Here is a 144179-nt window from a genome sequence, read left to right as displayed (position 1 = left end):
ACTTTATAATTCTTGTGTTTCTATGATTGTATTTTTGTATGCCACTTTCTTGAGAAATATGAAATTAAATTGAAAAAAAACCCCGCATATACAAGTGAAAAATGTCTTTTAAGTAATTCAATAAGATTTCCTTTACAGACGGGGAAAGTCAGTAGGGATTATACATTCCACATTATTTCATCAGCACAGTCTAAGCCAAAGCGCATGACATAATAGTTCTCGAATGTGACTACAAGATTTGGTTACGTTTACTTCTTTCCCTCAATGAATATGTAGTTGACACTTCGCCACCGACGTTTGAAAGTCCTTACAAAGATTGCAATGGAGAGGACCCAGTCACAAACCTAGGAAAGAGGACGGTCCTTGAACCAATCAACACACGCTTTTGGCCCGAGCCTTCAGCTGCCGACACTGAAAGTAACCCCGTTAGTGTGGAGTGAGTATTGATATAATCATTCTCTGAAAAAAAAGCATACTAGAAATGAAAGACGAAGCCGAATAAACTGAAATGTTGTCATCGTTACCATGATTTAACACATTGCTGTTGGAATCCTGCGAATGGCCCGGTCCCATCCACGTGTGCGACAAATTGAAGCGCAGGCCTCCCTTCTTATTGAATGTAAATTGGTTCCCCACTTGTTAACGGATGGCTTTTTCTTCTTTTTGCGGGGTCTTCATTCGCCCGTGGAAGCTAATTGATAATTGGCGAAGTGTCCCTTCAAATGAGTTTATTTCCAGTTTTTATTATTTGAATAATATCATTATCTACTTTGCCTGGATGAATGAGATGAACTTGTTTTAAAGTTTTAAAGTTTGTACCACAATGACGATTGCAAAGGATTTGAACAAGAGACATGTAACCACACACTTGCATCGCAATCACATGGTGAACTATATAGAGCTGAATGGTTGTAAGAGATGGTGAAGGTGGCACTTGACCAAGAGTTGAAAAGTATCACTAATGGAATAATGCCAAATTAGACACAAAAAGTTCTAGCAACGATAGAAATCATCTCTACATTCACCACTTCTGCATTTCCCCTATCATTCCCACTTTACACTGTCTGTATCAAAAAGTGCAGCAACTCTTTTCCCGCCTTTTTGTCTCTATGCCGCAGGTTATTGACCCCCTTACCGGAGGAATTCGGCGAAGGACTCCACGCGGTCTCGTACATTGCCCAAGACTCTGCTCCTGTGCCGACCGAGCCATCTGTGTCTTAGTGTTTGAAGTAGAAAGTGAGTAGGCCTTCATTTTCATCCACTCCTGTCTCATAATGAACCACACATTGCATTCTCCCCTTGAAAGCTAAGTCATAGGAATAAGTAGAAGAAGGCTACTCCATCGAGTCGGTTGTGGTCATTCCTGTCTTCCTGTACTGATTCACACGTTGATTAGTTTCTTTTTTCCTCCTACCTGTCATTATTTTCATTTTCAGACTTTTTTTCTTTTTGTAAACAATGACACATGTTTTCCATTGGAAATGTATGTTATTAGAATTATTATCGTGTTTTGTTTTTGGGTGATAGCAAAGAGACGACCATCAGACAAAACGAAACGGAACGACACATACATTCCCTTTCATCTGCAAGAATCTTCAGGGGGCATTTCATGAAGCGTTTTGTCACATATTCTCCTGACAAACTGTTATAAGCTACTGAAATCCCTGCATCTGATTGGCTAAGAGCAATTTTTTCCGACATGAAATGCCTCCCAGGAGTGGAGGAGGCAAATTAGGAAGAAGAAGAAATAGAAGGAGGAGAAGAAGAAGAAGAAGAGGAAGAAGAAATGAGTTGAACATTATTTTACAGAACGTGATCGAATATTCTAGTAGGCACTGCACAGGTCTTCTTCTTTCTTATTCTTTCTCTGCCTTTCTGCCATTTTCCTTTGCCACATCTCTTATTTTTGTTTGCCTTTCCAAGCCTACACTGTGGCCATGTTTTACATGTTAATCGTTACAGTTCTGAAATGTCCTGCTCGTCCACACCCACCAAATGGCTACCATGATTGTTCCTCTACATACGACGCTACGGTAGACACTGTTTGCCATTACAGCTGTAGACAGGGTTTCACCCTAGAGGGCTTGAGAGATCAAGTGTGCGCTGAACTTGGGACGTCCAACACTGTTGACTGGGTCTCCAATCCCCCGACATGCCAAGGTATTGCTGATTGCTGTTGATAGGAACATTTATTGTGAGATGATCGTTTTCGTTCAGTATTAGTCATTCTTCATGTTGCCTGGAAATATTTTCATGTATTCATAATGATAATGATAAAACTTATGAAAAAAATAATGATGATGATGATGATGATGATAATAATGATAATAATAACAATAATAATAACAATAATAACAATAATAATAGTAATAAATGTCAATGATGATAATAACGAATAATTAGATGAAATTGGCATTTTTCCCCAGAAATATCGTGCCCTTCTCTCGCGGCGCCATTGAATGGCCGTTTGACATGCACGAATTCAATGGCTATAACAGCATCTGTTCCACTCGGTGCAATGACGGCTATTCGCTCCCGCTGGGTGGTTCCAGAGATCGGGTGTGTCTGGCGAACGGATGGACAGGTGTCAGTATGTCTGAATGTGCAGGTGAGTATTGGCTGGATTGTTTGTTGTCGTGGTGTGATCTTGTTTGGAGAAACACTGATGAAATGCAAAAGAAATGAGGCAAACAATCAAACAAATCAGTAGAAAATTGTATTATGTTTCATTGTGTTTCATCGAAACAGGAAACACGGCTTGTCTTATTATTCGCTTCAAAACCAAACTTTTACAAGTACGACGCTTCATCTTTATTTCGTTAACCAGACACTTTCATACTAGTCTGACATAACATGAAGTAGATATATTAAGTTTTGTGTCAGTAACAGATGTACACATTTTGTTTATTTGATTGCTCTGTTTTGAGTGTGAGGATGGAGACTTGGGGACAATAAAATAGAAACAGTGAGGAAAACCTTTAGAAGTAAAATTCAAGTTAGAGGTTTTCTAGCAGTTTGTTCCGTTTCTCTTGAAGTTGATTGTGTGTGTGTGTGTGTGTGTGTGTGTGTGTGTGTGTGTGTGTGTGGTTTTAATGGAACTATGGCTGCAACCTGAACATAGTTTTCATAATAATTTGCATTTGCAGTTTTGATGATAATTTGCATTTCCCAGCGATACCACGCAATTTAGAAAAAAATATTATTCTAGAATCTTTACCTAAGCCTGCCCCCCACCCCTTTCCCCACCTTCCTTTATCCTCATCGACAGACACAGCCGGGCCTTCGTTTAACAACTGTCCCGGAAGCGAACCCCCAATATACGCGCCGCCAGGTCAAACCCAAGCTGTTGTTGACTGGATAGTGCCCTCAGCGACTGACAATTCAGTGGCGACAGTTGATGTCATCCAAGTCGAAGGTCCGCCGCCAGGAACTGCGCTCCATCCGGGTATCTACACGATTCGATACACGGCCGAAGACGGAGAGGGGAACGTTGCCGAGTGTGCCTTCACTAGGATTGTTCAGCGTAGGTCAACTTCTTAGTTTGTCGATACGGTGATAGCAACAGTTTACAGAGACCTTAGCATGAGGCAGAATGGAAGAAATCACAATGCAGATGTACCTTGCAGGGGCGGATCCAGGAATTCTGTAAAGGGGGGGGGGGGGGGCGTGACTAATATTTCTGGTGCCACTTCCGGGTTTTATTTCATTTTTTTCTTTTTATTTTCTTTGTTTTTAATGAAAATTAAAGGGGGCGTGCGCCGGTTGCGCCCCCCTCTGGATCCGCCACTGCCTTGTTAACGATAGAGCGCTACTTGCTACGTTGATACAGTAACGAAGATAACGACATTAAACTGACGATTTCGCAACAATGTAACAGCACCGAGATACTCAATGGTTAGCACAATTACAATCATAACAATGATGATAGCAATCGTAGTGTCTATAACATCAACATCATTGCAACGTGAGACTATGACCAGGTGTTATGTTTGATGGTAATACTGTAATATGGAGATACGCCCAACATAGTCATCCATATACTGTATATATGATTATAACAGGCATAGACTTTCTTGAAAGCACTTCTCTGCACACTGTAAGTAACCTTTATATTGATTGTTGTATCCTTTTGACATTCGACTACCTGGGCAGTAATTCAGTGCAGTCCGTTACCGATTCGACCTGGACTAGAAACATACTGCAGCGCCAGTACTTACCGCGGCTCACAGTGCACATTCTCCTGCAGCACTGGCTTCAGACTTGAGGGTCACAGCTCGACCACATGCGAGAAGCGAAACACACGAGGAGAGTGGACACACCAACCTCCCCAGTGCCTTGGTAAATCAGATTCGAACAAACTTGCTTAGTAGTGTTTTGAATATATTAATGCCCTGCATGAATCCCACTGACACTTATGATGTGTACGAAATTGCAGATTTTTAAGAAATATTATTTTGATCATCATTATCAACAATCAGCACTGACGTTTTTAGTAGCAAACTCTCATAAAGACTCTATTGAATACGCTGGTAGTAGGTCCTACACAATTTATTTTTTTTTTTAAATTGAAATTGATTTTCGAAGCCTTCTTGTTTTTCTTTTTAAATCTATTCATTTATAAGTAAATGAATGAATAGATAAGTAGATAGATAAAGGTATAAATAAAAAAAAAACACATTAAGGTAATAAACTCATTTAACAAAATTGTGAAATGATGGAACAAACCATGACGAACATGTAAAAATTGGCAGATATGATAAAATGCTTCAAATACCACGTACTGTGACTAAAAAGTAAGAAAGAAAAAGCATTACAAAATGAAACAATTTAAATAGGAAACCTTTTGACAAGAAATAAACCATGATAATCAGGCCCAATATAAAAATTGTCAGGGAAGGTAAGGGGCTTCAAATACAACATGCCATTACTAAGTTTGCGGCACAGCATACTACCAGAATCGATGTGATTCAAAGTCTAGCATATCCAATTTTGACACGACAAATTCATAAAATGATTACTTTTTAAGATGAATGAAACCCAAACATACATGTTAATTGAGTGAATGCAGCAATATTAGTAGAACACATGAAGTTTGATGAAAATCCGTTCAAAAGTTATGCATTTTTAAAGTATCGATGCAGCCATCGCTGGATGAGAAGACTACTACAGTTCTCGTATGTACAACGATATAAAGAAAATATGAAGAGAATTCCACAAAATTTCATATTTTCATGAAAAGTACACTTTGTTTCTGACATACATGTAATTACGACTACCACAAAATTACCGTTTTGGAAATCAAAACATCAATTTTTAGTGGCCTCTGGCATGTCTGGCCACCGCCAATGTCGAGTCCTGTATATATAATTATGTAAAAGAAATCAGGTTTGAGGCGGACGTTGCTCTCTACTTTTTTTTTCTGCACAAATCAGTCAATTACTAGAACACAAAAATTCAATCATTATCAAACATTATCTCATCAACAGAAACGTATTGTGTATCATACAAAAATAGAAAAAAATAGGTTCAATTTCTGTATCGTACATGTGCTTCCGACATATGCTAATCATACTTTGCCATCATTTTAAACATGAAGTACGTATGATGGTTACAGTCATTATATATAATATAATTATATATATATATATATATATATATATATATATATATATATATATATATATATATACCAGGCCGAAAGCTTGATTAATATTTCTGTTGTGCTGAATCCTACCGTCAGAACTACACTGTACGGACATAGCGCCCCCAGAGAACGGGTTTTTCTGCCAGGGAGTGCGCTGCCCCACAGTGCATGGCGCCTTCTGTTGCCTGGAATGTCTCCCAGGGTACAGGATTGCAAATGACGTCAGTGGGGTATTGCAGTGTGCTGCGCAGATCGGTTCGAAGCAAGCCAACTGGATTGGGGAGCGACCGATTTGCGAAGGTGATTACCTCAATTAACTTCTCTTATCTTCTCTTCCTTTCAATTGCATATACATTACTGGAGTATTTAGGTTGCTTAGATTTGATGGTTGATGAATATTATGATAAATTTTACTGTCATAGCTGTTGTGAGGTATAAACAGGTGACTATTAATTATACACAAATGTAGCGTATCTGTAAGTTATTTTTTGTGGTATATGCGCAGTCAAATATAATGAATGCTCTTTTACATTTACATTTCTTTTATTTCGATTCTAATAGGCTGTGTTTTAACTGCAGTCAGCGATGTTGTTTTATCATCGACGGTAATACGATCAAAGGAAGCACATGTCTTTTGGTTTTGCTTCTTTTTTTTTCTGGAGGGGGGTATGCTTGAGACTATACGCGTTGAGACAGGCTAATATCCCCACACTAGAACTTGCACATCGAACGACGCAACTTGTAAGAGCTGTTACTAGTATTTATGTGGTTGTTTCGCCTTGTTTTGTGTTAATTTCAGTTTTTTATTTGGTTTTCCTTGTACGCCAGTGCAAACATGCGCCGTCCCTTACCTGGACGGTGGGTTGATAGTCTCCAATCAAAACTCATCCTGCGCCATGTCGTCAGTAGTGCCTGCTGGAGAAAGTTGTGAGCTGACCTGTAGAGAAGGGTACGTCATGACGGGGCAAACTATCATCGAGTGTGGTCAGTACGGCTCCTGGCTGCAGCCAACACCGAGATGTGAAGGTACGAGGGGTTGAGGCGCTGTATCACTGTATAAACAGGGATGGTATGAAATATACAATGCTGTGGGAACCTAAACAGGGCATCTTGGATTCTAGAATATATTCATCTCTCCCTGAAGAGTATTATGAATATCTCTCGACGCTACGGTAATAAAGCCCTTATGATTTGATTCTTTGGGAGAAAAGTGAGTAGCCTACTCTGAAAGGGATGCCACGGGTAATTACAGCCATAGCCTCTTACCATTTTCCCTTTACCATGATTTCAGACGAGCAGTGCCCAGGGCAATCCATCATGAATTATTAATAAAGCATTCATGTGCCTTGGAGCAAGATTCCAGAAGCCTAGTCAGCAGAGCTCTGAAAAGGTGGTATTCGTGGTATTCATGTCTATTGTTCAGGGTCATTGTAAGCACACACTCACATACACATCATTGGTTCTTGTGTAAAGTTCAATTTTGTACAAAGGGTTCAAATTTGACTAAAATCTGGAAATTAACTTTAAAATCAATCATGGATTTAACAAAACTAATTCATGTTCTCATATTCAAATCACTTCCAACTAAATTGTACACTATGCAGCTATTACTCATATCAATGACAGTGTTATCTGATGTATAGTTTTTGAACTATTCAGGATAAAAAGTGAGAAATGTTTTTTGTAACACCTAGTATTATGTGCTGACTAATGTTGATGCTTTAGTGTATGTGTGTGCAATGATACGTTATTCTTTCTGAGCTTGTTTTTTGTGTGTGTTTTTTAAGTGTTTTGTTGATTGTTGTCGCTTGAAGTTTTGTCTCTCACATTCCTCAATCAGTGTAACTAAGGATCCACAGATTCCGAGGATTATGAATTTAGGAATACAGCTGATTTGTATAGGTGCACTTTTGATACAGGACTTTATCAGTTGATCAAGTTATCAGTTGATTTACAGAAAAATAAGAGTCGCTATTTAACCTAGTCAATGAGAATTTGAGTGTTTTCATACAGCAGAACGCTGACGTCTAATAATATTTTGCTTTCTCTTTGCTCTGAATTTTAAACAGCGATTGAATGTGAGGCTGACGCCTTACCCTCGCCGGCAAACGGGGGCAAAACCGGGTGCTTTTCGAGAAAGGAGCGATACGGCACGACCTGCACACTATACTGCAATGTAGGTTACAGCCCGGCCGTGCCTGTAGCTCGGACGTGTATCGCCAATGAAAATAACATTGGTGTCTGGAATGGGAAGACTATTTCGTGTTCAGGTAAATGAAACCAACGAGGCACCGTTAAGATTTTATGGTTTGAAGAGGAAGGCCATGAAGGAACCACCCCTTCCTCTCTCCTAGCTTTTCACTTTCAGCTTTTTTCTTTCGTTTGTTTGTTTGATTTTGTTTGGAGGAGGGGAGAGGGTTTTTGCTTGCAATGTCAGAGAATGTAGTTTAACATGACAGGGAGTGCTGTAAGGTCCAGTCAGTAAGAAAATTAGTGGTATAAAGATCTTTCATCATCATTGTTGTAACAAGACCAGCAGAATGTCATATTGGCCAGCCCCCTTGTATTGACATTATCACATTCCCTTTTGAACATCCGTCATTGTTCGAGGAATGATAGATGTCATTGCATAGTTTGCCAAAGGAACAGCCATGCCTCCTTGTCGCTGATCATTGTGTTTATTGTTCTCCATGGCATAACAGTGAAACAAACAATCGGTTTTCCGTGTATGATGAAAAATCAAATTTCTTTAGTACATCAAACTTTATAATGTCGCATCATAGAGAGTCAAAAATGTCGTATACCATACTTCTTTCGAACGTGACATAATGTGTTCTTGTAGACTTGGTGTTACATGACTTTTCATTACATGCACCGTTTATGTGGTCTTTTCTTTTCTTTAGTCGGGAGATGTGATCCCCTACAACCTCCTTCCAATGGATTCATCCTATCATGCAGTAAAAACGGGAACGACTCTTCCGTAATAGGCTATCAGGAGTTTAACAGCATCTGCCAATCCAGGTGTGACGAAGGTTATACCGCCCTCTACAGTCAGTCGCGGCGATGTCGACAGGACGGCATGTGGGATGGTGTAGATCAGCGTTGCGTTGGTAATGAGACAAATCATCCTCCTGAAAAGCATATTATGGAGATGTTCACCAAACGATCACTTTAGACCATACTGTTATGTGTGATGTGTTAAATTAATAATATCTATCGCCGAAATATTTGATTCCAGGAAATCAGAATTACGGAATATTCTTAATTCACCTTCTATCCTATAAGGAAATAGGAATTACGATTTCCTTTGTGGCTCGTATGATAATATGCTAGTATATTATAGAGTATTGTAAAAAGTCTTAACTCTTTGTAATTAATTGTAATTGATTGTAACTTTTTACAGCGACATCATGTCGATGTAGCCCAACAAGATCCCTCCGATCCAGCTCTAGTGTTTTGTTAAGCCCTGTAGATTATCTACACAAGATCCCGACAAGTACTCTGATGCTGACTTCTTTATAGTATCAGTTACCAGATGATGTCAGAGCTTATTACTTTATGCGATTTAAATTGCATATGAAGAGTCGATATCTGTCGAATCGTCATTATCTAAATCCACTTTTCATGTTTGTATTTTTTTACTTCTATCCTAATTCTTTCTCTCTTTTTTTATTATTTTTTTATTAGACGACACAGATCCAGACCTACAGTGTCCTTCCGACCAAGTCTTGTTTGCCAATGAAGGTCAGATTACAGGTTTCATAGAATATGACCAATGGGAGCCAGTTATTGTGAGTATTATTTTACTTTGTACGCTCTGTCCATTGCACGGTTGTTGCATGTTACAATTAGATATACCCATCCAGTGTAGTGTTGGAAAATAATTATTGTTACAATAGATTATAATAATAGATAATAGTCCATAAAGCGCAGTGAAATTCATAACATGTCTGAAATGCGCTATGTATCAACTAACTATTATCATTATTACTAGTATTATCAATGAGAGAAATTCCTATTGGGCACCCATTTAGACATCAACGAAGAGGTAACCACCATGGTAACGAAGAGGTATGCGCTGATAATGAAGTGTTGTACTCAGTGACACTGCAGGGCATGGACCCTACAGTAGGTGCACAATCCACTGGATCAAGGCACACCAATAGAAAAAAGATCACAGGGAAAAGGCTTATGCTTTGCATGGAAGTAGATAAGTTTATGTCTTGCCTTGGCTATGCCAAAATATGTAGAGAATAATTGTGATTACGAGCAGTTGATTCTGCACACCTCCATACGGAATGTTTGCTGAAACCCGTATACTTTATTGTGGCAATGCGCCAGCGCGGAAGCGATACATAACGGTTTCTTTCCCTTTGTTAACACATACTGTTTTTATTTTCCGCGAAAATAAATTCTCTAAAGTTCACATCAATTAAATCCAGTTTAGTTCATGTGTCCAAACAAGAGTCCAAATACCCACCAAATAGTTTTGTCCACATCAACAGCTACACGGAATGCCGCGTTATTTCATTCCTTGCTTCATTCTCAGTTGTCTAACCTTGTATCAAAATTCTAACGTCCAGAGATAATTTGTTTTCTTTATTCAATTTAGAATCATTTCTTTAAAAAAAATTCTCAAAACCGTAGTATGGTGGTAGGGTTTTGTTTCTATTTGGATACTGTTTTTTTTTTTTTGGTTGCATCATGATGACGGAAGGATTCTTGCGTCGTTTGGGTCAGCCATGATAGCGAGTTATAGCTCGTACGTCATCGCCGCTATTGCCGTGACGTTGAGCTGTATCATCATGATTTTGTTGTCTTTATTACCTTCCACCTCTGGAAGGAAACGTCACCCTCAAGTGTCGCTTGTCGTGTAACTGTCGGATTGTCAGGTTGATCACAAAGATGGTCAACATGCCGCTTCCCTTATAGGAGGCGCTTCGCGAGAACTGCATCTCCAACTTCAAACTCGTGCAGTTGTCGGTGACGCGAAACGTCACGCTGCCGCGTAACGATCTTTTCGTCAACTATTGTTTTGACATTCGGTCGCATCGCGTCAAAGCGAGATCCAAAGGCAGATGAGCTGGTGTCATGCGTGTCGTGGGGTGTGTTGTCGTGCGGTATACGTGAATAAGAAACATGCGACTAGTGTTTGAAGGCTCCCGCCAGTGAATTTGCGAAGTCCTGCTTTCACTGATTTCACCACTCTACCAACCCATTTGTTGCAGGATGGTAGGGGCGCTTCGGATATTCTTGATCTTGTTCTGGCCAACGAAATCACCAAATCCCGCATTCATAAACGCTGTTCCGTTGTCTGAGTCTGACACAATTAGATGCGGGACGCCGTGAGTTGCGAACGTCTCTGGAAGTTGGTCGATTGTCGTCTCCGACATCGACGACGTCGTCATCATATGCGGCTTCGATACACTTCCAATGTGCGTCCACCGTCACTACTTTCACTTTGCCTTCAATTGGTCTCATGAAAATATGATGGAGTCGATGAGTAGCCTCGACGATGGAGAGCTCGAGTACTCCAAAACATGAACAGGAAGGCGCTGATGTTATTTGGCACGCTTTTGCCCTCATCTCAGGCACCTTGTTGATTTTCGGCCACCAGGCGACGCTACTAGAGACAGCTTTCATTTACACTACTCCTAAATGTTGTACTTTGACAAGCTGAGTTCGACCATGGACAGGCACGTTGATGCGAGACCCTCATAACACACAACCGCCTTGCACACGATTCATCTTTGCCGCAGTGGAAGTATGGCTTCAGCTCGTCATCATTGATCGCTTCTGGCCATCCGCTCTTGAACACGAGATAGCACTATATCGCGATTTGTCCACACGCGAATATTCGCTGGCGTAATCGGTATGTTGCTGATGTGATGTTGCGAGTCCTTGGAGCTTGACTATTCGGCAGACCTCTGCTACGCCCGTCGTTACGGCCTTGGCTGAAAGAAAATTTATTTAGGCCGTTTCAGGACCTACCCCAAGAGGATCAGTTGTGTTCTTATCCGCCATTTCCATGGGGGTGGCAATTTACGTGGCCTTGTCAACCTCGAGGTCCATTTCAGTCAGCAGGAGCCTATGCATTTTGTCGTCTCCGACACTGTGAACCAGGCGGTTTGAGCCTGTTCTCCAACGAAGAGCCATACCAACAGTACTCAGCGATAGGCCGGAGCTCAGCCACATGGACAGTCGGCTATACTCTCGCCTGCTTTCCTGACTCAACCTGCTGTTGAATTTGTACAATGAAAGACGGCTTAAGATTGTGTGAGTTGCAAAAAAAGTGTGGCCTATCAGAGTTCAATGAACATAATGGTCCTCCCCTTTCATCGGCTAAGCAAAAAACAGAAGCCATCTTAGAATAGAAACACAGACACTGCCGCATCTCCTCTTCATACTGGTGGAAGTCTGGCCTAGAGCCTAGTATGTCTGATATAAGAAAGGTGGAAACTACCTCCCTGATCTGTACTGAACGTACACTGGGCCGCAAAATTATACATTTCATAACGAAATAATGTATTGTTGTCCTGACACTCTGATAAGTGGGCAATGGAATGAAAATTGCCATTATAGGTTGCATGATCCTCAGCTGAAATAATCTTGTGTTGGAGTTTTCACGTTAGATAAAGTGATATGGATTTTGTCAAATTTCACTGTAGGCGTTGGACGCAGGTCGTCAAATAAGGGCTTACCTTCATGCCGTTGATTCCAAAGAAGTGAGTGATCGTCCACCAACCAATCTCACAGAAGGTGACCACACCCTTGTCTACAAAGCCGAGGATTTGTCAGGAAATTTTCAAACATGTTCTTTCAACGTGGAAGTCAAAGGTACGTACAGTTGAGTTCTTTATAATGGAGCGATCAAACAATAGAAAAGACAGACGGACAATGAACAGTATGTTACTTGAGGCTGTGCTTTCTTCATGAGGTTTGTATTCATCAGACTGCTCTTTTTAGTTACTAAGTGACGTTGAAAACTGAAAAATGTCAAGGAAATGCTTTATTTTGCAATCAAAGAGAAGGTTCAGACACCACTCACTGTATTCTGCTAAAAACATTTATTCTTTCACTGCTTCGCCTACTAATTAGGACACATTGAAATCACACTCGAAATGATCTGATGTGGTATTGTCGCGAACTATTGCAGCTGTATATTTTTTTCTTACTTACATTTGTAGTTACGAGATGCCTGCCGTTATATGCCCCGGCCAATGGTGATGTTACTACCTTGGACGAAGGCCACAGTGCTTGCCAGAATGGCGCCGTCTACGGCTCGAGGTGCACCATCTCCTGTGACGAGGGCTATGAACTTTCACCGGCAGTTGATGGCGAGACGTACACGATGACGTGCAACCGTACCGGATTAAGGTCTACTGTTGGCGTGTGGAATGAACCTACTCCGACATGTAACAGTAGGTTTGAAGGGTTGTTTGTCTCTTTTTTGTTTGCAATTTATTCATGCATCACTTAAGAAAGTAATCCTCGGGGAAAAATACATGTTCGCTTTTGTTTCCAAGATTTCAGGAAAGACTATATACTATAGTATAAGATGGCAGGTCATACATAAAGTACTATAAAATTTGGTTTTTTGATGAATTAATAACAACAACCCATCTCCCTAAAACAATCGTTGCTAGATTATTTTACGGCCACAAAGTTTGATACGAAGGATACAACGTAAGTGACATAATTAAAAAAAAACCACAAAGAAACAAAACAAAGGGAAACGTAGGGAAGATGTATGTATACGGATGAGCGGCAGACCAGTGAGATACTGAGGCCGTTCACTCCTCCACTTCTTGTACGTATGTGGTTACTCCTAATAGCGCTCTTTCCGGAAAACTTGAAACTTGAAAATTCCATGACTTTCTTCTTTTAGAAGTAGCACAATGTAGTATTTGTAGTGGTAGTAGTATAAGTAGTAGTAGTAGAATCATATTGTTACGATCATAATCATCGTCTTCATCATAGTCATTATTGCCATTATTATTATATCATCAAGGATTTCAATGTCAACTGAATTAACTAACTCTATTTTTATTCAGTTGTCAAATGTAGATTACCGAACCTACCCAACGGAGTTATGTCCGGCTGTCCTTCAATGGCTTCAAGCTATGGTGACGTGTGTCATTTTTCGTGTATCGAGGGGTTTTCTTCTGCCGACGGGAGAACGTCTTCCATCAGAAGGTGTCGGGCTGACGGTACACTGTCGGGACAGAATATGACGTGCGATGGTTCGTCAGTCTCCTCAGCTGGCATCAAAATACATTCATCATACATAGTGATGTAGTTCTTCTGATCGTAATGTGTCAAAATAACAAGAACTAAGATACCACGAATAAACGAGAAGATATAGACCTTTCTTTGTAACTTCATTCCATGTATTACATTATTTATTATAAGAGTATAATCATCTGCTGACTATACATGTATCAAACCAAACACAAGCACTAATAATACCCCCCATCTCAAAAACGTTCCACGCCCCCTGCTAAAGTTGACACAAAATGTCTGAATTGAGGATATGATCTTTTTTTAAGTCATCTGAAGGTGTCTATGTTTTCTAACCCATCGGACAGAATTGTCAGGTTTTTGTTGTTTTCTTGTCAGAACCATACGCACGTAAGAGAGTTGTGTCCAAGAGAAAACAGTGTGAAATGAATCATTGAGTCACTCACTGCGAAGATGTTCAACCACTTTTGAGTCTGATGTTATGACGAATGCCTATCCATAAAGACTAAAAAGGCAAATCTATCTTTCTTGATTGGTGTTTGGTGATGCTGGTCGCCTACAGTGCCAATAACGTGCCCACCACTAGAAAGACTGATGCATGGATCAGTGACACCAGAGGAGTGTATCCAGGCCGCCAGCGTCCCGTACGACGCGACCTGTTCCCTGCTATGTGACGTAGGCTTTCAGCGGGTAGGACCCTTTCAGAAGATTTGTTCTTCGTCGGGGAGGTGGAGCGACTCTCGAGCTGTCGTATGTCAAGGTGTGTCCGACGAAGTCCTTGTTAAAGATTTTTGTGTGTGCGTGTGTGTGTGCTAACTTTTTGTTGCGATACTAGACGTGTTGAACGGACAAAAAGACCGTCCAACATGTGTTCTGTGCCCGGGGTTCTGTGATTTGACTGGACTGGAATTATCACACTTGTCCTAGCTAACCATTAGATAGTGTGCTCACAATTCAAATCCATTGCAGTATGAACGTGCAAAATGTGGATAGATATTCACTGCTACAGCCTGTGATATAGAAAGAGTGTGGTCGAGATAGTTTTGGTTTGCACGTGCTATGCATTCTTTCAGCTCGTCCAGCTCATTCTGCTCTGGGTTAAAATAAATCCTTGTAATTATACACACGTGCACTACCTAAATCGTCTTGACGAATATGAGCTATAGCTTTCCTCATTTTGTGATGTTGCACGTTAACATGGAGATACAAAAAAAAAAACCTGCAGGAACGAGATCCAACAGCTGAAACATGCCAAAAGATAGATGAATAAATTAATGAATAAAATGAGAAAAATGACGTACAGATTGAAAAAAAGTACAGCTTCAGCACATGTAACATTACATTTAATCGTGCAACCTGGAGGAGGAATGAACGCATAAAAGGAAATTTATAAAGTTTTCGTCTTACAGTTTCCTCTCGGCAGTGTCGCGTTTCGTTTCACGTGCTTTCCTTGTTTCGGTATTTCCATGTATAGGCTTGTTAACATTTTTTTTTTTAACTGCCATGAAAGCAGTGTTGTCCACAGCTACTGATTCTCAATGTTAAGTCTATTATGTAACTGGATGACTATGTACCTGCAAGAGATGGTCTCTATTAACTTTTTACTCTCGAACCTTTTACAGATATCCAGGCACCAGTGTTTGACATTCCCTGTCCGTCATTTTCAAGCTATCAAGCCGATAGAGGCTACACAAGCGTCAGAATGGAGATTCCTACTCCAACAGCCACCGATGACTCGGGCAATGTTACTGTTCAGCTGTGAGTATGGCAATCTCTTAACTTCATGACTTGGTAGATTTGATACTGACTTTAGACATTAATGGAACCAGTAACTGTGATACATACCCAATAAATAAATAGATAGGAAATATAAGACAGTCTACAATAGTGTATTGTATAAGAAAAAGAAAATTGAGAGTATACTACACTACAATATAAGATTTTGTCAAGATGAGAGTCATTCCAATACGATGATAAGTATGTCATACCGTCAACTGAGATACAGACAGCTGACAGATATATTGGGCAAAACATGCCTTAAAGAAACACTTGAGTGGTTCACGATTTATTATACAAGCATTGCTTTTTAGTCGACCTCTCAGTTCTCTTTCCCCCCTCCAAACATAACTTAATATTTTGCCGATATGTATGTATATCTCTATTTGTTAATTTTCGTTTCGCACATTCCAATGTATAAATGCTTATGATATAATTCCTCATTTATTCTGTGTTATGTTTTGTTGGAAGAAAAATGAGAATGAAAATAAATGAACTGAACTGAACTCGATTCGTACACCGAGATAACACCTATATCAAAGGATCGTGATGCCTATTTTGCATGTTGCTCCTGGAGAAAATTGTAAATATTACTAAGTTTGTATTCAGATAATCATGTTCAAGAGATTTAAACTTCGCTTCAAAACATGTTGAATGCATCTCTTGTTCATCTAGCCTTCCTGGTGTTTCACCTCGGAACGAATATCCAGAAGGAGCAACGTCTGTCACGTACACAGCCACTGACCCGGAAGGAAACTCTGCTATTTGTGACATCTATGTCTCCGTTACGGGTGCGTTACTGTATTGAGGGTGTCATGATGTCAATCAAACAGGAAGTGACACACAGCAACCAAAATTTAGCTAGTTAGCGCAGGAATCTTACATACAGATATGTAAAGTGAAGCTTAGAAAAGATAGAAAAGATTCCTCGTTTTCTCGGCATCAACCGGGACGATCGCGCCCAGCGTTGTCAGGATTTTTGTAAGATATATTGCAAACAGCATCGTGAATTCGTTTTTTATTTTGTCATACCATATCATATCACACCATGTCATATCATTAGTCCATCTTGTTGTTATGTATGTCTCTTAAACTTTGATGAGAAAATAGCTTCTCAAAATTCATTTTACTTTTAGTGTTTACATCATTACTATTACACACCGTGTATGACTCTCAAGCAAATATATACGACCCTTATAAAATACGTCTGTGGTTCGTACAGTTTTCAGGTGTCCGCCTCTGCAAGCGCCCTCCCACGGTTCTCTCATCGACTGCTCTTCGCGTATCTTCGGCTCAGTTTGCTGGTTCCAGTGTAACGAGGGTTACGAGCTGACTGGACCCTCAAACAGGTCGTGCGAACTGCATGGCGGTCAAGCGCCTGCCTCGTGGGATGGGAGTCAGCCAAAGTGTCAAGGTAGGGAATCATCGAGAGGTAGAGGACAGGTTCAAGAAATACACACATACATATATCATACACAAACACACACACATACACATTCACACACGCACACACACACATACACACACACACACACACATGTTGGACACTAAGGATTGCTGCATGGTTGTCCCCTTGAAAAGAATTTTGAAGAGTAAAATGCTACCCAGATCTACAGTGCGTATCAAAAAAAAAAAGTAATCCAACTTTGGAGGGCTACTATCTTATAATTGTCAGCTATGGAGAGTGCAATGTTGGTTGAGAGAAAAGGGGAACTCTTTCTCTTTCCATTGATACCTATTCATGTTGACAACTGTCATTCATGACTGAGCACATGAACTTTAAAGACAACAATGACAAATTGCACGTTTTCCAAGTTTGCATGTTACTGTGAAGGAACAATGCATATCTCACTGCATGGATGAGATCTGTCAATGGAGGTGGTCGAATCATCAGGCCAGCCTGCATGATTGCAGGTTCGTGTTAAGGGTTTCTTCTAACCATTTATGGTTCATAGCCTTCAACATGGCCACGTTGTTGTAAACTTGGTCCTTCCCATAAAGGCTAAACCATTATCCATTTTTCTCTCTTTACATTTAAGACATGGTTTGTCGCTGCGAGCTATGAGTTGAATATGAACAGAGAAAATGGATTGTATGGGTTGACCTCTTTGGGAGTAACTTCAGTTATCAAACAGGTGGCCATCTTAAAGGTTATGAACCATAAAAGGTCAGGAAAAAATCCCTAAACACAAACCCTAAACACAAATCTGCATTCGTACAGGCTGGCCTCTTTGGCCACTTTCATTGACAGATCTCATCCATGCAGTGAGATATGCATTGTTTCTTCACAGTAAGACGCAAACTTGGAAAAAGTGCAATTTGTCATTGTTGTCTTTAATGTTCATGTGCTCAGTCATGCATGACATTTATCAACATAAATAGGTATCAATGGAAAGAGGAAGAGTTTTCCTTTCCTCACAACTAACAGTGAGCTCTCAATAGCTGATAATTATGAAATAGTACCCCTCCAAAGTTGGATTACCTTTTTTTTTGATACGCACTGTATAGGTGATAAGTGGCTAAAATGACCTCATAGCAGTGATACTACCAAATATATTGTGTTACCTCCCTGGTGTTATCGTTATCTACAACAACAAAATTTGTAGCAAACTTATACAGCACGAGGCTATAGTTCAATATGTCGAAAACCATGTCTTTAAGACTAAAATGGTTGTTATGGATATCAAAGTTGTATTTTTCAATACAATAATATTGCGAACAGCAAGACAGAATACACATACATGTAAGTATCGTTGCAACAACTTTTTCGATATGATGAAAAATTAATGTCACAGATGTCTGCAAATAGAGAAACATGCATCTTGTTTCGTATCTGTCAACAGCTAAAACCTGTCCAGCCCTCGCCCTGCCACCTGACGTAATCAAGTCTGGCTGCCCGCGGAGCCCTCGGTACCCTGAGGTGTTCGGGACCCGCTGCTACTTCTACTGTCCCTACGGCTTTGAGGGGGTTGGTGAGAGTAGTGCCATCTGCCAAGCAGACGGCACGTGGTCAAGTAACAACTTCTCTTGCCGAGGTGAGGGCGTGCTACTGAAAGCAGGATTCCAGTCGTCAAACCAGCCAATCACAAACCATTCCCATACAAACTTCGTCGTACCGTTGATGCTAACATGAGTCAGGAGAAAATTCACAAACATAATGTCAATTTGATACGAACTAGTTAAGTAGGGCACGGTGGATGAGGGTGAACTCCTTCAAAAAGTGTTTCCCATTTTCTTCCGCAGATAAAGGCCTGTCTTCAGAAAATGGCTGAGTATTATGTTGAAGGATATGTTAAGGGTACTGAACAATTCTATAGCATACAACTTTTTATTTTGATAATTGCTTCATTCTCTGTGAAGTGCATTAAGATTTCATATATGTATTTTTGTTTTAGTCAAACAACTAATCGACTATTGTACGATATCAAGGGGAAGCTTCAGAATACAATTTCAGTTTAAGATTTGGCGGCAGAAAAATCGTTGATAATGTGTGAATTGTGCGTTGTCCACTAGCTTGATGGGTGAGCGTGTGTATGTGTGGGCATATTGAGAAATGGAAAGAAACAAAGTCAAATCACTCACAAAGAAAATCTTTTTTCACCACTGGACATGGTCATGTGATATTACACAGCCACGGCATGTCCAGCTCTAAGACCCACAGCGGAGAGTGGTGTTACTACAAGGCAGTGCTCGACGAATCCAAGTTTCGGTCAGGTGTGCGTGATATCTTGCGATGTTAAAGGATTCCGAGTTACTCCACTGTCATCGTCGATCCTAACTTGCCAGGGTAACGGCTTGTGGTTTCCAACCGACCTGTCGTCTGTGACCTGCCAAGGTATCGCTTGAGGGTTGCAAATTATCAGAGTAGACGGAGCCTACTTCCTTAAAGGGATCGTACAGTTTTGGTTGAGACTTAATTTCGGGTTTCTAACATTTTTGGGTGAAATAATGAGAAACCTCGTATGAAATATGAAAGAACATGTAATTCTATGAGGAATTCAACGTTTATTTGATGAAAATTGGTTTTGAAATTGCTGAGATATAAAAAAAGCGATTTTAATGAAGTGTGGGACCCACACTTTATTACGATCGCTTTGTTTTACTGTGTTTTTGGATGTTTCAGTCATTCCAAACCCGATTTTCATCTTAATAAACTTTGAATTCCTCTTAAATGGTATGCTCTGTACTATAGTGTTTTCTTGGTATCTCGCAAAAAGTTAAAAGCCCAATTCTCATCTCCACCAATACAGTACCATCCATTTAACATGGTATCACTAGTGGATACTGTGTTTAATCCCGTAGTCACTTTTCGCGCAAAATTCTCTGTCACTGCAGTTCTATAACCTGTATGTCCCGCATGGAAGGACATAAGTTTCTTTTTTTTATGCATAATGCTTCCACTTTCTGATTTGCTTGATTCAAACAAACAGCTGTGGCCGAAATTTGTTATAAATCTGCAAAATTTTTCCGCGTGAATTTCCTTTTTTTTTAGTACAGCATGGGTTAGAAGAAGAATTTCAATAATCAAACTCTATTGAACATTTGCTGGCTTTACATTAAAAAAACACTTTTCTCTCGCACTTCATGATTTCGAAATGTCTAGGAAAAAAATCGTGCTACAGTGAGGTAAAGGGATTTTTGTATCACTCGTATATTTTCTCTCTCTTTTTTTTTTCAAATTCACAGTCATCCAGTTTGGATAATCGTATTTTGCAGCCGATTTCTCAAACTGTCACACTGTCAAAAACAGTCACCGGCAAATGAAACACAATATTATCACCATTGGAATACCTGAATATAAGAACGGCAAAATTCCAAATTTGGCAATCATCTTTGGAGACCCCTTTCGTATGTATGTAGATAATCATGAAAATAGCTGTTTTACATTTTAATTTGTATTCTAAACATTTCCATAACTGAAAAATTACAAATATCAGGATGTCATTAGTTTTTCTTTTTGAATTTCTCAAAATGTTCTTAATGGACTTTGCTCTTTCTGATATTCATGTATACAATTTTACCATCATCATTACCATTGTTTTTATTACCATCATCATCTTTGTTGTTATTATCACTTCATTAGCTGTTTCCTTTTGAATGGGTTGATTGCCCTACAGATGTCGAAGTTCCAAAATTTACTCCATGTCCTGCCGATTTCGTGACGTACTCTCCACGTGGGTCAACTGAGGTCAGTGTCTCGTGGAATGTGTCCGCCGTGGATAATGGTCCGACGTCACCCTCAATATCCTGTGACAGGCAAGAAGGTGTCTTCGTTGAGGGAGACTACGAGGTCAACTGCCGGGCCAAAGATGGGGCGGACAATGAAGCCACCTGCTCCTTTGATGTTGACGTTCGAGGTAGTTTTTAAAGAAAATAGAGCGTCTCATTTTGGGGTTGACATAAAATAAGCGACATTTTCAGTTTTGCACCAGTTTAATGTCAGCATATCATGTTTACCTGTTTTTGTTATGATACTTCGTTTTGCGTACAGATTGCTTTCTGTTACATTACTGAACGAGACATTACATCACACTGCTTACAGTTTACATTCAGAAATATTACGAGAGTGGCACATAATTCTTAAGACATTGTACTTGATGCATCATTGCTCTACGTAGTAGTCAGCGATGATTCCTTTTGAGGGAGTATTAAACAAAAGATTTACCTGAACACATAGCACGCATACGTTCTAACATAAAAGTCTGGACATTCATTAAAGTTCAGTGTCGTCTAGAATACGAGTATTTTGAAGATTTAGAGCCTTTTTGGTCATAAGATGCAATCTAAATTACTCCAAGCTTATTTGGCCATTGTAAATTGTCATTGAATTCCAGTCTCAAATTCTCCATTATTGATGAAGGTGTATGGCCTCAGAGAGAACAACATGCATCCAGTCATTTGATATGCTTCCCATGAAATCGTAGTTGACATCTTGGTTTTTTGTTTGTTTGTTTGTTTGTTTGTTTGTTTGTTGTTGTTGTTTTAGTGTAGATGATTATCTTCGTCTTCATTATCTTTGCCTCTACCCAAAAGCTGATATAGAGAGATTCCTGTCTGTTGCTGAATTCAGCTTCAGAAATCTACGAATTAGATTGCGAAAAAACATTTGACAGAATACATGGCTAATCTACAACTACGACTTAAAAGGGATGGCTAGTAACTGATCATTTGGAATCAGTGGGAATGTTGGGGGATGATTGTTCTAATCCTTGTGGGATTCATTTAAGAGTATATCTATTGTTGTGTGAAAATGATTTGCTTCAGAATGGTCTCATATTCAAGTAATATGCAGTTTAATGTTTCCAGGTTAGCGTGCCTGTACAGTGACGGGACATTAAACTGCACATTACTTGAATATGAGACCGTTCTGAAGCAAATACAACTGTAATTTTCACACAACAATACATATATATTGTACTCTTAAATGAATCCCACAAGAATGAGAGCGATCATCCCCCAGCATTCCCAGTGATTCTCACATTTCAGTTACTAGCCACCCCCTTTAAAATAACAGAATCCTTATGATAACATTCTCTGAGAGTCGGCCTGCTTGTTTCGTAGTATGGGGCAGCAGAGTCTTTATCACATAAAGTTCACTCAAACATTCAAGAGGAAAAGTGTATACACTTTCCAGTATTCAACATTGTATAAATTGTTTTTTTCTTTTCAAGGCCGTCTGTTTACAGCAGACATCTCTATTTTGAGGAATAACAAAGTCCCGTCAATTAAGGACGTGTTAAACCTGAGAAGTATAGTAAAAGGCACATCTTTTACTGAGATGCTGTCTTTAGCAGACATATCCTTGGGCGTCTACTTTCATATCTGTATCTGATTTCAAACGCAGTGCGCAGATGTCGCCAGTACGATTTGCCCGCAAGGAGCTTCTTAAACGGCACATGCAGTACAGCTTGGGGTTCAAGTTGTCACGTGGCGTGTTCACGTGGTTATCAGCTGATTGGTTCCAGTGTCATCACCTGTGAGTTTGATGGAACCATGATGTACTGGGACGTGGATGAACCGCCATTATGTCAAGGTATACGGAAGACACGTTGATCATTCTTGAGTAGCGTTAGATAATGCACATTTACTTTTTAAATATCATGATCAGTTCAAGTGATAATTCCTGTTGCAGGTTGTCTCGTGAAAATCATGATCACTGGCGGGCAGACTTTTGACCATCAATATCATGAGGGAAACTGGTAACTGTAAATGAGAAGACACGTCACAGTTGTCTGTAAATCTTTGCTTGTTTTTATTTTCACCTCTATAAGATGGTTGGACCATGGATAGCTCATATTCAGCTGCATTAACTGGTATCCCATGGGGTACAATTTCATGTACTTTGGTCGGACCACTTCACGTTCTTGAACTTTCGTTTTTGGACCACTTTTGTTGTTAAACTCTTTTGAATAATATTTTCCTTTTTTTGTCGTGTCTGTAATATTTTCACACATTATAAGCACAGCTGAAGCAAATTCTATCGTAGACAGTGGTAGAACACCTTGCACAAGTTATTAGTTTTCACTTTCTTACACAAATAACGAATGTAAAGCTCTTGACGCCATAAACACTAACAGTTGACTAAGCAAGAAAACTATTTAGATGTGTATTAAATTGGTTAAAACAAATTAAACATTTTCATCTTAATTACTTTTGCTTTTGAATTTCTTCGTCGTGTTTTATTTTCTTCATGTGCATGCTGACACTGTTTTGACAAAACTGGAAGAAATAATCGGACTGATCGTCATTATAGATATGAAGAGTTCACTTTAATGAAGAAAATATATATTACCATTGTTTTTTATGTCATCAATTGGTCAGACGTGAGATGCCCGCCACTCCATCTTCCTGCGGATGTTCAGGTGAACCCACTTACCTGCCTTGACCCGACAGGTGTCAGGCAAGGCACGCAGTGCGCCCTCTATTGTCATGTCGGACTCACTCTGATAGGTGATGAGGCCGTGTTGATGTGCCGAGAAGACGGACAGTGGACCAGGACACTCGATGCCTTGTCCACCACACGATGCGAGGGTCAGTTAGACTGCTATGCATTCCAGTTAGCTATTTCGTTTTTACAGTCCGTGTACGCTCATGGATACCTCTCCAACAACATGGTATGGTTAATGAATGCAGGCATAGAATAAACACATCACGTGTATATCTTATGATAGAATGAATGATATTGTATTATGCAGATCCTTTGACGTTTCTTTAACGCACTTTGTCTTTGCTTCATAAATAAAAAAAAAGAAACTACCATTGTCAAATGGTGAACTGGAAAAAGGACTTGCCGACTAATTTCTCCCCCATTATTATCTGCCAATAGGAAGAAACAAATTGGAGATAATTGAGACTATGATGTAAATGACAGTACAAAAAACCCAAAACAAATTGCAAATTGGACAAGGATGAATGAAATCGTTTTCCTCCTTTGTAAATATTGAGAAATATAAAAAAAAAATCAGGAAGATATAACTTTTTTTAAAACCTTTTCTCTGTCAGATCAAACCAAGCCACAGGTAACGTATTGTCCTCTAACGCTGATAGCGGATCGCACCGAAGCTTGGGGCGTGGAGGTCACATTTAGAGAACCTACAGCAATTGACACAGGGGGGAAACCACTCCAAGTTATCACTTGGCCCCCTGGACTGACCTCTCCCTACAACTTCACTGAAGATACCCACTGTTCCTACACCTTTGTGGACCAAGCAGGGAACAACGCCACATGTGAATTCAATGTTGCAGTCAGAGGTATGAATAGGCTTCACAGAATCTCTTTAACCTTGATTAATCAATACGTGCACGCACACACACTTTTTTTTTTGTTTTTCAATGATATCTTATTGATTTCATTCAAATCAATCATAAATCAACCCATTCTGGGTGTAACATGAACATAAAAACGGTACAAATGCCATTCAAAAGACAAATCCATTACCAACTTATACTGCCAATCATCTCCCTTCAACATAACAACTCGATTATAAATCAATGCTACTGACCATTTCTTCACGAGAAAGTATTGACATGTACAAAAAAATATATATATATAATCTTTGACTATGGTATACTTATACTGCCAATCATCTCTCTTCAACATAGCAACTCGATTATAAATCGAGTATATAAGGGTATATATATACAAGGGTATATACATAAAAAGCAACAAAAATACGTTATACAAAACTAGAATGAAATCATTTCATTGAAAATCAAATCCCCATCCCCACCAACCCCGATGCACTCAAACCTATCCCACACCCCCACCACAACCCCAAACACATACTTCCACAACCACCACACACATACACCCCAAACACCAACACACATACACACCAACACCAAAAACACACATACACACATACACCCCACACACAAACACACCCGAAGCGATACCACCTTCCTTCCTAATGAAAACGACTTCCAAATGTTGATTGATACGTACAACATACGAGCGTGTAATGGGCCGTATGCAGATAAGCATCGTCCGCCCGCTCCCAAATACCGCTCCAAATACCCATTCAAATTCATCAAACAAAACTCATCAAACTCCTAGCTGCGGACAAAATCCTATAACTTTTACACCACCAAAAACTTATCCCTCCCCGCGCGCGGCCAATGACACATTATATTGCCTTCACCACTGATAACTACGCTGTACTAATAAAAAGAAAAAGAAAACAAAACAATACTTAAGCTCTCGTTTCAGAAACATTTTCCCATTTCAGCAAATGTAATCCCAACTTATTTCTTTTTATAGCAATTTCTTTTTCTTCATCCCGAAAACTTATTATTCTTTTACAAATTTTCTCCAAAGTAGGAATTTTTCCCTCCGACCTAGATCGCACGCACGCACACACACATACACACACACACACACACACACACACACGGAATCCTAGATGAACACTTTGCTCCCTTACTACAAAAAGAGTAGCACACATTGACGCTCTCTTTATACAATGATTGGAATTTTAATGCATTGAAACCTGTGAACGGCAATCATAAATTATATGAAAATATGTATATATATATATATATATATATATATATATATATATATATGCCCTGTGATTTGGCGTGTTGTCCGCTACCGACGATTTCACACTGTGGCGACCTTCATGCAGACTGACTTTCAAAGTGATGTGCTTCTGTGTTTATGTGGATATAAATACATATGTAGGGCCTATATATATATCATATTATATACATATGTATTTTATTTATGATATATATACATATTGTTATCTACGTTTGCATTTTAAATGCATTTCAACCTGAAATCATTTACCAAGTATTTATATACTAATCTATTTGTACATGCAACTTGGTCTTGAAGTTAGATGTTAATCTGGTATCAAATCCTGCTACTGCCTCGTAGGTTCGTTTTTGAAGGGTTGTTGTGCAGATATTAGCAAATGTAGTACATACATGATTGCTTATTATCCCTATTTGAGATGCTTTTTGTGTATAAAATATACGGCCTACATATTTGGCAGCAAAAGGTGAAAAGATGATTTTACTCATTTGCATGTCGTTGATTTTCTTTTTCTACTATAAGACGAGCTGTCACCAGTACTGCTTTCCTGCCCATCGAATATGAGTTTAATGAGCGACACGCAGACGACTTGTGTCACCTGGGAACAACCCGTCTTCCACGAGATCACTGGAGACGACCTGGACATCACTTGTAACTATGACAACGGGGAAGGGTGTTTCCATTTTGGTAACCATCAAATCACGTGCAGCGCAACCAATCTAGACAACGGAAAGACCGCTGTGTGCAGCTTCCGCATAGAAATTGAATGTGAGTTTGTTTGTAATTACCACGATAGTTCAGTAAATGTATAGATACCTTCAGTTCAGAAACTGAAAGTTTTGATGGAAAAGATTTAAATCATACCGCAAATATCATCAGCACTTTCAGGATTATTATCTGTATCATCTTTCAACTCATCAGGAAAGGCAGAGTTTGATGCTAGTCTCAAGAATATTGTAGCTTGTGGAAATGAACACAATGAACGAATTAGAAGTACAGCTGTATATCTCTTATTGATACTGTAGTTCTTTGTGGCTCCAAATATGGGTTATTTTACCCTTTTGTTTCCAAATTGTATTATGGAGATGGACCAGACTCGGTGTATAGGAATTTTCAATACCAATGGAATATGTTAAGCAAACAGGTAATTAGATATACAGATACAAAGAAACCAAACAAAACAGATAAACTAAACGGGTGAATAAATAAGCCGTAAATAAATAGCATATACAAGAAATCTTGATACTGTTTTCCTAGCTGTATTAATGACAGGCCTTTATGACACTTAGAGACAAGTTGGAGACAAATACAACCAACAATTATTCCCCAGGAAAAAAAAAATGTATAATGTAAATGAAGATGGTATCGTCATTTTCCGACCTCGGCATGGAAAATATTTGTAAACGAAATTAATCAAAGATAAACATGAACTAACCTTGAATTATTTGAAGCGTCACTTGCCTATACTTTGGTTTGATTTTTTGAATATAACTATTTTCGGGCTGTTATTTGGGATTTTCATTGTGTGATCCTTAACTAACGAGTGCCAATTCTTAGGATTTAATTTCTTTATCTGTATGTGTCCAACTTTCCTGTCCTAGCACACCCCTGTCCGAGCCTTGACGCCCCAGCCAATGGGGCTATCGTGTGTGACGGCTGGCTGGTGGGGGGCGAGTTCTGTAACACGTTCTGCAATGATCGCTACGACGTGCCGTACGTACAAGGTTTAGACGTAGCACGGCAGTATGTATGTTCCCTTTCTGGCGTATGGCGACCACACTCCACAATTTTAGATTGCACAGGTAAAGGATACACAGGGTCGGAAAAAATAGACCATAATGTCGTGTTTGTATGTGTACAGGGTGTGATAATTATCATATTTCAAAAGTAAACAAATATGTCGATGTCTCCCTGGAACGCTATAACATTAAAACTGAAAAGTACCCTGCGCACAACAACATTTCTTTATACCTAAAAGACCGATTAGATTTTAGGTTTGTGTCGCTTATGTTGTCACGGTGAATATCAATATCAGTTCGACCTGTACCCCGCATCTCCTTTTTTAATACATATTTGATAGCATTAACCACACCAATATGATGTGATATTGTGCGTACAAATCTCTTCTTATCATAAAACCTAATTGGAACCGAGTTAGCTTCTCAGTCCTTCTCTCTCTCTCTCTCTCTCTCTCTTTCTCTGTTTGAAACTATTACTTTCTGCATGCAATGTGCCTGTTTATGTGAATTATTAAATTCATAATTTTCATTTTATTTCAATACGGTGACAAAGGAACTTGCTCAGCGTGTGGCCGTCATTCTGCAAGTCCGTGCATACAATTTAAAACCCAGCGAGATAAATTCAAAGTACAAGACAGAATTAAAATCATATAGAAAAATAAAAAAACACTATGTACAGAACATTAAAAAAAACTGACGTAAAACAACAATGTTACTCATAAATAGCATAATGCGTTGCTTACCCGATAATCGTGAACACATTTTTTTTTTCTTTTTTAGTCTTTTTAGTACCGAGTAATGAAAAGTTATATTGTTCATGTTAATTACGAGTTTATTCACTTTAAGCCAGTGACTTACTGCTTTCAAATCTGCGTAGAGTATTTCGACCTCAGATTTAACATTGTACAGTGTATATCCATACGTCATCCGCACCCAACGACACGTTGCACTGATCAAGGCATTCAGCAAGATCGTATGCATACAGAAAACAGAAGTGGACCTAAATTAGTCCAGGCTAGAAGGCACCTAACCTTGTTTTTTGATATATACAATGTTTTTTGATGGTTTCTTGTCAATTCGAGGGTGCTGATTCCAAATCCGATTGATGCCACTCGCGTAACCTTGAGCATTTTCGGCAAAATGCAAAAATCCAAAATGGCCGCCAAATATGCTAATTTGGCCGTGATAATCAGGATAAGGCGCATTCTATTACTAATTATTCCGCCAAACTTTGTACATTTCCTTTCCTAGAGTTACTCCATCTATATTTACAAGAGAATTTTCGTTTCATATAAATTTATTTGGTATTTAAAGCTCATTTTCAATTCAAAATGGCCGCCATTCCTATGCTCATGTACAATATGAATGGTAAAAAAATGCATAGAAATATAGAACAAATTTACTGCATTTCTTGTCCCGTACCTAAGCTGTTATAAAGTGTTGCGTGTGCAACGCAAATATATTGAGTGCCACTTACAATATAAAGGCCCTACATGTATCTTTATTCTTCAAAGTGGTCGTCGATCACTCTTATTCTGCACAATATGAATGGCAAAAATATATGTGGAAATAGAAAGCCAATTTGCTGGGTGTTTTTTTTTTTTTGACATCCAACTACATTGTTTATTAAGATCTAGTGCTTATCATATATCTGAAGGATGTTCTTAACAAAAAGTTATTCTTTAATGATGCAAAAATCCTTATTTACCACATAAATTTGGATTATTACTTGAATTATTTGAATTATGAATGGTTAGTTACGATGTTTAACACAATTTCTTATCTTTTATTCTGTTTCATCAAAGAATATAAGTGCATTACACATCACGCAAAAAAAATTGATATACCATCCTGTTCTGCATGCAGGTTGCATATAAAAATGCAATACTTACACATTGTTAAGAACCTAGATACATGGTATTTATTAAATAATGTTGAAATGGAGGGGAAGCTAGAAAGCAAGGCTTCTAACATGTATTTCACTGAAACTGTTATTAATAGGGACAGAAATGGTGCAAGGAATTGGTGGGGGGGGGGGGGAGTCCTGTGGTGAGTTTGAAATGGATCATAACTTCAATCACTTTATATGATATGATTTAAGAGTACCGCTTTGATGTTATCGAGCAAACTTTATTTTCTTCTTGAATCAAAACAACAACAAACAGTGGTGAAGGTATAAAAAAAACTGTCCAAACGCAATACCTTTCAAACTATTCAAAACCAAGGACCAATATGAAATACCTCTTTCAGTTCTGTCCCATGTATTTATTATATATACTTTGACATCATGAGGTCATTCATTCTCGTCTTAAAACCAAAACTGTTCTTTTTGTATTGTCTTCAAAGATCTCTTTAATTTGATGTTTGACACCAGGCGACATCAGCCCCAAATTTGCAGGATTGTAGGACTAAAGATGCATATCAGTCCGACCCGCAATTACCTTTATTGCAACCACATCTGATGATGTTCAGCACTTCCATGACTTCCTCAAAGGTCAGAGGGTGATTATTTGCCATAGGACCAGGATGAAAGTCCGTTGAAGCCGTCTGGCTTTGTTGCCAGGCCAGAGACAGTAAATTGTAGGTAACTTGGATGGTCCATGGCCTCAGACCATCTTCTGCACCATCCGGTTTTGGGGTCAAAGCTTTCAGTGATGGGGATAGGGGGAGATCTAGATTGGCTTTTGGGATTTCTGACACATTGATGGCAGATTCGGGGGGGGGGGAGGCATTTCGTGAAGCGGTTTGTCAGATATATATATATATATATATATATATATATATATTTTTTTTTTTTTTTTTTTTGGGGGGGGGGGGGGGAACTGTTATAAGCCTAAATCTGTTATAAGCCTAAAAACCATTGCATCTGATTGGCTGAGAACAAATTTGTCAGACAAAAAGGTCAGGTTATCAGGTTATCATGACTGGAAGCCAAGATCGGGGTATGCGTAGACGGCACTGGGGACACTTGCCATCCTTTCCTTCCAGCGTAAGGAGGGAGAGTGATTGAGCACCAGTGAAGGAGGGTAGACTTCCTTAGCCTATGTGCCTGCCACAGAAGGCTACCTTGAACATTATCGCTGGCAAGATGGTCGCTAAGATGGAAGGCATGGGCCTAATGGTTATCATGTAAAGGTGGAGGCAAAGTCTCCAGAAGGAGAATTACTCCTCTATTGTCTTGAGAGGGGTTAGTACTCGGCTAATGTCATCCAAGGACATTCTATGAGACGTAAGGGTAAGATCATCTGCACGAGCAAACTTCCTTCATGAAGTAATTATCATGTCACCATGTTAAAAGGAGTGGAGTTAGTTTATAGCCACCCTGGAGGAGGCCATCATTCAGAGTCCTAAGTCAGGTGGTCTGCGAAATCCTGAAGCTGCAAGTGCTGAAAATTAAAGACAAGCAGTGTGAAGTTGTCATAGCACTGCTTTCAGAATGAGGCAGCACTTTAGAAATCTTAGAGTCTCCCTGGACATCATACGCAAAGACATTTTACTCCGAGAAAACTGGTGGTAAAATCCATCTATCGCGAGAACAGTGAAGCCTTTCACCTATCATGGCAACATTTTAGGCAATAATGTCAGCATGTCTATTGTCAGATAGCTCTGTGGATGGTTGCTGGTAAGGTTGGGCTTTCGATCTTCTGTAAAGGAGTGCTCAAGCAAGTCCCCACGTCTTTACCTTCTTTCTATGGCAAGATCACCGAGTGACCCCTAAGTACCTTGTAAGGCAATTGCAGGATTGCAGGGGTCGCGGTCGGGCAGGGCTGGGCAGCAGCAGAGATGGGGGCAAACAGGTGTAAAACAAGCCCCTTGACTAAAAATGGACTCATCCCATTACATTTATCATGAATCACCTGTACGGACATTGTACTAACATTGGTAAATATTCAATAATTCCACAATTCATCACTGAAGGAAAGGTAAGAGCAGTGTACTCATCTCCAGACACAAAAATGTGTCAATTTTACGGGTGCTGTTCGTTATTCCGAAGGTTCGCTATTTCGAGGGTTCGTTATTCCGAAGGGTCGTCAATCCGAAACACACAAATTCCTTATACCTATAAGAGGTTCGTTAATCCGAAAATGGAAAAGGGTTCGTTAATCCGAAGGGTCGTCAATCGGAAACACAAAAATTCCCTATACCTTGAGGTTCGTTAATTCGAAAATGAAAAAGGGTTCGATAATCCGAACATTTGTGGCGTTATTCCGAAGGTTCGTCATTCCGAAGATTTATTAATCCGAAAATGAAATTCGGAAAAATGAACCTTCGGACTAACAAATCTTCGGATTAAAGAGCCTTCGGAGTAACGAACCTGCGGAATAACGAGCTGTAACCAATTTTACAGTGGAAAGTACACAAGTTCATGCTGTTACAATTTAACCAACTTTGAGCAAATAGGTGAAAAATCACGCCATCACAGAACCAGTGGTAAATGTGATCTACTTTATACAGATCAGGCAGAAGGCCATTTGTATTTTCGAGCATATCATACTGTGGGTGAACAAGAAAAACTTTTTTTCTTTTTTAATATCAGAGATTTTTTGAGGGAAGGAAGTGGGGTAGTCCTTTTTTCAACTTTCCCCTGCCTCATGTTCCTTCTCGGGAGAGGTGATTGAACAGTTTGTATAATATCGCTTTCAGATTAGAGTTATTTTAGGTAGTTCGATATTTTAGACAATTATTTGGCAATTTCATTTGTGTTATCATCTGAGATTTATCTTCAGTAAATCAGAGTAAATTTTATGAAGTTGAACATCTTAAGGCAAGTAGGTATCAAATGTTCATGTCTAATAATTCCTGATAAACGATCGTGATGTTGGCATCAATTCAAGTTTTGTTGGACTTTTTCCCAAATTCCTTGTGAAAAATCCAGATTGAGGAAGCAAATTTGGATGATTGCATCACAAATAAAACAGCCTTAAACAACCTTCTGATTTCTTCTGATTTCTAATCCGCGCCCGAATTGATAAACAGTGTTGCTGCATGACAGAAAAAAAAGAGATAATTCGTTTATTTCCGTGTACATTTTATCGTTCATATTGTACAGGGGTATATGAGTGGCATTCATTTTGAATTTTTGTATTAAGAAGAACATATAAGATTACAAAGAATATATTTTCTGTTTGTTTGTTTGTTTGTTTGTTTGCTTGTGTTGCAAGTGGCACTCATCAGATTTGCATTGCACATGCAAAACTTGATAACAGCGTAGGTATGTGACTGGAAAAACAGTGAATTCGTCTTCTATTTCTATGCATAGTTTTTTGCCATTCATAAAGTACATGAGTATAGGAATGGCGGCCATTTTGAATTGAAAATAAGCTTAAAATACTAAATGTACCTACATTGAATGAAAATTTTCTAGCAAGTGCAAATAGAATTACTCAAGGAACAAAAATTTAAAAAAGTTTGATGTAATAATCGGTCATAAAATTGACATAAATGGGATTATCATGGCCAAATTAGCATATCTGGCGGCCATTTTGGATTTTTGCATTTTGCCGAAAATGCTCAAGGTTACGCGAGTGGCATCAATCGGATTTGGAATTAGCACCCTCGAATTGACAAGAAACCATCAAAAAACATTGTATATATCGAAAAACAAGGTTAGGTGCACTTTCTATGGAGCCTAGCCTGGACTAAAATAGCTCCCTTGTGGAACGCCACATTCAATGTTACTTGGATGAGTGTACCTCATTTACAACAGTATACTGAAAACAATTTAAAAACTATGTTCAACCCACTTCAGGGCATTTCCAGTGACTCAAAGTCTTCTCAATTTGAAAAACAGTACTTCATGATCGATAGTATCGAAAGCCTTTTTCTTTTCTTTTTTAGGTTCGAATGTAGTTGCAACCCAAACTAGATTACTTAAACCATTCTTCTGTTACTTTTAAAAAGAAAAAAAAATCAAACTAACGAACAATGTTTGTAGGATTTTTAGACAGTTATTTCGTGTGGATATGAAACATCTAAGCTTTTATTGACTCTCTTTGTGTTATTCTTTTTGCAAATTAAAAATACTGTTTATTTGACAGAAACCCGCGATGTGAAGCGCCTGCAACTTCCACTTGAGTTTTACTTTGAGGGATCTTGCGTAGATGATGACACAAGCAGACTCATACAAGAGGCATTCTTACAGAACATCAGATCCTCGTTGTTTGCCAAAGACGTATGCTCTGCTGAAAATGACTGCTTGGTGGAAAATGTTCGAGTGAGATGTGGAGCTACCACCAACCGGAGACGTAGGAATGTGTCGCCGGATCTCCGGGAGCTGTATGAGAGGTCCAAGAACCGACGTTATCACGTGACTAACGTAAATGGACGCCACCGAAGACAGGCAGCACAACTGTAAGACTCTCCTCGCATAATACAAAGTAAAAACAAACCAACAGAGATTGGAAAATGACCTTATTCTGGCTGTTCTATTTCCTTTTTATATTAGACGTCCTTTTCCTATTCAGATATTAGACGTATTGTACATCGCTAAACATACGTATTAACGTATTGTACATCCCTGACCTTAATCTGCTATAGTTACTATATTTCTCCTGGCATTTTTTAACGATCTATTATTGTTGAAAATAAGAGAGGATATTTTTAAACCCCTCTGTTTTACAGAGATTTTCTTATAATTGCCAGACATACAATTCTCTTTATCTTTCTAGATCTCAGTTGTCTTTCTATTCAATCAAGTATACATGTACGAACTCTTGATTAGTGAATGAAAGGGAATGTTTACATTTTATTTGACAGAATCCTTGTTGAATTCGAAATATCGACAAATTTCATCGCCGTGGCTAACGAGACGAATTACCACTCATCACTACAAAGTGAGGAAAATCTGCTTGACGTCATTGAGGAAATGATAGATGAGGACGTTTTCCAACTAGATCTTGGTACGGATGAAGAAGACATAGGTTTCTCCAGTTTCAACCACACCTTCATCCAAGGCGAATGTGATGCCGGATATTGGGCCAACAATCATGACTATCATTGTGGTATGGCGTCTATCTACTTTACTTTACCCATTTTATTACTTTCCCAATCACCAGAAGTACGCTGAAATGATATCGTAGTGTGGTGACGTAAAAATGTTGACGATATCAGTTTGAAAAGTTGGTAAGAGAGTTATCTGTAGATAAAATGTTTCGTGTTCAGCGCATAGGTCTCACAATAATAAACACTGAATACAGATACAGATATAGATACAGATACAGATACAAATATTTTTATTAGTCTTTCTTCCAACAAAAAAGATAATCATTTTCCAGGTGAAAAAATACAATACAAATTATACAAAGTATACATAATTCAGACATAAAAATATAACTACAACAATATAACTTAGCAGTCGCACATCATATACAATCCACATAAATTAAAACACAATTAAAATATCTTCACAATCATAATACAGAGTAACCAGGAAGAGAGACTAATAAGAGATAAAAAGACAGAGAGAGAATGAAATAAGAAAGAGAGTGAGGGAGAAAGAAAAAAGGGAGACACCCAACTAGAAGTGGTACAATGTAAAAAGAAAGGAAAAGTCTGATATAGAGAAGAGAAAAAGGACATCATTTATGCACTGCACTGTGTTTAATTTAAATCACAAGAAAGAAATACATATACAGAGACTGCACTGGGAAAGACACAAAGACAACCTGTTGATAGTGCCCTAGTTAAGGACACAAGCTGGAATGCAGTGTTCAGGAGTAGCATACCTTTATGTAACTTCATGTAACTTCAGATGCGGAATGTCCCACCAGGTGCAAGCCAGGCAGTGACCATGCCAACCGAATCATGCAAATTCGTGTAGTTAGCACGATCAACGCCCGGCACACTCCAGGCGAGACAATCCGCATCTACTCAAACAATTTACCATGGTCATGTAAGTGTGCTTAATGCACGTGAGGTTAAAACAAATCAAGTGGTAAAAATAAATGAATATGACCAAACGTCTTCATTATATCAAGTGATACGAGGCGAGAATATCATCATTACATAGCAATGACGAAGAAAGCGATCATTAATTTTGTGTGCATCAAATGGAACGTGCAGATTTTTTTGTTTTTTCAAAGAGACATTATTAATCTATAACCGTTTTCAGAGTTCAGATTTTGTGTTCACACTTGTTGATGTTGTTGCTTCGTTGTTACCTCCACTGTGTGTAATAATGCTTTCAAATCCGGCAATTTCGAGTGAGATGTTTTTGGTCAGAAACACCTGTGGATATTTGAGCAAACTTTACCCTTTCATCATTAGGTGAATTCAAAGAAAATTCGATGGGGACTACTGTCTGGAAAGCTCTACTCTATTAAATTACCGATGATGACTACTAATCGCGGTACCCTTATAGCTCAGCAGACGCGCACACCGTCGTGGTAGATGCTTTGATGACGTTGGTGATGCGCGTTTTCGCGCTTGTAATTAATAGTATTTGGCTTCCAGTCCTTTCGTAGAATATTACATAATCATACTTAAGTCTGTTTGACATCGTTTCTCCTTCTATGTATTGATGAATTCTACACTCAAAAGTGCCATGTTCGCCCGGAACCTACTATTCGAACGAGACGAGAAACTGTTTACAGTGCGAGAAGGGCTCGTACCAAGACGCAGAGGCTCAGACAATCTGCAGACAGTGTCCAGAAGGACAATCCACAGAAGGACAGGGTGCAAAGAACATTTCAGCATGCAAAGGTGGGAAGGGTGAATCTCAGTCACAGCACACATTATCAAATCCACAAATCTTAAAAGTGTGACTAAATGATGACCAAGGGGATATCATGTTTTCTTCGTTGACTCTATATACGTGCTTCACGGGTACATTGTTATTTCATTATTTTGTACTGAACTAGACTTGCCCTTGCTCTATCCAGAAAAGAAGTTAGAATCCTTCTCGACAATATTAGTTTCCTTTAGTTTGTGTTTTCATTCATCACTTCAAAAAGTAAATTGAAGCCGCATTAAGATGAAACCTACCTCCTCAACCTTGTGAGGTATTTAACTAAACATATCGTTATATACCAGTACGGTACAAATTTAGCTGATAAATTAAGCTAATCTCTTATATTAGCTTTATTTCCTTCAGTTACTACCACGATGATGAACATCTTCCGTACGGTACAAATTATTTTTCTTCTTTACATTTCACTGCTTCCAGATGTCTGTCACCCCGGACACAGCTCTGAATCAGGTGTCACGCCATGCTCCCCATGTGGCATCGGGAGCTACCAACCCAGTGTCCTCGGGACCGACTGTATCTCTTGTCCGATTGGAACAACCACTGCGCACCTAAAATCCACGTCTGTCGATCAATGCCAAGGTAAATGCGCACCTTGCTGTTTAAAACGTTAGAATGACATTTAAACATAATGAGTTACTGTAGCTTAATACGATGCACTCTGTTAATCAAATTTTGAAGTATGCGTTCTTGTCTCTTATTTGCACAGTGGTATGTGAAGCTGGAACCTTTTCGATGACAGGATTCGTCCCTTGCTCACCGTGTCCAGTGGGTAGCTACCAACATTTGCCTCAACAGTCACGTTGCTTTCCATGCCCAGGAAACACCACTACTCGTCATGAAGGGACCTCGCTAGCTTCCTTGTGTAGAGGTAAGGTCTATCCTTCAGTACTATCAAAGTTCTATGATTTAGCTTTCTTTAGGTATTGTGGAGTTTTATTCTGTGTCGTATGACTATTTGCGGCATCTTCATTTTAACCGCTAGATTTTTAACGTTATAGTGAATGATGTTTTCCAGGAGTGATATCAAAGGCAATTTCAAGGAATACCGCGGCATGCACCACGAGTCCTTACTAACTGTCCCTCAATATATACGAGGTGTGTCAGAAAAGTTCCAGGACTGGTGTCATAGAAGATTTATTTCAAACCCAAACTTCAAACTAAGAGGTTTCACCTTCAAAGTAATCTATCTGGAGTATGTAACTGTGATCTTAGCTCTCCGCAGCCATCAGAATTTTCCTATATAATTTATATACACATCCTCTGTTTCAGATCGTTCAGCAATAAGCACAGAGCAACGAACAAGCTTGAAGTGGGCTCTACACTCCGTCAAAGGCGTTGAGATTCCTGCATCAAGTGTACGGAGATGAGACGAAATCAAGCACACATGTTTTTTTAGTTGTACAAGAGGTTTAAAGAAGGACGAGAGGGCGTGGAAGATGACCCCATGAGCGGAAGGCCCTCCACGACCAGGACTGAGGTCAACATTAAGCGCGTCAGGCAGATGGCGCGTGGCGATCCTCAGCTGACTGTTCGAATGATGGCGAATGAGCTGGGCATAAATCAGGACAGCGTTGTGGAAAATTCTCTCTGAAAATCTAAACATGTGGGATATCTGCGCAAAGATGGTGCCAAAACTCCTGAGTGATGACCAGAATAAACGACGAATGCAAGTTTCATGCCCAGTTCATTTGGCATCATTCGAACAGTCAGTCGAGGATCGCCACGCACCATCTGCCTGACGCACTTAATGTTGGCTTCAGTCCTGGTCGTGGAGGGCCTTTCGCTCCTGGGGTCATCTTCCACGTCCTCTCGTCCTTCTTTAAACCTCTTGCACCACTCAAAAACATGTGTTTGACATCGTCTCATCTCCGTACACTTGCTGCGGCAGTCTCAGCGCTTCTGACGGAGTTTCCCCGACCTACCAGAAACTTCAAGTTTGCTCTGTGCTCATTGCTGAACGACCTGAAACAGAGGATGTGGATATAAGATTACGTAGAAAAAAAATCGATTATTGCAGAGAGCTAAGATCACAGTTACATACTCCAGATAGGTTACTTTAAAGATGAAACCTCTTAGTTTGAAGTTTGGGATTGAAATAAATCTTTTATGACACCAGTCCTGGAACTTTTTTAACACACCTCGTATATATATATATATATATATATATATATATATTTCTTTTTAATCAATTATTATTATTATTATTTTTTACAGATAATGATCAATGTAAGACTTTGCCATGTCTCAACCATGCCACTTGCGTGAACACTGGTCGGTCCTACAGCTGCCTATGCATGGCTGGCTACACGGGTTTCAACTGCCAGAAAGAGATTGATGAATGTGAATCGAACCCCTGTGCTAATAGAGCGACCTGCCGTGATTCTCTCAATGGCTTCGATTGTTTATGCGCTGAGGGCTACTCTGGTATGTTTGGGCAGAAGGTTTTCTTGTAAGAAAAAGTAACCTTGCATGCGAACTTGGGAAGTAAGGGATTCATGTAAATAAAACGTGATTTCTGTTTAAATAGTTGACAAGAAGCACTTTTTTCCTTATGCAGTCCTCACACGAAGAAAAATACATGGTATAAAATTGGGATTTCTTGCTCTCTTATCTGAGTTTTCTTTTTTTCTGCTATTTCCATCTCCTCCTTTAGTTTTTCCTTCAAATTTTTGTTTTATTTCGATTTCATTCGTTGCTTTACTTTCCACATGAATGTTTGAATAGTCAAAATGAATGTACGAAACAACATATTATACCTCCTGTCAAGGAGTACACTTAAACCATTCTACCTGAATGTTCAAGTAAATAAATGTACCAATTTTCAAATATACAAAGCATAATATCTCCACTCAATAAGAACACAAGACACATATGAATGAAATCTTTTGCATGAAAATCCCCTACTTCCCATTCCCCATAACACAAACCAAAATCTATCTTCCCTTATTATCAATTGATTAATCTGCCCTTTATACGCCCCCACCCTAACACTCCTTCTCTTATCCCCCCTTAATTTATACCTATTCACTAATCCCACCCTTATTCCCTACCCCCCCCCCCCCAAAAAAAAACCCTCATACCCCATGCACCTAAACACCCACACACTCCATCCATCTCTCCCTTACCCAACCTCTGCACCCCACATACACACTCACACGCACACACACACGCACAAAATACTACGTTGGTATCTAATGGTTACTGTCATTATCGCCATATGCGTAAAAATCGAAATAAAGAGAATAGAGAGTATAATATTGCAACATAATTATCTGCGGGATATCTTACATGACTCATTTGTGGGATTATAGGAATAACATCAGAGAAACAGATCATTAACCAAATTAAGGCCTTAGGTGTGTTTCAATACCCTCCCACTTTGCTGAATGTTTTTATTCTTCAACACACACACGCACACACACACACACACACACACACTCTCTCTCTCTCTCTCTCTCTCCATCTCTTTATCCTTATTCTCCTTTAATAACCACTCTAATTCTCCCACTCTCCCTGTCACTCGATGTGTCTTTCAAACCATGCAGGTTTAGGATGCGAGTATGATATTGATGAGTGCTTGACAGTCAGACCATGCAGGTACAGTGCAATCTGCGTCAACCTTGACGGAGATTATCACTGCCGATGTCAAGATGGCTTTACGGGCAAGGATTGTGACGTCGAGATCACCCCGTGTCAGCCTGACCCCTGCCAGAATGGAGCAACTTGCTCCCTCACCCAGCTGACCCCTAGTGGGTATGAGTGCCATTGCGTCCAAGGCTATAGAGGGATAAACTGTTCAGTAGACATTAATGAATGCAAGAGTAGTCCATGTCAAAATGGCGCTTCGTGTCTGGACCTCATCGGTAGTTTCAGCTGCGTTTGTCCACCAGGATTCACAGGGTTCTTGTGCGACATAGACGCAGATCTCTGTGCGAATGTCACGTGCTTCAACGGGGGTACATGCAGTGAATTAGGAGACACCGCAGTCTGTCTATGTACAACGAATTTTACAGGAGATTTCTGCGAGGAAACCAGAACAGCTTGCACGGATGAGCCATGCGTTAACGGAGGTGTGTGCATCGACATGGACTTGGCTTACACGTGTGTCTGTCCAGATGGATTTATTGGGCAGAACTGTGATATTCCAGAGGATAACTGTCAGTACCAGCCGTGCTCTAATGGTGGAACTTGCATGAATAATGGAACCAGCTACACCTGTTCCTGTAAACTCGGTTTCAATGGTAACAATCAAGTTCTATGATATATGAGTATTTAAATAATTCCTTCACGTAAACGTGTCTGGTAGACTCCCCACTAGTGACAGGTATTTGCCTCCATTTGTATACATATAGCAAACAAAGAGCCATTTTCCATTTCATTTCGCGTATTTGCAACTGTAATCACTTTATGATATCTAGTTTGTTTTTGGGTTGTTTTTTTTTTGCAAATCTAGTAAAAGACAAAATTTTGTTTAGGTCTTTGGAGTAAATCGGAAAACATTTCAGTAAAATCGGTTTACGTAGTCCTGAGATCTTCAAAATTTTACGGCAAACCCTCAATACGAACCCAAGCCTCAGTTTACAACATGGCCTACTTTCAGAATAGTGTTACAAGACGAATCACCTTTCTGATAAAAAGCAGGTAAATGTAGCAGATTGTAAATATGATAATTGTCACAAGTTTGTCTCAATCATTTCGTCCAAGGACTAAATTGTGAGAATGAGCTTGACGACTGCACTGACAACCCTTGTGGACCAAATGGTGTGTGTATCAGCAAGCCTCCTGGCTTCAGGTGCACTTGCTCAGTGGGCTGGACGGGGGAGTGGTGTACAGAAGAGCTCAATCTCTGCAGTACCGAGGCGCAGTGTAGTAACGGTGGAACATGCACGGGGGATCAGAATAGCTTCGAATGCCGCTGTCCGCCTGGGTATCAGGGTAAGAAAGGCTTTTGGGGAAAAACTCAGTCACACAGTGCTTTACGATGGATTACGTCCGCCGCGGATAGATACGAATAACTGGACGCAGGGGGACGCAGCGTGGACGCAGGCATCCGCAGGGACGTATGTAGACGTAACTGTCCGTAACTCATCCGTAAAGAAACGCAAAATGACGTCGCCGAACCTGCGAAATTTTGAAATGTTCAAAATTTCGCAGAGGGACGCCACGGACGCAAAATTACGCAAGTAACCGTAACCAAACGTAACTATCCGTAACTGAACGTAACTACTCGTGGCTTGGACGCAGACCATCCGCAAAAAAAAAAAATGTACCTTCCGTCCGTTTGCGTTCGCTTACGTCCACCGTAAGTATCCGAAATTAACCGCAAGTTAACGTATCACAACAGTTTTGCCCGCTTACGGATATTTACGGACAGCTACGGATGTTGCGGACAATTACGTCCTCCGACGTTTTCCGTTTTCCACTCGCATGGGAACACAGAGACTCGTGGGAAGGCACACTACTCCTGTTGCCAAGCTGCAGCGCCTTTACCTGAAGGAATGCTACAACACAGTCGGAGCGGTGGAAAGGCAGAACTGCATGGTCAAATTATGAAATTTCTCCCTCAATTAATGGTCATTTTAAGTGGCACCCATTAATATCATGTATACTCATGACATCGGTTGACTCTTGGTGCTGAACTTTTTTTTTCTTGTACTCTTCGAATGTATATTTTTGAAAAAAGCAATATTTTGGGTAGGGGATGGGGATAGCATTTTATTCACTTTTCTGGCCGGGGAAGGTGTGGGACAGGGGCAACTATATAAAATGAGAACGAATTTAGTATTTCTCTATAGTCTTACCCATGCACTTTACGCTCCATCGAATGTGTATTACATTTTCTTTTTTGATAATAATAATAATGATAATAATGATAATAATGATAACAATGATAATAATAATAATAATAATAATAATAATTATAATAATAATAACAATAACAATAATACTAAAGGACATTTATATTGCGCAGCTACATTAACAATATACTCTACTGCGTATTACAAAATGACATGCATACAAGAAATTCAAACAGAAAATACATTACTTCAAGAGATGAATTAATATTGTACTTGGGTGTGGGAGGGGTGTTTGAAAGTTTTGATGTCTTTTTTTTCTGTAAATTTAATAAGCATTGCTTTATCATAAATATCTCCTTAACACAACCCAGTGTAAGTCATGAATATCGCTGAGCAACGACAGCGTAATCACAGTTTGTCTATTCCATGACTGCAAGTAATATTTTCTTACTCTAATGTTTAACTTTTCGATCTATAATGTATTTTATTTGTGGTATAGTGATGTTATGTGACCCTGCACCACAAAACACACAAAACGTCGAAACACATAAAATTTTAGTTGAGAGCATATTCTGAAAGAGCAGACTTTAAGCTTTAAAATGATGTATTACTCAAATCAAATGGACTCTCCTAACCTATCTAAATAGTGGAAAGAATGCACACACTCAGGAAAAGTGTAAACTGAGAAAAGAGCCTCTGAAGTACAGTGTCTATTCAAGCGCTTTATCTTTATCAAGCCGTGCTGGTTGTGCGATGAATGGGACAAAAAACAGGATGGAAACCACCGGAGTAACAACAATTAAGGGATTATCAGATTAAACTGAAATTAATAGTAATGATAATGATGATAATAATAATAATAATAATAATAATAATGATAATAATAATAATAATGATAAGGCCTTATTTACCCAGGGTAGCCAAGTCAAGATCGGCTCGGTTGACCCATTTAACCTATTTTCAGTCCTCACACAAAATCAGTGTGTGCGACTTTTTGTTCGTTTTGTGATGCACGGTCACATAATTATATTCTTTACATTTATGACGTTTATTCATATTTGAGTTGCACAAACAAAATTCAAACTTCAAGTTCAAAATTTCGTATATCTTTTATTATTGTAAAGCAAATTAAAGGATTACGATTTTTTTCACAACTTGTACGTAGGCCTAATTCAATTTCAGTTTTCCCCAGTGTACAATGTAAGACAGTCCAAAATGTGATAACCTTGCTGTCATAATACACTGACTTAGCAGGAATCGCAAGAGAAAACCAAATTGTCCATCATTATCAATAACAATCTGTAACTATCCGTAACTATCCGAAAATATCCGCAACTCTCCGCAAGTGTTCAGAACTATTATGTGCCAATTCGTAGGAATGCTCGCATGTTTTGTACAAATTTCTGGTGACGGCAAAGGATCCGCGGGGGTCCGCGGAAAAAATGACTTTTTTTGGACGTAACGCCGGACGCAGAGCATTATGTGACTGGGGCTTAAGACCGGGAAAACTCGCGGACTTCTTTTCATTTTCGACATCAATTATAAGAAACCTTTAGGGCCTCTTTACATGGGAGGCCCGATTTGTTATGCTCTATTTTCATTTTTCTATTTAACTTTTTGACACGTATAATATGTTCGTTGAATGATGTTGTAGGTTGCTTTACGAAAATAAGAATAAGAACGTATAGTTACGCTGTTTGTAAGTGAAATTTCAGCAATTTTAATTCAGCATGACATAATTACAACTGCATGTATAGCAATTCATGTTGTGCAATAAGGCTGCGTGGTCGTCTAAAAGGTCCTGCTAATTTGGAATATTTGATATTTAAATCACATAATGGTTACCGTTTACACAGGAGCCCGCTGTGAGAATGAAATTAACGAATGTCTGTCGAAACCGTGCCAGAATGGAGGCACCTGTAGCGATCTCACAGATTCTTACCAGTGTCACTGTCCCGAAGGATATAATGGGACCAACTGTCAGAACGATATAGACTGGTGTGCTGATAGGTGAGTCGGATTCATCAAACCAGAAACGACATCTGTTGAAAATATATAGTGAATAACAATTGTACAGACAACATGGTGTTCTGGATAATAGAATGAACACAAACGCTGTAATGTGTGTTAGTCTTTTTCACGATTTATTTGAATTCTACTATTAACTATTAAATATGATATAGTTTTGTGACATAGTATAGCATTTGACATGCTTTAAATTGTGGCATTCATTGTTTCTTGCTCTTTCGTAGTTACCCACAAAAGATTTTTTTTTTTTTTTGTCCAGCTGACATCAGGATGAGAAGATAATAATTAATGAGCTTTTATGTGGTAATGTGATAGGGCCTAAGCCCTTGAAGGTGAAGTAATACGCCATGGGACAATCAGATATATTTGGCATAACAGCCTTAGCCATCAGTGCTTGTTTTCATTACTCAGAGCTAAACTACATTGGTTTACTTTAGCTTTTAGCACACAAGGGCAAGCAAGTAAAAAAAAAGAGCCCATCATACCTTGGTGCCCGTTGACCTCTGTTTCCCTTAACTGTTCTACCAACGTGTGTCTGTATCTCTACTAAAGCCCCTGTACTCACGGTGATTGCACTGATGGACTCCTGACCTTTGCGTGTTCATGCCAAGCTGGTTATACAGGACTCCTTTGTGACGTGCAAATTGACTTCTGTTCGGAAAACAGATGCGAAAATGGAATGTGCGTCAACCTAGCAACCACCTGCAGGTATCTTCTGTCTGTCTGATTTTGTTGTTGTTGTTGTTCTCAGAGGTGATTTAAACAAGTTGAAAATCAACCTGCATGATACCCTGAAGATCAGTTCACGGTCACTAACTCAGTGGCTATCAAACATCATTAAAGGGGATGGCTAGTAACTGATCAGTGGGAATCAGTGGGAATTATATGGTGGGGATGGTTGTTCCAATCCTGGTGGGATTCATTATATATCTATTGTTGTGAGAAAATCATTTGCTTTTAGGTTGGTCTCCTATTCAAGTAATGTGCAGTTCAATGTTTCCAGGTTAGCATGCCTGTACAGCGACGGGGCGATCGTTAACTGGCCGTTAATGAATCTTGAAGAACTCTGCACTTGGCTTGGGGATACAGCCCATAGATATAGTCTCTGGATAATTATATAGCCCAGCCTTCCAGAAGATTCTACCAATGGTTACACTTATCTAGTCTCCCAGAAGATTCTAGTAGAACAGCTAGACTTATCTAGTAACCAATCAAATCATGACTCATCACCTGCATGAGAATCAAACAACATAAATCTCTACACAATCTAAATGGATAAACCCAATTATTATAGGGAATAACTATCACAATTGATAATAATATGCAATGTAGAACAATATATCATAATAACTCGTTTGATGAATCCTCGATTCTGATTGAATAAAGGTGCAGTCAATACCAGGACCTTTGATACTAAACACGGTTGCAGGTAAAAAAGTATGCGTGCGCACCTCCGGGCGACTACTTTTGAGATAAATGCTAGGTACTGTCATGTGCGGATCATCTACGGGGACCTCCGGGTAGTCAAAATTGTTCTTTGCAAGTCGCACGCAAGGCTGGTGTGACACGGCCTTAAAATTTCGTTGAATGTTTTGTTATTATCCAAGATGTGACTGCTATCCGGGCAGCACGGGGAGATATTGCCACAGGGATCATGACGAGTGCCGAAGTAACCCTTGTCTATCACAAAACACCGTGGAGTGTTTGAATGGAAATAACGAATACACGTGTGTTTGTAAACCTGGCTTCACCGGCATACACTGTGAGAGCGACGTCAATGAATGCAGTGAGGACTTTACACCACCTTGCGTCGACACAGCCAAGTGTGTGAATGACTGGGGAAGCTACCATTGTGAATGTCTGCCTGGCTACGAAGGGGATCTGTGTTCTGTAAGAGACACAAATCACTAATCAAATTCAACCACAGTGACATGCCGGTTTTAGGCATTATACAATGATAGGCCAATACTGATATTTTTTTTCTTAATGCGCTTGACGATGTTGATGTTTGTATGCAGATATTGTACTTCAGTTAAGTGCACCATACGTTTCACAGTATTATCACTTGATTTTGATTTTTTTTTTTCAATTATATTCTGTATTCGGGAGCGTCGGAATGCAGTGAATAAGGCAATGGAATTGATAAAAAAAGAAGACTTTCGGGTTTGTTTCACACAAAATAATCCTCTTGACCCGGATGTGTTTTAACAGCCTCCTTGATATTACTGAGGTAGTAGTAACAAGGCTATAAACATATTACAATGTAAGTAGTATCATAGTCACACAGTTTTCTCTCTCCTGTCATCTGGTGCCTATATGCCTTATTAGAATCAACTTGTCAGGGCTGATACACACAAATAAATAACTAGCTAACTAACTAACTAACTAACTAACTAAACAACTAACTAACTAAAATAAATAGATAAATAAATAAGTAAATAAATAAATAAACAAATAAATAGATGAATAGTTTCATGAGAAATAACTTGTCACCGCCACAGAGTATTTTACGAAACGGAGACGAATAATGTCGAAAGTCTCACGAAGGTATGGAAATCAAATCAATACCATTCAATCAATCAATACCAGATGTAAGGAATATTGTTAAACACAGAGTCTGGCACTATAAAACGGACTCAATTCATCTAATGTTTGAAAAAAAATCAAGTACAATATCTACGCTCGTTTTGTAAACCTCGATATTGCTGTATATAACCAGATTGATATAGACGACTGCAACGATGACCCCTGTGATAATGGAGGCACCTGTGTAGATAAAGTCAACGGGTTCTCCTGTCGCTGCCCCGAAGGCTTTTCTGGCACAAGGTGTCAGCTCCACACCACTCACTGTGACGTCAATCCCTGTCAAAATGGTGGTCTCTGTGTCCTCGATGAGAGCAACGGATTCACCTGTGACTGCCTGCCTGGATTCACTGGGCCATACTGTCAGACTAATATCGACGATTGTGCAGCTCATAAGTGTGCAGCTGGATCCGTCTGTGAAGACCAGGTACTGAGCGCAAGAACAATCTTTGTCCTTCACAGTCCACACACTGGCAAGGTTCTGTGATGATTGTAGTAACCCTCTCTCTCTCTCTCTCATGTTACTGGCGATGTTTGCATCAAAGTAACGTTAATAAGCCAGTTCGGGGTTCCAGTCTGCGCATGAGCAGAAAAAAAAAGTCATTTGTACTGAGAGACAGGTTGGTTTTTATATTCACTGAGATAAGCATGTGTAATCCCTATAGATGGTGCTTGCCAGCTGCATCCACCTGACAGCAAACTTGGTATTTGGCAATGTTAAAAAAAAGTCACCGGTTGAGTGAGACAAACGTGAGCTATCTGGGGATTGAAATGACGTCATAAATCACGTGGGAATCCTGAGCATTATGTAACAATTACGTGTGGAACTGAATAGTTTGGATCTTGTGCGACTTGAAGATTATGGAAGTATTTATAAATGGCACTTTCATTGGCCATCGTACCAATTTGAGACATGTCATCTACTGCCTTAGACTTTCAAAGGTCTACTTAATTCACTCATAAAACAATGCAGGGCTTGTTTGTTTGATAATCCCAGATCAACGCATACAGGTGCCGATGTCCATTGGGTATGTCGGGCGAATTCTGTGAAGAAGAAGCTGATGAGTGTGCGTCAAACCCGTGTCAAAATAGAGCAACCTGCCAAGACAGAGTCCTCAGCTTCACCTGCCAATGTCCACCAGGTGATTCAAGAACGTAGAGTCGAAGTTGTATAGTTGTCATGCATTGCATTTATGAAAATTGTAACGTTTGTAGCGTGTGTTTCAGTTCTATGTTTGTCCTTTGTCCCCACAATATGTGTCAGGTTCAGAGTAATGCCGGCACATTCTGTATTATAAAGGCATATCTATACAGCAAAGTGTTACAGCAATCATTGGGACTGCTGTTTTTCGATAGAGTAGCATAATTATAGAGTAAGTATACTTGGGAACATACGTACGATTTTAACTTTCCTGATGTCTAGTTACCCAAATTTTAATATTTTGCAATTAAATCAGGCTTACAAACATAACCCGGCAGAGCTGTATGATCAACCCTCAGTGTGGTTATTGCACTTGTCCGTACGATAGCTGGTTTGCTTTATATACCATTAAGCACAATCATGTCAATAATGTTCAAAGACTAACTGTGAATGAGTTGGTTGTCCACGGGATCCCCTGGTCTTTATGTCGTTATTGTCACCTTGGCCTTTATTTTGGACAATGACATTGTTACGATTGGGTGGGTTGTTATTTTCAAGGCACTGACCCATACTACCGTTTAACGATTCTGTCTGCCTCCGTCTAAATATTTTCCTCAGACGGTGTCAGTATATGGCGATAAATACATTTTCCCCTTTTGGCCAAGGATGGTAGATACAACAGCATAAGTAATGTCGACATTCGTTCGAGAAACGTCTGCTTAAGTAGGCCTATAAGTATGAAGCGAGAAGGCTTTAAAAAAGGCTGAATTAAGTCTATCAAAATCCGTTTGTGAAAGGCCAAGCTGCGCCCATCACCTCACAACAACCATAGCTCCTAGACGGTCCCCATCGCCTGTTTTGAAATAATATTTGGATCACTTTTCATCTTTGAATACACACACTGTACTATCATTTTGGAGTACCATCGTACCATCGCACTTCGTTCCATCATGCCAGCTATGAGAAGGAGTACTACATACAGGCATGGACGACTGTGGCAGCCAGTAAAGACAGACATCGTTGGATGAGAAGACTACAATACTTTGTGACGTCACGTGTGGACAACAATATAATGGAAAATAATTAATATGAAGAAAATTCAGCACAATTATTTTCACTTTTCTATCATAATGAAAGAGCACTTGACTTACCTCTTTCAGAAAGTTGGGGAATAGTATTAACCTTAACATAATGTCAGTAACGAGTCGAGGGAATGTGTACTTTTTATTTCAAAAAAGTGGAATTCTCTTTTTTTCTTTATATCGTTTTCCATACGTGACATCACGAACTGTAGTAGTCTTCTCATCCAGCAACATTTTTAAAAATCCATAACTTTTCAACAGATCGTACGTTTTTCCTTAAATTTCGCTGATGTGTTCTACTAATTGCTGCATTTACGTAATCCACATCATGTATATTTGGGTTTTTCCATTTTTTTCGGCGAAACGTCGGATGACGTGAGTTCAAATCCGGTTTTCTGATACATAAGAATTTGAAGGTTATACTTCGACTGGTTGAATAACAATCTACATCAGTTTATTATTTCTCACAATTTACAATCCAGTGAGAAAATGGCACTACAAATCATGTTGTCCTGCCACGACACTTTTCCTGCATTCAAGTGGACCCAGACTAAGTGAAGATAGTGGGCAGATGCTTGCCTTCCTTGTTGGCTGTTATGGATCCCTGGACAGTCGCAGTCTTCCATCTGGCGGCCCTGGCTGATGATGGTAGTCATCTTCTCTGTCCATGAGCTGGTTGTGCATGGTCGAGTATCTCGTCCTCATGATGTTGTAGAGCAGGACACAGGTAGTAGTGATGAGGCCGCACAGTAGGTCACAGGGTTGTGCTGCGTGGTGGTCAGCATAATCTGGACTCTGGAATCTGGAATCCGCAATGATTCCGGCTGCATTTTCCGACACTCTGCGACCCTCACCAGCTGGTAGTTGAAGAGGCATATCTCCCTTGTAAGATTCCTGTGGCCAAACGGTTTTTGCATGTACTTGCGTACACCGAACGCATCCTCACCGGAAACGACAGATATTTAACAAAATGGTCACATAACAGTTCTTTTTAAAATAACATTCAATGGAAAGTTGCAAAATTTCAAAAAGAAAAAAAAAAGTGTTTGTAGCAATACATACCAAGGTAGAACCAATCGACCAGCTGACTGTCATTCTAAGGAGGTTCTGGAGAGGGATGGTTGATTTCTTGGTGGTTGATTTGAACCACATCTTCACAGAATCTCAGCCGAGCAGCTTGAGCATTAAGTTGTGCCTGCAGAAGGGCTATTTCATCAGGAACATCATCAGGAAGAGCATCAGGACTGTCACCTATTGCAGAGGAGCAAACGACGGGAAGTTAGCAGGGCTCAAGTTTTGTATTTAACAGCTGGATATGTCCGTTCGTGCCCGTCTGGCCGTTGTGAAGGCGTTTCTCGCACTAATCTCTCACTTTTACATGCGTTTCGAACGTTATTCAAATATGAATAGACGTTCATAGATGTTCTTCTATCCGTATATCCATCCGTTTCTACCGTTACGAGGACTGTTTTTGACCCTGAGTAGATGCGCTCGTGCGTTCGTTAAGCAAATGTTTCTTTGACGTTATTAAGCTATTTTTTTTTTGCTGGTTTCACCATTCCATAGACGTATAAAAATATGGTGCGTTCCGTGGCTTGAGAAAGTCGAGTTTTTCGCTTGCCCAACAGTTATAAATGTCTAAAACCGGTAGGGTTCCTCCCAAGAAACGGTGAAAACGGCAAAAGCAAATAAAGAAACAAGTAAATGCATGAGCAGCATATATTTGACAACCGCAATTTGCTATCCAAGGTTTTTGAACATGTCCAAAGTTTAGAACGGAGGGCATCGTCTGTCAAAGTCTGTAAACCAGCTGAAAAACGAATAAAAACATCTAACGTATGCTGTTGTTTTCAGAAGGAATCGTTATAAGGAGAATTCCCGACCAGTTAAAAATTAATAGTCTAAAAAAGAAGAGTAAACTTTTTTGCCACATCGACAGTGAAAGTTCCATCAAACCGGATTAAAAAAAGTAAGGAAATTTTAAGCTATTAAAGATCTGCAAATTTTTGCAAAACAGTTCTCAAACAGTTGATATGAATAATGCAAATAGTGAGCTGACAATGTCATCACCTCATAGTTCTCCATTAGCATGTACAAGAATAGGACGAAAATTCGATGTTTCTGCATGAAAGTGCAAAACAAACGTTATTTGTTGCTGAATAACTCCAGAGTATGGAGTAATGATCAGCCAGAAATAGAGACTGGGGCATAATTACGTTTGAACAAACCTGGAAATTTCTAGATTTCATGTACAAACTATTTGGCAAAGGCTAATAAGATAACTTGTTACAGCTTTAGTGCATGAGAACATGAAGAGTTATTGACTACTCCAAACCTGCCCCTGTCTTGCCATTTAAATCGTAATTTTATATGATATCAACAGGGAGTAGAAGTCACTCCTCGTGACATTAATCCTGCTGGCTCACCTAACTTTCACAGGATTCAAGGGAACTTACTGTGAGCTGGATGTTCAGGAGTGTGCTTCTAACCCATGTTTAAACCATGGAACCTGTATAGAAGAAGTAGACGGCTTTTCATGCGACTGCCTGCCGGGATATCGGTAAGATAATCACTTATTTAAAGTACTGATCTGTCACTAAACCTTATGCGCACCAACGCTTAATAAAGTCAATAAACATTGATTTTGTTGGTTTTTTTTTTGAAAGTGAGATTTTCAAAATCCCCTTGTTCGAAGCCGACTTATTTCCAAAAATCTACTACAGAAATGGTAAATAAGTGGGTCACCATTATAATACATTTTTTCAAAAAGAAAAAACAAACAAACCACACACCCGACGTACAAGTTTAGATGCAGTCAAGCATGAAAAAAAAAACTGAAAAGTTTATTATTTCAAAACAGCCACAAAATTTCATATTGGGACCGATGGTTAGTAAGCTATCATATTTTCTGCTTTAAAAGGAACAATTTCTAATTTCTTAGCTAAAAGTCAAATCTACTTACTGCGCAGTTTTCACAGAGTGGATGTCTGCAACTTCATCGAGTATCGTGATGACGGATCGTGGCCATGTCGGGAATTTTTTCTTTGATTGGGATTACTGCACAGTTCACTTTAGATTATCGGTAGCTTGAAAATATGACAGCAATCGTCTGTAAGATGTATAAGAAGTTAACGGAAGATACAAGAGCTAATGGATGGCAACATGGAAATGTGTCGAGGACTAGAAGTGTATCGCTTGAGCCAGTTCACACAAACATCAGACATGACAGATTATACAACTATTATGTTGATCACCAATTTCTACATTATAACGGAAAGCCCTACCATGTTACAGTTTTGAATGTTAGTTCAAGCAATATTCTGTCTTAAAATCGGCTGGCCGCCATACACTGTATTTAGAAAATACAAAAACGTTGGGGCAAATCATTACCAAATCTTTTACGACAGTGGATTTCAAGATACCGTAGTAAAGAGTAGTATGAATATTAATCTCGGGTAGGTGGTGATTTGATGGTGTCTGTTTGTTCACAGAGGTGTGTTGTGTGAAGAAGAGATAGCTACTTGCCTGCCAAATCCATGTCTGAACAACGCCACGTGTGTGGACGGCTTCCGACAGTTCACATGCGTGTGTCCCCCGGGATATACGGGAGACAGCTGCGAGAGAGGTATGCAAGATGTACCCGTTTTCGATTTTAAGTGATAGCTTCTCAGTAAACTTACAGGAGGTATGTCATTGGCGAGTATGAAACGCGTTTGTAGACGAGCTTTTCTCCCACTGGATTTTTTTTTCGCAACCCGACTGAAATCCACGTATAGATGATGTTCGACTTGAAACAAACAAGCCGAAGAGTATGATTTCCTCGGAACCTTTTGATTTCCTAGGAGAAAAACGTAAGACAATCTTTTAGTGTCACGCTTTTGTTACCTGTAAAGGAACAATATGCTAAAAAAATAAATCGTTCTCATGACGTTATATGCTACAGTACGGTATGATTTGTAATAACGTAGGTGTTTGACAGAGAGACGTGAATCTCTTTTGCATTGTGTGTTCTGTGATACTTGAAGAAATACCGTCCTCATGCTGTTTTATGCAACTTGTCAATATTCCGATCCACAGAGATTCCTTCAAACTATGACATTCGCATGGGCAATCGTAGATCATTTATTGATCATATGACAACTGGATCTCTCGGAGCAACTAATTTCACCATCGCTTTCTGGATTCATATAAATGTCTCAAACTACCGGATAATGAGGATATTCTCGATAGCTCCCGTCAATCTTGCCTTCAGTTTGAATGGCAACTGTGAGATGACTATCTCTGAATCGACGTAAGTCAAATAATCATTATTTCGTCTTCTCGCTATAGGTCATACATGTATTTCTTTTGTTTCCAGTAAACTTTATAGCAATGCATGTATCGCTTTGTAAGAGAGCTGTCGCTCTTTTAGCGGTACTTTGTAAGACATCGTCTTGTCGTTTTTGTTCAGAGGACAAGAATATCAACCTTCACAAGTATCTGCAGTCATGAATTATGACAATAACATCCGAAAGTTGGTTGATTAATTGATCTTACCACACGTTAACTTACCTTTGATTTTCATACGTCATTCGACATACATGTAAATATTCAGTGAAGAAAGTTTGATTAACATATCATTATCTAATTTGCTTTGGCAGTCAAATGTAAATACTTGTTTATTTGTCTTGCGTTCATGTTACCAGGTACATTGATGAAGGCGAATCACCAACTTTGTGCGACAACCGATGGCATTCCCTCGTATTACAGTATGACATGTCAGGGGAATGGGTTCTGTACATTGATAGACTTCTTGCTATCAGCTCCACGGGTCTCGGAACTACGGGATATGATTTCAACGAGCCTTTGGCTTTCACCATTGGAGCCGAAAGTTTGAGCATTGACGGTATGCTGTCTGTGGAGTTTTCCCATGTCCCCCAATACAAAGATAATACTTCAATGTCAGGATTATTCTTGTGTTTAGTTTGTGCCGCTTCGTATAGTATCATCCTAGTGATGTCCTTTTGATTTATTCTTGAATGTTTAGACATGTTAGACGTCTATCTGTTGGTCTCTTCATTTCCAATCATCAGATCATCCTGTTCACTCACATCGTATGTACGTTTTTCTCCATAGTTTCGTTTCTGTACCGACGTTCAGGTACCAGGGACATGGTGAATGCTTAAAACCCAACTATGAAATGAAAAAGGACAACAACACCACACACAAAAAACACACCTTTAATTTGAACCTGAAAACCACTTGAGACGATTCCTTTAAACTTTGTCTTATTATGATTTCTTATGGCAGTATCAAGATGGTGAGATTACATCGTGGATTTCAAAGCCAAATACCAGTGATCACCAGCCAAAGTCGATGCCAACACAAAAGATTCAATTTAATAGAAATTGAAAATTGAAAGCTACACATATTATAGGGATCATTAGGATTGGGCTATTGATTTTAGAAGGTGGGGTCGCACTCCTGATGGTCTGTTGTCAAGGACGATTTTGAATGCCTGCAATTTTGTTATGAAACCAGAAATAATAAATGAAATATAATCGGCACTGATAGACAATGAATGATGACAGAGCAGTTTTACTGTGGTGAATCCTGTTAAGATTCAGTGAATGTCAAAGCTGAAAGGCCAAAATATGAAGTGTGAAGAGTTTTTGCAACTGATTCAACTAAACATAGTTCAGTTGGCGGAGTATTGAATGTAGACCACATTTACTTAAGTTCAATGTCTCCGAAAGTCTTCGACACAAGCGATCATGATGAGATTTTCTCTACGGTCTCAAGCCAATGAGATAGCTCGAGAACCATCAAAAGACACCAGAAAGAATGACTCGCGACAGATTAGTACATTCGCTCAAATAATGCCTTATTTCCCCAGGTCGAAAAAAAAGCCAACAACAGTTGAAACCAGTGGGATTTTCAACTGGTATCAAATGGAATCTGTTGCTCCCAGCTGAATCTATTTGACCCAACTGGTGTTTGTGCCAGTTTGTTAAACTGGTTTCAACTGGAAGTTACTGGTTCACGTGATGGACCAGTTCATTCCAGTTGAAACCCATGGAATAAATTTGCACGCTCTAAAATATACTAGTCAATTCCAGTTGAAACCAATGGATTAAATTAGACAAACTAGGTGACTAATGCCAGTTGGAAACCACCGGGCACACCTGGCAGATTTACCTGTTGATTTCACTTGAAAGCAATGATATAAACTGGCATACTGAAACATACCAGTTGATTCTAGTAGAAACGATTGGACCAAACTGGGCCCTTTAATGCCAGTTGGAATCGACTGGACACAACTGGAAGATTTAGCAGTTGATTCGACTTGAAAGCGATGGATCCTTTTTGCAAGTGAGAAGCGGCTCACAACATTACGCATTTAGAAATTTAATTAACAGTTGACACTATTCCAGAACAACTCACCGAAAACGTTGTTAATGCATTACTCAGAATAAACACAGGTCAAACACGGCGTGGTGTGTGTAGGCGCACGCTTCAATGTGGTGAGACCACATGATGAGACGGCGCAAACTTGTTCCTATCTTATTCTTGTTAAGAAATAATCCAAAATCTGTGATGTCACTAAGACCTTTATTTTGCTCTTTCATATCTACATCCAATTTGTACAATTACTAAAAGAGACCATTCAGATATCAGGCTTCAACGTGTGGAGTGGCTTGGTAGATGATTCGTTGTTGGCCAGAGTCCAGACGAAATGTCATGCAGGTGTGTTCGGCAACGTCCTTTCCTGGCCCGATTTGGCCACAGATGAAGCCAACCAAGATGTATTCTACGCACCGTCACAGTGTGATGGTAAGGCAGGCAATCTTGGGAGAGAGAGGGCGCCCTCCCTTTATGTTTTGTCCTCTTCATGTTGGGTAAAATCAATGAAAGTGACGAACACATATTATATTTCACCTGCATTGTTTTATTTTCTGTTTTTATTGTGTATACCGTATTAGTAAATTGAATTTTTTGGACGCTGTATCCTGCTCCCAGCGGTGCCAGGTAAAAATGTCAGAGGTAAAAATGTCAGAAGTAAACTTGTCAGACATCTCTCATTTTTACTTCTGACATTTTCACCTCTGACATTTTTCCTTCTGACATTTTTACTTCTGACATTTTTACTTCTGACATTTTTACCTCTGACATTATTACCTCTGACATTTTTACCTCTGACATTTTTACTTCTGACATTTTTACTTCTGACATTTTAACCTCTGACATTTTTACCTCTGACATTATTACCTCTGACATTTTTACCTCTGACATTTTTACTTCTGACATTTTTACTTCTGACATTTTTACCTCTGACATTTTTACCTCTGACATTATTACACCGAATCCTCCCAGCAACTGACCTCAACCTTTATAACATAGTGTCATGAAGTAATTTCTAAACTCCCACAATAATTGACTTGATATCACGTTTGAAGATCACTAATGGAGGTTTCGTTAACTTCAAACAACGCAGAACAGTGAACGTTATCTCACATACAAGTTGTGAATCCTTCACAATTGTACAGAAAGTACATGCAAAAATACGTGGTAATGGTGGAACTCAAAAAAAAAAATACACGTATTAAGATTTTCGTACACTACTTGCTCCTTGATCAATTCATAGTACATAATCCAATATAATGTTAGAATTACGATGATTTATATGTTTATTTAGGTATAGATGATTGCCTGTCCTCGCCCTGCCTGAATGGAGGAACCTGTCTTGACAAACTCCATGCCTACCAGTGCGTCTGCCCACGGGGTTTTAACGGTTCACTCTGCGAGACTCAAGCTGATCTTTGCGATGACCATTCCTGTCAAAATGGCGGGACGTGCTCCACAGTCAATGGCTCGGTCGTCTGTTCTTGTTATGAAGACTTCATCGGTGACTTCTGTGAAATCCCCATAGGTAGATTTCATATCTTACAGTTTGTTGAGATTGTCAGTTGGATTCTGTTCCGGTCCGAGTATGAAAATTATGTCATGCTTTAGTACATAGATTTGAAACATACCGCTGATGTCGATCGAGCAGAATAGTGCGCTATATATAATTGAGTGCATAAATATAAGCATTCCAAGTGCAATCTCACGTTTATAATCAACTGACTGTAATTAAGGGCTGAGTTTTACTTACGGTAAATCAGACGAGCCTATTGCAATCATTCCACTTGAGGTTGTTATGTAATTTTTTGCTGAGTTCTACTTAAATTGATCTTTTGCGGCATGCAGTGCACGGTGATTGGGGAAACTGGTCAACGTGGGGAGTTTGTTCGGCAAGCTGTGGGGGAGGGATGCGTCAGAGGAGCAGGGAGTGTATCAACCCTCCACCAAACGAGTTCGGCAGGCCATGTTCAGGATCAAACATCTCCGTTGAGGAATGCAATATCAATGAATGTCCAGGTAAAGTGATTGGTTCTCTTTATATAAAACGCCTTAGATAAACTCAGGCATGATATAAAGAGACACACAACCACGTATACATATGGTATATGTGTATATTTTGACGGCTGTCTCAACGCCCTGAACTTGTATACTTTCTACGCATGTTATGAGATTACGCTGATTATTTGTTCGTAATTGTTGATGAACAACGATCAAAAAGGAAATATTCCTTTGTGTATTTCCCTATCACTCGTTTTTTTGTTTTGTTTTTTTGTTACGGTCTTCTCCGAAGTATAATACTTAATGATGATAATTACCAACTATCTATATCTTAACTCACCAAACAGGATGTGCGCCTCTGATTGCCCCTGTTAAAGGCAGCGTTCACTGCATCAAGAATAAGGATACACACAACTGTACGATTCGGTGCGTCGATTCAGACCACGACTTTACTGGGCCTGTTCAACCCTTCTACACATGCGGCCCCGCCACCAACTTTGTCTGGAGTCACCAGAGTCTCTTCAACCGTCTTGGCACCCTGCCGGCTTGCAGGAGTACGTTGTGAGAAACAGTACTAGTATTAGCAGCAGCAGTAGTAGTAGTAGTAGTAGTGGTAGTTATAGTATTAGTATTATTTCAAAGCCAATGCATGAATCGTAGTAGGTTGCATATCACGATTATATTGATACAATACCGTTGTTACATAAGGTAAAGCAATCGACATTGATAGAACTGGTAAAACATAATGAATGCCAAATAGATTTTCCAGTAAGCGTAACTACAATTTGAGACCTTTGATATACTATAAACAGAGAAGAAAGATTTTTTGATTACTTGCGTAAAATGTGGATAATGAGGTATGTCAATGTTATGCAGAAGAAGGGATGGGGAAAAAAAAAAGAGAAACAGAAAAAGTTGGAGAGGTGTACTGTATAAAAAGCAAATGAGAACTGAGCAACTCTGACTAATATTTATTTTTCCATTTATTACTGTATAATTAAACAATTCATAATCATACTTACCTGTAGGCCTACGTACACAATCTAATGGTTCATATTCTCAGAGGTATGTATATTTGAAATGCTCTGTAATTAGTAAGAGACGTATGGAATGGTGTGATTAAGTCATTGTGACACTGAAACAGTGTGAAATGTCATGCTCCACATGGATACAATTCATCTTCGAGAGGAGAGGTCATAACTCGGGAATGATTTCAAGTTTTTTCCCATGCACAAACATGACAAGAATATTGTTCATCCATGGGGGGGGGGGGGGGGGGGGGGGGTACGCGATTTGCCGCGTTTGCCCGGAGATGCGAGGCTGAAGTCATACCACTGTGCCACAGACTGTGTTTATATATCTACACAAATTTCACAGCGACGCAACTACATTGTAATAGCAACTACAACTATATCGTACAAAACTACAAAAGCACCCCTCTGAAATGTCGTGTAGGTTTGCCGCAAGTATGACTGAAGTGTGATAGAGGTATTATCGAAGTATACGTGATGACCGAAGTATAACCGAAGTATGATAGAGGTATTATCGAAGTATACGTGATGACCGAAGTATAACCGAAGTGTGACAGGGGTATGACCAAAGTATATACCTGACAAAAGTATGACTGAAGTGTCACGGAAGTGTCGCACCAACGCAACAGTTCTAAACACTCGGAGATCTCGGGTCCTCTTAAGCTGTTAAGTGTATGATATTTTCCATTTTCAACAAGTGCTGTACCTCAAGTTTACTTTGTGTTGTGTTTGAAACTCGTGCAGAGATCGAGTCTCCGAACTCTCTGGAAGCATCAATTGTTTTCAACTACCCCGACGCCTCGTGTTCCTCGGATGCCTCAAGGGACCAACTACAGCAGACTTTCACATCCACCCTCCGCAATGTGTCGCACCTTCTCAGCTGTGACCTGGATTTGGACTGTAAAATTGAAGATATAGAGGTAAAAGCAAAACACCTTTCCATAAATGTTATACCTATCATGTTTAATTCTTGATTTTGTCTTGTGCATATAGCCTATGTACACACTAACAAAATATTTATGTAATTAAACGTTGAATGTATACAAGTATATGTATTATGTGCAGCTGGTAGATATATGGATATAGTATTGTTACATGCATGACTGTATGTATATATGTAGTATTGTGTGCCCTATCTTTTATTGTTTATGTTTGTCTATGTTTGTCTCCTTGTTCTATTCAAAGTACGATAGTTTTCTTCAGAATGATTATGATCGTAGCTTTTTGAGTTCAAACTTGTCGGTGTAAGAAAACAAAAACACACGGTACATTCAGAAACAGATATACATTCAAATGTGCTTTCGGAACAGCTGAGGCTGAACCGACATTCATCAAGTTTAATTAATCTATTCCCTATTCGTTTTCTTTCTCTCAATATCTCCTTTTTCTATCTCCCCCCCCCCCCTCTCTCTCTCTCCCACACACTCATTAGATAAGCAACTGTGTCAATCGCAGAAAACGAGCAGTGGTAGATGAACCCGTCAAGATTTCTGTCGTCGCCAAGAAAAATTTCTCGTCAACATCCGGGGAATCTGGTATGGGTAAAGATTATCTTCCAGAATTTTGTAATATGTACATGTATTTATGTATATATATACTGTATAACACATAATGGTATAAAAAAAAGTCGCAAACTATCGAAGTAGAATTTCGTATCAATAATTTTCGGAGAATGGTGTGTGATTCACAATGCTTGTATTATACGCAAAAGATTGATCGATTGATTGAGAAATTATACCAAGCTGCCCCCTTTTTCTTTGACTAGGGTTTATCAATTAATCAATTAGATAAACTAATTACAGTGTGAATAACATATTCTTTTCCACTGCGTAGTTGAACCAACGTGATAAATGCAGAATCTCTCTTGGCTTTGCTTCGTGAACGAAGATTTAGTGGCATTGACGTCCACGTCTGGCGCAGGCTCGCTGGTGGCTGACGAGGCCAATTCGTGACAGGCACACTCGGCCACAGCGGCTGCAGGGAAATGGCGAATCCGGGTTTTGAGCTATGGCAACACGATTCTTCCTCCTACTTCGCTTTTCTTCGAGAGTAGCCCTACGGTTGTTCTCAAAGGAGGAGAATGATTGGTGACGTGCGTGTCGCCAGGCCCCACGGTCAGCGGCAAGGGCTGACCATTGTCGATGGTCGATGTTGCAAGTAGATAGGGATTTTTTCAGAGAGTCTTTGTACCTCTTCTTTGGTGCTCCTCTGTTACGGTGCCCAGTGGAGAGTTCACCATAGAGAGTGATCTTGGGTAGGCGGTGATCCTCCATTCTCGTGACGTGCCCTGCCCATCGCAACTGCGTTTTCAACAGCATGGCCTCGACACTGGTGATCCCTGCTTGTTGAAGCACTTCTACGTTTGTGATCTAGTCGCTCCAGTGGATGTTGATGATAGAGCGCAGACACCGTTGGTGGAAACGCTCCAGGAGTCGTAGGTGGTGTGTGTCTGTAAGTGACCCAGGAGTCAAAGCCATACAGGATGGTGGTAAGTACCACAGCTCTGTATACACTGATCTTTGTGGCTTTCTTCAGGTGCTTGTTTTTGCAGACACGTCTGCGGAGTCTGCCAAAAGCACTGTTAGCCTTTGCCAGTCTATTGTCTACTTCTTTGTTGATTTTTGCGTCAGAGGAGATGGTACACCCCAGGTAGGTGAACTGTTGGACTGCCTTCAATTCTTTCTCACTGATTGTAATGTGGGGTGGGCAGTACGCTTCCTGGGAAATGCAATAAAAAAGTCGCATGGTATCAAAGTAGAATTTAGAATGAATGTTTTTCGGAGAACGGTGTGTTATAGTATGTCACCGGTTTTTGTTTTCATTGTACACAATACTTCGATCGATTTATTCAGAAATGACAGCAAGCTGCTCCCTTGTTTAGACTGCTCTGTAATTTCTATCATCAGGTGTCCAGACATACGACAGAATGCGCTCAACTCTTCTCACACTCATGGCTAACGGATCGTTGACACTGACAATCGATGGGCGACAAATTACCACTGATCCAGACACCGTCACGGGACGAGTCAAGCTCGTCTGCCCCGAGGGCTTCGGCGAGACCGCTGCTGGGGGCTGCTGTAAATATCTCGCTGAAACTGCATTGTATAAACATCTTTGGCATTGTGTCGATATACCGTGCTTGAGACTTCCTACGCACATGTTTACCGACAATAGTAGAAGTTTTTAAGTTGCCTCCAAGATTTTAATTGTTGCATTAAATTGTGTCCTATTTCTTACACAGTACCAAGTGTACAATCAAGTCATATGTAACTACACTTTACAAGGGATTGAGTGTCTTAAGTAAAAGCTAGTACTGTATATACATACGATATAGACTTTTTCATAGATATACTGACATCAGCTTAACATGAATGATGCCAGTCTGGTCTACGTACCCCGTTCTTATCAACAGTGAGAAAACCAATCTTCCTACACACCTAGCACTGCCTTATAGAATTCATGATCAATTTAATTACTAAAACAAAATGAAATTCATAAATATTGACAAACTTTTCACATACCGATATCTTCATCCTGCATTCCCTCAATTGAAATCTTATTTTATCACGTGTCATTGCTTTACTGGTATTTTCATTACTATTACAAATTATTCAGCTTGCTATCTCATACTATTGAGCCTGAATTATTCCTGTGATTCTATAGGCAATAATTTTGCTGATATTAATTAAAAAAGAGTTCAACATGTCGCCTTCAGGAAATACTCTTTATTGCTTTATTCAGTGTATGTGTGTGTGTATTTTTCTCTCTCTCAGCTCTGTGCCCCGTTGGAACGTTCCAGTATGTGCTGAATGAGACGCGGAGTTACTGTGTTCCTTGCCTACCAAACTCTTATCAGGATGAAGAGGGTCAGACGGAATGTTCTCCCTGCCCAGACGGCACGATTACCATCGATTTCTCGTCCACAAAGTCATCCGATTGTATTAGTACGAGTATTTCATAACTCTTAATCGTGTATATCCTTATTTTCATTATAACCTACAAATCTTTCTAAAGGTATGCTAGAATAATAATACCACGCTTTAAATCATGTAAACAAGCGTGTATATCACCAGTAGTAAAGATAATTAGATTAGTGGTCACAATAGTCATGACGATAAAGGCATAATAATGATGATGACAATAATGGCGGTGACATGAGAAAGAATGAAACGAAAAGGGACAAATGATAGTAAGTAGAAGGAGAAAATACATTGTAGTGAAAACCACGAATACGTTCATATGCTGCAGCTACATATTGAATAATAAGGTTTTCCGGTACAAATTCAAGTCGTGTAAATTTTTTACATTTTCTGGAACATGACGGAACTATGCTAACTAAGGGACATGTATCTGCTTATGATTTAAAGGCTCTCTCTCTCTCTCTCTTTCTTTTTGGTCTCTTTTGTTTTTAACCAAAAAGTGTCTTGCCCCGAGGGAATGTATCATGACATAAAGAATCCGACGGTAGAGGGCGCTGCACCTTGCCGACCCTGTCCTAGGAACACGTACCAGAACGAGACGGGGCAAGCGCGTTGTACTGGTTGTCCTGAGGGTTACGTCACTCTTCAATCTGGTTCGGAAGACGTCACAGACTGTGTTGGTGAGCCATGTTACTTCACTTTTGTGTTTTGTTGATCTGACCATTTCATCTATTAGAGCTTATTGTATTGATTTTCAGACTGAAGTCGTATGTAGATGGTATAAACCAAATCGACTCATACTCTCGTGATTCAAGATGGCATAAAGAGGACTACAGACTGCGGATTGCGAACTGAAGACTTAGTACTTTATTTTTGTAGTTGTCAACCCCTTTGGGAAACGCGAGTTTAGCTATTTGCCTTTCGTATTCTTTATTGGAATGTAAAGTATTGTAATCAATAATTCATAGTTTAAACAGCGTAAAAAAAACCAGCAATTAAGATTTTTTTTGTTGTTTTTTAATCATTATTGAGTTTAGATTTATCATCGTTGGTGATATGCAGATTTTTATTTCTTTCATTTGTTTCTTGTTTCCCTGAGCTTAAAAGACACTCGGGTATGAACAATGAAGTTCTTTCTAACCATGAGACAATGACAAAATCAGTTGAAAGATAAGTAAAACACAAATAAAGGCATTTTCGATAGTTGAATTTATTTGCCTGCATCACAGCTACTTTAAGCTCTCAAAGCATGCAAAGAAGCTTGCCTCATGCGCTCTCATAAAAATCTCACTATTGTCCGATACACTTCCCCATGAAAGAATATAATTTTGATCCCCCCCCCCTAAAAAAAAAACAAAAAAACAAAAAAAAACTTGTGCAGTACAATCCTATTATAGACAGACGTATCGATCAGAATGAAATACGTATCAACATAGACAACATGACGCTTAGGTGATCGTTTCTACTGGACTCTGTTTTTTATTGAACACATTATGTAAACCAAAAACAAGTTCTAAAGTCAATTTTACTCTCGTGTCGTTTTATAATAGGGACAGCTGAGACCTACATCTATAGAGCTCGTAAGAGTAACCAGAAAGCTGCTTGCAAAATCAATCGTATGACTCTTTAAAACGCAGGACAGACGACTTGGCAGCAACATATTACCAACAGCACACAAACAGCATTAACAGATCAATCGTTCATGGCTTTTTGATGATAATGCTTTAATGTGTTTATTTCGTAATCATTTAGTTGCGTGCAGTCAAGGAATGTACCTACATCCCACGGACTCTCCCCGCCCATCCTGCCAGGCGTGTCCGCTCCACACCTACCAGGACAGACTGCTTCACCAAGAAGAAGAGTGTATTGCTTGTCCGCCCGGTCACGTGACCCTGACTGAAGGCTCGCAGAATTCCATGGACTGTCAAGGTTAATACAATTAATGAATCCCAAGATACATGACAGGCTTGATTTTAGTTCATTCTCGTTGAAGTGAAATGCTGATAGTAATAGCAGTAGTAGTAGTAGTAGTAGTAGTAGTATAGTTATAGTAGATGTAGTTGTAGTAGTAGCAGCAGTAGTCACTGGTAGTAGTAGTAGTAGTAGTAGTAGTAGTAGTAGTAGAAGTGGTAGTTGCAGTAATAGTATGGTAGCAGAAGTAGAATTAGGAGTTTTAGCAGTATAGTAGTATTAGAGAAATGGTAACCGCAGTAGTATATTATATAGCATAAGGAAGGCAGAAATGTTTAATGTAGAAGTACCGGAGAAGAGTATAAATATTAGCAATTTCTGTAGCAGAGAAAGTAGTGCTAGTACCTGAAGATTTGGTAAAGTTCACTGTGATAAACAAGTTCACTGTGATAAACAGTCAAAATAAGCATGGTAAAGAATACGACAATGTGAGTGTTCAAAGTTATAAAATTTCCTTACGGCAGTATTCGTACAATGTTGTACTATTGCAGTTTATCATCCGGAAAAATAAAACATTGTTTTGTACTTGCAACATTTCAGAAACGAAATCATTTCCCATTTCCCATCCCAATTGTATCAATTGGAAAGCTGCCGTCGCTAAAAACAAAACCAAAAACAACAACAAAACTCCTATCCCCGCGTGGACGTTACCCATTCATGGTCTTTATTAAGATTTATTTACAATGATAATTTACAACTCTATTCTACAGCATGTACAAGTTAACTTTGTTATATAAAATGAAATATGATAAACAATAATAATGGTTGAAGTTTCATCAAAGGACTTACGATTAAAGATCAAAACAAGGAAATGCCTATTCAGGTTCACATATATTTATTGTTTTCACCAAATAGTGCAATCTTGATCGAAGCCGCACAATACACATGATATACGTACGAATTAGCTGGAGTGATGAAGTCATTGACCCATCCCTAGGTATATTTCCCGTTGGTTTGGGCATATGAAAATAATAATAACAATGAAAATTATGTTTTGGTTGATGATGTATTGTAATTTTCTATCCCTGTGTGATCATCATTATTTTCCCGTAAGTTTGGTCACACATTTCATCCGTGCTCTGTATCATTTTCAAGAGCCACTAATTTTACCGGGACCTACGCTCGACAAGGTTGCTTTTATGTCGGTCCCTTCATATTTCTCTTGCATTTTCCAACGATTTCTTGAATGTTTTTTTTTTTTAAATAACCGTTGATTGTTCAATTTAGTCAGTGTTTTATTTGTATATTCTATTATGACATTATATTCAATTCGATTCTGTTGCATTATGGAGAATGATATGAAAATAAGTTAGATTAAATTGAATTGACTTTTAAAGACCTTTCCCCCCCCCTAGAATAATCGTACATAATCGCACATGATCGTGATAGAATCAGATAAACAAAAGTCTTCCTTAGCCTGGGGTCCACTTCATTAGGGGATTCATTAATGTTTCATACTACATGTACCTTCAAATGAAAAAGTTTTGTTTCATTTAAAAAAAAAAAAAAAAATCTGCTTATTTATCTAAATCATGTAGAGATACGTGGGTCTTATTTTGCTTCTTATTTGATCATCTAATTATTTCCGATTTACCGGAATTATGCCTTGGAATCATGCTATGTTAAAGAGTAAAAATTAAAAAAGAAATATCTTGTGGATTAACATTAATGTGCTTTAAGTAGTTTTTTTTTTTTTTGGTTGTTGTTACCGACTTTCCTTTACCTCTGCCATTAAAACCCTATGTGTTCTGTAAGCGGTGTAAATATCCCATGATCTAATCTGGATTCTACTCCCCCTCCCGCCCCATCACCCCAATCTCTGCAGACTCTTCACACTACTCCACCCCTAGCTCTTCTCCTGATTCGGATCAGTTAACCATCATCGTCATCATACCGGTCGTGGCCGTACTTGCCTCCATTATCGTTGTCAGTATCGTGGTGGTTAACAGAAGGAAAAAATCAAGGTATGTAAAAACGAAGTATTCATGAGATTGCATTTAGTCACACAAAATCAATGGCTTTCTGATATGAGTGTTGCAAAAACACGAGAACTTACGTCATTATGTACGTATTACTGACATTATTACCTAGGATAGTTCTATGATACCTGTTTGGTCTATGCAGTCATACACGTGACAATTTCAATGACAAATTAGTCATTTTGATATATTTTTTTAATTCACTGCAAAACTATCAGCAAACTTAATTGTCATGGCCTTCGCACAAATGTCAAGATCAATGTATATAAATAATACAACAAGCATACATCTTAGTTTTTTAACATCTACGAGAAATGTGTAGTCTCTCCTTATTTCTACACCTTTGTGATTTTTCATGTACATGGCTGACCCCCCCCCCCCCCGTTTCTTCAAGGAGAGGAAACTATGACCTCGTGCCGACGGAAGGTAAAGCCAGGAAGAGAGTGAGCGAACTTGAGCTGCTGCTGTTGGACAACATAACGAACACGAGGTATGTAATAGATCCGTCCATCTCATTTCCTGCAACTCCATATTTGAGATTTGCTTGTTTTTGTTATGCAGTTCAATCTGAGGCAGGATCACATCTTTGAAGACTGTCACGTAGTTCATGAGCATTTATTTGTGTCTTTCTTTTTTCATTCTATGAGTAATTGAACACTTTTCGAGTTGTTAGTTGTTACTGAAAACACGTACGAAGAGTGAAAATATGTCTCACGTTCATTTCATGTTTCGTCGGGATTGCCCCATACATGAGAGGAATCCCGTGATATATCTCTCTTATAGTGTCATTTCTTTGGAGTCATCGCAACAAAAGAAGAAGAAGAAGAAGAAGATATAATCAGCATGTATTGCATGCATCACGTGTTTTAAAAAAGACCTTCGTTATGCCAGAAGTACAAGATTAGCAAACGTATTTACATTACAGTAGGCCTACAAATCATAAAATTCTTCATAGCTTTTTGACACCAATGAGTAGTTTGAAACCTCACTTAATCTTGACACCCGTGTGCTTATTCGTGTTTTACTAATGCGAAAGAAAGGTATACTGATTCAAATTTCTCACTCAACATAATCTCCCAGTTTCTCCAGGAGAGGGAGCGATGACCTGTCTTCTACTTCGAAGACAGGAAAAGCTGAGAAGGAGACGAAGAATGTTACACTTGTGGAGTATAACGAAAGACCAGGTGGTGTTTCGAACCTTGTAAATGTTGCCGATGAGTCTGCTTCACAGTAAACCCCACTTCTGATCGTTCTTTGCTTCTGTTGATCAAGTTGGATACTAGTCATGTTAATGAGGGATGAAGGACGTGACTGTGAAGACTTTTTTGATGTGTTTGAAAATATCTATTTTTTTCTCGTTGTTTTTATTTGACCTTTTTGATGAGTCGGTAACACTAATACATTTTGTCATATTTCCTATATTCATTCCCTATTATATTCACATTTAAGAACCATGTGCGTGAGGGTGTGGCTGCTGAGGGTATGGGTATGGGTGTGGGGTAGTGTGCGTGTGTGTAAAGGGGTGAGCTTGGTAGATAATTGCTTGTTATGATCGTATCTCCCTTTTGTGCTTTGTAATAAAACCATTATGATTCCTTGTATATTAGTGCAGTATATCCTTCTATCATGTCTATGATAGTAAGCGTAACTAAATCAAGTCGCTGCTGGACGCCAAAGATAATTCTGTTGTACATTGTAGTTACGAAATTTGTGTAATGTAGAACCCTATAGGCCTGTCTAAGGTCGCGTTCAGTCCGAAATAAATAACTGTGCCAGAGCTTCTTTTCGGGTTACGATTAAAACTATTTGGCCTCGATGATTTCTCAACATAACATTTCTCAGCATAACACTGTTGAGAAGTGACCTCTGGGCAAATACAATCAGCAAAAAAAAAAAAGAAAGAAAAGAAAGTAAACACTGTTTCAAGTTTAGATTTCTCATAGAATATTTGGCTGAAAGCTAATAATCATTATATACCATACTGAAGATAATCTAATTGGATATCAACCTGGTAGCTCAACAAAAAGGGAAACTTTACGCATGAGTGAACACCATTGTTTTTCTCTTCCAGGACACAAAAGTGAAAATTGCAAAACTGAACAAGTTGTCATTCATGCGTATGTGCTCTTCCATATAAGAACAAACAACTAAATTTCACACAAAAAGAAACATGAATTAAGTTGCAAAAATAAACCTTTGATCTCTATGATAATTTTTATCTTTAAAACCCAAAAGATCAATGAAGGCGAAAAATATTGGAGGAAAATAAAGCATCTTATGTCAAATCTAAATTCAAATAGAAAAAGTAGAAATTTGAGCTTTTTTCAAATTAGGAAATTGTAAATAATGTTTGGTCCTTGAAATTGTCACATGGATTTTAAATTACAAGATTAAAAGAAATAAAGAAATTCTGCTCATTTAATCATCTTTACGCTTATTATTCCCTACGTCATTTGAAGTTTGACTTGACAGAAAATTCCTTTTGTTGTCAATGTTATCGTGAAGGGCATTTGCAGATGAAAGAGAACCTGCCAATTTTTGCAATTTTTAATTTTGTGCCTTGGAGGACAAAAACGAATGTGCTCACTCATGCGTAAAGTTTTCGTTTTAATTAACCCATCAGCGTAATAGCCAATTAAATTATCTTTAATATGGAATATTATACATTGATTTTCATAAAAAATCTTCTATGAAAAATATGACCTTGAAAAAGTGTTTACTTTCTTTTTTTTGCTGAGTGTAGATTAACGAACCTTCAAAATAGCGAGCCTTATTTCATTTTCGGATTAACGAACCTTCGGAATGATAAACCTTCGAAATAATGAACTGCAGCCGTCCATGATGGCACAATAACGCTTCCTGGCACGGCTCGGTCTGGCTTTATATGGCCATGGGGCGTTCAGTCTCAGCTGCTGCTCGTGGTACGCCTTGCAAGCTCTGGCTCGCTCGGGCACACTTTTAATTTCGGACTGCACGCACCCTAGCATACTCGTATTATACTTCGGGATGAAAAAAAAAAGAGAAGGCAACAACAAGGAAACGGAGGATATGTAGGCGCAGTTTTGTGGAGAATTGTACAGAAAGTAGGCCTACACTAAATCAAACATATTCGGTGGTGTGATTCAAGTCTTAAATACGATATGAAACTGAAATCGGGAATAGATTTGATTACGCTAATATTAGCAATGGTAGGGCCTACTTGCAGTGGATTCACATTTCCGTCCTTGTACTATATATTGTCATGCATATCGCACATGTGTATCGGATCTGAAGTAATTAATATTCTTTTTATGGGTGTATGCACATTGTGCTTTGATGTGAATGAATTTATGTTTTTTGAAGCAGGGTTTTTATTTGATTTGTAATTAAATCTCCTGTATTGAGTCGTCAGTCAGCGTATGATTGGCATTTAACAAAAAAGATACAAAAATACGCATAGTTTGCTTGTTTTCATCATACACTGCATTAATAAAATTGTCACAGTATAGCGAAATTAATTTCGAAATAACGAAAGAAAACTGCCGGTCCCGAGGACTTCGTTATAACGGGGATGCACTGTATTACGTTGCTACATTTGCTAATGTAATTGATGGGTTATCATCTACTACCAACAACAGTAGTTATTTGCTATATTTTGTGAAAGTAAAATCCGATATTAAATTGAAAGTTTATTTCACACACCAGAAACGATTTCTTTATATTATGTGATTTAACACAATATCAACAAGGAACCTGCTAATGTATGTCCGTGGGGATTTCATAGACTGCTAGGAAAAGGGAAATTTGACTTCTCTTTCGTTCTAATAGGCATCCGTAAAATTCCTGATGAGAATGGGTTATTATGGAGTTGTAAAGGCTTGATTAATAAAGGTATATATGACATAAAATTGTGGATTTTTAAGTAAGCTTGTACATGTATGTTTACGTTTATATGAGAGCTCTCATGTTGCATCTCTTGGAGTTGTTAGTATTCTATATGAAGAATGAATTAATGAGCTGATTTGTAATATTAATATTTTTTCTGATTTGAACACGTTTTGATTTTCAGCGTTGTATACAATGATAAGAACATCTTGGGCTTAAATCTGTTGAAATACATGGTACATGAATTCAGGGTTTTAATGGTTACTGAGAGTTCTTATATTCATGCATTTTGTGTCAAAATTATGTCAAAGACTGAAGACAATGAAAAAGACAATGATATTGTTGTTTAAGTTTTGCTAGATGAGAACTTTGTTTGAATCAAGTATAATGGTTTTGTCATACTCTTTATTGTAATGCAAAAGCCATTTCGGTGTTGTTGTTCAACACAGACATATCTGCATTAATTTTGCTTGAAGAGAGAAGACCGACCCACTGAACGGCTGCAGGAGTGTTTTATATAGGGTGTGTGTTTGTTTTGTGAGTTTATTCTTTAAATTGGAACTGCGTTAAAATTAAAGAATTTTGGCAGGATATAATTATGGTTGAGTATATTGAGATAGCAAAATAAACAACCACAATGCAGATTGGCAAGATATACACGCGAGTATAGAAGGAATTCTCATGGAGTAGAATGGTGCAATACAGGTTGTTTATTAATGATTAAATTTATGATGTATAAGGCAAGGTTACAATTTAAGAAAATCGTCAATTGCAGAATTAAAGAATATATTCCCCTTTCTCATTATATAACAACGCCAATTATGCCTGATATCTCCTCTCGAAAGTTTAGCTCGTACACTGTAAAAACACCGATGTTAGATTTAACACCATGGGTGTTAAATCTAACACCGATCAAGTTTCAATAGAGGACTACACCCACAGGTGTAGAAATGTATTGTGACTGTGTTTAAATGTGTTCACCTGGCACTTCGTGGTGTTAATTTGACACTGTGGCTGGTGATATTTTTGACACTGCGCTAGAGTAAATTCAATAATGACACCGCATGGTGTTGATTTGATATTTTCAATGGTACAACACCCGTCCAGCTTCAATAGGAGACCACACCAACTGGTGTTACTGTGATGTAAATGTGTTTACACATTTTTTCAAAAATCAAGTACTTCATCAGAAAATTCTTTATCGCCTTGTTGAAGTTCAAAATTAACAAGAAGTTGTAGCTAAGAAACTATTCAAAAAACAATTTCAAATTTTGAAATGACACCCGGAGGTGTTAATCTATACACCATGAATGAGCACTAGAAATTTAACACCCACTCGGTGTTTCACATTTAACACCGGACTTTTTGCAGTGTACGTAGTTCTATAAGTGGATTGTGTAAAATGCAGTGTATTATTCTGGATTGGTTTTGTTTTGTTTTGTTTTGTTTCGTTTTTGTTTTGTTTTGTTTTCTGGGTTTTTTTTTTTAGTGTGTAACTGAGTATTTTATGAGTGGGTGTGTTTATGTAGCAAAATAGGTATAGTAAAATATAGGTTTCCCGGTCAATTTCATACTTTTGTCATTCAAGTTCCTATTCCGAGCATTCGATTTCACGCATTCCACGCTCGCAGCACTGAATCAGCAATCAAATTCAAAATCCGGTCATTAGAATTCACTATCCGAGCATTCAAATTCGCTATCGGAGCATTCAAATTCACGATATCGGAACATTCAAATTCACTATCGGAGCATTCAAATTTAAGAGAGGAGCACGCATTTCATCAATGAGCATTCAAATTCATGTCAAGCTGGCGACGGAATCTCGTCGGTCATTCAAATTCGTGAAGAGCCAACCATGTTCCAAATAACTGCATTCAATTTAAAAGAAGTCCTGAATTTAGTTAGTTTGGGGCCGTGTATGCATGTGTTTCTCATTTTTCTTTGAATATATTGGGATTTATGATGATTATTTATTTTGCAGTAGAGGTCCACCTGTTAATTGACAATTTTGAACTCGCGCTTAGCAAATAGGAATATACACGCACATGTCCCTTGGATTGGACATAAAATGGAGGTCCATTATGTGTAAGAGAGTCACAACTCATACACGTAAAAGATCCCACTTCATTTATTCATCGCAAAGAGCAGAACATCTAACTGGACCCCATATGGAAGATCAGTTTTTGCAGCTGAATATGGGTTATCCAGCCATCTTCTTTGATAGAAAATGAAACAAACAAACAAAAATTAGGCACTGTATAGGCCTACAGACGAGCATAATACGGAGAGTTGGTTGACACTTTCGAGGAAAAAAGCACAATTTCGACTATATTGCAACTGATACACGAACATTTTATACGTGTTGTTTGTTGTGTATTGCTGTCGTATTGATGTACTTTTGCGGGACTATGTGAGATCATTGTGTGTCAGTTTGTCTTAAAGGACAAGTTCACCTTCATATACATGTGGGTTGAGTGAATGCAGCAATATTAGTAGAACACATCAGTGAGAGTTTGAGGAAAATCCGACAATCCGTTCAAAAGTTATGAATTTTTAAAGTTTCTGCTCAGTCATGGCTGGATGAGAAGACTACTATAGCATGTGATGTCACATGAGTACAGCGGTATAAAGAAAGTATAAAGAAAATTCACCTTATTTTCACTTTTCTCGCATAACAAAAGAACACTCGACTTCTCTCTTTCAGAAGGCGAGGGGAATAATATTATCCTTCACACACATCAGTAACAAGTCCAAGAAATGTGCACTTAATTCAAAAAGTAAAATTTTGTGAAATTCTCTTTTTATTTTCATAGTTTCATAGTTAGTTTGTGTGTGTGTGTGTATGTTAAAATGAGAAGTTTAATGCTTTCTTAAGTTCCTGTTAAACTACAACTTTTTCTTAAACTTGGAAGGATATCGTATAATAGCTATAGCAAACTCGATAGATGTAATTACATAATAGATTGATTGTTTCTCCATTGTACATGTAATTCCTTCCACTGCCCTGTTGGGTTTCGGAGTGTTATACTTTCAATTTAAATTCAGATTAATTTAACATGTTCACTTCGGGAACCTGGTGAGCTGTGTATGAACATGTATTAAGTCTATGAGGATTTCAGAATCGGGATGAAAGGGGTTAATGTCTATCGAGTTTTGCATTTGCAGCTCTGTACCCATAACCATGATTTCTTCACTGTGAAATTCGAAGACTTCCTTCTCCAAACAGCTTATAAACTCATTGACCGTAATCCTTGCGGCGGTTAACTGATATTAGAAGACTAGGATCAGGCATTGTGTTCGTTTCCTTCTAGAGCAATTGTATACTTTGCTGCTTGCCATGAGTGCCGTCGTGATGAGATCGGGTCTAGTTGTTGCGCACGTGATCAGTTATCCAACGATCTCAGCGTGTGGAATTTGGTCACACTTGAACATTCTATGAAGAAGTTAGGTGAAAAAAATGCTTTTTCATCTCTCTAAGTAAAATTTCAAAATATTCGATATTCCTTTATTTCATCAAAACCATTAGATCTCGAGATAATGATGGGTATGTGGGTATGAAGTGTGTCTTGGGTGTCTTTTGGTTATACATGTATTCGCGTCTGATGCTTGAGCGTTTATTGGGCACACTTGTTTAAGGTATTGTGTATCGGGTCAAGTTGTTGCACTGTAACAACTTGCCCCATCTGTTGAACATTATATTGAGGTGCAACAACTTTTATTATTTATACCTCAAAGAATTTTCAGGGCTATACTTCTGTTATATTACTTATACAGGAAAGTCTGATTTACAATGTCATGTGGTTTTCAAGCATAATATTCAAATGTTAAAAAGCTACACTCTTAAGCCAATTATACATCAGTGACTTGCATGTGAGCATTGTTTAGCTTAAAAAAAAAATGTTAAGTTGCATGATTTGCTGTTCGGTACTTGATTTCCTTTGTTTTGATGAGAAGTAAGCTTGCATTGTACCATACTGAATACCAGTAAACTTGACCTATCCCGTTTATTCATGATTAATGTTGTTAATGTGAATGTACGTCACATCCATCTATATTTAAAGTAGTATCATCCCATCAGAGAAAATTTTACCCTGATTTAATAAAAATACACAGACAGACAGCCACACAGACGCACATATTCACACACACACAAACACACACGCACACATACATAGTAGGGCCTATTACGCATGCACAAACATGCACACACAGGTACACATTCATTTACACGTATAATCATGTCAGATCTGCTTCTACACGATTTATGCATAGGCTACTTTCTAAATAGGCCTTTAGAATATGTAACAAAATACCCCATGTGCTGTTATAACTTACTCCAACTTATCAGGGCAAAGATGTCACAAAATTTTATGTTTGTTATATAATTCGGCAAGATGTTACAAAATGTTATGTTTATTAATTCCATGTAGTATAACACTAATCATGTTAATTAATGACTTAATGACTGACAAAGTTTTTACTGTTTCCAAATAATAGTGAGTATAAGTTATTCTCACAAAGAAAATGAAATAAATACATCTGCTTGTTTGCTTAATAGATATCAAAATGTAAAATTTGTAACAACTAGACTCAGTCTCCCCTGTATACATACCTGGACAGAGAAGAATCTCGGAGCTGAACCTCCGTAAAGTCATCGGTGTTCTTATGTGTGTACCATGTGTGAATGCACGTGTAAGTCTGCGGGTGCGCGTGTGTGTATGTGTATTTTTTAACCACAAGCGTGAGCCTCCGATTCCCCCCCCCCCCCCCCTCCCGCAAACTTTCTCAATAGAGTCGAAGACAACAGACTGGTTGCGTTTATCAACTCCTTTTCTCGGCAGAAACAGGTTCCAAATATCCAAACAGCTTTCAAGGAATTTTCACGAGTTGATAAACGCAAAGCTGTTTTGAAAGCCCTTTAGGAAAGCCTTTTACGAAAGGGTGCGTTTAACTCTCCTTTGTCGGCAGAAACAGGTTATCCAAACAGCTTTCAAGGAATTTTCACGAGTTGATAAACGCAAAGCTGTTTTGAAAGCCCTTTAGGAAAGCCTTTTCGAAAGCCCGAAATTTGTGACGATCCAAACAGGTTTCCTAAACAGGTTATCAGAAACCTGTTTGTAAACGCCTTTCGAAGTTGATAAACGCAAAGCTGTTTTGAAAGCCCTTTAGGTCGCCCTACTGCGGTTACGCAACCATGCGTTTCCAGTTTCTGAAAAGACGCGCGCCACGTAAAGGGCACACTCGCTGTGTGTAATGCACGCATATGCTTGGAACAAGGAGGTGTTTCTTTCACCAACAAGGTTTGAGAAATAGAGTAACAACAGTCTCATTCCCTTTGATCCCATGTCTCATGCTGCCACTCAGAAATATTTGAAGTATGTGCTAAACTGGAGCTGCCTCACAGATAGGAAGACAATTGATTCATGTGCCATTGTATCATGACTCGTCACTCTCAAAGGAAGATATGTCTTTATGATGGTAATTGCTTTTCGCCGTCCCTTCTTAGAAAACAAGCGGCACATTAATAGTACAGGCAGTCAGGGCTTTGGAAAGGGCTCTCGAAAGGGCTGTGGAAAGGGCTATCGAAAGGGCTAATGAAAGTTGATAAACGCAGCCGACGAAAACAAGCGGCACATTAATAGTTCAGGGAGTGGACAGGGCTTTCGAAAGGGCTATGGAAAGGGCTATGGAAAGGGCTTTCGAAAGTCGTTTAAACTGGGGAAAGTTGATAAACGCAGCCAGAGTCGAAGATTGTCGATCTCTATATCTGCTATAATTTAATTTACGTATAAAAGACAATGTCATACTTGTACTGAACGCATCTGTATTCAGATCTGAATTTTGTCGACGTTTTCAGTTGCCTGGGTCATGGCCATGTGGAATGTCATCAAACTGAGAATTGATGGGTTCGTACTTCGAAAGCTTGTCTTTGATGAGAATGAAAAAAAAAGCAACATTTTGATAAGACGCTATCTCAAACATATTTTTTCCTCTTTCCTCTCTTTCGTCTCCGAACAGTTCTTCACTGCCTTCAAGATCAATTTGCTACTACTAGGTGATAAAAAAAATCCCACTTTTGATACTTAATAGTTCGAAAATTATAACATATCAGATAACACTGTCATTGATATGAGTAATTAGCTGAATAGTGTATCACCCAACTAGAAAGATACACGAGGACCACCACCCCTCCGAACTGGAACCTGCACTAAGCGTTTTGTCGACGCAACGCAGTGTTGGCGTAGAGGGCGTTTCGATATTTTGGCCTAGTACGTAGCCATAGTGATCGTGACGTTTCACCTCTCTTGACAACGCCAATCGCTGCGAGTGTTTTGCCGTGTGTACTCGAAGCTATGCGGGCGATGCGGAGAGTGTGTGATGTGAACGACGATACAATAACATTACCTCCGTGGAACATGTACAGCAAGATAGGATAGTGTACGTACAAGTGTTCAATACAAGTGCTAACGTGGTACGCAACTGAAGCCTGTGAGCAGAGCTAAGAGGAGCAAAAACCCGAGAAGAATCACTAAAATCGCATTAGGCCTACTGTTGTTCATCCTACTTTCTTCTTCAAAAGGAGTATCACCATGGCAATGATGTACGAAGAAAGTATCTACAATCTCATTCCTCAGGAAGAGGTGAAACCAGAGAAGCAGCCAAGGTAAATTTGAATAACGAAACCACCGACTTCACACAGTGTTCAGTTTTTCAAGTTTTTAGAGTAACGTTTATTAGAAACAATTTTTTAGACCGTCAAGAAAGATTCCACCATCCTTCTCAACCTGTTTAAGCCCGAGGCCCACTTTGTCTCCCATATTTTTCAAGGCTCAGCAAGATTGAACATTAGAATAGAAAGAAGATCTAGGAATCTGCTTTTTCATTTGATTTTTAATCTTGGCCGACATCGCGGCCCAAGCAGCTGCGAGAGCTTTCGACGCGGCCCACGGTTGAGAAATGGGGGTCTAACTATACGTGTAGGAAATAAAACATTTGTTTGTCCAGTGCATGTTTGGTCTCCCCATTTCAAAACGTTCAAAGGTACAAACAAAGCGAGGAGTGTGTCTTGCCCTACACACTAAATTACACAATGGAGAGTTGCCGATCCTCCTACAATTTATATTCTGTTGGTTGGGGAACCATTCTGGAATCTGGTCATTGCAGCCAACAAACACTCTCACTACATAACACTATCATCTAGGCCTACTGTTTTCAATTACAGAGTAGATCAACATCAATACATACACACTGTATGTATCATGACCAAGCGTGTGGGACTGGACGCGTATTGTAAGTGCGTCTGTAATGAAAATGACGCACCCAGGAATTCTCACGCCGTTTTCAGAGTAGGCCTATGACATATGTTGTCTAGTATATGAGGAGTCTATATCAATTCTTTGAGGTAAAGAAGGGTGCATATTTTGTGTAAAATGTGTAAACTTAAGTGTCCGGAAACACAACCCCCCCCCCCCCCCCCCCATACATGTAGGTTTTGTACGTACATTGTTCGTCGTCATCATCATCATCATCATCATCTGGTACAGGAAGAAAGAGTTGGCTTATAACTCCTGATCACTGCTTCTTAATTGTCCTGTACTTAACTGTTGAAGATACTACTATGAATATGATTGACCTGCATGTTATAGTAACTTATTTATGTATTTTTTTTCTTCTGTTTTTGCATTCCACAGGTACAACTCAAAGTTCAAGAGCACAGTAAAAGTTGAGGTCAAGTCAAACAAGGCACCAAATAAGACCATGGGACCTGCAAAAGTGGAGCTGAAGAAACCAGAAGAGTTTGTGAAGAAACACTCCAAGGAACCCCAGCTGCCTGGGAAAAAGCCCTTCAAGTACCCAGACGAGGATACCAGGAGGCCAGCGGTGCCCAAGAGAGATGAAAAGCCTCTCATGGGTCTGAAATCCAACAAGAATTTCGTCAACACAAATGCTGTGGAAAACATCATGTCAGTCCCAAAGAAACCAGCTGCAAACTTTGTAGACACAGTGAATGGGGCAACGCATCCGCTAACTCCATCAGGCCTGATGCCCAAATACGTCAAGAAGAAGGTGAGGACTACAGTACATTTAACCATGATGCATGAACTACAGTGTACATTTGTGTGGGAGAGTAGGTTAATGGTGCAATCTCCAACATGCATGGGCTGGACTTGTATCATCAGTTGAGATGAGAAGGGCATTGACCCTACAAACTTGAAACAAAGACATACACTTGTACGTTGTACATTGTACATACTGTTCCTGGCATTCAGTTTTTTGTTTTATCATTTCATATTTGTATTTTCATAGGTTTTGTATTGTTGTATTTTCTTTCAGCTAGTGATTAATTTTTGTTTTCTTTTTCTTTTTTTGTGACAGTATTACATGTACACTGTACATTGAACCCACATCTATGAGCTCCATTTTCTGCACCTGTATGATGGTGATATGTTGTGCACCGATGCACATATCGGGAGGGATGTGATCCACGGGCTGTTAACAATCTGTTTCATAAAGCAGCAAGATTACTTGATAAGTTTGTGTTGTAAAGTGCCCTTCAAAATACCCTAGACAAGGCTGTGTTTGAGGAAAGTAAGAGGAAAGTGACATGAATTTTCAGTACACTTACATGTAGTAAATGCATGTATACATTGTTTTGATTACAGTGCTCTTTTGATTAAACCAAATTTAATTTTCTTTGAAGGAAATAAGATTCTCTTACATGAAGGCTTCACACGTACAATATGTTACTGTAATTTTTTTGTGCTTCCTGCGTGTTACTGTGCATTTCTCAACAACTTTGCTTGTGTCATACTTCATTATTTCACAGGGTTACGGGGAGGTGCCCACCTACCTGCAGAAGCGCAAAGAAGAAGTTGAGAGAGCACAGGAGGAGTATGATGAGTACATCCGCGAGCACTACAGGCGCGGCGCTATGAAATGTCTGACGGAAGAGGAGCGCAGGGCCATTATGGATGGTCTCAAGAAGAACTGGGAAGAGATCCACCACCAGTACCAGGGTCTCTCCGTTGTCACGGATACAGCGCCCAAGAAGGCGAGGAAGGAGCGGATGGAGGCGGAAATGAAACAGCTGGAAAGGGACATTGAGCTCTTAGAGAAACACAAGACCATCTACATTTCAAACCACTGAAAAGGTCTTTCTGCACACTGACTCATATGACAATAACTCTACGAACACTGTTTGCCAGGGGCACACTGTTGATGAAGCCATATCGGGTGGCTGTGTTATGTGTGCACATGTTGGAGCTGTTGTATAAGATGTGGGCTTACCAGTAACTTCCTGTGGTGGAACATTGCAATGCATCAAGACTACAGAGATGCATTGCACACTAACTGAAGAAGCTGTTCCTGGGCGGAAAATTCAAATTCCTTTTTGCACATGTGGACCATTTGGACATGTGCATTTATGTACACGTATCACGTAGGGAGCATAATTATGCATACTCTGCTCTTGTGTGATCATATTTCATTTTCAGGTGTAAATGGAGAGAAAATGGCATGAAACTTACTGAACATGGTCACACAATTACACGTATACCTGATTACTATTAAGTGGCAGATTCCCTTGGGGAAAAATGCTAGCATATAAAAATGTAAATGAGACCAACCCATCTTGGCACTAGATGTATTCACTAAATTCATTCAGCTTTGCGATATCTATGTCTTCTTTTTTCACATTGCCTATTTTTCAAATTTGTCGAAACAAAATAAAACAAGCAAATATCAAAAACAGGAATATTATCTGTGCTTGAGATGAAATGTTAACATAATTATTATGTTGTTTCCTTTAAATGAAACAACTGAATTCCATTCATATACATGGGAAACTCATATTTAGCAATTAGTGTTTCTATGAATGTACTGTTTGATGTAAATAGAGATTGTAAAATACTGTATTCCATTAAACTTATCCATTGGAATGAAGTTACTTTGCTTTGAATTCTTATTTTCCATGCATCTACAATTCCTGTGATTAGTCAAAACATAATGTTGCATTGAATGAGGTATCACTTTATTAGTACATGTATTTAGCTCATATGTTATTATACAAATAATGAATGTTTATTAGTGCAATGGACAGAATATTTCATGAGGTGAAAGATGAAATGATCCATTCAACGAGGCGCAGCCGAGTTGAATGGATCAAACATTTCATCTTTCACCAAATGAAATATTCTGTCCATTGCATGAATGAAAAACATTTATTATTTGTTTTATATAACGCCTGAAAGAGATCCTTGTCCTTTCATGTTTTATTTATTTAGAAACAATAGAGAATCTGAGATCGCGAGAGTGCTCACTTAGCGCTTTTCGCTAGGTAGCGCGCTGTTGCATACTGTACACTGCCAAACACAAGCGTATACGCGTATTATGCCGGGCTCTCAGTGAGCGTGCAATGGAGCAAATCGTATAGATCCAAAATTGCACGGTAAATGGAACCACAATTGCACGGATAATGACGTCATAGTGAAATGGGCCGAACAATCAATGTCAAACAACCAATCAAATTACAAGGATCTCTTCAGGCGTTATATAAATATAAATCAAAGTTTATACTGCTGTAGATTAGTCTGCCATCATGCTCAAAATTATGTGTCAATCATAATAGACTTCCATTCAACATGTCATACCAGTTGAAGCATGTATTCAGCTGCCTTCTTTGAAGTATCATGTCAAGAATAACATGCACATGTAGGGTAAACAGTGCGCACTGACGCGAGTGTACAACACATGAAACACTGGAATACAGTATATGAAAGCACTGTCCCAGTACGTCAAGAAACAATTACTGGATGAAATTACTGCTTGCAGTAAAATTGCTGACTATCACTATTTTAAAAGATGTGTATCCTGAATGTACAGTTCAACTATTAAGCGACACATACATTTTGTACTTCGTAAGTACATGTAGTATCCAGTATTATATAACGCCTGAAGAGATCCTTGTCATTTGATTTGTCATTTGACAGAGGTCATTTTGGGTCTATACCATTTGCTCCATTGCACACTAGCTGAGAGCCTGTCACACTACGCATGTAAAGCACTTGAGTATGCATGAGCACTCGTGAACTCAGATTCTCTCTTATTTCCAAATTAATAGAACATCAAATGACAATGATCATTGTAGGCGTTATATAAAACAAATGATAAATGTTTTTCATTTCTGCAATGGACAGAGTATTTATTCGGTAAAATATGAAATGTTCAATCCATTCAACTCGGCTGCGCCTCATTGAATGGATACTTTCATCTTTCACCTCGTGAAATATTCTGTACATAGCATTCATAAACATTATTATTTGCATAATATCCAATCTGCTAACCCTTTCACGTGTTCCTGCAGTGTTGGCCTTTACAAGAGTGAATCAATAAATTTTATACCGGAGATTGAGGTGCAGAGTAGTTTAATACAGTATGTCCCACCAAAACTTTCATTCAGACTTTCCTCATTAATAACTCTCAAAATAATCATATAAACCTAAATGCTTATTCAGGGTATGAAACTGTAATTTGTTAACGACATCTTGCAGAAAACCCCACTGAATTTGGTTCAGTTGTCACAGGGGAAAATGCATGGGGATCTTCGTAAGGCATGCCATGCATCCATTGGCTCTTGGATGGTCTTGACATCCATTTGAATAATAATATTTTTCTCGCAACTGACATGGCAATGGCAATTGACAAATCAATTCAAATTCTGTGCAAAGCATTATATCAAGTCTGCACTTTCGTACTCTAAATTAGCATTTTGATTGATTCTCTATTTCTGAAGTTCTCGTCGCAGAAAGTAGTTTTGTTTGTTTTGTTTTGTTTTGTTTTTTGTTTTGTTTTGTTTTGTGTGTTTGTTTTTGTTTTTGTTTTGTTTTGTTGTTGTTGTTGTTGTTGTTGTTGTTTTTTGTTTTGTTTTTTTTTTTGGGGGGGGGGCAATAACTGCAGGGATGTCATGAACCTGATAAAGAAACAATTCCCATTCACTCGTACATGTACCACATGTGAGGACACGCAAGTACACACAAACACACATACAGCTTGTACATGCACACACACACGGAAGGAGGCATCGGGTACAATTGTAGTTCAGTAGAGTGCTGCAGAGAAAAATATACTGCAATAAGCCAGTTCGTAATTAGCTCATGGGCACGTTGGTACAAATGACCTTTCTTTTTTCTCAGTTGTTTAGGCACTTTAATCGTTTTCAAAGAGACATTATTCGTACCGGGAAGCTTACCAGACGTAACAATTCATGGAATTTGTGTTCAAATAATAAATGAACTTGCATAGACCAGGTGACCACAATGGTCCGTCAATCAATCATCCGGGAAGCATCCATTTCATTGTTTTGCTTTGAATGCATTAAAAAACTGTTTTATTCATATTGCCAAATACCAGGTTTGCTGTCAGGTGGATGTACTGGCAAGCAACATTTACAAGGATGACATGAATAATCGTTATACTAGGTGTTTCAAAAAACATTTCCCACTTTTGATTCTTAATAATTCATAAACAATATATCAGATAACACTGTCATTGATATGAGTAATAGCTGAATAGTGTACTATTTGGTTGGAGGTGGTTTAAATATGAAAACATAAATCAGTTTCATGAAATCCATGATTAATTTCACAGTTAGGTTCCAGATTTTGCTCTATTTTCAACCCTCTGTACAAAATTTCACTTTGCACAGGGGTCAATGGGTGTGTATGGAGTGTGTGGTTAACACCCTGACAATGGTCCTAAACAATGGTTAGGGTTTGAATGCTTCATTATTTATTCATGAGAAATTCCACTATCACAACTAGTCTTTATTCAGCCTCTAACAGTATCTGTGTAAAGTCAAACACCTGCCGATACTGTCGTTGGGTCTCGACAGTGCTCTCCCTACTTCTGAAAAACGAAATTACAATGAATACCTTCTGTTCTATCGTAAACATGGTGACAGGAAGCAAAGAAAATCAATTAGAGTATACACTTGTGTAAATGGAGCCTTAAATAAATCTGCTGTGAAACATATCGCCCCAATGATAGATGCTGCTGAACTCTTTACCAAAAATTATTTCTTTTTATCAAAAAGCGAAAAATTTGTCAGACTATTTAATTAGTAGACAGTTGCATTAAAATGAGGAACTTTAGATCACTTATGCTTATTTATATCCCAAATTTAGTGATATATGAAGCAAAAATTGAAAATGATTGCTAGCTGGAATGGAATGTGGTGTTTGCAAGCACATGGAAACGTGTGCTTCCTTTTTCTGTGTGCATGCAGTTTACCCTTTACCATGCATGAATTCAGACTAGCAGTGCCCAGGGCAATCCACATGAATTATTGATTAAGCATTCATGTGCCTGGGAGCAAGAGACTGACGCCTAGTCAACAGGTGGTTCAGGCATGTCCATTGTTCAGGGCCATTGTCAGCACACACTCACATACACATCATTGGTTCCTGTGCAAGGTTCAATTTTTGTACAGAGGGTTAAAATTTGACCAAAATCTGAAACCTTACTTCAAAATCAATCTTAGATTTAATGAAACTGATTTATGCTTTCACATTCAAATCACCTTCAACCAAATTGTACACTATTCAGCTATTGTTTATATCAATGACAGTTTTATCGGATGAATAATTTTTGAGCTATTAATGATCAAAAGTGGGAAATGTTTTTTGAAACACCTAGTATGACAGATGCTTATCTCAGTGAATTTAAAAACCAATGTGCCTCTTAGTACAAATGACCTTTTTCTGCTCATGCGCAAAGTGGAACTACGAACTGGCTTATTGGATAAGATTGCACATCTCTACTAGTGGGCCATGAAGCTCTCGTGGGTGGGCCATGATGTTGGCCAAAATAAAAGATTACAAAATTTATGTCAAAGTGGACCTTGGGTTGAAAAAAAGGTTGAGAAGAATGGGGATAAGACATAGGGGTTAGCAGTATTGGAAGAACCTCTGTATGCTTCATACTATGCTTCATATAATGTATGTTTTAGGGCTGTGGTATTAAACTGGCTTGTTCTTACCTACTCTATGTACATGAAGGGGTTTTCAATGGTGACCATGCAAAGATACGAAGAGCTGCTGTCCAGCCAAACTGAAATATGTGTGAGTTAAATTGGGAAACTTGGAGGTAGATTTGTCGGATGAGTGACCAGTTAAGAACGGGACAGGAGTAACATACACATTGCAATTCCATTTTTTTTTTTTTTTTTTTTTTTTGGGGGGGGGGATTAATATATGACAGAAGCCTTACATGTAAAGGCATATTCATGTAGACATCAAAATGAATGACGACAAGCCTTTAGTCTGTGTGTAGTGTAGTGTATTGGTGTGGTATGATGGAGAGGGATCAGTTTTCCTAAGTGGGGATAGAAGTAAGGATACATCTTTGTATCTATGCCACAGGGCAAGATTTATCCTCTTGGTCATAAGCAAGCTTTAGATCTTCCTGGATTTGACAATGGAAACAGTTGTCTCACACATGTACAGAACACCATTTCTTTTCTTCTTTTCTTTTGCCAAATGCATCGTTGTATCATTCATATCACAGATGTAAAGTTCCCTATTTTACAATCAGTCAGGTGGGAGAGCTTGTCTGCACCACCTCTCTGATACAACAAGCAAAATCTATGCACGCTCATTCTTGCAAGCTAGCACCAATGCACAAAGCCATTTTCTCAGAACACACAAAGACTGATCCATACATGCTGCATTTTTGTTATTAGTATTTTAGTCTTTTTGTAACATTCTCTCTCCCTCTCTCTCTCTCTCTCTCTCTCTCTTAACTTTCCTAGCTTGCTGTGTGACTGTCTCTGACCAACATATGCAATCTATCTTCATACATTACACCTACATTGCTTTAGATAAACAAAGCCCTGAACGGCTTTACGTCAGCCGAGTGTGTGAAGCTATGAGCCAATTGCCTCTCATCTGGTGGTACCATTACAATGGTTACCATAAAATGAACTCAGACACAACACAATTACCAGTGACATGTTGAAACATTTATTATATTTTCCTGCTCAGAATGATTCAAATGAAATGAAATTAGTTTGACATCACTCAAATATCATCGGCTTGTTACAAATTCTGACAATACATATGACAAAACCTTGTAAGATATGGACATATTTTGTCAGCCTCAAAGCTAACTAAAAGAAAAATTAAATAAATAAAAAATAAAAAAAAAAATTGAAGAAAAAAAAAATACCAGTAGTGAAAGCGTTATGTTTTGCTTAGGGACAGCCTTTGGACATCAAAGACTTCATGAACATGCATTACACATATGATGCATTTATACTGAATACCAGTCAATGTTCTACCCTGCAGTCAGGTGGACGTGATTTTAGGAATGCACCCACATCACAACTCAATCTATCTCATTTCCGACAGCATCAAAATGATTATCAAATTTCAGTGTACCACAGCTTGTCACAAGCATGGCGATCTACGATGAAGATCGTACACCAGGACCATCCAGTTTAACTTTGCCTTCTTCAAATCCAAAAAAGGATTTTCTAAGTACATATATCATCGCCAAGGAGCTATTTTACCAGTACTCTCTCTGAAGCAAAGAATGAGAAATTGTATGAGATTTGAATTCTTACATTCATTCCACTGTCTTATTCGCTGTTTTAGTCAATTTGACCACTGTTTCCTTGTCCTTAGCAAAGTCTCCATGAGATAAGGAGTCTTATTTTCAGCAAAAAAAACATGTCACCTAATTGTGCAATGCAGGTACTCTGCATTAAAACCTTAAACTGAAATGCTCCACGACAACTAAAAAAAGTGTAGTAAGTGTGGCGGTCACATATTCTGCCATTTGAGCATATGACAGACAATTTGAACAGCTCATAACAGCTGGACTTGCAATCAACATGTAAGTGGCACAAGGTACGGAATTCCTTGTTTAAAAATGTGTTAGTCATCATAAAATTGAGGACCTGACCTTCCCATTCTCTTCTCATTTGTCACAATTAATGACTTTCAAGCAATAACATGTAGACATATAATGTATACGTCACACATGTTTGAGAGTTTTCATTTTCACAAATTTGGCAAGTCAGATGCTACTTGCATATCTAACACCAAAAAGAAAAACAAAACAAAACACGAACTCACTCTGATCCACATGTGAATTGCAAACATGCAGTGATTTATGCATATATTTCTCTGTTCACTTCTGTACACCACAATTGCAAGTTTTACATGTGAAATTGTCAGGAAGTCCCCATTCACAAAAAATTATACTCACTCCATAAATGGTGTACACAGTAAAGAGGTTCTTGTCACAAATGAGAAGTCTTCATATGTCATTTACATATTCGGTAAAATGTAGTTGCAATTTTGTTTTCTACTACTATTTCTTACAAATTTATTTTCCCTCCATCTCTTTTTCTCTCCCTCTCTCTATCTCTCTCTCCCGCTCTCTTCCTTATTACACACACAACTCTCCTACATATGAACAAGTAGACTCTTTCCGGATTAACTCCAGAAGTCCTGTACAAGCAGTCTAACATTTCTTAGAATTTGCATCTAGCTCGTGTCATACTTCCTCTTCTGAAAGTTTACTTCCAGAATTTCTTGATGGACATGTTCTTCTCTGAATCCTTCTGCATGATCTGTACGAGAAATGAAAAAAAGTAGAAGAGATTTTCCAAGAGCTCAGTACATTGTTTCATTTTAATAGTCATGTACATGTACAGTATGCATTATGTGACATCCAACAATGAAATAATCTCTGCCTCTCTGACTAAAGGTGTTTCCACATTAGTTTTCAGGTCAAATACGAGCCATGTGTAAGGATAAGCTGGTGTAATTTAATTTTCCATCCCCATTCCTATTAAATTGGAAATTTGTCCATGATTTATTTTCGTACTTGGCGAGGCTAGATGATTTCTTGTGTTCTTAATTTTGTGGACTGGCGTGACAATTAAGCGAGCAATTCAAACAGCTCATTGCTGCCATGGTGGTTAAGGGCTTTGGCAGCACATTCTGTACGACGGTAAAATGTAACTGGTTTGCATTACGACAGCACATTTACTCATGCAACAGGACAAGCAAATGTAAAGAAAACTATGAAATGGCAAAACAAGCACAACATTTGCACACTTTTCATTTTGCGCAAGTTCATGTCATAGAGAAAAACATGCAAAATTTCCACAACCAGAAATTTAAACTTTAACAGTAATGTATTCAGAAAGATGGCAGACCAGCAAAATGACAACATTTGCAAACACCCCCTCCCCCCCCCCCCCCCCCCCAAAAAAAAAAATATATATATATACTGTTATTTTCAGCTTTTTAAATTTCCTTGCATTTAGGACAGGTACTTCCTGTAAAAGGTGTTTGTATGGCCAGTAGGCCTATAGCCTAAATTATATGAGCAATATCACAGATTAACAAAGTCTTTGCTGCAATGCTGGATTTCAAATTATGAAAGAAGAGCATAAGAGAGGAAGACACAAGGAGAAAGAGGGAAAGAACATGAAAGCAAGAATAGAAGTAATGAAGGACATTTCATTAACACATGGGCAACTCTTCCAATTGCCTTGCATCTCTCGGCTGGAAACAGGAGGACTATAATAAAACAGGATGTTGATAATGATGGTGGTTACCTTGGCAACAGCCATTTCAAAGTCTTCCTGGGTCACATGAACTCTCCTCTCCCTGAGGGCATACATGCCTGCTTCAGTGCACACACCCTGGGGATAGGGAATAATGAAACACATATCGGTGACTGCTAAGAAAATATCTTCACATCGCTATTAAAATGGTGACTCTTCATGTGTTAAAGCATTTAGCTGTCACAACTCATGGTTCCTCATCACCATCCATTAAATGACCCCCAGAATGGACTGAAAATGCAATGTACATCAGACAACCTACACATCTAGGTCCAAAATGTCACAATTTCACACAAAGGGTACTGATTCAATAACGATTAAAGGATTGCAAAATTCTTATTGACAGGGTTCATGTCACAACATCTGATTGGAAAAAAAAAAAGACAGGAAAGAAAGAAAAACAAAGGAATAGTTCAATTGTCATGGAGCCCTTGGCGAACTAGGTACAAACAGGAGCACACTGCTTACCCACAATCCACTTCCAAGAATCACAGGCACAATGTACATTTCAGTAAAATTCGTGATTTACGGGCAAAGAAGTGGCCAGTCTATTAACCCTAAAAAGACTGGGCTATTTTGGTAGCTCGAAAGACTGGGGGGGGGGGGGGGGGCCTAAAGGGCCCCCCCTTAAGATCTCGGCCGTGGATCGCGCGATCGCCGCGAAAATTTGCACAATGGTAGTGTGCGATGTAATCTACAAGATCGTATATTTAAATTTTCCAAAATAGTCTTCTTTTATTTTATTTTGCTGAATTATGCTAATTTATGCGAGAAATCAGACCTTTTTGATCTAAATCAGTAAATAAAGCTCCAAAAGTGCTCATTTTTGGTCTGGATATTCTTTGTGGCATTCTTAGCAAATGTACTTGAAAAAAAATTTGGTATCAAAATTAATTTCTTATTCATTTTATTGTTTTATGAATTTCTTATGTATTTCTTTGTTTTTTCGACCTTTTGTTTTTGTTGTTTTTTTCAGCAAAATTTGTGGCAGACCCTGTTTGAAGCATAATACTACTAAAATAGATTGATTTTAGCCATGGAGAGTAAAAATAAGCATATTTATATGAACCATGTGATAAAACTTAATTTGTATTGACTTTGTACACAAAATCACATTTTTGAGCCATTTTCGGTCTCACGTGCATGTACAAAAAGTTATGTAACTTCAGAATCGTACCCCCGGGCGTCACAAATTTGGTGTCAAAATGTGCGGGAAACTCGAAAGAAAAAAGTCATAGAGCATCGCGGCGAGAGCATTGCGTATTGCTGAGTAATCGCGCGAAATGTCGAGGGGGGGCCTTTTAGGCCCCCCCCCCCAGTCTTTTTAGGGTTAAAGTACAGTGTGTTTCTGCATCAACATCTGCACCTTTTCAATCATAAGAGTAGTTACATGTATGTTTATAATACTACAGGGGAAACTCGGTATAACGAACACTGCTATAACGAGATATCGGTTATTACGAGGAAATTCCCCCGGTCCCAAATTTCCTTCCACACAAGTCTATGTAAAATGCTACTCTTATAGCGAGATCGGCTATAACGAAATAACTGCTATAACGAGATAAATTTTGTGACTTCCAAACAAAGAAAAACATAGCCAATCAAACTTGTTATAGCGAGGTAAAGCAAAATGTCTTCGGTAAAGGCAAAGCTTTACTTCGCCTGTGCTATCATCCTCCGAGACTATAAAGCTCGATGCGCCAAAAACTGTCTTGTACACACATAATTATTTTCTTCAGTGCACTCCAGCTAGCACTGCATGTTGTACGTGGAAGTGTGTGTGCGCGCGCACACTGATACATGCAGAAAATGTGGTGGGACGGCCATATGTATACATGACATCATCATGACGTTTAGCAGGTGTGAGGCAATCTGATGCTGTGATTGGCTTTCTACATAGGGAAATCCCCATCTTCACACACACGCAGTCATAATGTACATACAGAATGTGTCACATACACACACAGCATTGTGCAGACCATATTCAAGCTTTCCACACAACACACACCCATACCATAACCACATACCACCAATCCACAGACGATCTTGACACAATCGCAAGCTATATAGATTTACAAATTCAAACATCTACAATTAATAAGAAACACATTCTTGATATTGGATTTCATTGGCGGAAAAACATCTTCTTACCCATAAAGGTGAGTAATTCCCTCACACACAATATCAAGTTATCAGTATTGATTGAAATATGATGGGTAGTCCCACATGTGCAAATTAATGTCTTTATGTTATGCTTTCTTTTATGCCTACTGATATAACGAGATATCGGCTAACGAGGAAAACGACTCGGAAAACGAGGAAACTCGGATAACGAGGAAAACGACTCGGTCCCGACCATCTTGTTATATCGAGTTTCCACTGTAGCTGCATCACTAGAGAGATATGTGGATAAGAGCATTTACATTGAAATCAATGTGAGTTGTATCTCCCTTTCATACTTTGCTATTAATCTTAGAGTGCGGAGATGTGTATATGCTGATGGACACACAGGTCTACTTGTTTCTAGCCCACAATAACCTTGAGCCTCTTACAATCTGTCACCTACAGTAACATGACCTTTGACCTACCTTGACCTCTGCCCCTGATGCTCCAGGCATAAGTTCAGCAATTTTCCTCAGATTGATGCCTCTCGTCAGGTTCATCTTCCTCGAGTGGATCTTCAGGATGTCAAGACGGGCTTCCTCGTTCGGTGGGGGAAACTCAATCTTGCGATCAATGCGACCGGGTCTGAGGAGCGCCGAGTCCAGGATATCGATTCGATTGGTAGCCATGATGACCTGATAATAAGGAGATCTCATTGTTTAGGGTCACTATGCACACAGTCAAAGACTTAACAGAAATAGCTCATGTCACCATGCACCATATCGTTGCTGGGGTGATAAGACCTTGTATCTGCCATTTTGGTGAAAATGAGTTTTTTTGATTAATGGTCAAATAATGGGTTAAGTGATGTCCTGTCCAAATCCCAACTGTCTTACTCCAAAAATGAAGCCACCACAGCATGTCAAAGGAAAGGCTATCGTATTCGCCACAGTGCTCTGGCCGCCATGTTTTTTGGCTCTCCTGAACATTTGACATTTTGTAGATACGAGGTCTTATCGCCCCAGCGACGATATCGTCTGTTGAGAATGAGAAGGGCGCTAAGTGGTCATGAACACTATGGGTTTAGTGGCAACTGAACGCCCTAATCATTCTCAGCCGACGATATGCAAAGATTAACTACATTTGCTTAGTCATTTTATTACAAAGTAGTACTGTCTTGAGTTTACTTTAAAACCGGAAATATTCACTCATTTCAATTTGGGCCTCTGAATTAATCAAAAGTGTCACTATTTTAGTTCATTCATGCAGTTTTTCTTTCCCCTTTCAATTTATTTTGACTTCTGTGCATCAATACAAAATTCAGGTATGTTCAAAAGCTTAGTTGGGCTGCCTGAAGGATGCAACAAAATTTGGCAATCTGACTCTGCAATGGCTACATTAGTAAGTACTGTCCCATTTCATTAAAATCTTCAGTGGTTGGTTGTTCATGCCTCCATGCATTTTAGTAGAATTTCTCATTACAGCCAATCTCTTATTTGGTACTGCACAACAAACAAACCATTCTGGACCTAAAGGTAGCCTGACATCACCCTTGATCTACCCAATGAAGAATACATGCAGTTTCACTCAACTTTGCATGAATTTATGCAAGTTGATCATGTATTTACAGACATTAACTTTCAGAGTACGGTGATATGCAGAATAAATGAATCAAGGAAACAAGCACACATATCCCAAACCCACAGACTACTTGTACAGAGGAAGGAACAGATGCCTACTAAGGCTGGATCACTGATATTCAAGAGATGTTTCTTCACAAGCAATTCAGGTGCTGAACACTTATAACCCATTGAGGATGAGCTGATATCACTATAACATGCATTTCCCAAAAGCATGTGCAGGAGTGTACTTGGGAATAGTCTTCAATGGGTTAAACGACCCCATGCAGATGCCGCACTCACCTTGATGTTCTTGGTGGCTTCAAAGCCGTCCAGCTGGTTGAGGAGTTCCAGCATAGTTCTCTGCACCTCACTGTCCCCACCGGAGCTCCCCTCGATACGAGTCGACCCAATGGAGTCAATCTCATCCATGAAGATGATTGACGGTGCATGCTCTCTGCAAAATAAATACAGTGTAAATAACGCTATAGTGTTAGCAGAAAGAAATGATAACATCCACAGTGTGTGTAACGGTACAGCATGGACACACTGTACCCCCTTTCTTCCTCACATTCTTGTTTTAACCAGTTAAGAGTCATTTGCATGAGACAAAATTTGTACCATAAAAAAGAACAAGAACAAGTACAGTTTGATCAGCACAATTACGTTACGCTTGTTATATGGTAGTATTGTGCATATAAATCACATGCATGTTTTTGTGACACTGAATGGCTCATTCACATCTCACTGATGGTGTAACTCTGATCAACCATAAGTATACCAACTGACTAAATGTACATGTGACTCTTAGGTTACACTACATCATAGCAAAACACACACATTAGTCCATGGGCCAGGCCAGATATTGGTACCATCTGAGGTGGCAAAACCTTTTTGGTGTCATTTTGTTTGTCGGGCATAGATATGCTTATCAAGCTATGATAGCATTTCCAAATGAGTAGCTTAGTCATAGTAAATGAATTTTTAACCAATTTGGTCTCGTTGTTATATCCCTATACTTCTGAATCGAAACTAACCGCTATACAAAGAAGAGCACTGTCTTCTGTATGTTCCATAGAGCTGTAAAATGCAGCTCTATGGTATGTTCACAGGTGTTCTATTGTAAACGCGGTGCGTTTAGTCTTTATTCAAGGCAGCGAAGGGAATATCCAAAGGTTATGATGTCCACAGCGCTTAGTCTTTATTCTAGACGGCGAAGGGATTATCCGAAGCGTATGATACAGTGTATATCCTTTTATCTAAAAACAACAACAACAACAAAAGCAATTCCTCGTGAATTTTACCGTATCTTTCAATTATTTATCATTTTCCCGCGAAAACACTACGGTGAAAACGCTGATACCCCGCCAATGTCGCTTTATTTCCCTCCAACAATATAAGATAAGGCAAAAACAATGTACCGGTACACTACGATACATTATAATGAATGATATTGTAAATGAACAGAGTGAGTTTTGTTTAAATCTGATGTATTTGTTGATAGGGTAGTATAAAAACAGTATAGATAATCCCTTTTATGAGGAACTTTAGATATGATAACGGTACATTGGTCTAGATAAAGACTAAGCGCACCGCGTGACAGCTGTGGACATCATAACCCTTTGGATATTCCCTTCGCTGCCTTGAATAAAGACTAAGTGCACCGCATTTACAAACAGAACACCTGCGGACATACAGAAGGCAGTGCTCTTCTTTGTATAGCGGTTTAGTTTCGATTCAGAAGTATAGGGATATAAAAACGAGACCGAATTGGTTAAAAATTCATTTATTATGACTAAGCTACTCATTTGGAAATGCTATCATAGCTTGATAAGCATATCTATGCCCGACAAACAAACTGACACCAAAAAGGTTGTGCCACCTCAGATGGTACCAACAACCCATTTTTCGGGTCTTGGCCCATGGACTACATATCTAGACATAATATTCAAGTGACTACTGTATCTTATGAGGACAAGAATTTGACCAGACATACTTAAGACAATCTTGGAGAAAATCTAGTTCATAACTTACAGACAATATACGCATGAATTGCTTTCAGTAACAGTAATAAAGACCAAAATTCAAATATCAATGTTGCATACAATATTGTGATATGCACACTGAGCTGAATAGGTATTCGTAATTTCAAGAACTATGGTAATGGACCTTCTGTTTATAATCCAGAAAAAGTGGTATCTGTACATATTCACACGTACCACCAAACTTGGAGTTGATGGTCTGTCACAGTATAAAGTTTACATGAAAACTTTAGGATTGCCTCTAAAGACAGACAATTTCAAGTTCATGAGACATTGCATTTGGTTATCTTCCTAAAACTATCATGGGAGCAATAACTTTGTTCATTTTTTAATCCCCTCCTCCCCCCCCCCCCCCAAAAAAAATACAAACATAGGAAGTTGTTATAAACTTTAACCCATTGAGGACGAGTCCCGAGTACACTCGGGCAAGTGTCCATGGGAAATGAGTGTTGTAGCAAAATCAGCCCATCCTCAACAGGTTAAGATGGAAATTATGGTTGTACAGTTGCCATGCATACCTTGCCATGACGAAAAGTTCCCGGACCATCCTGGAGCCCTCACCAATGAACTTCTGGACAAGCTCAGACCCTGAGACTCGGATAAAGGTGCATTCCGTATGGTGAGCTACAGCCCTGGCCAGCAGTGTCTTACCAGTGCCTGGTGGCCCATACAGCAACACTCCCTGAACATAGCAAACAAAGGTGGAGGATTCTTGTTCTCAGCCCTGAATTTCCCCAGTCACACATTTGATATATATGATGAATTCTCTGGAGATGGCTGGAAGAGATCTGTCTACACATTGTGAATATAAAATCAAACTGAAACAGAACTGAACTGAATATCTACTCTGCTTTAGAGCCATCTACTAGGATAATACTGAATGTCTTCACAATTTATACATTACTGAATATATTTTAAACAAATGATTGTCAGGCTCATCATTAATTCAAACTGTACAAACCACAGTTCTGTAAAATATTTCTTGAGATACTTGGCTTATAGGAGGAACCATCTTATCAAAATATCTATAACACAAAATGCAACTTGTGGGACTGACGACAAAAATGCAAACCTTTGGTTGTGCGATGCCAAGGGCATCAAATAGCTCTGGATGTTTGACAGGAAGCTCAATAACTTCTTTGATCTCCTTGATTTGCTTGTCGAGACCCCCAACCATCTCATACGTTGAGTCTGGGACTTTCTCCACCATCATGAGACTGACAAGAGGGTCCACCTGGGAGAAAAAAAGAAAGACAAATATCATCAATATTACAACATAACATTCTTAATTAGCATAAGATACAAAAACAATACTCACAATTATGAAAATGAAATCAATGTATCAATAATTCTCATGCTAATATCAATCATGTGTAGCGATATTAATAAACCTCATCATTAACATCATTCTCATCAGTCAGCATCAACAGAATGATTTTAAACTTGTTTGTTGATCTGTATAACCCAGTGAGGGTAACTAATGTATTCCCACACTCAGAAAAAGGAAGAAGAGTAAGTACTACAAACAAACAAATCAAAGGATGACTACACTGGTACTTTTGGCCATATACTGAATTCCTTTCAATTACACATTAACTGCATAATTGACCAATTTGATTCTACATAGAAACAACACTAACTTGCCCCCATGACTCCAGACCATATGACACTCAACCTAAGCCATGATAACACTGACTGGAAAAAAAGGCACAAAATAATTGAATAAACAAGCACTAATTACAGGCATGGCCTAGATGTATGAGTGTTGTGTTCAAATGAGGTGTTCCAAGCTGTGTTAATAGAGTATGCAGTTTTCGCTTTTCTTCTTTTTTACAAAGCACAGTGGGATTATTTCAAAACTTTGCTTCAATACCCCTGCCTTGTAAAATTGACTTTAGTTTCCATTTCAGAACAAAATCATAGGCTACTTTGCATCTCCATGATATCATTTTCCAACAAAACTTTACTGTTCATTGAATTGACACACTCACTACACCATTACATTCCCAATCATTCTGGGTTTTGATGAATTTAAACCTTAGCCTGAATGTTAAAGCAAACAGGAATGCCAGAACATACTGCTACATGTACCCACTGAGAACCTTTGTTGTGACTGCTTACCTTGTTTGGAAGAATCTTGTGCAGGGTGTGGCTGTCATTCCGAAGTGCTACCCTGCAGTTGGGTTGAACATCGGCTATGTCAATGGATTTGTCAATGTCCACTACAAACTTTCCTTCAGGATGTACCTGTGGTGAAGGAGAAGGCCATAGGTAATGAACAATTATGATATTATGTATGACCTCTAGAAAACTGACATCAAAATCATATGCATATATTTCTTCAAACCAAAAACAAATACAACACAAACAAAATATACAACAAATATCACACTATGCTTTAATAATATGATTTATTAAACCAAAGCTTGATGACAGCTTTACTCACAACATACTAATAGAAGCATGAGAACAATATCATCACAATCCAGTTTCTTGATTTTGGTCTTTCAGGTTTCAAATGGATTGATGATATATAGTGTATCATAAGTAATGATTGAATATGCATATCAACATCACACTCTACATGTGTAATTCACTGAGAGAATACCACTCACATTGATTCATATTTCTTCAAAGCATGTTATGAATGCATTTAAACTAACAGTAAGGAGACTGCAATCTGTACAAATAATGTTCACACAGAATAGGATATTAGATGTTTGAATGCAACAAACCATTTAGTTCTTACCTTGACAAGAACTTTCTTTTTGTCCATAGCTTTGACAACCTCTCCTACATGGGATCCTTGCTCCTGAAGTAACTGGAGCTCTTCTCGTAACATTCGCACTGAAATACAAACAGACATGATACATCAACGAAGAGACACGATACATACTACATCTGTATGTATACATAATGTCTTTAATAAGACAGAAGGTAACAGACTTAAGAACTTACACAATTTTATTATCTTGCTTGGCAATATGGTACTCTAAACAGCAATGCCAAGGCAAGGTACAAATGTAGCATTGACTGATTTTTCTGTTCTTTTCTTGAGAAAATTGAATATCAATATAAAGTAGATTGTAATGGGGCGAAGGAGACGTTCCAGTGACAGTGTGACAAATCTGAGCAAATTTATATGGTGTGCTTCTTTTGACATCATCAGAGAGAAGCCAAGTTCAGATAAAACACGAAATCCCTACCATCGTATTGTTTCATTTATCTAAAATATAGCTCTGAGTGGGTTTATGGTCACCTGACATTCAATTGCTGCTCGATCCTGTGTACATGACTGTTGCTGATATACATTGCATGTATGTACAAGTACAGTGTACTTTGTATATACATGTTACATGTACATATCAGCTTCACATCACATATTAAGGAATGTTTTGATGTAATCATTTAACTTTTCTGCATCCATTACACTGCATTCCTCAAAAATGTTTCTTGCCTTTTATGACATCTGCAACAGCTAAAATACGCATCATAATACCTAATGGTAAACACCTTGCAATAATAAGATGCACTCACTCACAACAGCAAGAGTTCAACATATTTTAAACAATACCATTTCACAACTTTCGTTGCAAAACATTGTTTACTCTCACACATGGAACGTTTTCCAAATAGTAAAACCATTGTAATCTTAAGGTTCGAAGGTGTTATGCTATGAGATCTGTCTGTGCAAAAGTCAAGGAAAGGTGTAAAACAGTAGCCATTGCTATGCTTATTTCACCTGACTACATTGTTGGTGACATCATGGAAGGCAAGAGAGATATTCTAAAGGCGGAGCTTGGTGAGTGCAGGAAAAAAAATAATAAATTACTAAAAAAACTTCACATACATATTCAAATTACAAAAAAAACCCAAGAATTTGTGACTTGTATACCTAGTACAGAATGTACTCACTTCAGTGGATGCCAACATGTAATGAATGTCAGAGAACCTTTAACACATTTTTATTGTCTTAGAAGAACCACCATGTTCCCAGGCAGTGAGGCTACACAAGAACAACCTTCAATCATTTAAACTTACCTTTTGCATTGAGTTCATTTCGTTGGCTTCCAACCGCCTCAAATTCTGTGTCTTGTCTGTGACCACTATCTGTGAAGGAGTAAGAGTTTCACAGGATAGCATGTTTACACACTGTTAGGTACTTTCAGTCCAACATATATCTCTTCTGCCTTACAAAAATAGAGTTTTGAGAAACACAATAATACTTTTAATATTTCTTATTCCTTTATTGCAGTTGTTGGGAACATATTTAACCATGCACCCTCTTGTCCTTCCAAGTCCCAAGTTATGTACAAAAATTATACTTGCAAAACATCTAGGCCTATATCTAGAAGCTGGTGCACAGTATTTCATGGATATCATGCAACAATTGGACATCACTTCATGTGTACATGTATGTTATGATTAGAAAAACGTGAAAGGAACATTTTCCATTCCTTGAGAGGTTTGTACAAACTGAAGGCAGAGTGAGGTACACCATACAATTGTACATATCTTACAAATGTACATCAAATAAACGATGAAGTTCTTTTCCTCACCAGTGGCAGATCTCATTTTAAATCTGTATGCATGGCAAAATATAAGCTAACTATTTGTTCTGAGAAATGTAACTATTCAATTGTTTAGTCATGACTATAGTAGAAACATGCTGCATTGATATCACCACTCTTAGATAAAACGTCCAATACACTGTATGTCACTTTCAATCTCTCGATAGAAGCAGAGGGCAAAAAGCAAAAATCAGCATTGTTTACTGATAAGCAATAACCTACAGAAATTTCCTACATCATTATGAATTGATAAGTTGTTCATGAGCCATTTATACCCAGTACCCATAATTTATTTTATTACTTACCTGTAATTCCTCAATTTTTGTTATGTAGTATCTTTGTATCCCATCTTTACGATCAGTTTCATCCACTTCCATTTTCTGTTGAAAAAAAGGGAAGTGCACAATGACAAAAAAATACTTGAATTGAAAAAAAATATACATATATTACTGCAGATGGGGAAAAATCGTTGTAATTGTTCACCCTCTGTATTTTTCAGTTAACCTGTAATGCAACTGCTGATCCACAGAACAATTTTCACAAACATGTCAGAAAAAAACAAAACTACACTGTATTGTAGTACTAGCAGATCTTCATCCTGTCATCTAAGACAAATACAGCTCTCCAGGCATTGACACTAATTCCATTCATTTAAAAAAAAGAAAAAGAAAAAAAAAGCGGTCTACTACTTCTGTACCTATCCTGGCAATAAATAGTGGAGGCATGCATTTGGCAGCCAATGCAACATCATTCAACTAGGATTCCTACAGCTGTACACTAGGAACCAGCGCAGGGCGTTGGTGCGGTTAACCCGTGGGCGTTGAGGGAGAGTTCCAAGTATCGGGCAGGTGTCTATGGGAAATGCGTGTTGTAGCAAAATCAGTCCATCCTCAATGGGTTAACAATGGTTAACATTCCACAATATCATTCAATTAGGAGTTAAGTTTATGGAGTAAAATTGATGTAACGTTAGGGATAGGATAGGGATATTACAATTCTGCTACGTGTCCACTCTTTGAGAGATGATTGAAGGAAAAGGAAGATAATGTATTACCATTTAATATAGTAGCCTATCACCTAATCATTCCAACAACAACAACAACAACAAAACCATCACAGACAGTTTGTTTGAAATCTCGCCTTGCCTTGTGAGGTACATACATGTTGATGTATGATGGGGGGTTGTGTTTCTAGGCACTTCAATTCGCGTGTGAAAATTTACCTATTTTTGGCTATTTTACATACATAACATACAATATGCACCCTTTACTAAGTACCTAAAAAACTTGATATAGACTCCTCATATACTAGACAACATACTCTGAAAACGGCGTGAGAATTAACCTGCTAAATCGTTTGATTTCCCCTTCAAAGTGACTCCATGTACGCGTTTGGCCCCACAACAACGCTTGGTCATACTACTAACAAGTTATAGAAACTAAGTTAACCAGGGCTGCCAACTCTCTCACTCATTGAGAATGAGAATCACTCATTTTGGTCCTTTCACACTCTAAAACTTTATTTGTATTTCATTTGCATGCATTTCTATTGATCTCACTCATTTTGACTCCTAAATTATAGCATTGGCCTATGGGAGTCTCACTCCCAACTAGTTTCCAATGTTGGCAACCCTGAGTTCACTACTAAACTTGTGCAAGTTCTGCACTGCATGGCATGTGGTATGCGCTTCCATTGAGCTTTTCCTACGTTTACGTGTAGTGAATGACAAAGCGTTATTTCATTGGCCCCATACATTCACTTCGGCGTAGCCGTTTCGAAAACAAAAGCTCCCGGTGAATATGGAACCGCTAATGGTAACTAATATATCACTCCAAAATTTTCCTACTGCAATTGACAAGTAGAGTCTTAGCATTTTCACTCAGGGAATGCTAGTTCCGAAAAAACAAGTGAATCAAACGATGAATAACTCTAAGTAAAGCAAGCTACTTACATCCATTTTCGGCATGTAAAGAAAGATCCCCTGAATGAAATGTGACGTTGAGGGCAGCCTTCAGAGCGCATCAACCTGTCTGCCTAAATGTAAGTGTGCTGCAGGTTGGATGGGCCCTGTCTTATAAAACTTGTGATAGAAATCAATCAATCACAAATCTCTTGAAAGCTTCAATCAATCGCAACCTGTGATTGATTGATGGCAGTTCTCTGTCTTAATTTCAATCATAACTATTTTATAAGATGAATTTGCATTCAATTGTAAAGTTGTGATTAATTTTAATCAATCACAAAGACGGGGCCCAGGGCAGGGGCAGAGCTGGGGGGGGGGGGGGGGGGGGCATTTCATGAAGCAGTTTGGTCGGATATTTTTCTGACAAACTGTTGCAAGCTACTGAAATCCTTGCATCTGAATGGCTGAGAGCAACTTTGTCTGACAACTTTGTTGGACAAAATGCTTCGTGAAATGCCCCCCAGAAATGAATGACTGTATGTATTAATGAAAATTCAAATTCAAATTCAAATCATAGATATTGAGTTGATCAATAAAGTAAATGATCAAAGAGACACACAAAGCTATAAATGGGTGAAGTGCCGATTATATAAAAAGAAAAAAAGACAAAGAAAGAGCGAGAACTGTCGAAGTGGAATTATTTTTCGCTGCAGGTCTCCAAATCATTCAAGAGCAAGGCCTTGAAAGCAAATTATATTCTAAGGCCCCAAACATCGACGGACCCTCTGTCCAGTTGGCCCAATATTGGGGGTGTTAGACAGTACCCCTGACGAAGGAAAGGGAGTCATATCAAAACTAAGTCAATACTTAACTTGGTTGGTCGGTACCAATGCTTAATGCTTTTTCATCATTTGCTGATTTTTTATATTCATTGAAAAGATTTCAAATGTGGATATTTCAGTATTTCAGACATCAGAGTGGTATGAAAAACAACGTCGATGCAACGACTGAAGTTGTTCACACTTATTTCAACCCATCCTCGTGTGCAGCAGAATTTGACAAGAGTCAAGACTTTAATAATAATAATCATGGCCGGCGGAACCGTGGGGGCCATGACACATGGGGGCTCGGGCCCTCACACTTTTTGTGCACCATGCAAAGGAATACAGTACATAAGGTGATAAGGTGTCATCACTTTGACCCCCACACTTTTTTTTTTGCGTCCGGAAGTACGTAAGTGGCACTGAATAGAAATATACAGAGATCCTGCAGTATGAGCGCGATAAGGTAATGTTTTCCACTGAAGACCTTTTTTTTTTCTTTTTTTTTTCTTTTTTTTTTTGCTTGTTAGCCCATGAAACCCGAAAGTGGGCCCCCACACTTTTGAAAACGTTCCGCTGGCCCTGATAATGATGATAATAATAATAATAATAATAATAATGGTAATAATATATCTATGTATAATTTATAAAGCGCTTATTACAACGTTTCTAAGCTGGAGAAAAATTAGAAAGAAATTTCAGTCATGAAGTAGATAGTAAGATGAAACATAACACAGTATCTTTATTAATTTTCTGTATACTTCATAACTGAGCATGAGACATGCAGTAAAACATAACAGTCATTCATCAATCACGGAATTGTAAAAATAAGCTTAACAATATTGCGTAACAAGACGATGACACTATTTTGCTCTATAGTACTATCATAGAAACATTAAGATTTCTAGAAGATACTACGTTTATGATACCATCTAGTATCATTCATTTATAGGTTAAACATCATAATTGAAACTACCTGAAAGTGAAAGATATCACGTAAATGTTTGCGTCACCAGAGTGTGCAAGTATAGATAGAGCGGTCTATTGCATCGTTGGATGTCACGATTATTATGATTAAGAGCATTGTGTATGCAAACAGAATGGACCGATCAGACTTCCACAGTGAAAACCTTGAGGTTTAAGAATGTGACTGCAGACCAGATATACGATCAACAATGTCTACCTAAACAGTTAATACATTGTAAATGCTCAACAGATGGTAGCACTCTGAGGGACGTTAAGGCTGTCATAACTGTTCTGGAGAGTCTTGCATCAAAGCCATGCTGTTTTGATGTTGAACCATAAATCTAGGTAAAAACATTTTCCACTTTTGATAATTCGAAAACTGTGTATCGGATAACATTGTCATCGACATGAGTAATAGTTTAATGATAGTGTACTATTTAGTTGGAGGCGATTTGAGTATGAGAGCATGAATCAGTTACGTTAAATCCATGATTACTTTTAAAGTTAAGTTTCAGATTTTTAGTTAAATTTCAACCATCAGTACAAACTTGAACTTTACACAAGATTCAATGATGTGTATGTGAGTGTGTGCTTACAATGACCCTGGACAATAGACGTGAATACCACAAAATATACCACCTTTTTAAGAGCTCTGCTAGCTGGACTCTTGCTCCAAGGCATACAATGAATGCTTTATTAATCATTCATGATGGATTGCCCCATGCAGGCACCGCTAGTCTGAATTCATGGTAAAGGGTAAAATGAATGAGTATGAAAAAATACGCATATGTTTCCATATGCTTGCATACACTACATTTCAGGATGAATAAAGACTAAAGCTGTACAGTGGTAGTGGGATTTCTCATTGACATGTAATAGAGCATTCCAATCCTGGCCATTGTTCAGGACCATTGTCAGGGTGTTAACCACATACTGGCATACACACCAATTATTGATCCCTGTGCAAAACTAAAATGTACACTATTCAGCTATTGCTCATGTCAATGTCAGTGTTATCAGATATAATAATAGTTTTTTAACTATCAAGGATCAAAAGTGAAAAATGTTTTTTTTTTGTAACACATGTATATATATATATATATATATATATATATATATATATATATATATATATATATATATATGTAACATTGTGGATTTTGCCAAAACAAAGAGAAAGAAAGATTTTTGAGAATCAACATTAAAACAAAAGTAACGTAAATATACATTTTTTTGGCAAATGAGTCACCCTGCGTCATTCAGGAAGTCCAATCTTTCCGCTCACATTCTCCACTTTTACTTGCCAAATTTGGGCATAATGTCCACTCTCTGCCCTCCTTGGGTCAAGCTATGACCTCATAGCCATCAGACATAGCCCTCCACCCAAACAAAGTGGCAGTAACAGTGACGTAGAACCGTGCGTCGGTGGATTGGAATTTAAAGTTAAAATATATCTTTGGGAAGGGTCCTAAACCCAATAAATAGAGAAGTATTCCTCTCCTCACTTCATATTGGAATCTTTGACAACGAGGAAGGATCAAGATATTGTGAAGCAGAGCGAGTGATCGGGAGTCAGCTATCTTCGTCTCCGGCAGGGGGTTCGGTTTTGACGATCAGAACCTGCGAATTAAAAAGAACATCGTAACCAACATAGCGAGTCCCGGCTCATCATTGTTGTCGTTACATATATGATGCAATATTTGGTACCCTGGGGTACCAAATGAAAATTCGCCATTTTGTTGAATTAATTATTTATATATTATGTTGAATTAATTTTTTTTTTCAGCGCTGTACCCTGGCTTACCAAAAAATGTGTCAAAATATGTTTTAGTATTATTATGCACAAAAATGTTTTCTTATTTGTGATTATGCAACAATTAATGCATGCAAGTGTACTTCGAAAAACACCTATGGTGCTAGTTCATTGCTACGACTTTGCCGTATCCGAATTCGGAATCGGCGTATCTGAATTCGGATACGCATTATAAAATAATGGGCATGAGATGGCGCTGTACAACGCGGTACCCCGGGTTACAACGGTACCCCGGTGTACGGCGTGCCGAATCATATATATATATATATATATATATATATATATATATATATATATAACGAAGAATCAAGAACTATTAATGCATTATATTGCCAATAAAGAATTAGTTAATTAGGCTCGCATTTTCGGTGGCCTCCACCTTCTTCAGGAGTCTCGACTATTTCATGAAACTGATTTATGCTATCATTTTCAAACTACCTCCAACAAAATTGTACACTACTCAGCTATTGCTCATATCAATGTCAGTGTTATCAGATATATAATTTTTTTAACTTTCAAGGATCAAAAGTGAGAATTTTTTTGTAACACCTTGTATAATGTATATATATATACTATATATATATATATATATATATTAGATTATGTATATATATACACAATATATATATAATATATATATATATATATAATATATATATATATAATATATAAATATATAATATATAAATATATAATATATATATATAATATATATATATAATATATATATATATATATAATTTATATATATATATATATATATATATATATATATATATGATATATATATATAAGAGATTAAAACCTAAAATGGCAATTAAAACGCTTTATCCTGGCGAGGAAATTAAGCGCATGTTTTAGAAACAAGACACCAAACAGGTTAGTCATCGCATTCTTCATCAGCGACCAGGATGCGATGTGATGTTAGATTAAAATCCGTTTCTGAAGCAAAACATACACCCAAGGGTATACGTCTGCTCCTGGTCGGACGGATTTCAAAACTAACCTGCTTGTGATGGAATGCGTCTAGACTGGTAGTTGCTGCCACAGTGCATGGTAACCGCGCAGTGTGTATGTGCGCGTTTTGCGTAGCAACGACGCATCCATGGACTGGTTCCCTCCACGAAGAGCCAAAGATGAGAGGATGAAATCAGTGTTAAAAAACATGACAAATATGAATCCCTGATAGCTTTTCAATGGACTTACATTGCCAACGTCATGCTCCGATTTACTATCACGAAGATAAACGGTTCAGAGACCCACCTCATCTTGTCTTTCACTGACGCAAACTCACATCTCCGGCCCCCATGTAGAGATATCCCAGCCAGTAGTTGTGCCTTGTCCGTGATGGAATACTGTATCAGACTTTCCTGATAGTCAACGGTCTTTCCCGTAGTCAATCAGACTTTTCCTGATAGTCAATCAGACTTTACCTGATAGTCAACCAGCCTTTCCTGGTAGTCACTGATCAATAACGAACAGAAGTGAATGAGATTAAAACCTAAAATGGCAATTAAAACGCTTTATCCTGGCGAGGAAATTAAGCGCATGTTTTAGAAACAAGACACCAAACAGGTTAGTCATCGCATTCTTCATCAGCGACCAGGATGCGATGTGATGTTAGATTAAAATCCGTTTCTGAAGCAAAACATACACCCAAGGGTATATATATATATATATATATATATATATATATATATATATATATTACATATATATATATATATATATATGTAATGTATATAGTAATGCATTATATTTCCAATAAAGAATGAGTTATATTGGTGTATATGCATAATATTATATATATATATATATATATTATGTATATACATGCATATACATATATACATATATAAAGAAGAATCTAGAACTGGTAATCCATTATTTTGCCAATAAAGAATGAGTTTATAAGGTTCGTATTTTCGGTGGCCTCCACCTTCTTCAGGAGTCTCGACGGGGAAGAAGGTGGAGGCCACCGACAATTCCAGCCTAATAAACTCATTCTTTATTGGCAAAATAGTGCATTACTAGTTTTTGATTCTTCGTTATATTTGAGCCAATACGTGAATTTTCAACATAGGCATATATTAGAGAGAGAGAGAGAGAGAGAGAGAGAGAGAGAGATGTGGAGAGAGGGAGAGATCGTCTGCTCTTATCTGTCTCACTAGTCAGAGCGGGCAGTGCATTTGCGCGTACAGTATGACATAAGATCGACTTATTTCACTGTTTATTATGAAAATTAATACAAGCTCCCCAGATCCAGGAGCTACGGCACATTCTCAGATTACTTTATACGTTTTCACATTTTTGAAGGTTTTGGTCGTGGGGTTAATGATTGGTGGTGCTGTGATTGTGTCATATAATTGTTTTCTCTCTATACGCATTGTATACCTTGGATATTATGGCGCAATGAAAATGATTTATTGTGCACTGTTATTATACATTGAATTTGTAGAAACAGAGTTCGGCCATGGGTTAGGGATCGGAGAGAATGTTAAAGATTCACAATCTTATTTCTACAGTTTGAAAATAGTTCAGGGAATTGTCGTAAAAAATGGTGTAAACAGATAATGATTGTTTGGTATATAATTGTATGATACTGTCTCGTATTGGAGAGATGTTTTATAGATTTGTTGAGATAATGGTGCGAGATGGCGAAGAAGCGCCAGTCACCATAATAGTGACATAGTACATTATTTTCTAGGTAGGCCTGCAATAAATCTGTATACATGCTCAATCCGCATTCCTATAAATGTTATATTACAATATTTTTTTTAATGTTTTGACTATTCCCTGATGTGTGTTGGTTGGAAAAGCTTAGTGGTCATATTATATAATGATTTTGATAGCATTTTCCAGCCCGGCAACTTGAAAGCGAAGCACGTAAGGTGGGAGGGGGGGGGGGGGCTCACTTTTTGTATACTCTTATAATTCAATATTAATGCATTGTTGAGCTTGCGGTTTTGATAGCAGACTATACCCGGCAACAAAGAATGGCGCTTCTACCTTTGCTGGTCATGCTTCAATCCTGAAAGCAGAGCTCAAGGCAGGTAGAAACGTGTTCATACATGTACAGTATACCAGGTAAACTTTTAGTAAAAATACACACATGCGAGTATTTTTTTTAAATATCAATTTCATATTCGAGTGTCAGCTTTTAAAGTATCGCATCTACGTTGTATTGTTGAAAAAAAAATGCATGACGGTTTCGAAATCTCTGCCTTACCAGCATTACCACTGTTATATACCATTATGCAAACACGAAGAAATGAACCACACATGTCATGAGCAAGTAACCTCTCCCGTCCACTCTTCATCACCATTCTCCCCTCCCCCTTAATTCTCTCTCCCCCTCCCTCCCTGCTTTCTCTCTCTCTCTCACTCTTTCTCATTGAGATATGTTATGAATTTTAAAGAAAAAAATCAAATGTTGAGAAGATGTTCAAACGCAAATTCTAAAAATCATACGGAAGTCTCCTTTAATCTGAAGTCTGCAACCCTGTTATACGATTCAATGTATGCTGACACATTTTTTTTTTCATTTAATCAAAGTCTGCTTGTATACACTTTGTCTACAAGTTTTGACACTCAAACGTGTCATAACTATGGTATATCATGTGTGTTTCACGTGCTGCCCATTAGTCGTTCCCATTATCACAGCCTGCTCTTAGATAGAGACTGATATACTTGCCTTCAAAGTAACAACGACACTTAACAGCTATGAAACTTTAATTGTTTTCAATGCAGACGTTTGAAGTGGATAATGAAATATGAAGAAAAAATATTTCTCAATTGACAATGCAATTTCCCCCTCTATAGAATTACAGAAGAAACAGGGTATATAGCAACGTCACGTTGCCTTTTTCCTAAAGAAAACAAAAACACTTAAAAATGCAATGGGGAAGAATAACATAAGGATGACTTCATTACATCTTCCGCTATTATTTCACTCAGCAAACTTGTATAAATAGACAGGAAGTCAAATGCAGGTGATTGTCTATTTCGAAACTGAACCCCCTTTATCGAGCCGATGGTAGAACTTGTATCTCATTTCAGAAAGTTTTCTCTTCGATTGTCACAGCTAACGTTGTAACCCAGGTTTCACAAGTTCGATCATTTCATGCAGTGGACCACATTTCCTCGTGAGAAAGTTGTCCTTAACCATGACGTCTGTTAGTCTATCAGCGACCTCAAAGACAGAAGTTTTAACCGAACTGGCCACGGAAATATCAAGCTCTCCATTCATTGCATCATCCATGTCACCTGGTGATCGTGAGGAAGTCTCGTCCGACCTCGCTTTCCTCCATCGTGCCATCATCAGTGTCTGTTTGCTCGTGGTATTTTTTGTTGGCAGTTCGGGAAACGCCTTGGTCATCGTATCGGTGATTGTCTCGAAGAAACTTCAGACAACGACCAACATTCTGGTGGTCAGCCTCGCCGTAGCGGACTTCATCGTCTGCTTCACCCTACCCCTCCAGGTTTCCATGGTTTTGAGCGACGTCGACGACTGGCCTTTCCCTGAGATCGTGTGCGTTCTCGTCGTTGCTCTCTCGTTCACATCGATATGCTGCAGCGTGCTCACCCTAGGGAGCATCGCTGTCATCAGATGGTATGTTATCACGAAATCAATTCGTGGCGATCGCGGATTCAACACCCCTCGCAGAGTCTCCTTCGTAGCCATAGCAACGTGGGTGGTATCATCCGTTTTCATGATAGTTCCTCCGTTCGTTGGCATTGGGTCCATAGGTATTTCAGAGTATTATCACTTGTGTTCGGTGACCGATGACAATCCGACTAACTTTATATACGTATCTCTGCAAGGAGCAATACTCTTTGTCACGCTGACAGTGACAGGAATTTTTTACCTTCTCATTCTGCGATTTGTTCTTGCAAGTTCAAAGAATTTTCAATCGCAGTTCGCGGACAGTTCGGTGGGAACATCAAGCGGGGCCAACAACGGTTCCAACTCGACGTTCGATAGGCGCGAAATTGACATCACGAAAAATCTCTTCATCGTTGTCTGCGTCTTCGTGGCATGCTTTCTGCCCACCGTCGTAAACTTCCTCATACCGGGCGCCAGCGTTATCACTCTCTACACAAGCTCATTTTTAACCATCAACAGCTCCTTGAACCCCATAATCTATGGTCTGAAACATCCCAGCTTTAAGGAGGTTTTCCGTTGTCTCCTGACGGGCAATCTGGAGGGAATTCCCCAACCAAGCAGTCTGCTCAAACGACACAAGACAAAGGCATCGAAAAACCATTCCCAACGAGTAACCGGTCGGGATTCATCCTCTAGTGTGTAGATAGAGTTCTGTTCAGCATGTCTCAAATTATTCTAGGTCACTATTTACTTCTAGGCCTAATCGCTGTGTCTGCATCTTCTCCCTCTTTTTGCCCCGCTCTTTCCCCTTGTCTCATTATTTCTGTCTCACTTTGTTCTTTCCCTGCGGTTACCGTCTCAAATGCACTGATGAAAAGCACCTTGATTAGCGGGGGTCAAACTTGATATCGTTATGATATGGTTTCCATGTTTTGATGAAACCTGTGTGATTCAAAGTTCCATAAAATATTATGTACTTATGTAAGCGTTATGCATAATTATCGCTTTGTATTATGCTTTATTTGGAAATAAAATCATTTGAATTGCATATTAGTTTACAACAAGGTAATGACTGAATGTTCAACACGCCATAGGTTCATTAGATATACAAGTTAGCGCATTTTACTTCAATACCATAATATGCACCGTTTTTGATAGTCTTTGGATTTCATACAGACCCACTAAAGTTTGGTGCATCACAATCCATGCTAAAACCCTATCAATCTTCGCTTGACAATATTATGAAGTAGAAAAGAACAGATATTTATTACGATGTTTTGTTTTGTGAACTGTGAGCAAATAAAGTCTTACTGAAACTTGGTGAAAAATGATGTGAGAAATTGTTATGTTTTTATTTCAATTGCTGAAAACCGCAGTATTTTAAACATAATTTTTTGCACTAAAACAGGCTCCAGTTTACTCAAGGCCGTGTTCAAAGATAGAATACGAACTTCTCAACACTGCTGTATTGTAATATAATGTGATTGTCTGTCATCAGGCTTGACAATATGAATGAATGGTTGTATATCAATAAGAAACTTCGTAGTTCTACTTTGCGCATGAGCAGAAAAGGTCATTTTGGTACCAAGACGTGTGATGGTTTTTAAATTCACAGAGATAAGTATCTGTCATGATTATTCATTCAATCTTCGTACATGATACTTGTCCTTATACATCCACCTGACTGCAAAGCTGGTATTTGGCAATACGAATAGAAACATGTTTCAATGCATTCAATACAAAACAAAGAAATGGATGCTTCCCCCGAGGGTTGTTTGACGGACCATTCTGGTCACCTGGGGGTGTTTCATCAACGTTTGTCAACGCTGACAACTTGAATCACCATAGTAACAGTCAGTGACCAGAGCGTCTCAGCCAATCAAAACCAAGGATTTTGCTGAAATTGTATAAACGTTGATGAAACACCCCCCCCCCCCCCCCCCGGTCTCGCTTATATGCGAGATCATTTTTGTTGTCTTCTTGTTGTTGTTTAACACGAATTCCATGATTGTTACGCCGGGCAAAGTTACCGGTACGCATTACGTTGCTTTGCATATGAGTGAAGTGCTTAACCAGCTAAGACAAATAGAAAGTTCATTTGCACCAACGTGCACATGAGCTAATTACGAACTGGCTTATTATAGTAGCCTGTAGATGTTTTCTTGTTTCATCAGAAATTCTTAGAGTAAATAAATCGGACTTTCTTACAGCAATTCACGTCATTACTGTAAATATCAAAATTAGATGTTCATTTGGCATGTACATATCTATCATAAATCATTGTGGTTGAAATGTTTAATGTTGAAAGTGTTTAATGTCCTCTGAATTATGACCGTTAACCGCAGTGAAACACTTCAACTCATATACCTTGTGGATTCTCCTCATGTATTTCTGTGTTGATGCAAAGTGTCAAATTTTGCATACCTTTATAAACACTTGTATAATGACATAATGTTCCTTTCAATGATACTATTATTTTAAACAAATAGTTCCGTGTATATGTTTATGTATTGTTGTAATATATTGTTCGTTTGTATTCCTTTAAATTGTCCAATAAATGTGATATTGCAAAACAAACTTTGATTTGATCTGAACTGAATTGAATTGAATATAATGTACTTTAATGAATCACACTACATTTTGTTATATTTACATTATGCTATTTATTGTTAATAGATGTAGAAAATTTGATAGCAAATGCTGTTTATCAAAGTTCAATCAAGCCATCATTCCATGATTTGCATTTCACTAAGGATTAGAAATATAACTTGTTATTTGAATATCTATTCACTCCCTTGAAGGGCATAAGTTACTTTCAATGTGCGTGTGTATACACCTCAGTACGACAATACCTATGAAATGATATCGATTTCTTCAGCCTATATAATACTATATACACATTTTTGAAGAGGTATGCAGAGTCGGTTTTATATGTCAACATGAATAAAAAGAGAGAATAACATAAAAAAAGGTTGTGCAATGTTATTTTTAAGTCTTTGGCCGCAGACCTTGGTGGAGGGAGAATTTCGTTGTTTGTTCTTTTTTTTTTTGATTGATTTGATTTATTTCCGCATTCAATCAGATACAAATTTAGTACAAATTTCAAAAGCATAAAGACAAAGAATACTGTAGTAAGTGCAGTGAAATAAATCGATAACAGTACACAAATAGATACACATAAGTGATTGCATTGAGTAGTATACATACACAGAAACATAAAAATTAAATATACAGTATTTTCAGTAAATAACAGAGATAATTGAACGCACGAGACCGCCATCGTAAGCGATTAAGCTTGAAATGGACTGGGCCTCATTTTGTTGATGGTTCGGTGCTACAGTGGACATTCATTGAGTTTAATACCTCGAAAGATATAACAATACATCAAAGTATGCATGAACTAATGGCCAAATATTTCTGTGGCCTCGTAGAAAATTGCCATACAAATATGCACTATTACCATCCACTCGCCTCTCTCTCTACCCCCCCCCCCCCTCCCACACACACACACACACACACCTTTTAAAAAAAAGGTGGTTATGAAGAGGCATGTAAAACTTCGAACATTAGTGGGAGACATTCAACGAAATCTCGAAAAGAAACCCCAAATAATTTTTTTTTCTTTATAGTATTTTATGTCAACATGACATGGCAGTTTATGTTATGAGGGTCCCCAGATTTCAGTGATCGCATGCATAAAAGGAGCCCTTTATATAGGCATTATTTTTTCTTTGTGAATATGTGGAGCATGAAGCTATACGCGTATTGTTGCTCCATGCAGGGCGGTGGGACTCCTCGCTGCTCCATGGTTTGAATGTGGATTTGCGATTGAGGGTGACCACTCCCATGGCTTCCTCTGGTAGGAGGGTTGCCTTCAAGGACCATATTCTGTCGTCTGCAGTGTTGATGAAACTTCTTAGTGTTACGTAACTTGAAAAGAAGGGCATCGAGAGCAAACAGCATTGCTGCACAGTAAACTCGGGATGGTTTCCCACACGAATCGTCATGTGCGTGGTATACAGTACTATGAAAAAAAAAGTCAAACAACCTCAGTGTCTGTGATTGCAGAACATAGGTATTTATGCTAACTGCCTTCTGAAAAGATCGGGCTTTTCCTCCACCCCACCTCCCCCCCCCCCCCCATTTCTCTTTCTCTCTTGAGGGCTTGACCCAGCATTGGTGTTACCAAGGAGGTACTAGCCTAGTACCTCCTTGGTGTTACGCGGTGTGCTATAAAAAGGTGTGATGTGTACTGACACAATAGAGGTCCCATTATAGTCGTCACGCGTTTTTGGCCGTGGCGCATGTAGAGGGAAATTACTTGATGCATATGAACACTGTACAAGTGCAGTGTCGTCTGATCTGGTGACACGTCAGGCTTCAACCAGTTTACTCCAACTTTATGTAATTCTGGAAGAATTTCTTGGATAATGGCTGGCGTAACTCTGATACGATTTAAGCTGATCACTGCTTCTCTTCTCTCTGCCGGGGCATCGCTGGCGGCACTCCGATGTGCTTGCAACGGTGAAAATGGCATCGTTCTTCGTATACTTACAGGTGAGACGTGCGGTATTTGGTGCATGAGTAGCCAGGGAGGTGTCTCTTCCCACCTCCCTGATTTAGCCAAGGTAGTGTGCATGGAAAAATTTCGATATCCGGAATGCAAAAGAGTGCGATGAGTGTAAGCAAGAATTACTCCAAAGAAGACCCTCATGAAGCGATGATAACCAGGGAGATGGGATTCTTCTTTCACCTCCCTGATAATATTTTGAATATACATGCGTATGTGCTGCCACTCGGGTTTATTTGACCAAAAGATCGGTCTATCTCCCTGGTTTGTGTCTTGTCGGGGATATGTTTCGCGTATTAGACTTCGTCTGGCTTCACGGAATTCAATTTTCAATTTTCAAATTCAATGTTCAATTCATTGAAAACCAAAAATAATCACAGTAGAAAATGAACATGAAGCAAAAGTGAATATGTGTCCCCAAGAAACAGAGCTTGCGAGTGGGGCCCATTATGAATGTACAACAACATGGTAACATACAAAGCGGAGACTTGGACTGGCTTCACGGAATTCAACTATCAATGTTCCATGTATTCAAAACCAAGCATAATCACAGTAAAAAAATGAACGACATGAAGCAAAAATGAAATATGTGTCCACAAGAAGCAGAGCTTGTGAGTGGGACCCATTATGAATGTACAACCGATGGTAGCATACAAAGCTATAATATTTGCAGTGCGACCCAATAAAAAAGAAACTTGATTTATAGATGAGACATCTCCATTGCCCTCGGAGGAGAGCCGTAAATGTTTAAAAAAAAAAAAAAAAAAAAAAACCGGACAGACGGATTTTTTTCCCGTCTCGCTTATAGTTCGATCAATTAAGGTAATAATCTGCAAACGTTGGTTGGTTTGGTTGGTCTTTTATAATTATGTTCATTTCTTGTTGAAAATACAATTGAGCTGATACTAGCTAGGCGTGTCTTCTGTAAGCCTGCATTATTGAGACCACTCCATCCTTTCGTTTTCGACAGAGCAGGCCTCTAACTATATATGGCCTACATCGTGTAGAAAGTATAATAACTTGTATACATATATAATAAAAGATAGGCATATACATAGCCCTACATCACCAAGACAAAGTAAATGACGCCTCATCAGTCATCACCAGAAAACTTGGACACGTTGGCATCTCGATTCTTCCTAAACGCATGAGAAAGTGGTTATTAAAGGCTGTGTACAGTTCTGGTTGAGGTCAGGACTTAGCTTTTTAACGTTTTGCAAGATATTCAGAAACCACTCTATGAGATGTCGAAGAGCATGCAATTCTATGGGGTATCAAAAGTTAATTTATTTGATGAAAATCGGTTTTGAAATGACTGAGATATCCAAAAACAAGGTGAAACAAAAAGATCCTCATAAAAGGCGTGGTCTGTCGCCTTTTATTATTATCACTTCTTTTTATATCTTAGCCATTTCAAAACCAATTTTCATCAAATAAATGTCGAATCCTTCTTAACATTACATGCTCTTTCATATTTCATAAGAGGTTTCTCATTATCTCACTTAGGAATGTTCAAAACATGAATTCCCACCTCAAACAGCACTGTACAGTCCCTTTAAAACATCCTAATCTTATGGTCCATAAGTGTGGACCCCTGCCTCACAGTCCCTTCTTTATAACCTTTCTTTCCTTCCTTCCTTCTCCCGCTGACAATCCCTTCCCCATTGTCTCTTATATTGTTTGACCTGTCTACGTCTTTGTTCATGGTGTGTGCCTGTGTGTGTGTGTGTGTGTGTGTGTGTGTGTGTGTGTGTGTTTCGGTTCCTTTACATTTTCTCTATTGTAAGTTCGATTCATCGAGTGGCCCACATATTTTCTCATACCCTGGGTTTTCTACAAGCTTGTCTTTATACGTGGACCCCTCTTTTCCAATAACACAATTATTTTTTGACAACTAGATATACGTTTCGTTTTCCTTGAGCTGGTATCGACAAGAAAAGGTGCTATTGGCCATAGAATTGCATTTAAATTGAATTGAATTGAATTAAATATTGAATACCGCACGCATCCCTGAGGTATCCTCATGTTCTCAATCTGGATACAATGTAAATGCACTCGGCAGACAAATTATATGTGACCCTGCACCTCAAAACAAACAAAAAGTCGCCAGACATGAATTTTTAGTTAAGACCATATTCTGAAAGAACAGACTTTTGGCTTTAAATTGATGTATAACTCAAATCAAATGGACTCTCCTAACCTATCTAAATAGTGGAAAGAAAGCACAAACTCAGAAAAAGTGTGAACTGAGAAAAGAGGCTCTGAAGTACAGTGTCTATTCAAGCGCATAATCTTTACCAAACCGTGCTGGCTGTGCGATGAATGGGACAAAAACAGGAAATAAACCACCAGAGTAACAACAATGAAGGGATTATCAGATTAAACTGAAATTAAGCATGCCTCATTAACACATTCTTTCCATAATTAATGCCAACTTTCAAAGCAGTAACCTTATCCCTTCAAAAGTTAGTAGAGTTGAAAGCGAAGAGTGTGGACAAGGTTTTTCAGAAATGAAAAAGGGATTCTAAAGACACACCTAATCACACTATTCTACCAAAAATGTTAGAGATAAACTGCTAAAAAGCACACTTTCCTGCCCGTTTTATGATACCAAATTTTAGCATAATTTAAAAGAAGACCCGCTCTTTCAGAAAATATGAAAAAGTCAGGTTCGGCTAGGTTGACCCATTTCACTTATTTTCAGTCCTCACGCAAAATCAGTGTGTGCGACTTTATGTTCGTTTTGAGGTGCACGGTCACATATAGTAGGCCTATGTCATGTCAATGCGTAAAGAGGTTTATCATGCAATAACACTTGCACGGAAATAAGTCCAACACAATGATAGGTCCTACTTCATGCGTGAAGCCAGACAGAAAAATCCGTATGTCCGGATCAGTGGGTTTTTTAATCCTCTTGTTGACTTTTACCGCTCTCGATCCTCCTTTATAATGTAGACGGGGATTCCGTGAAGCCAGGAGTATTTCTCCGCGGAACGTATCCCCGACGACAAGATACAGACCGATCTTTCGGTCAATCGCATGAAACATGTTTTCCTATCGAGAAGCAAGCAGACACTCCTAGCCGGCAATGAAAGTGAAATTATTGGATATTGAATTTAAACAAATTTGAGCAGTCTTTCAATACGAGCACTTCCGCAAGTTCCATTTTCAGTGTCACTCCTGAAATTCGTGTGTATCTATCATGAGTCTGTCATAATCGTGCACTGTGGGCATCATGTTAAGTCTGTGAATTATTTATGCTTGATGTGTTCTTACGTATCATGAATATCAAATTTGGTCATCAACAAGCTAAACAACAGCCCGAGGCTGATGCAGGGTCTGTGTCAACGAGATGACGCATAATCTAAACTCGAGTGAAAACTGATGTCGCTCATTGCTGTCATGCATTTTCCCCCTCTGAACAATGCAGGTTTGATGTCTGTGCCTGCAGTGCTCCTGGCCTTTCTATTCACCTGGCTGTCCACTTTGAGAATCTCCTACGGCCACACCCTGTGGTCAGTCTGTGCACAGTTCATCTATATGGCCCTGTTACAAGTCACGCGCCACGGTAAAGTAAAACGATGCGAAGAATCTTGGGCGAATCCTCGCCAGACGCAGGAGCAGTACCTCCGGGAAATCATCGAGCTGAATCAGGACACTGCCTACTCTATGGATCGTGGAATCAACTCGGTGACGTCCTTGAAGGAACTACGAGAGCGCCACCCTTTGACCACATATGAGTCATATCGACCATACGTGGATCGAATGGCAAAAGGAGAAGAGAAGGTCTTGACTAGCGACCCACCAACTCGTTTCGCCCTGACGTCAGGGACAACTGGGAAATACAAAATGTTCCCGTATACTAAGCCTTATTTTTCCCGAATCTTTCGATACAGCATGGCTTTGATAATGGAAATTGGTGTCAGGTTCCTCAGCGAGAGAAGCATGCTTCAGAGAGATATGCGTTTCCACATCGCGCCGAAAATACGGCGCACGGAGGGGGGAACCCTCATGGGCCCAGCATCGATGATTCCTAACTGGATGAAGACAATTCTCGCCCTCTACTCGTCGCCGGGGGCGGGTTTCGATGTCTATGATAATTACGATTCAGTCTACGTCCATCTCCTGTTCGGACTGCGAGACCCAAACCTCAGCGGCATGTACGCTAGTTTCACCTCCACCATCATGTTCGCCATGCGTCAGCTCGAGAGATGCTGGCCCGACATCGTTCGCGACATCGAGAATGGGACAGTTTCAGCCAAGACTATTTCACCCGAGACTCGACGTACACTTGAAAAGGCCCTAGGTGGAGGCGACCCAGAAAGAGCGGCACACCTGAGGCGGGAGTTCAAGAAAGGCTTCGATGGCATCGTTAAGAGGGTGTGGCCACATCTCCTCAGTATCCAGGCTAAAGATTCTCAAGGACTCAGAGGCATCCTACAGAAGTCTTACGCAAAGGGTATACTACTATCGGAAGTGCAATATTCTAGGGATCTTTTGATTTTTTTTCTTACAATTTAGCTCTTCCAATTCCCCAAGGTTTAGAGGAATAACAGAATTATTATGCGCTAGCCCATGTAAGGCTTGACTTGTGTTCATTTGGTTAAAGAATGATTCTTTGCTTGAAGATTAACGTCTGCTACTTGTATTAAATCACGCACGCCTACTGAGCTCGTGATGCACTAACATATTTGCCATACGTTTTGATTCATAATCTGTTTGTATCGATATCTAATCTTTCATTATCAAGCCAGGTTATTAATTCACCACTGTCATATTATTATTGTGTATCCACATTATCATCTATCCTACAATAGAAATAGACGTTTCGCGCGTTTCTACGATAATGTTCATGTCATGGCACAGCTAGACGCGGTAATCGTTATAATAGAATCATTCTATCATAATAATCAGTTGTGCATTTTGCTAACATTGTCTTCATCCCCAGGAATCCCTATATTTGGTTATATGCTGAGTGCCACGGAGGGAGTCGTAGCATTCAATATGTGGCCAATGAAAGAGGGAAAGGAAGAATACGTTCTCATGCCAACGTGCACGGTCTTCGAATTCATTCCGGAAGACCACATGTAAGTCCATCTTGATATTCACATATAGTATATAGAGAAGGCCTAGATGAAAATTCTGTCTTGCGACAGTAACCGCAGATAAGAATATGAAATATATTTCCAAATTACTTGTATAGTTTCTAAAGAAAACTATTGATGATATCTTATTATTTTCTGCGATCACAAGAAGTATGATGCAATGCATTGGTGCAATCCAGTGTGATGATCTAAATTCAGACAGAAGGAGCCATCACTTGTATGTGAAAAAACATTTGGTGTTTGTAGAGAAATCCACACCCATATAACAGATAAGACGTTCGGGAAATAGGCAAATGATAAAACAAGTTGCTATCTCTCATCAGAGATTTTATTTATTAAATCTTTTTAACTAGTTACATTATAAAAAACTTATCCTTTTTACCAAGTCAGTTGCGGTCCCCAAATGTTTTCATGTTTTACTCCTTGATTTGCACGCACGCTTTACATCTTTGAAGTCTATATAGAAAAGTGCACGTTTGTTTGTTTTTCATTTTGTTTTCTTCTTTTTTTAACGACTGGAATGTCAGATTTCATTTTAAAGGTCATTTTCATTATCTAAGGATATGTGATCGTTAACAAACCCATTTCGGATATGACATCATTTCATTAGGCATGAGGATGAACCAGAAACGTACTTTATCGACGAATTGCGAGTAGGAGGCACCTACGAAGTAGTGGTCACTCAGATCTTTGGCATCTATCGCTTCAGATACGGGGACGTCGTGCGTGTGACTCGATTTCATCATAACACTCCTGTGGTCGAGTTTATGTACAGGTACGACAATGATTAAAGAGATGTGAATTGAACGTCATGACAGAGAAATCCTTCTCTAAAATGTTCATTGCCTCTACATTTGCTAAGTCACCACTCTCCCCAAATGTGTTATTATGGAGCTTCAGATTTGCGATGCGGACGTGATTTTTTCGTTTCGTTATATTTCATTTCCAACACATCATGATTACAACATTTTAATAAAGACACATATACTAATGATACGACAAAGCAATGAAAAAAAAAACTATGAACAATAATACAATTTTGTGATCTTAAGACAAGTACAGAAAAAAATGGCTGAAAATGGAGGGAACTGCTAAAAAGCAGAGCTTATAATTTTTAGTAAACTCTCATTGCGTTGGTCATTCTCCTCTCTCCCTGCGTCATGTTGCAAAGTAACCGTACAGAATTAGCAGAGACGCATCCTGTTTAAAGTAAAAATAATAATGGAGTCCCCGTTATGATCGGTGCATCAAGTAGCTCTCTGAATTGAGCGGACCCCAAAATGGCTCAAAACGCGTAGTGAAAATTCAGACTACTCGAGATCGATTTTGATAAGCAATTTTGCTCATGCTCAGAAAAGTTTTTCTCCCTCTGAACGTCCGCGTCACGAAAATCTAAAGCGCCCTACTGTAAGCCCAAAGAAATTGTCTTAATTGTTACAAAATACAACATGTCGATGTTTTTTCATAATCATCAAACACAAGCAAAATACTTTTATTTCAATCGTCATAATCTTACACTAGTGTAATATTGCAAAGCATAAAGAAATTTGCTCTAAAACTGTGTTAAAAATTGCCATTGTCATTTTCATTATGCATTAAATTAGCGCAAGATAAAGTATGATTTGTGTCGGAGTGTACCAAAAAAACTCAACATTTCAATATTTGTAAATTCTTTTGAAGAATATGATTTTATCTGTGATCGTTACCATGGAAACAGGTCTGGACAGATGCTAAACGTTAGTAGTGAAAAGTTGGACCAAGCTACGGTACAACAGTCAATAGAGGGCGCACTGAAATCTTGGTCGGGGTTCCAGCTCGTGGAGTACGCCGTCGCGGAGAGCTCACTGCTGCAGCAGTTAGGTAGGACTTCGAATAGTCTGGTTCACTTATACATACAGATTATATCCCTTTAATTAAAGCGTATTCCTCCATGACAACAGATGCTGGTAAATTGCCTCGGGTTCTCAATGAAATGATTGTACATTTTTGACAGAATAGGCAGTTGCTGTCTCGTCACAGAAAAAAGTGTAGAATGTTCAGATAGTAGGCCTAAGCATAACGTCGGATTATAAGAATATTGGTTTATACTGTGTTAATCTGTTTGCCTGTCTGAGGGCTGTCTCTCTCTCTCCTATTACTTCCCTGTCTACTTGTTGTCATGATATATGGTAATGTCACTTTTAGTGGTTGCAAAATTACAGAGGAAATTTTTTTTTTCCTTTTTGGTTTTATTGTGTCCTTTCAGACAAGTCATGTTCCCAGTCACAATCGTTACCAAGACAACGAGTCAAATAAACTTTAAGCTCGATGGGACAACACGCTCGAGACAAGACTGTCCAGATAAAACACCTGAAATGAAAATCCTTTTGTGTAGAATGTGAAATATAAAACAGTGCCATGAGGTCTTTTGAGGATAATCTATGCACAAAAAGTTTTGCAACAAGCAGAAGACCTAAAATCGTTCGTCATCATCTCGTTCTCCGTTAGATGAGCCAGAAGTCCAATCAATCCATGTTGAGCATCGTCCATTCTACGTGATCTTCCTGGAGCTAGACCAACTTCCCGAACCCGGCTGCCTGGCCGAGGAGGATTTCATGAAGGTGTGTACTTTCTTCTTCTTGTCCTATAAAGAGCCGCATACTCTAAAATGTACCTCCGAGCTATGTTGCCAACCAGCACATTTCCATAATTTTTTTTTTCAAGGATAGTTGTAATTATTCACTTTCTAAATTACCTGTTCGACTGAAATTCAATGCAGAGATTTTGTTCTTTGTGTATGTTGTGGGTGTGTGTCAGAGTGAAACGACATCTACCACCATTTTTTTTTACAATAGAAAGAAGTAAAACTCCCTCTTAATATGTCACGTTTGACGCTCCCGTGTCATAATCATGCCCCGTTGATTTCTATGTTTATGGGATGTTTAGCATGCTCGGATACAGCGTATATGTGTCAACGCCTCTGATTTTGCCATCGTTGTGTGATTCTTGGTGTCTGTGTCGCTGTTCATTTATTATAATTATAGTCGTGTTGTCTTCTCCGTCATACAACGGATGCCTACTCCAGTCAATGTGTGCCAATACATGTATAACAAACTTAACTGTGGAATGGTTAAAGGCATGACCTAATCAATATCTCGTAAAGCTGTATGTTTAAACTGTTGTTGTTGTTTTCGTATCATTTATGATTATTTTCCAGATTGACGAACAGCTTCGAGCCCTCTCTTTCCCCTACCACACGTTTCGCGACAGAGATGTCATAGCGCCACCCCGCGTTCATGTCGTCAAACCCGGGACATTCGGTCGCTTGCAAGACTACATTCTAGCTAATAGCACGGCTACAGCTAACCAATACAAAGTACCACGGAAACTTGTGACGTTGAATACCCTAAAGTTAATGCTGGACTCACGTGTGTTGTAAGGCAATCATGAACTAAGTGACATGTTACCATGGTAACACTTGCTCCTCGCACAACATTTTAAAGGCCTACAGGCAAAACATTGTTCTCATACGCCTGCTGCAGAAACTTAATTGTATGATTGAGGGTACCACCTATCGTCACCCTGCGGTTCTGCAGCTTTATTCCAAAAGTATAGAACAAATTCGCCTAAGTTTTGCCTCAAATATGCCATAGATACTGCAGTTTCGAATATCATGACCGTCCTCTTGATTCTGAATCTCTGTACTATAGTGAAATTTTAGTGCGTGCGGTGCATTTTCTTTGCGCGGCTTAAAAGGGTACCTCCACATCGACACTCCCGGCTCCCTCAATAGCCGGGTTCACACGTACAAATTAGCGGGATGACGATCGCGATGCAAATCTCGAGATTTGTATCCCGCTAATTGGTGTACGTGTGAACCCGGCTAATAGGTACATGTATTATAATTATAATAAACGTGAATTTCACAGTCATGCGTCGTGTGCGCAGTTTACTAAGCGCGTATGTGTAACTGAACCGTGTTTAGTTTAGTTTGTTAGTTTTGTTATGAGTTTGTTGTTCGTGTCTTCGTTATTTTCATAGCTTATAGAATAGTATATGTGACACTCAATCCTACGCTTGCTTTATCGTTCTATATACGCTAACAGCTATGACATGTATGTCACGCCGGGTGCCGATGTTAAGGTACCTTACCATACTCTAAAATGGAGACATAATTATAATTATGCAAAAGGAATGTGAAAAATAACGCTGTGATAACACAGCTTTAGTTGGGCAAAGACGCGGTCCCTGCTATACCGTATTTTTTGCCCTCCCCCCCCCCCCCAAAAAAAAAAAATACAACGGGACCCTCCGCAATGATAACTTTTAAAATAGTGAATCAATCCAAATACAATTTCAGGGTTTTAAACTATAACTCATTGCCCACATCTTACAGAAAACCCCATTCGATTTACTTCAGTGGTCAAAGAGAAATGAGGAATTTTGTAGAACATGTCAGGAATCTCTTCCCTCCAAGTTCTGTCTATTGTGTTTACACATTGATATGCAGTTCCAAGAGCATCCAAGTGCTGAAACTGGAAGAATCAGACTCATGACATGCTCTATACAACTATCCACATTTCTCTGTAACCGCTTGACCAAATTGAATGGGATTTTCTGCAAAATAGAGCTAAGATGTTTTATTTAAGACCCTGAAGTAGCATTTGGACAGTTTAATCATATTTGGTGTTATCAGTGCGAAAGTCCGATTGTAATTTTTTGGACATACTGTATACCTCTTCTTTCGGAGTATTGTACGCTATAAGCATTAGTAATACATAATTATGTAGTCGGTTTCAGGAAACAAAATAATCATTATAAATTATACAAATATTGAAAACCCGGATACAAGCTGTTTACATTCTGCATGGTCATTTTCAGTTTCTATTAATGGCCTCGGTGCATGGTCATGTTATTGGTAGAAACGCCGGTGTTTACTATGAAAACCAATCGTGTCTTTATGGGAGGTTGACTATTGCACACGCACTTTGTGCAAATTTTAGTAACCACATAACACTTACAGGTCTACATTTTGTACGAATATTAATTTTGATTGTTAATCAAAGTGAGTTTAAGGACCTTGATGATGCATGACAGTCTGTCTTTGAAATGCCTGTGATGATGGTGATAATGGGTATAACATATTGCGTTATGATTACATGACTATTCAATCAACTTTTTTTTTTTTTTAAATCATGACTTGTGCAATTGCGAATCTACTATAATCAGTCAGCCCGGTTCTGTGGTAATGATTTACATTTCGTTACAAAAGTAAGCATTGGAATTGTATGGTATGTTTAGAGTACAAGGGTGTACTATAATCTGTAATTTCGTATCCCGATGTCTGGTTTTACTTGTCTGTCGTTTTGGCAAAGTTTGTTTATAGTATAGTATTACTATACTATTAGTAATGGATGATTATATAGATTCCAAAGTGTCCTTAGTCTGCAGTGTTAGCGTGTCTCATTGATCTACACGCATAGTACATTGTATGAAGTAGATTGAATAGTATGTTATTTTGTTTTCAAGACCCTTTGCCAATTGTAGTCCCTGATGCCCGAAAAAAGTTGTCATCGCGGCAAGGAAGTTGCCGTCGAGATGCCGAAAGCATGATCACACAGTTCAACCTGTTACTTTTTTTTTCGTCGTTAGAGGGCGTTAATATTCTGGGAGGCAAAAACAAGCCAAGGCCGCAGCATTTCATCAATGAAAGATGTCAACCCTGACAAGTTGTCAGTCGCTGACAATTGTTGTTCAGTAAAATTCCTGGTTTTGAATGGATGTGAAGCTCTGGTCAGTGGTTGTTACCAAAGAGTATAGAAGCACACGCAGTGGCGTGCTATGCGCTTCTACTCTTTGGTCGTTACTGTGATAATAATTGTCAGAGACTGACAACTTGTCAGGGCTGTCAACCTGGTCAACGGTGCCCTGGAAGCCAGATTATAGGGGCTTTGCAAGTACAATATAAGTCGAGTTGCAATCGTTGGCAAATGTCAATTGCATACCATGCAATATTGATAGATCAAATACAATCAATTGCAACTTTCCGTTACAAGAAGAAAACTGAAATCAATGAGGTCTTGCAATCAACTGCAAGTCTTTCAATTGAATGCAAATTAAGTTTGGAATGAATTTCTGAGACTTAGTGCATGCGATCAATTTGGGAGATTTGCAAGTGACTGCAACTTTCTTGCAACGCCCCTTAAAATATGTTAAAGAATAAAAATATCGATAAAAATGAATAACTTCTTGATACATGTACAGTTTTCAATGTCATTCAATTTGTTAGCAGTCGCATAATAATGCAAGACGTATAATTAAAATCTGAACGACGTGGAAGAAAGCCGATGAACTTTTATACTGCAAGAATGCATTTTTTTTTTATAAATGTCATAATATCTACCGCAACATCATCATTATCTGGTTCGTATTATGATTATTCTTCTCATGATCTATAATTCATTATGACTTGTAATAATCAATTATATCTCTTTAACATAAACTCATTCAGACATTATAGGCCTATACACTGAAGCCTTAATAGCATTGAGTCTCGAATGAGGAATTTATTACAGATAATCAGCATACCAAAGTCATTGATCTCTCAGACATTTTTTTTTCTTTTTAAAGACAGCAAAACAAGCTAAGATTTCAGAGTCGGGTGTCGCGGTGCACATAATCAGGGCCTAATCCAATGATAGCGATCGATAACAATGCGTTGTGTGGCAGATTTTAGCTACCTGACGATTGCAGGACGCAGCTTCCCATCATTCTAATCAAAGTCAACGTAAATACGACAATGGTTCAACCAGGCTTTGATTGCTTGTTTTTGTGTTGAACTGTCATGCATGTAAAACGCATTTTTAAATTGCTTTTTTTCTTCAATTGGCGAAGGAAACATTACAAAATTGTGAAACCTTCTTTTCAGGTATAACTTTTACGGGTATAACTACGCTATTGTTGTCTCGATTGGGCAGAGAAGATATGGCTATAGGCACGAAGAGGAGTATATTAGGCCTATTATATTCGTACATTAATGAGCAGAATTTGACAACATCGCACAATAATGGGACAGAAATACCTATAGTATTCATACAAAACGAATATCAACCACGCAAGGAATATACATTTATACATTTCCTTGGTACGTGACGAGAATTTATGAAGAAGGAAATGAATTGTAACAAGGGGATGCCCAGTCCAGTTTTGGTGAGGTGCTTTTATAGGTCAGAAGATATAAAGGGGTAATTATAAAGAAGAGTGAAGAAGAGAGAAAAATAAGATAGACGTATAGAGATAAAGCTAGCTTGTAAGACCTATTATTATGATGTATAAAATGCGGGGAGGAGGGGCAGCACGAAAACAGATACAAGGGACTGGGAGATGGAGATGGAGATTTTAGATTTTTAGGCCTACTGTGCTTTAGATCAATGTTGTAGGCCTGCTGATTTTATGTAGCTATGATATTTGTATTGTTGGAAATAAATAATGCAGTTAGCAATGTTTTTGATTGGGAATCAATCGAAACACTTTGGTCACTGATGTATAGTGAAATTACAAAAGGTATTTTAATGGAGGATAGTTTACTATGAAAAACAGTTTAGTTACATATTCAAAACCTGATGTTTAAGTGATGTCATAGTGATGACGGTACTGGTCATGATAATGATAACAACAACAACAACAACAGAACTACTCCTACTTGTATATTACTGTACTACTACTACAATATAAAAAATGATTATGATAATGATAATGATAATACATCAACAACAGCATTAAGGACCTAAAATGGTAACGCATAACAATAAAACGCTGATGAAGAAGCAAACAGAGAAAGAGACGATTATATTTAAGAAAATAAATCTTGCAGAATTTTAAGAACGATTGCGGGTCATGAATCGACAGGCATTTCTACCAATTCTATAGAGTTTGTATATTTCCGCATCGAATTTGTGCTTGACAATTTGTTATAGACTACTGAATAATTATAATAATTTTTTTACGTCATGATCCGTTGTCCAGTTGTCGTTTTTTGGATTTACAGTTTGACTTGATCCGATAGCTTTCTATTCGATGGATTCGTAATGTAGGCCTACTAGCATGACTAGTATTTAAATGGTAAAATTGATTTCCAATCAATGTTGATTTTTAAATTTTTAATTTGTCATATTTTTCATTTTGTCATGATGATTAAATGAAAAATAATTCAGGGATAGTTTCATGATTTTTCATAAACAATTTTGATTTCGTATTTGCCATAAAAGATAATAAAAGGTGGGACCCATGCACCCTTTATTAGGATGGCTTTCTTTTACTTTATTTTGGATATATCTCAGCCATTTCAAAACCGATTTTCATCAATAAACTTTGAATTCCTCGGAATGGTATGCTCTGTAACATTTCATAAGTGGTTTCTTAGTATCTCGCAAAAAGTTTAAAAGCTCAATCTTCATCTCCACCTATACTTTTGCTACTACATGTACTTTTATACACTTTTGAAACAACAAATCAATGTACACATCACGGTTGGCCTGTTTGGGGATACCCCACACGATTGATGATGCAATGGTACGGTCCGCCTATCACTATCAGCAGTGACTGCATGCCACTTGTTCAGCTTTGCTTACGTACGCGAAGCTGCTGAGTGGGTGTGCATTGCATGCATGATGTACGGCGGCAGAGTCGACGCAGCACATTGTTTACTGAGCCAAAGGCAGACGTAGATCGCGCCGTACTCGCGCTCAAGGCTATTTAAAGTGACTGCTGCTGGAAACTAAAATACATCCTACTTCAGTGTCATGTGGTCTGTATCAGTTCATCAGTTCCAGCATTGAGCGAGGAAGTGAATGCCGTAGTTTATCTGTCCAGTTTGATTGATAACTGACATTGCAATGTATGCCGAAATAGGGACTTCTCTCTGTTGGTACGCGGCCACCTTCGGACTGTGCCACGTACTCCGCGCCGTCTGTCGCCGAACTCTCCCGAGACCTTCCTACCAGTATGCTGTAGAACTGATAGACACGTTTCAGTTGGTGTGCTGCCTGTTTGAGAATGGAATGGTGCTCAGACTTGGCCTCTTGCCTTTTGCTACAGTGCTCTTCATTCTCACCATCCTCTATGCCCTGATTTTCGAAGGGTTTGCCAATCCAGCAGCGGTACTTGATTACATTCTGAGAGGGAAGTTGACGGCTGTCGCAGGCATTCTTACCATACTGGTCGAGTTGCTTGGTGCTATCGCAGCATACCGCTACACGACGTTCATATGGAAGTCATCATGGGCCCCGTCCCCTCGACATTTTCACGCGGCTACTGTCGAAATGATCTCAGAAAACTGCAGTGCAGGATTAAATGTAAGTTTACCACACTGTGTAAAAATTCCTGTCAAGTAAGAAAAAGAGAAATGCAATGTGTACGTATGTATTTAATCCTCAATGACCTTTATACTCAATTGTAACTTATATTTAATTTGGCACCTATTATTAACGTTATTATTAAATGACATGTAAGTTGACAAAACGTGCTATATTCTACTATTCTGGTGTTATCAATTCACCTTGATCCCTGATGATTCTGTTAAGTATGTAAAGCTTTGACACTTAAAGTGAAAATGATCAACAAATTTTGGTCGTCACCGCATTTATACTACAAAGTCACTGTCAGTGCACAGCACTAAATGAGTTTTTATAGCATTAGCAGTTGAGAAAACTGCAAAATAGTGCAAGATGATGGATATGAATTGAGAGATCAGAACTTTAGTTTTACAAAACCCTAACATGACACTAACACTGAGTACATCGTAACAGTACCTGTATTATGCAATTGAAATGATACTTCATGTATTACTAAGAGCCTGTAAGATTGTAATACAACTGTATGTGGCAATCATCCTACGCGTGCTCCAGTTTGTACATATGTATAATTATACATATCGTTGGTGGGGTGACAAAACCTCGTATCTCAAAAATGTCAAATGTTCAGGAGAGCTAAAAAACATGGCTGCCATAACATGTAAGTCAATAGAAACAGCCAACTTTTATTTATCATTTGTGACCTTATTTTTGCAGATGGGCATATAAGGATTGGGAATTACATAGTAATGGTTCCTAGCTTCAATATTTGTGAAGAAAACTCATTTTCACCAAATATTGAGATACGAGGTTTTGTCACCCTGGCACCAACGATATGTCAATGTAGAGTGCAGTGTGTAGCCTGTAGGTCCTTCTGTAAAGTCTAGCCCAAAGTCTCAAGTAGGGATTGGGACACCTCCCTGGTCTAAGTAGGTACAGTTGTAAGACTGTTTCAAAAAAAAAAAAGTTAAAACCTTTAATGTTTTCATGAAGCATACAAAAATATTGTGTCTGTTTGTCAGGTTTATGTTTCCCTTTGTTTTTATGCTTGACCACATCCATGTTTCAGAGCAATTAAAAAAAAACCCCACACACACTTGATACAAACCTGAGTTTACAATAAATTGATTGTTATTTTGCTACCACATCTTACATTTTGTATTTAAATTAACCATTTTACAAAAAAAAAGTAAGACCATTTGATTTAGTTGGTTGTATACAATACATACAGCTCTGTAACCTGCTCACAAACCTGCTGACTTCTATGTTTTTATGCTACAGTTGTATTTTATGTTTGTTCCACATCATATAATTTACTCTACATGGTATTAAAGTCAGGAATGCTTTTTAATGATGTATTTTATAGCAAGTTCATTATGGATGGGTGGTCCATTTTCAAACCTTTTTTTTCTTTGCCTGCAAACTACAATGTATTTTTTCATATTGGGCTTAATGACATTTTACATTGTTGTAGTTATTCTTTTGATTCAAGAGGTTGGTAACCTTGACCTTTAAAGGACAAGTTCACCTTCATAATATGTGAATTGAGTGAATGCAACGATATTAGTAGAACACATCAATGAAAATTTGGGGAAAATCAGACAATTTGTTCAAAAGTTATGAATTTTTAAAGTAGTGTACAATTGCCTGCGCAGTCACTGTTGGATGAGAAGATTATAATGTCTCATGCGTACAGCGATAAGGAAAATAAGGAATTTCACAAAACTTCACTTTTTGAATAAAGTGCACGCTTCTTCAAATTATCACTGATGTATATTAATATTACCCTTAACATAGTGTTAAGGGTAATATTATTTCCCCTGCCTTCTGAAAGAGAGCAGTCAAGTATTCTTTTGTTTTGCAAGAAAAATGAAAATATGTTGATTTTTCTTTATTATATTCTTTATGTCGTTGTACACATGTAACATCACAAGCTGTAGTAGTCTTCTCATCCAGCCATGACTGAGCTGAACCTTCAAGAATTTATATCTATTGAATGGATTATCTGATTTTCCTCAACCTCTCAATGATGTGTTCTACTTATATTGCTGCATTTACTCAACCCACATGTCTAAGAAGGTGAACTTGTCCTTTAAAAGTCTGGCGAAAAAACAGAAATCAGCAGGTTTTTGTACAATTTACAGTAAATATACAGTATTGACATATTCTTATTGACCTTCCTGATTAGAGACCACATTTGTAATCTACAGGATTATTTTGAATCAAAATGGAAATCAATGCCCAAGAATAAAATTTTGCTGAATTTCCTTTGTATAATATTCATTGCACATGCTTAAAGGTACTATACCTTTGGGAGCAGTGACTTTAAAAGAATGTTTAAGTTATCACTTTTGATGCATATATGCACGTAAAGCAAATGTCACTTGTGTCCCTTTGAATTATCTATTTTTGTTTAATCAATGTCCTAAACATAATATACCTCAGTATAGGCCTATTGCACATGATAATTTATGTAAGTGATGTCCTTGGAATTTGCATAAATTTGCATGATAAAGTTTTTCTATGAAATATGAAACTTCAACCCATAAGCTGCAAAATGATACCAAATGTTTCAATATTGAACAAAGATGAAATTAAATTGCCTTTTCAGGCAACCTTACAGTTTATCTTGGACTTGCCCATGTATGCAGACCCGCAGTAATGTATTTCCGATCTAAATTGAAAGACCTGTAGTTTTTCTTTTCTTTTTTTTTTACACTTCCTTGGTTTGTGTAATGTATGCTACATAAAAATGCTCAATATAGTCTATCAACTAAGAAGAAGAAGAAGAAGAAGAAGAAGAAGAAGACAACAATAACATGGCACTGGTATCGTAAAGAAAAACAGGATTAATCCACTCTTTTTAAATCATAAGGGATGTAGCTCATAGTTTGGAGGCCCATACACAAGATTCCTACATGGATGACTGATCAATTTCATTGAAGAATGTGCACAGATGAGAAGAAAACAGAACCATAGTGGCTAAACAAATCCTGTGTTATTAACCTGCAAGGCTGGAGTTGTGTAGTAACTTTGTTGACCCATAGAGGACAGGCTGATTTTGCTATTGTACAACATGCATTTCCCCTAGACCCCTGCCCAAGTATACTCGGAACTCGTCCTCAACAGGGTAACTAGTAGCTGTTGTTCAAGGAGGTACACTGTAATGCTTACCACATTTCTTCTATTTGTCTGCTAAAATTGTAGTCAAAAAGTCATGAAAAGAGTTTGACAAAATTTCAACACTCATGCGCTGCACATTTGTACATACACACTGTATCCATTGCCAAAGAAACACTCGGGTTATTAGTTTTTGGTAGTGATCCAAATCATGATGCAAATATACAAATTGTGTAGGCTTTCTATCAAGGATGCATGCACAGTTCTATCAGATTCTTATACAGTGTAGTTACCGTATAGATGGGTAGACTTGGCAGACTTGGCTTGCAGTTGCTGTTTCCTGTAATTTTTGCAGTTTATAAGTTGTTCAGAGAAAGTATGGTATATTTTTCTCCCATTCATTTCAGGACATAATGTAACATGCTGGTACTTTGTATCACATGTGCATTGTAAGTATACAAATGTATGTAAGTTGTGTGTAACAGATACCTAGAGTCATTCCCAAGATATGGAGAAAAAAAGAAAATGAAATTTTAGCAGTTTCACTTTGACCTGTGACCCCATTGATTCCATGGCCCAAAACTCTACTTTTGAAGCTCCCCAGAATCTTTATCTGGAGATCATACAGGTTTTATAAAATACAGTAGGCCTACAATATGCACCATAAGGCATCGCAGGTATTTTGTTGATGTGCTAGTGCAAAACAGAAACATGTCATCATAATGGGCCGGATGCATAAACGCTAGCAATTGCTTGTGCTAGCCTTTTACTCGAATCCGTATGCATAAAAACAAGCAATTGCTTGCGAGCAGAAGCTCTTGCTAGCAAGTACAAGCAATTGCTTGCTGTCCGCAAGCAATTGCTTAGAGACCAAGCATTTGCTTAAAAACGTATGCATAAAACATACCTTTTGCTAGTTCTTGCTAGCAATTGCTTACGATTTTCCAAGCTCTGTAAAATGAGCTTGAGCTTTTGCTTATCTGGGACGTTCCCTTTTAAGTATCATTTTCATATTCATGGAAGAAAGACAACAATTGTGAAGGAGTGGTATAAATCTACAAGAAATTACTCTTAAGTAGAGTAAGAAATTTTTCATTTCAACAACGGGAATGTCCAGTGGTTAGCACGCAAAATTTGATGAAAAACAGGTAGGATGTCTCACTTCGGTGGAGAGCAAGGAGACGTCTCTCCACGTGCGATCTGGCAGATGCGGGCTATTGTAAGCAGTGGTGGGAATCAGCCAGTAATACGAGTGTGTGTATAGTTGTGTGTGTGTGTGTCTGTGTGTGCATTTATGAGTGTCATTTCATAGCTCTTCTGCTATGTCAGGAAATGTTTCCGCACACACATGCCCTTTCAAATGCATGCTGCCACACTCGCCTTTGTTCTTGTGTTCGCATAGGCGTGACGCTATTGTTCGAACCCTAAGCAATTGCTTGCTGAATGCAAGCAAAAGGTATGTGCACAAGCAAAAGATTATAATGCATATGTATTTAAGCAATTGCTTGAGCTACACCTTTTACTAGACGAGCTTGTGCTTTTGCTTAAAGCAATTGCTTACAAGCAATTGCTTGTTTTATGCATTCGGCCCAATGGGCCGGATGCATAAACGCTAGCAATTGCTTGTGCTAGCCTTTTACTCGAATCCGTATATCATGCATAAAAACGAGCAATTGCTTGCGAGCAGAAGCTCTTGCTAGCAAGTACAAGCAATTGCTTGCTGTCCGCAAGCAATTGCTTAGAGACCAAGGATTTGCTTAAAAACGTATGCATAAAACATACCTTTTGCTAGTTCTTGCTAGCAATTGCTTACGATTTTCCAAGCTCTGTAAAATGAGCTTGAGCTTTTGCTTATCTGGGACGTTCCCTTTTAAGTATCATTTTCATATTCATGGAAGAAAGACAACAATTGTGAAGGAGTGGTATAAATCTACAAGAAATTACTCTTAAGTAGAGTAAGAAATTTTTCATTTCAACAACGGGAATGTCCAGTGGTTAGCACGCAAAATTTGATGAAAAATAGGTAGGATGTCTCGCTTCGGTGGAGAGCAAGGAGACGTCTCTCTCCACGTGCGATCTGGCAGATGCGGGCTATTGTAAGCAGTGGTGGGAATCAGCCAGTAATACGAGTGTGTGTATAGTTGTGTGTGTGTGCGTCTGTGTGTGTAATTATGAGTGTCATTTCATAGCTCTTCTGCTATGTCAGGAAATGTTTCTGCACACACATGCCCTTTCAAATGCATGCTGCCACACTCGCCTTTGTTCTTGTGTTCGCACAGGCGTGACGTCCCTTTTGTTGAAAAACGCAAGCAATTGCTTGTGCGGGACAAGCAAAAGGAAGCGTGTGTGTGTGTGTGTGTGTGTGTGTGTGTGTGTATTTCATATGAGCGTTGTTATGATCACTATACTGCTATGTCAGGTTCCAGCTCACACATGCCCCTAGATGAAATACCTATTAAATACGAAACACGCCTTTGTTATCAGATTATCAGATTAGTGTTCGCACAAGCGTGACGCTATTGTTCGAACCCTAAGCAATTGCTTGCTGAATGCAAGCAAAAGGTATGTGCACAAGCAAAAGATTATGCATATGTATTTAAGCAATTGCTTGAGCTACACCTTTTACTAGACGAGCTTGTGCTTTTGCTTGAAGCAATTGCTTACAAGCAATTGCTTGTTTTATGCATTCGGCCCAATGTGGATTTCATCTAAAAAAAAAGTGGAGGAAAGATTTCATAAAATGTATCAATATAATGTAGCCAGTGGGTTTCTAAAAAGTCTTTTCCCTATCAGTGGACTGTTACTATCAACTTATGAGTACAGGGGTGTATCCAGGATTTTTTCTGGGGGGGTCGTAATCAAAATTTTTGGACCTTTGCCTTTGCGAGGGAGCGGAGCGACCGAGCGGGGGGAGGGTGTGGGAGGGGGGTGTCCCCCCTCCCACGGTAGGGAGTTTTTGAATTTTGTATCTTAAAATGGGGCCATTTGGTGCATACAAAAGTGACTTTTTCGGCATGGCAGTGCGGCTTAGAAATAAGGTAAATTATGGCATATTAAAACTAAGTTACGAAATTTACGAGGTTTTTGACAATTTGCTGGAACACCGGTCACTTTTTTTCCCTGTTGTAGGCCTATATAGAGTAAAAAGCCCTCAAAAAACAAAAATGTCTTTTACAAAAAGTGGACCTTTTGAAAATTTGGGGGGGGGGGGGGTCGTACGACCCTCCCGACCCCCCCTTGCATACACCCATGGAGTACACATGCTCAAGGTCAAATGTCAAGGTTAAATTCTTACAATTTCACTATTTCCACCAGTTGGGTACTGTAATAAATATCTGATTACAAATGTGTCCAAGTTACCCCGGTTGGTAAAAAGAATGTGCCAGAGGTATTTTGCAATTGGGTATATTACAATGTATATGTGAAAATAGCGGCCGTTCAACTATTTATACATGCAGATCTCAAGTCCAAACTAAATGTTGGATATACTGATTCAATTACGCAATTGCAAAGCCACAGATTCATGTGTACAAATTCATTGTCAATATGAGTCCATTTATTAATTGGGTTAGATATAAAAGCTCATTCATTCTCTTAGAAATATAATTCTTATAGTGATTTGTGTTTGTAAACACTGGACAGATTTGCTTTGACCCTGGAAATGCTTATTATCGATCCCAACCCCCACCCCCCCCAAAAAAAACAACAACAACAACAACAACAACAGCAACAACAAAACACTTTTTCTGTGAACTTGTACTTTGGGTGTGAATTGTCCTATTGTTTGCCAGGTTCCCTCAAGCACATGAATTGTACTTTTGACACTGGTCTGCATCATCCGTTTTTCCTTCTCGTAGCTCTTTAGTCTTTACTTGGTGTCACGTCCTTGTGGACATTTTTATGTATGATGTGATAAAGGATATCGTTTGCACGACAGTGTTGAAGCAAGGCTAAGGGACCTCAGCTCTAATATTGTTTTATTGCTTTGATTCTTGATCTCTCTCTCTCCCTATATCTCTCTGTATCCATCCCCAGGTCTCCCCCTTTGTGGGTTTTGCTGTGGAGATGCTGTCAGTGACATTTCTAAAGCTTGTTGCAGGTGTCTTTCAGGGTGGCAGACGATTCTGGCGCTTGATCAATGCGGTCATCTCAGTTCTGGTGGTCATCTATGGTAAGATTTTTTTTTTTTTCCATTTAGCCTGAAAAGGAGAGTGAGACAGAGTGAATCAGGTCAGAATTAATTCCCAGCTTTGAATATGTAGCTAGCTCCATTGCAGAATCTATTTCATTGGACACAGAGTATGCTTTAAAAGAGAGTGCATTGTGAGTTTACAGTGTGTGTTACTGTCATGTTTCAATTGGAAGAATTATACCTTTTGTCACTCGTGACTGATTTAGGCTATTCAATTCAATTCAATCTGGTTTATTCACAATACTGCACAATTAGCAGCAAACAGTTGAACAATATTTAGCTTAAACTCTCAGCTTGTATGATTTAAATGGAATTTTTTTTTATTAATTGATATTAAATTCATACTGCTATCACTTATTACCTCTGCCAAGGGAGGAGGTTATGTTTTTGTTACTGTTGGTTTGTTTGTTTATTTGTTCGTTCGTTCGTTCATTCATTTGTCCGTGTGCAAAATAACTCAAAAAGTATTAACGGATTTGGATGAAACTTGCAGGAAAGGTTGAGAATGACACAAGTAACAAACGATTAACTTTTGGTGGTGATCCGAGAATTTTGGGGGAATTTATGAAGGTTTTTGATATTTTGGCAGATAGGGTCAATGAACTTGGGAGTTCAGGCTGCGCGTATTTGAGGTTTGCATGTGCGCACTAAAGTGCATGCTCTAGTTTCTGCTAGGGAGAGGCGCGCCATGCAGCAGAGGGTTTATGACGTAACAAAGGCTTCTATATTGGGAAATCGGGCGATTTTTCAGCATGTATACCTATGGATAAGTGGAAATCACTGATCTCTATTGAAGAGCACAAAGAGCTTTTAAATCTCTTTGGGAAGAGCAAAACCATGGGTGGAAAGTAGCTGCTTGGTGGAGGTCTGCGCTCTCAGAGTGCTTGTCTAGTTATTATTATTATTATTATCATTATAATTCTAGTAATACTTCTTGTAAAAGCTCTTTCGGTATGTCTAGTAAAATCAACTTCAGAACAGTGAATCATATAAAAACACCTGTTTTGAGCAGTAACCAGTAGTAACCTTCTAACCAGCTCAGTAATCACAGTTACATAACTTGTAAACAAGAAACTCAGTGAGTTTATCCACTAGTGTCACTGATATTGATATTCTTTTTCTAAAGTTGAATGGATGCCATATCTATGACATCATGTAGTGTTTTCCCCTTTTGTTTAGATTACAGTATAATGATTTTTCATTACCATTTGGGAGACATATTACATGTATCCATTTAGCGTTTTCTTTTTCATTATGCACATCAAATTTATATCAGGAAATGTCATTAACCCAATAAAGTAAATCATATGATCTTCCTCTGTCTCTCAAAATGTAATTTGAGGAGGTACATGTAGTTTCATATCACATGGTGGCAAATGATACTCCTTTTAACCCGTTGAAGACAAGTCCCGAGTTCTCTATACTCGGGCAGGTGTCTATGGGAAATGCATGTTGTAGCAAACTCAGCCTGTCCTCAAGGGGTTAAGGAGAAAATACAGGTTGTACAGCATACTGAGGTGAATGCTCATTAAAAGATGTGTGTGTGTGTGTGTGTGTTTTTTTTTTTTTTGGCCATAATCTGGCTCATGTACATGTGTAATTTGTGACCATGGGCAGTAGCTCTTTAAACATGCAAGATATTCCTATTTGAAAAATGATTACTTTAACTGTGCATGTCAGTTTGATTAATTGAATTAATTTCTGTTAACCTTGATGTTTGGCTTGGTGACAGAGGGTATTAGATCAAAATCTGTGTATCCCCCACCCCCTCCCCTGTCCAAGGTTCAATGAACATGCAGGATGAATAAAACTTATCTAATGCCAGTGGCATGGGATGTAATCAAATTCATCAATGAATAGCCTGTGCAGTTGCTCTATACAAACCACTGGGTGTGCTGCTGATAACAAAGTAATTTCATCACTATTCATAAAACCTTGAACCCTTGTCATGGAGGGGTTGATTAGTAGTGGTAATTGAAGGAATATAAAATGCACCATTGGTCAGTTGAGTTGCTGACCAGTCATTCCATGTGGACCAATATTACAAAAGCTCAAGGACAATCGAAAGTATAATCAAAATGATATTAAAATTCCATCTCGATTATTACTTTTTTAACAGTATTCAAGGCTAGCAGGTCCCTATTGTTTATATATATTTTTTAATTTTCGAAGCCAAAATAATACCAAACTGACCAGGACCATATTGCATTGGGCAAATTTAGAATAATTTCAATTCTGGGAAAGTGTGTAACCATTTGTAATCATCACTTTTAATAAACCTATCCTGTTTTGTTCCACACGCAGCGTGCTGTAAATTTGTTTTTGCTGTTGTTTTCCTTATTTCAGGCTTAGACTACACTGGTGCACTAATGAACCCTGTTCTGGGGTTTGCTCTTGGGTGGGGCTGCCATGACCACCAGGTCCCCACCCACCTGCTGGTCTACTGGCTTGGCCCCTTCACTGGAATCCTTGTCGGCGATTGGCTGGTGGACACCTTCTTGACAAGCACTGCAAAGAAGGACAGACGAGGGGTGACCAATGGAGCAGTCATCGAACAGAATGGCAACCATGCAAAGTTGCACTAATGACAAGCTTGTAGCTAAGATTACAGTTAAAGAGGAACACGACACTGATTCCATCCACACAATATCTACCAGTACACTTTTATGGCGAAAACACAGGCCATTTCAGACTTTTCAAATTGCAGGATAATAGTCCTGCTTCTATAGGCCTATGCTGGAAATCAGCATTTTTTTTTTTGAAAATTGATTTTTAATTATGCAACATGATGTGAAAACTGTTTATTTTTGTGTGTGGACATGAAAAACTTTTTATTCTCCCGTTTCACATTTTGATCATATGAAAGTTGGTCCAACTTAAAAAAAGAAAAGAAAATGGAAACTATCACAATGATATGCATACTGTGTGAATAGCACACAAATAAATCATTACATTGTGATGCAAAAACCTATAATTCCAGTGTGAATGTAGCTAGAGTGGCAACCTCTGAATGTTGTTGTTGTTGTGTTTTTTATTGTAAGACATGATTTATTTGTGTGTGTGTGTGTGTGTGTGTGTGTGTGCTAGTAGACCTCAGTGGCAGAGCCATATATCACAGGGCAGCATTTGAATAATTCCTGAGCTGCTTGCAGATGATGCATCCTCTAGTATATTTCATTACAAATGAATGATGATTAGACCAATTAGACCGAGCATTCAGTGCGTTCCATGTGGCGACTTGATTTCTCACCTTCCATGAGTCATTCCTCAGGAACATAAATCGTGCAGTCCCAGATTGGGACAGTTAAGTTTAGTTTAATGTGGTCAGATCCGAGCAACTCCTTCTACCCTTGTACATCAGAGCCCTGTCAGTATCTGTTGTCACCTTTGACTTACATAGGAACTGAAGCATTCCTGTGGCTCCCCCAGGTACAGAGGCCTTGATATCATCCTGTTGGTTTTTGACTTTAGGAAAAATATACATTGTAATCATAGGAACAGCTCGTCGGTTGAAAATGATAAGGGCGTTGAGTTGCATCAAAAGCCATTCAGTGTTTGAGGCACCTTTAATAACACCAGTATCACTCTCACTTGACGAGCTGATTAGATTTGCACAATTTGTTTCGTTTTGTTTTTTTCTTTTAGTAATGATTATCCTATCAGTAAAGGTTTTACCAAAATTGTTACTCTCTGCAAAGCCTTGGTGAGGGATTATTTGTTTCCTGGTCGTTGATCTTTTTTAATCTCCTCTCCATTTGCTGACATGCTATGTAGATACTCCTGTATCATCATTTGCATCATGCAACAACATATGTGTTGAGGGTGTCCACTGTTACATAAAGCCATAAAGATATAGCTGCCTTCATTCTCAGCATGTTATTTTTCAGATTTTTGTTTGTTTTGTACACCACTGAAGTACATAAATTTTTCTCACTTTTAAAGTGAGTGCCATCTCTGTGATGTCATGAGATATTGGAAGTAAGTTTGATATTTACCATTTTAATGTTCTCACAGCATATACTTACGGTGGACAACATTGAAATCTCTATCAGTGACTTTGATTGTATGCTTTGCCTTAACTTATTGTTAAAGTTTGTTTACTAACATATTGAAATGTAAGCTAATTTGCTTTGATGAAATATTTTTGGTGTATGATAATCTCTTTCTTTATGTGCACATTCCTCTTGCCTGTCACTCACACATCTTTCTAACATTTTTTGCCACACCTTTTGAGCGAAGATATTTATGTGTTTTTTTTTTTTGGAAATCCATTCCTTTTCTTTTTTATGGACAATTTTTCCATGTGCAGCAACTGCTTTGATTCATTTCACACTTTCCATGCTTTGATATCTATTGCTAGAATTTATCAATTCAACATGGAAAAGAAATACAAGTGTTCACTGATGCAGGTTGATTGGTTTTCAGTTTTCATGAATTTTCAATGCATTGTAATATAAAAAAGCACAAAATGTCTGTTTTTAGTGTCTGAAGAATGTAGATCATGTGACTGTTCTTACCAGACCAGAGAAGTGCCTTAAAGAGCATATAATGTGTTTACTAATGTGCATGCTATTTAAAAAAATAGGTAATGATAATGTTCAATCATTGAGGGCATTAGACAGACTTCATATCTCATTTCATATTAAACTTGTTTAGTTCATTGGTGTAAAGTGTTAGTACAAATTTGTAGTTTACCTTGAAGCAACTATCTAATATCAAACAGGAAGTCTTTATGAAGTTTAAGTCCTTTATTACCAATAAAAACCAACAAGGTCAGATTTTGAAACTTACTTAGCACTTTCTTATATCTTCAAGAACTGCATTTACACTCACATTTGTAGATTTGCAGGGCTACATATGTTTACAACTCATTTCATTTGAAAAAAAAAAATGTATATTGCCTTTTTTTCTGTTCAACAAAGTTATATATTACCATCTTGAAAGGTTCATTCATAGTTACGCATTATCTATGAATTAGATATATCTAACTTGAATTTATCATAACAGGTCAGGTATTCTTCAACAATAAGTGGGTTTTTTTTCTCCATGCTTTCACTCTGACCTTGATTGACGTTGATTTTGTCAACAATACTATGCCGAGCTCAGCCGCATCATGTGAGAGGGTTTGTCAATAATCATTGCCATAATGGCTGTGTATCGATAAGAACCTGAAAACGTTTTGGTCATTAGGGTGGCATTGGCTCCCCCGCACTCCATTATTGGTGCACGCCAATTGAATTGACCATCAATTAGAGCCGTGGCGGGGACCGCCGCTTGCTTCATGAGGTCAATTAATTCCATCGTTCACCATCGCTGACTCCATGATTGACACTCAAAATGAATTTGGTTCAACTTGATCATCTCTACAAAAGGAAACCCTCACTGGTGGATTATTTTGAGGTATTACTTTGTTGCACAAGTATGGCATTGTGTGAGAAACTTGTCTCAAATTACTGTATCTGCTTGATTAATCCTCAAAGCACTCTATGTTCACATGCATACTCTTGCTTGTTGCATTCAATAATGTGCTCAATGTCGTGTGGTGATGAATGCGTGTTGTATAGCAGGAATTCCGTTTTATGTGTGAAGGGGTCTTTTGTTCAGTGGACGCTTGTCTTGTCAGACTGAAGACTGTCAATATCATGGTGCTGGTTATTGGACTGTAAGTTAATGTGCTATGAACACCGCATTTCCCTTGTGGGTGGAGGGGTCTTGAAATCAGCTTCTGGTAATTGCCATGGGGCAGGCACTGGAATGATTTTTTTTTTTAATCATTGGTGAAATGTGTGGATTTCTGAATTGCCTGAGTTTCTGAGTAAGCATTTACAAGACATCTAAATATTTTGCAACTGAGACAAATAGATGAACAGTAAATTACTGAAATGGAAGACAGTTTTTCACTCTTCCCCATGAATAGAATGATGAGTTAATTGTGATAACAGTGTACAGCACCAAACCACAGGAATTGGGTTTCTGGGATTCTGTGGGTTAAATTGCAAATAGACTTATCTCTGCTTGGCTAGTCTTGGGTCATCTGAGCCAATCAGCCAAAAATAAAAGAAGGGAGCCAGAGGATTATAAGGGATTGTTAAAGTACAGGGAGTGATGGGTGTCATCTCACCAAAAAAAAATCAAAAAAAAAAAAATCAATGATATCTTCAAGCATGGTCCTATACTCAGTATTGCCGCCTCAGTATTTTCAGGCAAGGATGAGATACACTCCATAAACGCTGTATCAAAAGTTAACTTCCTTGGTCTCCCAGAGTTCAATGACCTGGATGTTTTGTTACCTTTGTTTTTAAAAGCACAAAGGCCTTTATCTTCTTTACCATTGTGTTCAGTGTTTACTGTAAAAGTGGAAATTTTCGCCGTGTTGAAATTTTCACGCATTTCGCGCAACCAGAAACTAGCGCAAAAATAAAAGCCCGTGAATATTTTTGCTCGCCATATGTTCCTGTGTGTGACATCTTGATTCCGCGGAATTAAAAACACAGAAAACTCTTCTGACCCGGCTAAGTGCGAAAAATTAGTCGCGCGAAAATATCCACTTTTACAGTAATAAATTATGAATAGTATGCCATTTAGCGATCAAACAAAGCAAGAATATTAAAGTTAACTCCATAAACTTTACATCCAAAGTAAAAACTTTTTTCTGCAATACAAGGTAATGTTAATAGATGTATGCACTAGCTGTGTATACCATCAGAACATCCATAGGATGAATGAAATATTAGCAGTCTTAATCAGGAATCAGTTTCAAGCAGGTGATTTTGTGATAACTGTAGATTTTCTACATTTGATTGTATCAAATAAAGGTAGTACCCCATGAATGATATTCAGTGTTGGAGTACATCTTCACAGCTAGATTCACAAAATGACGAGAAATATTTACCCTTAATCAATCTGATTTTACTTCTCAAGAAATAATTATGTATTTTGAAATGTCAGAAAAGACAGGCTTTTCTGTACCAATAGCTGATGTGATGGCAGTAAATGCTGGTGTGATTGACTAATTTTAGTGGTAAAGCTTGTCTTGGCTTTGAATCACATATGTCATATCCATTTTCCCCATAACAAGATTATGATTTCTTTTTAGCATGAGTAATGTAATGTTTGATCTTATAACCCAGGGGAAAAATAGCATTGATCCAATGAAGAGTATATGCCGCAAAGGGGAAAAAACAGACAAACAAATGGGGGGGGGGGGGTAGCAACTGTTGACATATTAGTCCCTTTATGATGGTTGTAACCTTTACTTTTGAAATTTCTATTTTTATACACATGATTTGCTGCTTTTTTTTTCATCACTTGGATCACCAAATAACACCAGTGACAATTAGAATTGTAACAACCTTGATATCTATAGATCTGAATTAGAGACCTATTTTTTTTTCCAGCAACTTTGTGAATGATGCATGACACACTGTGGGAGTCAAACTTTGAATGTTTCTACAGATAAATTGTGCTGTATAAATGATGTTTCATTGTTTGATGTTACAGTGCACTCACTCCTATTTCTTCTATTTACTTCAATATTCAAAGAATTTACTTCAATATTCCTTGAATAGACATCTTCATGTTCTTTCAGGTTTCATTTATGCAAGTGTTGCTTAATGTTTGTATGAGACTGAAGTTCTACCTTATACATCAATCAGCCTATGCTGACCTGAATATATTTTTGTTGGTTATTGTTTGTTCGGTTCTCTCTCATGGTGAACATAAAAGGATATTTCCTCAAAGTTAAATGACCCTTCCACGTAGTGCAAGGTGTACACTGGTGAGACTTCTGAATGGTTTTTCCATGTTGAGGTATGCCGCTGAGTCTCACCTGTAATTAATGATAGGCTGTCAATGTACTTTCTTGGGCCCACATGCAGGATGTGGTGTGATCGTAGACATGTATGGTGTTATTTGTTCTAATTGCCACCGTGGTGGAAGAGCCCTCCCCATAAAATATTTGAAAAAGTGTTGCAATACAGTCAACCTTGCTTAAGTCGACCTCACATAAGTCGAATAATTGCCCAAGTCGAAGGTCTTTTCAAATTCTCTTCTCTTTATATTCTATTGATTTTAATCCCTCATAAGTTAAATTTTCTCTCAGTTGAAGCTATTTCTTCAGTCCAAATAGATTCAACTTTAATAGGCGAGGTTGACTGTTAATGTGAAACACTATACACCATGATGTGTACACCACTATAAATTAATGTCATGTTATCCCTGCATTGTAGAAGTATTGACTTCTGTATGTTATTGGCCATCTCAATTTAACAAAGATTCTGGATGTATGTAGATATTCTTGCTTTTTGCCACAAATGTTATTGTTTTCTTGTTGCTTTGGCTGTCACTTTTTTTTTTTTCAATGAGCCCCATTGTGCTGTACAAAGAGTGAGGCACTGCCATTTTTATTTGCTTCAGCTTGAGTACATTATCAGGGGAAGACATGTCTTACTGTGCCAGCCAGTCCCTAGGCAGCTGGGCTCGTGAATTTTTTATTCCGCTACTTTTGTGTGAAAAAGTCTTTCCTATGGCTTCACATTTATCATCTTTTTAGGCCCCTAGATTAAAGCATTCTATGCCAGCAGTCTATAGAGTGCCAAATTGATAAGATGCACTTTAGGTTGCACTTTTTGATCTAAAGTTCATGAAAGGCAGGTCATGTGAAACCGTCTTCATTTTGCCTTGAAGTCAGGTTATCGAAGGATGTACCATTAGTCTTCAATCAGTGTTTGAGGTCAATAAAGGTCTTGTGCTGTGATCAATGCAGCAATGAGCACTGGTCTGGTGCTATCAGCTTTGAGCACTTTGAAGACTTAACACCATTTAACAATACTTTGAATTGTAAATATTGCAAATATGTTACAAGGCCAGTCCCTACTACATGTGTATATACAATTTTGTAGAAAAGTTGAGTTCTTTTTTTTTTCTATGGTGATAAAAAAGAGAGGTGCCTAAGTACATGAAAATGTTTATTGAAAGTATAATCTATTGGAAAGAATCTCTATATGTGACCGTGCACCTCAAAACGAACATAAAGTCGCACACACTGATTTTGCGTGAGGACTGAAAATAAGTGAAATGGGTAAACCTAGCCGAACTTGACTTTTTCATATTTTCTGAAAGAGCGGGTCTTCTTTTACATTATGCTAAAATTTGGGATCATAAAACGGGCAGGAAAGTGTGTTTTTTAGCAGTTTATCTCGAACATTTTTTGTAGAATAGTGTCATTAGGTGTGTCTTTAGAATCCCTTTTTCATTTCTGAAAAACCTTGTCCACACTCTTCACCTTCGACTCTAATAACTTTTGAAAGGATAGTGCTACTGCTTTGAAAGTTGGCATTAATTATGGACAGAATGTGTTAATGAGGCATGCTTAATTTCAGTTTAATCTGATAATCCCTTCATTGTTGTTACTCTGGTGGTTTACTTCCTGTTTTTTGTCCCATTCATTGCACAGCCAGCACGGTTTGGTAAAGATTAAGCGCTTGAATAGACACTGTACTTCAGAGCCTCTTTTCTCAGTTCACACTTTTCCTGAGTTTGTGCTTTCTTTCCAATATTCAGATAGGTTAGGAGAGTCCATTTGATTTGAGTTATACATCATTTTAAAGCTTAAGGTCTGCTCTTTCAGAATATGATCTTAACTTAAAATTCATGTCTGGCGACTTTTTGTTTGTTTTGAGGTGCATTCTTTGACATTATATAGAAAGTGATCTAAATTCAATGTCAAAGAATGCACATATTTTTTTTTAATTAAAAGCACATTATTGATTAAATGTTTACAATCTACATTCCATTGCTTTCTTCATCATCACAAACT

General features: G+C 38.5%; 5 protein-coding genes across 5 annotated transcripts; 4 read left to right on the top strand and 1 right to left on the bottom strand.

Annotated features, from left to right (window-relative positions):
* Nucleotides 1-76458: 76458 nt before the first annotated feature.
* Nucleotides 76459-79580, top strand: LOC139716464 (enkurin-like). Its single transcript, XM_071628011.1, has 3 exons — nucleotides 76459-76628; nucleotides 77656-78031; nucleotides 78792-79580. The coding sequence occupies exons 1-3, from the start codon at nucleotides 76555-76557 to the stop codon at nucleotides 79110-79112; spliced, it is 771 nt and encodes a 256-aa protein (XP_071484112.1). The 5' UTR covers nucleotides 76459-76554; the 3' UTR covers nucleotides 79113-79580.
* Nucleotides 79581-86507: 6927 nt separating this feature from the next.
* Nucleotides 86508-99913, bottom strand: LOC139716465 (26S proteasome regulatory subunit 8-like). The gene is given in 12 exon segments (XM_071628012.1): nucleotides 86508-86597; nucleotides 87594-87680; nucleotides 90191-90400; nucleotides 91628-91781; nucleotides 93885-94048; nucleotides 94439-94600; nucleotides 95488-95613; nucleotides 96116-96213; nucleotides 97408-97434; nucleotides 97437-97476; nucleotides 98243-98317; nucleotides 99889-99913. Coding segments are annotated over 12 exon segments (1212 nt in total). The 5' UTR covers nucleotides 99904-99913; the 3' UTR covers nucleotides 86508-86543.
* A 7693-nt stretch (nucleotides 99914-107606) lies between these two features.
* On the top strand, nucleotides 107607-108749 carry LOC139716418 (mu-type opioid receptor-like). The gene has a single exon (XM_071627965.1). The coding sequence runs from the start codon at nucleotides 107607-107609 to the stop codon at nucleotides 108747-108749; it is 1143 nt and encodes a 380-aa protein (XP_071484066.1).
* Nucleotides 108750-112476: 3727 nt separating this feature from the next.
* LOC139716417 (uncharacterized) lies at nucleotides 112477-121139 on the top strand. Its single transcript, XM_071627964.1, has 7 exons — nucleotides 112477-112603; nucleotides 116047-117075; nucleotides 117565-117703; nucleotides 118332-118496; nucleotides 119439-119581; nucleotides 120209-120321; nucleotides 120918-121139. Exons 1-7 carry the CDS (start codon nucleotides 112477-112479, stop codon nucleotides 121137-121139), a joined length of 1938 nt encoding a protein of 645 aa, XP_071484065.1.
* A 5298-nt stretch (nucleotides 121140-126437) lies between these two features.
* LOC139716463 (aquaporin-11-like) lies at nucleotides 126438-139284 on the top strand. The gene is made up of 3 exons (XM_071628010.1): nucleotides 126438-127053; nucleotides 134206-134341; nucleotides 136709-139284. The coding sequence occupies exons 1-3, from the start codon at nucleotides 126595-126597 to the stop codon at nucleotides 136945-136947; spliced, it is 834 nt and encodes a 277-aa protein (XP_071484111.1). The 5' UTR covers nucleotides 126438-126594; the 3' UTR covers nucleotides 136948-139284.
* Nucleotides 139285-144179: the final 4895 nt, after the last annotated feature.

Source organism: Diadema antillarum, unplaced genomic scaffold (assembly GCF_040938485.1).
Source record: "Diadema antillarum isolate AM-2024a unplaced genomic scaffold, OU_Dant_1.0 scf00000065, whole genome shotgun sequence".
NCBI classification, from domain to species: domain Eukaryota; kingdom Metazoa; phylum Echinodermata; class Echinoidea; order Diadematoida; family Diadematidae; genus Diadema; species Diadema antillarum.
The sequence above is the reverse complement of the archived record's forward strand: the minus strand, read 5'-3'. Positions and strand labels throughout refer to the sequence as shown.

What these genes read in the sequence shown, in the direction of transcription:
- LOC139716464 (XM_071628011.1), top strand. Translation starts at nt 76,555, where the DNA reads ATGGCAATGATGTACGAAGAAAGTATCTACAATCTCATTCCTCAGGAA. An exon ending in AAACCAGAGAAGCAGCCAAG is followed by an intron (nt 76,629 to 77,655) that starts GTAAATTTGAAT and finishes TGCATTCCACAG; the next exon opens with GTACAACTCAAAGTTCAAGA. An exon ending in CCAAATACGTCAAGAAGAAG is followed by an intron (nt 78,032 to 78,791) that starts GTGAGGACTACA and finishes ATTATTTCACAG; the next exon opens with GGTTACGGGGAGGTGCCCAC.
- LOC139716418 (XM_071627965.1), top strand. Translation starts at nt 107,607, where the DNA reads ATGACGTCTGTTAGTCTATCAGCGACCTCAAAGACAGAAGTTTTAACC.
- LOC139716417 (XM_071627964.1), top strand. Translation starts at nt 112,477, where the DNA reads ATGGCTGGCGTAACTCTGATACGATTTAAGCTGATCACTGCTTCTCTT. An exon ending in TTCATTCCGGAAGACCACAT is followed by an intron (nt 117,704 to 118,331) that starts GTAAGTCCATCT and finishes TCATTTCATTAG; the next exon opens with GCATGAGGATGAACCAGAAA. An exon ending in CCGAGGAGGATTTCATGAAG is followed by an intron (nt 120,322 to 120,917) that starts GTGTGTACTTTC and finishes ATTATTTTCCAG; the next exon opens with ATTGACGAACAGCTTCGAGC.
- LOC139716463 (XM_071628010.1), top strand. Translation starts at nt 126,595, where the DNA reads ATGTATGCCGAAATAGGGACTTCTCTCTGTTGGTACGCGGCCACCTTC. An exon ending in ACTGCAGTGCAGGATTAAAT is followed by an intron (nt 127,054 to 134,205) that starts GTAAGTTTACCA and finishes ATCCATCCCCAG; the next exon opens with GTCTCCCCCTTTGTGGGTTT. An exon ending in AGTTCTGGTGGTCATCTATG is followed by an intron (nt 134,342 to 136,708) that starts GTAAGATTTTTT and finishes TCCTTATTTCAG; the next exon opens with GCTTAGACTACACTGGTGCA.